The following is a 142,172-nucleotide window of genomic DNA, read 5'->3' on the forward strand; positions in this document are numbered from 1 at the left end:
GAAACAATGTCACCTTTCTCTTCTTCTTCTTCAAGTGAAATCCGGCCACCAATGAACCTCCAAGAGGTAGATGTCGCCGGCCACAAAGAAGAAGAAAGGGGAAGAGGAAGGGTCGGCCACAAGGAATAAGAGAGGAGGAATAGAAGATGTGTTATTAGGTGAGGCACCTCTATCCTCTCTTTTATATTCCTTGGTCTTGGCAAATAAGGAAAGTTTTAAACATAATTAAAACTTCCTTATATTCCTTGCCAATGACTAAAAAGGAAAGTTTTAAAACAAAAAATTAAAATTTCCTTTTCTTCTTGTCATGGCCGGCCACCCCTTTAAATCCAAACAAAGAAAGTTTTAAACATGAAATTAAAACTTCCTTATTTGTTTCCGATAAGAAATTTTAGTTAAAAAATTTCTTTCTTTAAATCCCTTGTTGGTTGTAAAAGGAAAATTATATAAATTAAAATATTGCTTTTAAAACATGTGGATGGTTACAAAAAAGGAAAGTTTTATCAAAAATTAAAATCTTCCTTTAAACTACAAATAAGGAAAGCTATCAAACCTTTCTCTTAATCTTTTGTAGAAAGCTATAAAAGGAAAGATTTATAATTTTAAAACTCTCTTTTAAAATCATGGCTTCCACATAAGGAAAGATTTAAAATTTAAAAACTCCTTTTAATGTTAATGTGGCTGACCACCCTTGCTTGGGCTCCAAGTTAGGGTCGGCCACAACTTGGTTCACATCTTGGTTTGATTTGGCCGGCCCTAGCTTGGGCTCCAAGCTAGGCTTGGCCGACCACCAAGAGGTGGGTAAGAAGTTGGGTTTTTGGTAATATAAGTCTTTATAAATAAGAGGCACAATAGGGATCGAGAGGAGGAATTTGTTTTGGTCTCCCGATGAGCTTGAGCTTCCCGTGTTCGCCCCGAACATCCAACTCAAGTTCATAAATAATATCTCATTCCACTAAAAAGTTATTATTGTACTACCGCACCAATCTCATATTACTACATGGGCTCCTTCTTATCATGAGTGTGTTAGTCTCCCTATGTTTAAGATATTGAATACTCATTAATTAAATGAGTTACTGACAACTCACTTAATTAATATCTAGCTCCAAGAGTAGTATCACTCAACCTTATTGTCATGTCGGACTAAGTCCACCTGCAGGGTTTACATGACAATCTTATGAGCTCCTCAAGGGGACATCATCAACCTAGATTAGTAGGACACAGTTTCATTCTATAATCAACAACACACCATATAAATAATATCATTTCTCAACTTATCGGGTTTATTGATTTAATGAGCTAAATCACACCCTTTGATAAATTAAAGAAATAAATATTGAGTATATGTGCTTGTTATTATATCATGATTAAGAGTACACACTTCCATAATAACAAAGGTATTATTTTTTTATATAGTCAGTATAAAAAGAAACTACCTCAAATGGTTCTGCTCAATACACTCATAGTGTACTAGTGTAATTTATTAGTCAAGATAAACTAATACCTAATTACACTACAACCACTCCAATGGTTTGTCTCATTCCATCTTAGTCGTGAGCAACTGTTTATAACTTATAAGAAACTGATAACATGAACTTCTGTGTGTCTCCTCACACCATGTTATCTACAATATAAATTAAACGGACAATTACACTTAGCATAAATGTAGACATTTGACCAATGCGATTCTTATTTCTAAATAAATGTTTATACAAAAAGCTAGGCTTTTAGTATATATTCAAACAATATCACCTTATGTACATGCTTGATCATATAATGTGGATTAGGGTCAATGACACTATAGCTCCACTTTATTAAGTATAAATTTTCCAAAATTAAGTATAATTGTATGTTAATTTGATATAATTAAATGTCCAAATTTATATATCATTGATCATATAATTACAGTTTAATTAGGTACAAAAGTCCAAAAGGAGGTATATTCTATCCAATTAAGGTACACTATCTATAACAAGTTGATCAATTATCAATATGTACAAATTAGGTACAGTTAATTAGGTACAAATTATCCTAAATAAAATATAAATATAGTTTAATTAAGTATAAATGTAGTTTACTTTAGTATAATTATACCAGAGTTGAGTATCCAGGTATAAAGCCCCCTCATCAAAAATATATCCCTACCATGCTGTTAAAATAAAATACTTAACAATTGTTGTGCATGTGATCCTCACGTGCGTGGGTAAAAAATCTTAAAAGCCAAAGCAGAAGCGGTAAAACCCTACCAAACCCTAATCTCTCATTTGCCACCCAACTCCTTAAAATTGATCATCTCCCTTTCAACTTCCTCTTGCAAACTTCGATCAGTATCCTAAAATCAGCAACGACGGCAATAGAGGCGATGACAGCAAGATAGGCGATGACGACAAGAGAGATTTGTGTGCTAAAATGGTGAGCCCTAAGATTTTATTTCAACATACATTTTTAGAAGGGATTTATAGTTGAAATGTTTGTTTATTGTAAATATAGAAAAAAAAATGTATGTTGTTTTTGTTGGAAGGAACCCAGGTGTTTATGACAGTTGAGAAGAAAGTCATGCTCAAATTAACAAATATAGCGGCGCATTGCACAAAGCATATCTAAGTAAAGAGGAAGGATTGATAGCTTTTAATTCATACAAGGAGAGACAACGTGCTTCCTTCACCCCTACTTCCAAAAGATGTTCGAGCTCAACTTCAACGTCAACTTCAACTACCTCTTCAAGTTTTAGTCAAGAAAAGAAGCAAAATTAAGAACTGTCAAAGTTAATTGAGGGATTGTGCATTATATACCACACGTTCTTGGATGTTTATTGAGGGAACATTATTATATACCATATATCAAATTTGTTAATACCAAACATGGATACAGTACCATATTTCAGTTAATTGGTCATTATTATCATATACCTAATTTCTCAATATTTGTACTCATCCTTGCACATCATATACCTAATTTATCATCATATGTACTCAAGTTTCTGCCAAATTAGACATGGTTATTCTTAATCCCACCACTTGAACCAAAGTATACAAAATAGCACATATCAAATATCAAAACACAAACACATTTTATTTATGTTCCTAACATCGTCCACAAACACAATAGTAATTATTACATGATACAAAGTCAACATAAACCACAAACACAAATCATACATGTTTACATATAAAAATATAATAGATCATAGTACACTACATAAACAGACAAACCAAGTCTTGCACAAGGTTTTCAAAAATAGAATCATCATATAATGCATAAATCACATACTACTCGGTGTAGGCTTTATAATATGTAAGATCATGTTTGATTCCCCTTCTAACAATCTCTTTTTCCTGAGGAAATGTAAAAAAAAAGAATTAGTAAGACTATCCACAAATAAATTAAGTGTCATATATTTACTAACAAATGGCAAATCAAACACTTAAACATCATTTTAATGAAACAATAACTAGTTTATAGCTTCTTTGCAGATGCGTGCGTCTGTTGTGGCCTTTCTGATGACAACGACTACACTTTAACACGCGTGTTTCAACTTGAGATGGTATTCTCTTAGTCCACCTATAACCTGGTTGACTGCTCATATCAGGAGCATTGATTACATTTCCTTCATCAAGATTTGACTCATTAATATCAAAAGTTGAGATTGGATTAATAATTTCTTTGTATGCTTGATGATACATTCTAGCCTTGAAATACTTGTCGCGAAAATCATACAACGACAACGACCTCTACTCAATAGAGACGTAAGTGTACTTGCATGAAAGCTTATTAATCTGTCAAGCTCTGCATAAACAATTCTTATCCATTAAATCAATAGCAAAAAAATTTTCACCATCAACTATCTTAAATCTCTAATTACATAACCAATATATTCTCAAATTTAGGAATTCAAGATATACTTTAGTAACAACCTTCTCCTTTATCACCCAAGTGTCAACTCGACGAGGAAAACTAATGATCGCCATGTTCAAAGGAAGGGTGAATGATGGTAACTCAACGAACGAGTGAGTGAGGCTGGTGCAAAACTTGTTTTTTTGACAGAGAATTCGCTCATCTTGTCTCTCTCAAACTCTTTATTATTCATAAAAGATATGCATGCACTGTGGCCATGACTTTGTGAGATGGATGAAAAGAGGATTCCAAAGCGTGAAATGGTCATGGTTGTAGATATGGACGGATCAAAAAATTAAAGTGGGGAAACTTGAAATGGTTGGGTGCGAAAGAATGATTTTATTAGGTAGTTTGATTTACTTAAAAAAAAATCTATTTATTATTTGTTGGGCTTTAGAGCGAAGGAAAAAAAGGTCGGATAAAATAAAAGTTGAAGATGAGAAATAATTAGGGGTGAGAAAAAACTTGGTTAAACTGCACAAACCGATCGAATCGACCGATATTTTAATTTTGGTTCGGTTAATTCAGAATTTCAGGTAATTCAGTTTACAAAATCGGTTATTTCAGTTTAATCAGTTCGGGTTCGGTTTTAAAATTTGTAATTCTATTAAACTGAAAAAACCGAACTTGAACCGAGCTTAAATCACAAGTAATGAAGTAAACCGGTAAACCCTAAAATCCCTATTCTCGTCTCCCATCTCCGCATGACTCGCTCCCTTGTCCTCCCTCGCTGCTCACGCAGTCATGCTCCCATTCTTGATGTTGCTCTCGCCGCCCATCACCAACTCCGGCGATCTGTCGTGATCAGCGTTCTCTCCTCCCATAACCATCTCGCCGAACCTACGACTCCGCATCTCCTCTGGTTCGCCCTGCTCAATGCTCCTTCCTCTCGTTGCCGAGCGAGTCCACATCTCCGTCAGTCCTCTAGCCATCCCTCCTTCCTTCTCCAAGCATCTCCTCGGCCATTCTTGCTCACCGCTCAGCCCTTCCTCCTTTCGCCACTCTCTCCGTCGGTCCTTCCTGCTCATTGCTCAGTAGCCCTCCATCCTCCCATCACTCTCTATGTGTTCCTCCCTGCTCACTGCTCAGCCCTCCCCTTTCTCGTCACTCTCACCGCCGGCTCATTCCTCCATACTCCAGAGCCCCCTCATCCTCACACGACAGTAGCCAACAACTGCCCTATGGTGTGGGTAAGTAATACCTACTTATAACTTACTCAATATTTTGAAATTAGTAATCATTGATTTTGTATGGCATATGAATTCTTTGTTGAACTCAAGTATTTAACAGTAGCTAGATATTCTAAACATCATGCTTAGTCATAAGTTGAGTTTCATATTTATCTTTCAATTTTAGTCATTTATATTTTAAACAGTGTTATCACACCTTGTAATATTTTTTAAACAGTGTTTGTGAATCATCTGTGAACTGTGATCAGTATTTGTCTGATATCAATGCAAGGAGATTTATCAAATATGGAGGTTAATAATAGTTGTTCAATACCACAATCCGAAAGTAGTCCTACTGTGGGAACAAAAACTACTGTAGATTCCAAAAGAAAGGTAACTAAAAGAAAAGCAATGAAATCGATAGGTGAAGTATGGGATCATTTCATAAAGTTTACTAATGATGCATCAGAGATAAAAGTCAAATGCAAATATTGTGATAAAGAATTTTTTTATGATCCATACAGGAATGGAACAACAAGTTTGAGATCTCATATTACCTCATGTAAAAACACCCTGATGTTGTTGAAACAATTCAAGCATAGTTAAGTTTACAAAGTTCAAGAGAGGGTGAGGTGTCTCTAACTTCTTGGAAATTTGATCAAGATGCATCTAGAAAAGCATTAGCTAGAATGATCATCATGGATGAACTTCCTTTCAAATTTGTAGAAAGAGAAGGATTTAAAACATTTATGGCTATGGTATTTCCAAAGTTTCGAATTTCTTCAAGATGGACGATTGCACATGATTGTATTGAATTATATACAGTAGAAAGGGAAAATTTGAAAAAATTGTTGTATGATTCAATACAAAGAGTTTGTTTGACCACTGATACATGGACATCGATTCAAAAAATCAACTATATGTATCTAACTGCTGATTTTATTGATACAAATTGGAATTTACAGAAAAGAATTCTCAATTTTTGTCCAATTACAAGTCATAAAGGAGAGGCTATTAGTTTAGCCATTGAAAATTGCTTGAGAGGCTCGGGAATTGACAGAATTTTCACAATTACAGTTGATAATGCAAGTTCAAATGATGTTGCTATCAATAGTTTCAGAAAAAAAGATGACTAATTGGGATTCCACTATTTTGAAGGGAGAATATGTTCATATGAGATGTGTAACTCATATAATCAATTTGATTGTTACTGATGGTTTAAAAGATATAAATCAATCTGTGATGAAGGTTAGGAATGTAATTAAATATGTTAAGCAATCCCCCTCTAGATTAAGCAAGTTCAAAGAATGTGTTGAGATTGAAAAAATTGAAAGCAAGAACTCACTATGTTTAGATGTACCAACTAGATGGAACTCAACTTTCTTGATGTTGAATAGAGCTAAAAAAATTTGAAAGAGCTTTTGATAGGTTTGATGAACAAGATCCATGTTTTAAATTAGATCTTCAATATGTAGAATGGCATACCATTTTGAATGAGAATGGAGAGATGATATTTGAATCCGATGGTAAACCTAAAAGAGAATTGAAGACTTTTGATGGGAAGCCAACAAGTATAGATTGGGCTAATGTTAGACATTTTGCATCTCTACTGCAAGCTTTTTATGAGCTAACATTAAAAGTTTCAGGATCTTTGTATGCACATCCAATACTTTTGCACATGAGATTAGTTATATTTTTATCATCTTGAAGGAGTGGCAAGAAAGTGATTATCTTGATGTGTATTTAATGGGAATTAAAATGAAAAATAAATTTGACAAGTATTGGGGAGATCCTAAGAAATGAATAAGTTGCTTTATATTGCGGTGGTGCTTAATCCAAGGCATAAATTGGATTTCGTAGAATTTATGTTGATTGAATTATATGGAGATGAGAAGGGTGAAAGAGTAGGAAAGATAATAAAGAACACTTTATTTGCTTTGTAAAAGAATTATAAAGAAAAAATGGAGCCTCAATGTAATACTTCAAGAGTTCTATCTATTTCAAAATCAGTTGACAAGGACAATACTTCAAACAATATGAGTGATTTGAAAAGATAAACAATTATAGCCAAGTATAAGAAACAAAAGTCACAAGTTTTTTATGATGGCAATATGTCAGAATTAGACAAGTATCTTAATGAAATAGTTGAAGTGTATTGTGATAATTTTGACATTTTGGGATGGTGGAAGCAAAATTATCACAGATTTCCTATACTTGCTCAAATTGCTCATGATGTATTAGTCATTCTGATATCAACAGTTGCTTCAGAATATGCTTTTAGTACTAGTGGTCAGGTACTTGATTGTTTTAGGAGTTCATTGACTCCGAAGGTGGTAGAAAGTCTTATTTGCACTCAAGATTGGCTTCGGTTAAATTTGAAACCACTCAACATCGAAGAAATTTTAGAGGATGTGGAAAAACTTGAAAGTGGTAAGTTTTTCTTTTCAAGAAAAAGATAATTAGATTTTTATTTATAATTATAAACTTATAAAGAGTACTGTGATAACTTGCATTTTTTTTATCAGAATTCTCAAAAATTATAATGGGCTCATCTTCTTCGACAACACCGGTGATAAACAATGGTACGTTTAAATATTATATTTTATTTAAATTGACCTTGAAGCTATCTAATGATGTAAGTGATCATTTTCAATTGTTGTTACCTTGTTCAATAAACATGTGGCAGTACATGTTGATTTTATGCAATTTGATTTATATAATGTAGGTTGATTTGGAAAGGATTGCAGACACATGGCTATGTTGGGGCTAGCCTCGTTGCTTTATGCATTGAAACTGCTCTCCAAATAATGAATTTTTATCTTAATGTAATCAAAAGATTGTATGAAGTTTTTTGCATATCTCAAACAAGTAGATGATCTGTTAGCCTAGAACCTTTTGTGCTCATTGTAATTTTGCCTAGATTGTCTTGTGCAATCAAAAACACCCACTTGTTAATAGTAATTCTAACTCCTACTCAGCCTTTTTCATAGCATTTTTATATTTGATGACTCAAGCTTTTAAAAGTTTACTGCTAAGGCAGCATGTTACACAAAGTTAGGTGCTTTGCTTGAAGGTTTTAAAGATGCCGAGAAGTGCACTGAGCTGGATCCATCATTTTCTAAAGGACAAGGAAAGGTGCAATCCAATTCCTTATGAAAGAGTATGCTATTGCAAAGTTCTTACTTTGGCTATGCTATTTTTGTTCTTGATACTAGCAAAGTTCTTACTTTTTTTTTCCTTGATCCTTATGTTGTTATTGTAGTTTTCTTTTATATACATTTTAGCCCTCTTTAACTTAATTTACTTTTATTCTTTCAGTCATAATGTCACCCTCTGCTCTTGACTGTCTTGATAAGTTGAAATATTTGCACTGTAAGTTTATAGTTATTTTTTCACCGTTGGCGGATTTTAGTTGTTTGATGAAAATTTCTAATGCTTCAATATTATAAAAAAATCATATTGTCTGAAAATTTGTAGGTAGCCTTCTTAACCTCCGTAGTTGGACCAAGAGTTGCTGCAGCATGTGCAAGTGCAACATTATCTATCTTGACCAGAGATGACTCAAGGTCAGTGCCTCCAGTTTCACTTGTTAAGGACATTGGTAGTGAATTTTTGTCATGCAACATCTACTATTGCATTCAATTTGTCTTTTTTTCTTTCATCTTTAATTGTATAGCATACTAGACGTAGGCATATATATTTTGAAATACTATTTCTTTTGTATCCACAGCATAGTCTGTTATTTTAGTTTTATGGATCTGTGAACCATATTTGATATTTTTTTTTCATCTTTAAAGAATGGATCTGAATTCTGAGAATTCACATGCTGACGCTGATACTCATGCACCACATGCAAGCATAAGTCAACAGAAAGATATGTTGCTGATAATTTTCTGATTTAACTTGTGTAATTGATTAATTGTCAATTGTTATGCTCACATTTAATTTACTGGCAGATGGTACTATAGAAGATCAATTGCCACATGTTAAAAATGGTTTTACTTTGCTTTCCTCTGAACTTGTAGAACATGCTACAATGACTGGCCTATCTGTAGCTGCAATGAAAGCAAAATTATTTGCAGATCAAGAGGAACGTGAAATTCAGAGATCGGTTGCTACTATCATAAATCATCAAGTTAAATTTCCACTTGTTTTTCTTAGGAGTTTTATAGAACAGAAAGAGTTTATGATGTTCTAGAATTTATAGCAGAAGAAGGAATGATATACATGCCATATTGGGTAGGTTAGACCTTTAATTTCTTTTATATATTTATCTCCTTGTTTAATTATTAAACAAATATGATTTATGGTCCTCTCTGTAAGGTATTATGGTTCATTTCTTCTTATCTTTCACATGATGCAAAATTCACTTCTGCAGGAGGAGATACTGTCCGCGTCAAGAATGCAACCCTCCCAAAAGGTACATATGTGAAGTTGCAGCCTCATACAAAAAACTTTTTGGATATTTCAAACCCCAAGGCTATGTTCGTAAATTTCTTATTTGCTAGTTAATTTAGCATCATCTAAGAATCTTTATGTTTCGTGTACGTTAATTACAACTTTAGCCTGATACATCTAAGTATATTAAGTATATTTTCTTTTTGAGTTGTTGCAACTTGGAAACAACTTTAAGAAACTTCTCTTGTTTGACAACTCATGATAGTATAACGATAGTATACAATAATAAGAAATACTACATTGATTTAATTGAAACAAAGCCCTCATCTGTAATCAGTATTATTGTGAGGAATTCGGCCTATTTGATTAATTTGGTTGAAAATTGAATTAATCGATTTTTAATTGGTTCGATTTGTTCGGGTTTTAACGAGGAATTCAGTCGGTTCGATTATTTTTAAAAAAAATCAATTTATTCGGATTCGGTTTATTCGGTTCAGTTCGATTCAATTTTAACCGAATATCCACCCCTAAAAATAATAAACTAAAAGATAAATTAAATAAAATAGTAGGAACTATTGATGATTTACTTGAACCGATCAGAGACCAAAAATAAAAAACAGTAAATAAATAAATAAATAAATAATAAAACAACAATAACTCTGGGACGTCTCGCCTAGCTTAGACGATACCAAAATGTAAAATTAAAGATGGCTCTAGTAGGTGAAGAAGAAGAAAGATTAGGGTGGTTATTGATCGACTAGAAAATAGCAAAATGAAGAGGAGGAGGAGGATACTGCTAAGAACAAGGAGGAGGAGGAGGAGGAGGAGGAGAAAAAAGAAGGTGAAAAAAAATCAACTAAGTTACAGTTAGGAAAAAAAGAAACACTAGGAAGAAGAATAATAAATGGATTCACAGAGATTTTGCCCGAGGCGGTGGTAGATGCTACATACATAGAAAAAGATTTTTTTTAAAAAAACAATTTCTAGCTCATTTGAAGTTAGATTGTATCAATTTAATCTAATTAAACTTAATTTGATCATAATTTAATGGAATCAATTCCGAATTGGATTAACATACTTTTTATTTCCAGGCCTATGCCTTGATGATTTTACTCCATCCTAATCTGATTTTAATAAAACACCTTATTTTGTATCGATAATTCAATTTATTTATTTATTTATTAATTTTGTTAAAAAAATTAATATTTAATAAAATTTATATAAAAAAAAAAAAAAATAGGGAGCGCTATAGCCTAGGATAGCTTAGCCTAAACCGTCTCTAGCTGAAGAGCTTTGGAATAATTTAAATAAGATATTGGTGATAAAATTTAAAAAACAAAAAACATTCCAGAAACATCTTATTAAAGTATTATTTTTTAAAAAAATTAAATTAAATAGACACTCTTCTCATTTGATCCGATAACGATGGGATCCTACTAACATCAAGCGGAGTATCCTAATTAGTCGAGCAGAACAAGTATGATCGAGCGAATTAGGTATGACCAAGCAGATGGTACTAGCTCAAGAGACAAATAAGCTAGGCTCTCTCCGGGCGGATAAAATTGTCCTCTAATAATAGAGAGAGCTAAGCAGCATGTGGTCTCGCTGATGGGGCTTTCAGTCCGATCAGAGGGGGATAACTGAAAAGGGTCAGGAAGCAAGGAAAGAGACGAACCGGTAGGCTCTAAGGATATTACCGAGCGAAGGTAGTCTAGGCGAACGGACTCCGCTACGCATGATCCCATCAAATATTTTATCATATTCTTTTAGAAGTTTGTGCTACTAACAATAAAACATGTCCACTAGGCAATCATACTTTAAAAACTTCTAGACTGTCACATCATGAAATTGAATGATTGTTTAAGAAATGATGTCAAGAATATTTTTTGACTTATCTTTTTCTAACAGACTTAGGAAAACGTGCTTACACTTTGGGATATGTGTACGGAAACTATAGTGATGCTATAAAAGCGGATTCCCGTTTACAGGAAGAGGTATGCGCAACTTCGTTTTCTACATCTCTTAGCTACAATTCTCTATTTCCTAAGATCGTCGAAAACTGACTTGAGTGTCGGAGGACTAATACCAGGAACTCCTCCAGGCCCAGCACCGACACTTTTGTGTTACAAGATTGCTTGGAGTCTTCGCTACGTTAACTTTGAAATTACATCCTCAGCTTATCATTTTCACCGTTTTTAGATAGGATCATCATTATTTATTCCAAAGATATCTCTCAATTTAGTACTATTGTAGAAGTTATTGAGTATCTTAGCTTGAACAACATATAAAAGATATCGGTTAACTTCTATAATATATAGAAGCCAATGAAACAGTTACACGTTATAGAAATTATATGTTCGCTTTTATATACTTAATTATGATTATATTATGTTTATTTGGAATGTAATGATTATAGTGGAGTCTATATATTTGTTTTGCTCATTGAAGGTTGTTTTAATCAGATTATTATAAAATGATATAAAATCATTATTATAGAAACAAGAAATTAATTTCTATATAATGTAGAAGCAACCTACTATCTTCTATACCATCAATCATGAAAAGATATTGCTCATTTAAAATATAATTAGAGAAACAAAATCAAAATATTTAAAATCATTATGGTAGAAGCTAGCAACTAGCTTCTACAAATATAGAATTAACTAATCCTAAAAATGATTGATCTAACCCTATAAATAATTTTCATCGATTACTAAGATAAATAAGAAAATGCTCATGATGATATCTAAATAATCCATTTTCTCATATCGGTTATTCAATGTAACACCCTTTTAATTTTTCCAAGATATTATTGTCTTGAAAAAGCTACTACGTGATCGACCTAATTACCATTAAAATATTTGTCCCCAGGGCTATGATATTGTGGTAGGACATTTAGATTGTTATTTGGACACTCGCGGTCGATACTCATCTATGATGTATTTATAGAAATTTTTCCTATAAATGAGGTACGTATCTAAAAGATACTGGGTTCTTAGATTGTCTACTGTGCGCGCTTTTCTGATTTATCTTACTAGTCCATGGAAAAATTTTATAGGATCGAATCGATCATCCCACGAATAATCAATATGGATAATTAAATTTATCATCAATCACCATCAAAAGTCTCACATTCCCATACATCTCCTCTGTCTTCTCATTTTACATACTTTTATAGTAAAAGATATATTTTATAATATATAATAAATTTTATTGGTGAGAATCTAGAAATGAATTGTAATGTATACCTGTATTATAATTAATATATAAATATAATATTATTAAAATACCTGATAATAAATTTGACTATTTAGCACTATCTTATAATATATTCCTAATTATATATAAAAAAAATAAATTAGTGGAACAATTTATAATCAATAGTTAAATTATTAGACATTGGGAGGAATTTTTTTTTCTAAAAATACATGCCCGTAAAATTAATTTGTTATCTCTGGTCACATTCTAACTAACCTGGCAGCCAACGGGACTTCTCATTTTACTGACACGAACAAAAACTGGATGGAATAACTGCACGTAGCCTGAAGTCTGCGACTTGGTTTTGCACAACGAATTGGGCCCCTTTTTTCGAGAATAAACATATAAATTAATTGTACGACGTTTCGTCATCTAGGGGATAATCTTGGCCGCTCATCTACCAAAACAAGACGCTTCGTGAATCATGAGAGAGATGGGCCCAGTTCTGCAGAAGAGACTACCACTAAATAAAATACGGTAGAAGTTGGGTATGATTTGGACGGGTGCCGGAAGAACTGATCCTGCTAATTTCTAGGGCCACACGTCGGCATCTCTCCGCCCTGCGATATCTCGAAGCTAAAGCTGCAATGGCAAACGGGTGGCTGCAAGAAATCTGCTTGGTGAAGCATTAGGATTTGGGGCATAAGATTTGGTTGTGGAGGGCAGAGAAGGCAGCGTCTCCTTGCCATTCATCTGCTCGCTTTGAGTCGGTCTCGATGAGCATCCAAGTTTCTTTCCACGGCGTCGCACTCCCGAGCCTCGCGCCCGCCTCCTCCTCGCTCCACTCTTCTCGCCATCTCCTGGTCCGTGCAAAAGGTTGGCCGTCTCTTCTTTTCTGTCCGATTGTTTCTCTTTCCGGTTTGAGGTGGGCTCTGATAGTTAACTGGTACCCTTCAGGAAATCGAAGTTTCATAAGCTCTTCGCATTTTGGTGTTAATCTGCGAGAAGTCCGCAAATTTTCTCATCTTTAGGTATAGCAAGTGGCTGGTTGATAGAATGTGCTGGTGTATTCGGGGAATTCAACCTAATTAAGAAAAATAATAGTAAAAGGAACAATTCTGAAGCAAATGCTTTGATTTCTAGGCATGTGTTGCGGATTAAATTATTATCAAGAAACAAATCATTATTACTAAAGGAAAGGTTCCGGTCCTTTGCCCGTGTTTAAGTGCTTTTGTAGAACTTCAGAAAATTTTATACTATTGTGCGGATTCAGCTTTCCGATCAGTTTCCTGAAATCTAAATAGTATATAACTTTCAAATTTTTGCAGCGGAGCCATCTGATAAATCTGTTGAAGTCATGAGGAAATTCTCAGAGCAATATGCTCGTCGTTCAGGAACATACTTCTGTGTTGATAAAGGAGTCACTGCTGTTGTTATAAAGGTACCTTTGGACTCGGTCTCTGTGTAAATTTTTTCTTATTATTTCTTGTTTGATTGAATTATCCATCAGGAACAACTTTTATGGTTAGTAAGATGGTAGACTTCATCTTTGTGTTCAACATTATAAAAAATTAGCGCTACCGTACTCTTCTTAGTGAAATTTTACTATCATACGCCAAAGAGGAAAACAGAAAGCCTTGCAACAGTTGCATGCAGATATGGAGTCAAAGTGTTGCTGGCACTGTTGTTCCGGCACCAGTATTTCCCTCTATACATCCCATGTATTCATATAATTGACATACCGATTGACATACTATTCCTGAACATTCTTCATTCTGATTGGATATAGACGACTGCTTGTGCTGTTGTGCTTTTTCTTGTGTTGTTTGGATCTTTATTAGCCAATCTACCTTGTTGCTTCTATTATTAGTTGGGCTTTTGCTACAATTACAAGTTTTGTGAAATACACATATGGGCATATGGAATATCAAGAAGAGGCATCCTTTCCACTATCCTTTTTTTAAAGAATATAATCACATTCTGAGAAAAAACAAATCTTCATTTTCACAGGGACTTGCTGATCACAGAGATACACTTGGAGCACCATTATGTCCTTGTAGGTAATTTTTTAAATTTTTGTTAAACAAATTTAACATATTTTATTGGAAAGCATATCAACAAAAAACATTTACTTGGCATGGCTTATTATGCATCAGACATTATGATGACAAAGCCGCTGAAGCATCACAAGGATTTTGGAACTGCCCATGTGTACCTATGAGAGAAAGGTCTGTGATGTCAAAGCTTTCCTCATAAATATGTAATCATATTGAAAATGAATTTGCTCTGTTCTCCCCAATGGATGAATTTAGAAGATCCAGGAATAGTGTATGATAGGGTCTAAATTGTATCCATCAGCATACATCTTTGTCCCTCCACAGGAGACTTTAAGTGGTACTTTTGTTTAGATATCCAATAGTTTACACCTTCATGGATTCCGAATTGAATTGCTATGGGTCACATAGTTACTTAACCGGTGGATGAATTGCTCAGAACCATATATTTTTATATTATCATCTTAGATGTTGCTTTACATGGCTTTGTTTTGTTAATTTCCTATATGATTTTCTATATGTTTAAATGACCAACAAAAGTTGCTGCTTAAAGGAACACATTTTTGAAGAAATTGAAAGTTATATTGGTTTGGGCGATTCACTAAATTATTCAATTTCTGTTATTTCTGATATTTGGTTGTCATTTTTTGCCAGGAAGGAATGTCACTGTATGCTTTTTCTCACCCCTGAGAATGACTTTGCTGGAACAGAACAAGTACGCCATTCATAATTTTTTTTGTTTGCTGTTATTTTTTCTTCTTCTTGTGATTGCATATCAATAACGACATAGAATATCCTAAATAACCTCTATAGGTTTGAATATTTCGTTAATATAAAGACTAGGAGTTTGAGAAAAGGTAAGAAAAACAAACATGAGAGATATCTTATTTGTTTTCTATTAAACCCTAATCACTTTGCCTACATAGCATGCACTGTGGATCTGTGATGCCAATTTTATTTTGCGACAATATGGGTGTCTCCGATCTATGTCCATTTAACCATTCAGCTTGAAAGTTGTTATATCCATTTGTTTTATGTGAAGATGTGTAGCAAGTAGTATACCCATATCCCTATCAATCATAGTGAACAAAAACCATTTAACAGGAATCGGATGTGGGGCAATGTGAATTAGTGAAAATGCAAATATGCAATGAATACTTGAAGCTTCGTTGCTTTCAATGACAATCACATTTCCTTTCGTAGGAATTGCAACGCAGCCCGTACAAATTGGCGTAGTTGATATCTATATGAGTGTTTGCTCCAATAGGCCTTGAGATTAATTCTCAGTGTGCAAAATATCTTGTTGGGTGTTTGACTCTTTCCATGCAAAGGGTCTAAGATAAAATGTCTCTGAAATTTACCTATTTGTATCTTATCATAGGGCCACTGTAATTTACCTGTTTATATCTTATAAGAGGGTCGATTATATTGGACTGCATTTTTTAATTGCAACGTCTTCTCTACCATTATGATCAAACTTTAGTGTTCATATATTTTTTATTGATTTATTCCATACACGCCGTTATAAGTAACATCTTATTACATTTTATATTGCTCCTGATGCACTGTTATATATATATTTTTTCATTTCAGGCCATCTCCATTGAAGAGATCAAGGAGACGACATCAAAAATCTAACTTGAGGCTGAGCAGCCTCCCTTGTTTGTAGAATGTTTTTTAAAAAATTGTAATATATTGTCAGTACCTATGGAAAAAAAAACTTCGAGTTTCTCGTTTATAGTTTTACGAAATATGTGTGCATCTCTACTATTGAGATCCTATTCAATACGATGCACAAGACAGCCAAGGAGGTAATGTGCTGGAATGTCAATGTTAGTCTTGGGCGGTAGATTTGAAGTATGGTCGAATTCGCGGAGAAATAATTTATTGATGTCGCTCAATTTATCTCTGATTCAAATATCTGGTCTTCGGACGGTTGTAGGAGTGACGATTGAAATGAGCATGCAACCTTTTGTCATATGGATTATGATATTTATCATCTCGAAAAAAAAATATAAACATAATTTTATTGTCACATACTTATTATAATAACATATTTTTTTATTCATATTTATTTTAACATGAATATTTATTATTTATAATTCATAATTCATTCAATTATTTTAAAATTATATTAAATAAATATATTTTAAAATATTTAAATTATTATTAATATTAATATTTTTAATAATAATCTTATTTTTTAAAATTATTAATATTTTTTAAATTTTAGTTTTAAAAAATAAAATTTTTTAAAAAAAACACGCACACGGGGCACACGTTGTTTGAACGTGTTCAAGTGGCATACCCCTCCATAACAGGTGTTAACACTATTAATAGAGCATTGCAAATGCTCTAATACAAAATTTTTTTAAAAAAACAGAAACTCTAGTCCGTACTCTTGAATTGACTTTGTGGTTGTTGTTGTTAAAATGATCGAGTAATTGCCAATGCTTTCTTGGACTCCAAGGTTTCAGGCTCCAAGCACCACGAGTTTCTTTTCCCATTAAAATAAATAATAAATAGTATATAGCATCACAACGGATGCATCCAGGACTTTTTGATTCCTAACTAGTAAACTCCTAACAAATCTTGACTTAGAAAATTTAAGAATTTCTCTCTGTCTTTGTTTACCTCAACAAGATTTAAAATTATGTTCAGATAACATATGGAAAGGTCGCTCGAGTTTTATATAGTTGTGAAATTATCATCCAAATAAACATTATTAATTTGCCGTTTCAGAATTGCTATCTTAAGAGGTTTAATCTTTGCAAGATCAATGCACAAACAACCCTAGCTTTTCATCTGATTCGACAAAATGGAATTTATATACATTGATTACAAAGAAAATGTTTTTCTAAATAAAAGGAAAAGAAAAAACTAACAGAAGAAAATATTGGATCTTCTTAGAACGGCGCTGACTTGTTGTGGGATCCGTCACCGGCCGCCGTGTTATCGAGTCGAAACGACACCAACCCGTCCGAATTCGCCCTACTGTTGCCGTCCGCCGTGGAACCTGTCGTCCGTCGTGAAACTGGCGCCGTCTCGTCGTCGTCCTGCCTCCTTATCGCTCGCAGTGTCTTCGTAGCCATCCTTCGCCGGACATCGCCGTTGCCTCCCTCCGCCACCCTCATCAGAATCTGCTCTGCCCCCGCGGCCCTCGCCAAGCCCGGAAACCTGTATCGGTCCCGACTCATTCCATAGAGCACCGCCACGCAGTGCTCCTCCATCGCCGCGGCGTCACTCCTCATTAGCGCCACCGCCGCCGCAATCGCCTCGGCATCCATCAATGCGCTGCGCCCATCACTGCACGCCGCCAGGTGGCTGATCACCATCATCGCCAGCCGTGGCAGGCCAGGGCCCAGCCGCCGTGGCGAGGTTTGAATTGCTGCGGCGGCCTCGCACTCTCCTGTCGCTTCCGCGACAGCAAACAGCGCCCGAACAGCACCGGCGGTTTGTGCGATCTTGGAACGGTTGAGATCCGCAAGGGAGAGGTAGTAGAGTGCCATCCCGGCGTCGCGACGGGCCCGGAGGCCGGCGTTGGTCAGGCAAGAGAACAGGCTGAGCAGCGGCGGGATGGCGCCTAGGGAGCCGATGGTCACCCGGTTCTCTTCCTCAAGGGCCAGGCTGAAGAAGGCGGCGGCAGCGTGCTCTCGGACCTCTGGCTGGCCGTGCTTGAGCACGTCTACGAGCGGCAAAACGACACCGCAACTCACAATTGCAACTTTATTTTCTGGCTCCAGTGATAGGTTCACAATGGCGGCGACGGCGCTAACCTGTACAGCGGCACAGCGAGAGAGGACCATGGAGCGGAGGGCGGCGAGTAGGCGGCGGCTACAGAGTTTGATTCGGCAGACGCGATTCTCTCTGGTGGCATGGCGGAGGGAGATCGCTGCGAATTCCTGCTCCTTGATGTCGTCATTCGTCAACTTGGCCAAGATCTCATCTTCGAACGCATCGACGTCCGAACAAGTCAAGAGAGTAGCTTTTGTGTTGTCGATCTCAAGAGAGGAAGATGAAGAAGTGCGATGGGAGGAGCTGGAGGTGAAGGGCGAAGAACACAAAGGAGAATTTTCCGGCGATTCCTCTGAATTGATATCTATTTCACTCAATTTCAACCTCAGTGTGTCGTCTGCTCGGCTAGTTGATCCAGAAGCTAACGCCGGAACCTTCAAGGATTGGTCCTTTTTGTTCTCTGGGACGAAACGGAGCGAGTTAGTCCCCAAGGCTCCATATTTTTCTTTTCCACCGCAATCACTGGAAGCCAATCCACCAGGAGAAGAACGAAAAATAACGGCGGAAGTGGAGGGAGGGGAATCGGAGGGTACGAGGCGGCGGACGAGGGCGCGGGCGGCGTCGAGAGGGATGGGGAGAGGACGGGGGAGACCACGGGCGTCGCACCAGTTGTGGATGGCAGATTTGAGGGTGGCGTTGGGGATCAGCACGGGCATCGAAGGGGGGGACGAAATCGAGGAAGAAGGAAGTCGCGGGGAGAGGTCGGGAGGGGCGATGCCAAGCTCGAGGCAAGCAAGGACGCAGCTCCGCTCGAAGGTCCACCCTGTGGCGGCGAAAACGACAGGATCCCCCATGAGCGAGCGCGAGACGGGGCACAGGAACTGCGCAGGCGCTGCCTCCGCCAGGAGGGCGTCAGCAGCAGCAGCAGCAGCAGAGGGAGGCGGAGAACAGCGGGGAGAGGAAAGCTGGCAACGCGGAACGCGGCTTGCCATCTGGTTTGACTGGGTTTGCGGCCATCGACGATGCGATCAGCCTCTTGTATTATTATTATTATTATTATTAAGAAGTGATGTGTGACATCGACTACCTGATATGAAAATAATACAGGTATATTTTGTCCTATAATTTAAGGATTTACAATACGAATCTTACACAGTGAAACTAAACTTGGCCGCTAATTTACGGATCCATACACCAGGTTGCCTGTGCGGCCGCCGTGAGATCCAACGGGCTGTTACGAGTTCGTGTAGGTCATCCGTGTGACCGCGCGGAGATCAAATCTTCTGTCCCGAAACTCTCCCTGTCCCTTTGTCCCACGCAGAAAACAACAATCGACTCGTGAGAAACACGTGACGAAGGCGGAAACCAAAAGAGCGATTCACCTATAGGACAATAGGGATCGATCTGTGGACCGATCCACCTATAGGTTGATCGGTCCACAGACCGATCAGAAGTCTCCCAGACCGATCAGGATAGAGATCGATACACGTACTTTTCTCCTTCAGAAAAATAAGGAGATCGGTCTGTGGACCGATCCACCTATGGCTTGATCGGTCCACAGACCGATCAGGGCTCTGCAAGGACCGATCGGCCTAGGGGCTGATCGGTCTGGGGACCGATCAGTCCCCAGACCGATCGGTCCCTAGGCCGATCGGACCTTGTAGAGCCCTGATTTCCACCTTCGTCATGTGTTTCTCACGAGTCGGTTGTCGTTTTCTGTGTGGGACAGAGGGACAGGGAGAATTTCGGGACAGAAGATTTGACCTGGGCCGCGCGAGCTCACGGGCAAAATTTTCTGATATTTTATTAGTATGATCTTGGTCAAACAGACAAAAAAAACACGAACAATTGATTTAAATCGACATAAAGTAAACCGGCTCTATGAAATGAAGACCCCTCTCTTGATCCAACTCAGTGGCAATGATCGAGCTGCCAATCGCGATCAACGGCCACAACAATCCACATAAAACCAGCGACGAGATGTGCCGTTCCTCTGTTTGCAGTGTCTCGGGAATCAAGTGATTAAGTGGAAAGGTTGTTGAACTCGTCGCATCGCCGGCGGACCTCTCCCTTGTGGCCGGCCTTCACCCCGAACACGCTGAGCTTCTCCATGGCGTGGGCGAAGTCAGAGAAGAAGGCCGTCTGGTTGGCGGCGTAGAGCTGCACGTAGGGTTGAGTACGCGGGTCGGCCGCCAGGGCGTAGTCGGAAGCGAGCAGCCCCAGCCCACGGAGCAGGTTCTGGTAGTACATGTTGTCGAACTTTCCCGGCGTCATGACGTCGTTGAAGGCTGCGATTGTCGGGTCGTTGCCGTAGTTGGCGCATGCCTTCTGCAGCGCCGCCGCGAAGTGAGGATTCATCGATGGGTCGTGCTCCGCTTGGCCGCCCCCGCCATACCCGTAGATCCGCGTCGCGAACTCGGAACAGTGGGAGAAGCCCACGGTGTGGGCGCCTGAGAGCGCTACCAGCTCTTGTACGGAGAAGCCTTTTTGGGCGAAGTTGGCAATGAGCAGGTCGACAGTCATGTTAGTGTGCGGGAGATTTCCGGCGACAGAGGCGGCGGTGGAGGCTAGCGCGTCCTTGCGACCGAGGCGGACGCGGTAAAAGGGGCCGCCGAGCATGGAGACGAGGTCGCGGGTGGCGAGCGCCAGGACGTCGGAGCAGGAGACGACGCCGGGGCATTCCAACTCGAGAGCGGTCTTAGCGCGGATGACAGCATCGAAGCCGTCGCCGGGGAGGGAGACGTTCTCGTCCGCGTCGCGCTCCGCGCGGTTGAAGGCGTTGGTGGAGACGAGGACGGAGGCGTCGCATCCGCCGACAAAGCAGTCGTGGAAGAAGAGGCGGAGGGTGCCGGCGGCGGTTGTGGGAGTGGTGATCTGCTTGTTGGTCACCACGTCCGACACAATCTGCTGCACCTTGGGGCACGTGTTCTGGTAGTATTTGGGGGACAATTTGGCCTCCGCCTCATCCGGAAGGAGAAGAAGGAGGAGGATCAAGGCCGTGGCCATGAAGGCGGTGGGCGCTATCGTCGGCGGAAGTGGACGGTGCGTCGCCATGGGTGGACTAATCTTTTCCTCTCGAAGCCTAACTATATATCGATCGAAGAATGGACGGAGAATTGATATCGTATAATGAACAAATGAATTGCTGCTTCCTCTTCGCCGACGAAGAGGAAGCCGAGGAAGAGAAGAGGAATGGAAGATGGAAGAGACAACGGAGAGGAGAAATGGTAAGGAAAGGAGAGGGAGAGGCGGAGCGCGGTTTGAGGAAGAAGACGACTATTGAATAGGGGGATTCGAATAAAAAAAAAAGCAAAAATAACCTTCCGGTTCAATTAAATTTGTTCGGTCGAAAGGTGGCTCACCACACGGTCTGTTCCTTGTCGAAACGAACACTTGACTTGATCCGGTGTAGGACACCGATCCGAGCCCTCATCCATCGCTGCCTCTCCGGCTGCTACTGCAGCGACGATTACGGATTCCTACTAGTTCGACGGCGCCGGCGCCGGCGGCGGCCTTCGTTAGCTCTAGCGAAGTTCACCGCATAGTGGCAGCGAACCTTCGCTGAGCTCTTTGATGGAGACTAACGCCCTTGCCGCCTCCTATTCTCTCAGATCCGGCGTCCGCCCCTCCTCCTCCGTACCACTCCCCTCCACGCATGGACTTCCCTGCAAACAGCGACACGGACAGGGTTTCCTCCTATATTCCTTCCGTGACTCGTGTCTACCGGCCAGCCGTAGAGCTGGATCGTCGGTGGCTTTCGTTCCCAGGGCCGCAGCCGAGGTGCGCGATGGAAGGCCGAGCCTAGGTGGCGGGGAAGGAGGACGAGGAAGAGGAGGGAAGAGAGTTTTACGACAGTCTCAGGCACATACGACCAGCCCATCCTTGCCCGTGAAAGAAATTGCGTCATTTGCTGTGCCGGCTGGAGCGTTGCTTGCTGTCAGTTTTGGTATGTGGATTGTTTTCCTGATTCAAGAGATTGGATTACCAACAGACTTTAGGTTCTACATAAATGACTTGTTTCTCTTTATTGATTTCTTCAACTTTCTGGAACATTGATTGATCTAGGAGTATATGCATGTAGGCGAGAATTTCTCAAAATGGAAATTGAACCATACCAATGCATGTGGTTTTAAAACCTTGTTCTTATTTTCTTCCTCTAGACAAAATCTAGGATTGCAAGTTGAACTCGACGGGGCAAACAAGTATATGCATAAATGTATTAAATACACATGATTTTCTGCAGAGGTGAATGGAAGCAGAAATTTTGAGGCCTCTAAGTGGGTTTAACCTAAGAATATTTATATGTTTGGTCCTCATCTTGTTTAAAACCTTCATCATGCTACACTTTATGAAACTTTCAAAGGTAGAATTTACATTTGGCTTAAATAGTGTGCACTTTGTAATGTTCTATCTGGTATGATGATCCATGACGTCCTACATTGAGAAAGGCGCATCGAGAAGACAAATCTATTGACTTACTCTATTGCTGTCAGTGCTAGTCTTTTGACATCCTTTAGTGTTCATGCTAGCTTGTTGGTTCATCTTCAAGTCAGATGTATATGAATGGTTCCTCTGTGATGCCAAAATTTGACTATCTTGGTAATCATGCTAAAAGAATATAGCTTTGCTGAACTCCATTTTGCTTCATCATGCTTTAGTTATTCAGATGGCACTGCTAATTTACTCCTTCAGCACACAGTTTTATGGAAGGTGGCTGGAAAACTAATCATGCCAAAACCAAAGGGCTCAACATCTGAGATTAAAAAAACTCCGTCGCTTGGACTTAAGTGGTCCTTTTCCCCTGGGACTAACTTGCTATCAGGTGGTGCTGCAAAACTTGAAAAAGAGTCCAGGCAAAAACTAAATGAGTTTTCCAAGGAACTTAGAACATTCAGAAGTGTTGACTTGTCAGGTTAGCACACTGAACTTGTTAGAATGTATCTACAGCAAGTGATTACAGTTGTTCACTCTATAACTAATTGTTTCTAAATCTAATATCTGGTAATGAATATGCTGAGATAACTTTTCCAGGAGATTAAACTTACATTTACTTTACCAGGGTAATGGAATACTTGTAGATATTTAACAAATTCATGATTCTGTTAGGTCGTAACTTTGGTGATGATGGTCTGTTTTTTCTTGCTGAAAGCCTTGGTTACAATCAGGTTTGTTCTTTTCCTTCCTTTCCATAACCTTACTTTTTTTCTTGTTCCTACTTGTAAACTATTGCTGAACCAGACTCTTAAAGGTATGACATTACTAAAGCAAGACATTTAAGCATAACTTTTTTTAGTGTCGTTTAGCATCTCATTAGTTTTTTTCCATGTCTCAGGCAGCAGAGGAAGTGGATTTTTCTGGCAATGGGATTACAGCAGTTGGCCTAAAGGCACTTGATGGTGTTCTTCAGACGAATACCATGCTTAAAACTCTGAACCTATCAGGAAATAATATTGGCGATGAAGGAGCTAAGGTAAGTCCATTTTTTAATTTTAATTTTACTAATTTTTGTGTTTGCGCCTATTCATATGGAAATAAGCAATTTGATTATGCTGGAAGTACAATAGTGTATTGGAATACAAGAAAAATTAAAGTTCATTATCACCATTAATTGGTAATTTGATATTAGATGATTTCTTTGACGGTAAATGACAAAATCCTTTAATGGTATTTGATAAATTTACTGTGGTTGATATAGTAGGAATTCACACAAAGTAATTAGCATACAAGCATCCTAATTGTAGTTGCTAAATGCAAATACCCTATTATGTAGTTCATTTGACAGTATTTATCTTAGTTTGTTTAGGTCGGTTTTCATGGGGTTTTCATGGGGTAGTGGATTTTTTTTTAATATATTTGTGTTCCAGCAAAAAAGCAAGGTAAGGCTGCATACAATGGATCCTTCCCCGGGACCCCGCATGGCGGGAGCTTCGTGCACCGGACTGTCCTTTTTGTGTTCTAGCAATGATGAGATAATTATTTGCTTGCCATGGAATTTATCTTTGCTTGTCTGATTTATTTCAGTTTTAAATAACTATAGTTTTTACATGATTCTTGCTTTGTAAAAATATATATATATTTTTCGTTTTTAGATTTCCTTCTTGGATGATGATGCAGTTCTCCAATTTGTTGTTGTTTTTGTTCATTTCAGTATTTACCTAGTTGCATCACTCTTAACCATGTTTCTTTATAGCCCAGTTGTGCATGAAGTAGTGATTAGCATATCATGTCACATGGGAGATATACCTCATGTTATGATATTTTCTGTTGTCAAATTTTTTATGATATACTATGTTATGATATACCAAGAAGTCTTTGTACATGTTATTTTACTTTACATTATTCCTGTTTCCTTTCATTAGATGTTGAGATTGTGGAATTTCCCATGCAGTGCCTTTCAGATATTTTGAAGGTGAATGGAGGTATTCAGAAACTCCAGCTAAACAGTTCGGGTATTGGAGATGAGGTTGTTTAATTTTACTTGTTGCAAGTTCCGGTTGTTTGTTTCTTGAGGAAGAAAATGATTTTGGATTCTGGTAAAGTCTGAATGCTAAATATGTTATGCAGGGTGCAAGGGTTATTGCAGATATGCTGAAAGAAAATCAAACTTTACGTGTGCTGGAGCTTAACAATAATATGATTGAATATTCTGTATGACCTTATTCTTGGGCAATCTTTCATGTTTTTATGAAATTCCTAGATCTTTTACACTTTGTTTATGGTGTCCTTACTCCTTACACCTTATTTCCATGTGAAATTTTATAGGGTTTTGCAAGTCTTGCTGGAGCACTAGTTGAGAATAAGGCAATTCGATCTATACATCTCAAGTTAATAAGACTTACACACACTTAGATTTTCTATCCATGCAGTTCTTTCTTGCAGATTTAATTACTTCATCAAATCTGTTGGCTTTCCAGTATTTATTGATTGTATTACTTCTCAGCAATTATGTAAAACTATATTTCTATCTTAATATAGTGGCAACTATGGTGGTCCACTTGGTGCTGCAAGTCTAGCCAAAGGAATTGAAGGAAATAAGTCTTTAAGGGTATGAGTTCAGCTTAATGATTATGGATTTACACTTTTGATTTTAGCAAGAAGATTTACATAGCTTGAAACAAAGTGAAAATTTATAGAAATCCATAAAGTGCATCAATGCATAGAAATGTAGCTTATGTGACCCTACAGAAGAAAACATGACTGAATGCATAAGCAAACTAACTTTACAACTCTATATTAGCGCGCACAGAATTTGGACAATTTTTATTCTTTAAGTTTTGTAAAGTTTGTCTCCATTCACTGAGAGTTGCATTTGATGTAAATCTATATAACTCATAACTTGATTAAATGAAAGAACCAATCTATTGACTTGTTATCTCCAATCATTAACCTTAATAATCTTAAACTCAAGTATATAGACCTCCCCATTTGTTCAATCTCACATATGATATTGAACTGAATTATAGTATCCTATTGCATTGATGCTGCTCTATCATTATTTTTCATCTTATCCAAACTCATATCTTTCTTGATGATCTTGACCTTTTCACATCTATACTGCTATGCAATATGTATGTACCTGTATTGTGTTCATTGGATTTGATTCCATGTCAAATTCCAAAGAAAATGGTTAAACAACATACACCATCTGCCTCTTGAAGGGGTAAAAGATTTTGCTCATCCACTGATTTCAGAAAAGTTGGACAAATTTCTATGAACTATGCTTGTTGCAAAGAAAGTTTTCATGAGGCTTGTGAATTCATCTCACGTCTTTGAGACTTAAGCAACACATTTAAGTATTGCTGCAAAAATGACATCCTTTATTACAGTTGTCAATGTCATCACTATGCATAAGAATTGAAGATTTATGTCAATGCCAACACATTTGCATTAGAATCAAAGATTACTAAGAAATTGGAGATGATTGCCAGAATGGAAATCAGAAGACCAGAATGTCTAAATCATCATAAAATATTTTTTTGAAAGAATCTATGTGGTTTTTTGCTGCTTGACTTGGAAACCAAGTAGAGCTTGTGAACAAGCCCTACTTAATTAATGCAAAACATGAATGTAATCCTGAGAACTGTAGTAGTTTTAACGACAATAAGTTCTACTGAATAACATTGTCTATTTTTTTCTCATCTACAAATTCTCATCTGAAATTGCAACCAGGAACTTCATCTTCATGGAAATCTTATTGGAAATGAAGGTGTTCGAGCATTGATATCTGGTTTATCTGCTCATAAAGGTTCTTTTGTTTGGTTGCTGATATAATATTGTTTGTTGTATATAGTTGTCACAATCAATCATTTCTTCTTGTTTAGGAAAAATAACACTTCTAGATATTGGCAACAATGAGATTGGTCCCAAAGGCGCCTTTAGCATCGCTGAGTATGTTAAGAAAACTAAGTCCTTGCTATGGCTGAATCTTTACATGAATGACATTGGCGATGAGGTGTGGTTATTGACTATTGTTGCATTTATGCTCTGTTGCTTCACTTCTGAAACATAAATTATCATCTAAGCTGCATATATATCTCTAGGCATTTGGACTACACACACACACACACACACAAGGGTTTGACCTGTCTGGTTACCTTGGAAGTTAAAATAGCATCAAGATATCAAAGCATGTGAATAAGACTACAAGCACATCATAATTTATGGATAAAATTTTGTCTCTTAGGGGGAATCCACATGCTATGCAACCAATGTTCATCCTTTAGAGCATCAAGTCTAGTTTTGTTGCTGAGTTTGGTTCCATGTATACTTGAATTATCATGTGGCCTTTAGTTATTGATTGATGGATAATTTGTTTAGGGTGCTCACATATCATTAATTCCATCTGCAGTATAAGCAAATTTATGTGACACAAATCATAAAAGGATTATATTAATTGCTAAATTTCCTACAAGGTTTTCATTGCAACCATGCTTCTATTCAAGTTCATTGGTGATATATTATTTGGATGCATTTTATTTGAAGTTTTATGTAGCTTTTTATCACTTAATACTAACAGGGAGCTGAAAAGATTGCAGATGCTTTAAAAGAGAACCGCACAATAACTACAATAGATTTGGTAAGAGTTGATTCATAAAGTTATTTATCATAAGGTTTATAGGTATTTAAAGAAGCCATTGATGAGTTATCTGGCACTGGTACACTTTTTACTCTTTTTCCCTTCTTTTTCTTTGTACCTGGTGGTTGAGCAGCTACCTTTTTTCCTAGCAGGTACCCCTTTCTATGGATGTTTTTATAATTGCCTTTTTAACCTTGGTTTTAACACACTGTCCTCAAGTTTGTAACTTTGTATTCAGAAAATTTATTTCAGTCTTTCCAGAAAATCTTGGTCAGTTGTGTCAACTAGCTCGTGTTTTACTTATCTTTTTTTGTTTCATTTCAATATTTTTTTAATCCTGTTTAGTAAGATCATAGTTACTGGGGAAGTCTATTGACTCTATTCATGCTGGAACTGGAATTTTCCAGGTCTAATGTTTTGGAAAATTGAGCAGTTTTGTCTTCCCCAATGCAGAGTTCATGCATTCTTGGCTTCTAAGAATGTTAGTACAAGTTCTTGCATTTTCTGCACGTATGCCATTACGTCATCACCCTCAGTTCCAGTAAAAATTTGAAACATTATAAGATAGATATCATCTTGTCTAAGAAATGGTGAATAAAGAAGAGTATTGATTTTATGAATAATTTACATAGCAATTTGTGTGGCTATATTTTTGTAGCTTCATAAGAGTTCGTTCACGGCACATTTTTGTATATTCCTTCTCAACTATTTCTGGATACATTTCTTTTAAATATATGATTACTAACTTTTAAGGGCATTTTTGCTAATTTTTCCCCACTTTGATCTTTAACAATGATCTTCAAATCTCAGTTTTGTTTTATGGTTTTATTTTCTTTGATGAATAATCCTTTTGTAGCAAAAGATATTATGTTCACCCCAGGCGCCCCTCACAACCTGTCCCAGGTTATGTGAAGGGCAGTAAATCACAGGTCAGCTTATAGCTGGCCAGGGGTGGGAGGAATTATTTTTCTCCGAGGGCATGCGCCCATTGAGAATTGATCTCTTGCCCCCATTGTAGCAAGTCTGTCACCTTCTAGTCAACTGGGCACCCGTGGGATTTGACAGATTATCCTTGTATATGCTGGTAGTGGATTGCTATTGAATTGGGCCAGTATTCTCTTACTCATATGCAACTTATTAATTATTCTTTAATGGCTGGTCTTCAATGTGCCTTATTTATAGTTTCCCATAGAAATGGGTCTTTAGAAAAGTAATATTTGTGGTAATATTGGAGGTTCCCATAAGAATGGATCTTTGGAAAGAAGTAATAGTTGTGATATTAGTGTGATTTTATATTTAAGTACCTCATTTTTATGCCTTTAGGCCTTATGTAACGCCTCTCCTCTTCCCTATTTTTATGTGACTGTAACTATTCTAAAGCACCTACCCGCAACTGGTTGATTATTGCATAATTGTTGTTGGAGTGTTAGTTTCTTAGATCAGTTTTGAAGATATATGTTTTCAGGGAGGTAATAACATCCATGCAAGTGGAGTGAGCATGATCGCTAAAGTACTGAAAGATAATTCTGTCATTACAACTGTGAGTAATCCACTAACTTGTTATTTTGCTATTTCCTTCTATTTGGAATTCAGCATGGTCTTGTATCGTAGAATGGGGTACAACTACTTTTTAGCGGTCAAATCTGATTTTATTAGCCTCACAGCTGGAGCTAAGCTATAACCCTATCGGTCCTGATGGAGCAAAAGATCTATGTGAAATTCTAAAATTCCATGGGAAAATAGAAACATTGAAGCTTGGTTGGTGTCAGGTATCATGAGTTTGATTATGTTCAGATCTATCCTGCTACCTCCGGTTCATATCAAGCATGTTTTGCAGATCGGACCAAAGGGCGTTGAGTATGTTGCAGACTGTTTGAAGTACAATACGACATTATCAACTTTGGATCTACGGGCAAATGGACTTGGAGATGATGTATATTCACCTGTGCATAGCAAAGAAGTACTATTTTTTCACCATAGATAGTCTGTCTTGATGTTTTACCAATCATTCTTTACAGGGTGCAGTCTGTCTAGCACGCAGTTTAAAAGTTGTTAACGAAGCTCTAACGTCACTTGATTTAGGTTTCAATGAGATAAGAGTAAGTTCATTGCCCAAAATGTAATATGATCAGACCAAGTTCCTAGAATGTACAATCATCATAACCAACAAGTTAAACCGCAAACAGGACAGAGGAGCTTTTGCTCTAGCTCAGGCATTAAAGGCGAATGAAGATCTTGCTGTTACATCCTTGAACCTTACAAGCAATTTCCTTACTAAATACGGACAGGTTGGTTCTATTGCATCCATCATCTGTGCTTCAGTATTTCTTTTCCACAATTGAAATTGACTAACTATACAGGTAGCTCTTACGGAGGCTCGAGATCATGTATTTGAGATGAATGAGAAGGAGATAAACATCTTCTTTTAGCTGCCATCATGTTCTTAGCTTCCTCCTCTCCGATGCCATTGCCTGTTCCTCTGTAGATTTTTTTTTTTGAAGTCACACTGGTTGTTCCAGTGTACATCAGCTTCATATGAAGATCTTACTATACTTAGGAGTAGACAAATTTTCGATCTATTTGGCTGTATCATTTTTTTTTAGGTGAACGATGTCAGAAATCATCTATTCAATGCATTTTCTGAAAACGGAATGTTATTTACTTGATTATATATGCTCTAACACTTGCAGAAAGCATTTCAGTGAGACATGACTGAACTCGTCTCAGAACTGATGAAATGACAAAGAAAATAGTTCGTATCAGTGAGACATGACTGAAAAAGCCTTAAATCCCCCAAAACATTAACACCGTGATAAAATAAAATGGTTGCAAATTGATTTACAAATCAAATTGAGGCTAAAGTTTGAGATACAATATTTATTCTTTTTAGAAAGTGCCCGGTTTGATGGGCATTCGAGATCTTCCTCCTTGCCCCTCTTCAATCCTGCTCGGAAGAGCTTTACTTGTATCAATCAAATCGATAACGGAAACCAAATTCAAACTCTTTGGTCCTCTCTCTGTTCGTCTGTCCTCGGTCCAGAAGAAACAAAATGACGTTGGTATTACATGGAGGGAGGGGACGACGCAGAAGTGTCAGATGTGGGAGTAGACTGTGTAGTTCATGGTCCGGCTCACGGTCGATGGCAGAGCTGCCAAAAGAGTCTGATTCCGGTCCCTCACTGCAAAAGAATCCGTACTCTTATCTTCTCAATTATTACCTCTCTACTATATTGCGTTCAAGGTGTTTGAAAAAAATCGCATTAGAAAAAAAATCCTTTTCTTTTTACTTCTAGGATAACACTCCTTCCCTACTTTATTCAAAACGAGGAAATTTTTATAGTACTTAGTGTTTCAAGGCTAGGACAGTGCCAGTTAGGTTCACTGAAAACTAGCATTGATAACCATTTAAAATGTGTAAATATGATGGTCCAGATATGCTTTCTTAGCCTGGTTGATCTGATTTGAGATATGTTGTGGAATTGGCATGTTACTAGCAATAGTATTAGTGGGCTAAAATATTTTTTACTGATGGTGAGTTTGCTGCATCCATTTACCAGATATGGATAGAAAGAAATAGATCTCTGAAATTGAGGATAAACCTTCTGTGGTGGTGGGCCCTATAGTCCTATGTAATACCAGACATTTAGTGGAGGATAATCCCACAAACAGAGAATATATAAGAGCTCTTGGAGTCAGTTATTTTTTTCCCGTTCATGGAAATATACATGCTGCCAAATGAATTTCACCACCTTGGGACTTGGGTAGCACCTCGACAATGAGAATTGATGCTTCCCTAGCAGGGTGTCAGGTTGGAACTATGTGTTCTGTGAGATTGTTTTTTTTTTTTGTAGCTCCAGTTGTTGCTGTTGCTGATTTTAATTGATAAGGCATTCTGATTCCATGAGTTACAGACTATTAGGTGCTGTATGATTCAAGCTATGGAAAGGCAAGCAAATGTGTCTCTCAATTGATTGTTCAAATATAACTATCGACCAAGGATGCATGATCAAAATATCTTTTTTATGGGCTTAGTGAGTTTATATATCTATATATATATAATTTTTTATGTAAATAGCAGACTGTGGATAGATAATTATGCTCCATAGCTAGAGAGAATCTCTTTTGGAATATTTCACTATTAGTTATCATGTTAAGAGTCTTACATATAAGATTATTTTATTATTATTCTCAACTATGATCATGGGCAATTTCAACAGTTTCAGGAAGGTTGAAGACAAGCATAAAGATAAAAGTTCCTGCTCATTAAATAAGCTCCCCCAGTTTCTTAATCTCTCTATATTGGTAAAGCTAGATCTTGTGATTCATTTGCCTCGTGCATAAATGATAGTTTGGCATATATTTAAAACTCAAAAGACAAGAAAACTTTGGCATCTTTGGCTTTTCTGGATGAACCAAACTCTGTCTATACATTGTATTTTTTTTTACCATGAGAACTGAATAAATGGAGATTTGTTAATCCTATATCTATTGTATTTTTGTCTGATATCCACTGAAGGCATGCACCTGGTTTGGATATTGTGGTTCAACGTGATATATTGTCATTTAGTGTGAGATAATTATGTTATTTATACTCAACAGGTACTAGGGAAAAATTATTCTTAATAAAATAACCAGGAAACATAAATGTTGCATTAGTTATCTTCATGTCTTAGACCGACACTTTGGCAGCGATCGAGTAGTACTATTTACCATTTGTTTTGTTGTTTGTGACCTTACGCGTAGATATACGTTGATATGAGCATTCAAGACTCTGTAACCTCTTTTGGTGGATAACCAAGGGACCTAGTAGAAAGACAGTAGGTGAGATTAAACAGGATCAAGTTTCACACCAAATCATGCTTCTGATAATGTATTCCTTTCTAGAACAGTGTGGTAAATGGTTTAAATGGAAATTATTTATTTCAATCTTTGCAATTCAAGTACATATAACAGATGAAAATTTTCGAATAAGATAACCTCACACAATGCAAAGAACTAGCTCAATAACTCTTTTTTTTTCTATCATTATCTGTGTTTCTGCTAACAATTAATGATGTTCCCAGGCTCCAAGTTGAAAGAAGACTAGTAACAACTGGAACCAGAATTGCAGTATCCAAAATGCAATTCAACAATGGGTAAGCACTAACTGCAATATGTAAAACCCAACCTTAAATCTGAACGTATATAGTTTTAGGTTTTGTGCCAAACCAACTCGTATGGAATACCAACCCTGTTTATTTCAGTGGTGCCTGAAGACCATCAGACTGATCCATGGATATAGTAGATCAGTTTGTGATGGAATCTGAACTTCTCTGAGAAGGTCAGAATTTATGGAGCTCACACATGACCATTTTTTGTTCTTTTACTTGGCATTTTTTGGATGTATACCAATTATTGTTCTGATATCTGCCACTGAGCATGAACTTATAAGCTATATTATTCTTTTTAAGGCTTAATTGCACAGAAGCAAAGTCGATTTGCACGTTGCAAAGATTAAGGCTCTCTGATTAATCAGTTTATGAACTCTTTTTTCTAATTGAAAATTAAATATAATAGGAACTGATTATTTTTATTCATTTTTTAAATACTGGATTAAACCAATTGAACTGACACGTTCAAACTCTGAAAAACTAATGGGGTGTTTGCTTGGGGAGAAATAGAAAGGGAATGGGTCTTTCATCTTGTGTTTTGTAAATTTACTTACCATTATCCAAGAGAGTTGATATGGTATCATTCGTCCATGCTCCTAAGAGGTCAGGGCATCCGGAAGTGATCTAAGCACCCCAAGTGTATTCACTTTGGGGCGACCGGATTCTCTTAGTCGCGGAAGAATGGCATAGACGATGATTCAGACACCATATCAACTCCTCCTTTATCCCGATAGAAATAAAATATAAGATAGATTGATTTCATTCTCCTTTATTTCCTTCCAAATAAATAAGGAAAATAGAATACTTTCCTAAGTTTCTTTTATGTTATTTCCTATTCCTGAGCAGGTGAACACTGAACACAGGTAAAAGACTAGTCTTTGCCTCGAGGTAAACTGCAAGCAAAAAAGATTGGTCTGACATCAACGTAAATAATTAGTACTGCGCCACAAAGAAACAAACACAAAGCACAAGAACTCTTCAACGACAATCAATTGTTCCTCGGCATGGTAAATTACAACGAGGTGAATTGAAAAGTGAGTTGTAAATTTTAAAACTATCAAAATAAGAAAAGAAAATTGACTGAGATACAATAAATATTTTTTTACACCATATTCTATGAGTTATAAAGAGTTTTTTTAGTGACTTTAAGTAAGATATCGCTATATAAACGCTGAAACCTCTCACTTGAGAGGTAGTGGGAGTAGTAGACGCTTTTATCTATTTTCGCATCTCCGATTTCGTCCTTATACTTACCGTCGGGCTTTCTACTCATTCAGTCTCGCCTCCGTCCCGTCTCTACCGAGGTCTGGTGCTCCGCGGTGATGGGAAAGCGATGAGGATCCTGCTTCCTCTTCTCCAGCCATGCCGCCCTCGACGTCGACCTCCTCCGCCTCTTCCGGCTGCTTCGACCTCCACTGCACGGAGGACGCCGGCGAACTCGTCGGCTACCGCGGCGACGCCGACAACTCCATCTCCGTAGAGGGCGAGGAGGCGGCCGCGGACACGGCTGGTTCAGTTCGCTTCCCCGTCGAGTCGGTCGACCCAGCCGCCCGGCGCGACGCCGTCGACTGGATTCTTAAGGTGCTGCATCCGGCGCGCTGCGCATCCTAGAACTACCCGCAACGTCTCGCTAACATGCGCCGGGAGTGGGGCTAACGGACGTTTTGGTTTGGTTTCAGGTGCGCGCTCGTTATCGGTTCAGACCACTGACGGCGTACCTCGCCGTTATTTACGTGGATCGTTTCCTTGCTTCTCACCGCTTGCAGGTAGATCGATCTCGATCTAATCGGACGGCCACCAATATCTGTCTTTTATGCTGAATAAATTATTAGCTATTAGGCCTCATTGTTTATTGTTTTTTTCTTAAGACATTCGAATTATCGGCGATGATGAAGTAAATACATCTTAATGCTGAATCATTTAACATTCAGGAAAGTGATGGAATTTGTTGTAATTATAAGAGGATTATTTTACAAACTGTGTTGTAGGATCTTATTGTTTGTTGTATCAAAATGCAGCAAAATGGTTGGGCACTGCAACTTCTATCAGTGGCTTGCCTCTCTCTAGGGGCAAAAATGGAGGAAACACTCGTTCCAACCCTTTTGGACCTGCAGGTGGTTGAGCTCATTAAGACCAGTAATGGTACCGCAGCTTTTGTAACTTATCTGAGCATGAATTGAGTTGGGTTGATTGTGTAGGTTGAGGATGCAAAGTTCATCTTCGAGCCTCGTACTGTGCTTCGCATGGAGCTTCTTGTGCTCACTGCATTAGACTGGCAGCTTCAAACTGTATCTCCCTTCAGTTTTGTTGATTTCTTTGCTTGTAAGATTGATTCATCTGGTAAACGAGCAAGAGTCTTGGCTTCGAAGGCCACACAAATCATATTAGCAGCAATGCGAGGTAATAAAATTGGTTTTGGGTGTCATATCGATTTTTAACTGATGTAATGCTTAGATCTGAACTCCATGTTGCAACAGAGATTGACACTGCAAGCCATTCCCCGTCGGCTCTTGCTGCAGCTGCTGTAATCTGTGTAATAAATGAGACTCGGGATCTGGCCGTCGTTAATCCTACAATTGCAGCGACATGGTGCATTGGACTTACTGAGGTAACTGATTAGAAAGATCAGTAGCTTTTATTCATGAGCTAATCGATGGATAGGTCAATCATAGTATCAAATTTGTCCTTTTAGGAGAGAATCTCCAATTGTTATCGAATAATGCAACAAGCAGTTGTAGAAAGAAGGCTCAGCAAATCTTCACTGATTCTCTCGCAGCAAAGGGTACCTTGTCCATCTAAAAGGGACTCCGTGCTCACATCTTCATCCTCATCTCCGCCGACTAAGCGAAGGAAGATTAACAAACAGAATCGCCACTGAGTGGCTGATGGAATGAGTTTGCTAGAAATATAAAATATGAACCTTAGGGAATAAGAGAGCAAGTTGTATTTAAGGATTAAGTATCATTTTGTTTTTATAGATTCCTCAGTATTTCATGCAGGAGTTTGGTTTGCTTCCAATCTAGTGAGGAAGGAATTTTCTTCTCTTCCTTTTTAATCCTAGAAGTCATTTCCTTTGTTGGTTTTTTTAATTTTTATAATAATCCAAGTGTCCTGGGCTTTAGAGTCGCATATCCCCCAAAGGGAGGGGGGTCTGCCATTATTTTGTGTAGTGCTAAGTGTGAAGATTTGTGTTCCTTTCTGATGGCTGTGGGGTCTGTTGCAAATAGAGAATGCATTGATTGTTGAATGGAAGAGAGCCTCTTCCAGCTGGTGGTTCTTGTTGTAAAAATACTAAATTCAATATTCAAGCAGGATACAAGATAACTTATTATGGCATTCCAGATCTCACACTGTTCTATTGCTTCTGGTCAAACTACTCTGTCTGACTCATCCTCTGCCTCGGCAGAATGTGCATGATGAGCGTTTTCTTTTTGTTGTTTTGTTTAGTCCTTGTTGTTGAGTATCCATTGTTAATTATGAAGCATGCCTTGTCAGCCTGAAGAAGTGACAGCCATCCTGAGGCTGTGTTCCTAGAGCTCCTGCAATTCTTTCCATTTTATATAATGTTCAACTGGTCATTTAAAATCCCTACTCCTAAAATTTGCAATACCTTAAAACTGATATTTCTTTGTCAAATTCAAGTATATCGGATCAGCATCACAATCTGCTGCTGAGATAAAACGAGTGAAAAATAATTATGGCAAAGCAAAGCATTAATTTTACCTAAGACACCAACAGCTGTTGTGAAGATTAATCATTATCTCATGAATTCTGCGATTGCAGATGATATCACTCTGCCTGCTACCGTGGCAGTATCTGTGTGGGGGACAGTAACATGATGCATGGAGAAAGAAGATGGATCGGGCAGAGGAATCATGAGACTTGGTCGGAATGCGTCCAACCTGCACAGCTCAAGAAGCCGGGTACGTTGCCGCGCATTACCCCTTATTCCCTGCCTACTAACGAACTCGTGGACTGTGCTAACAAGATCCATATCCACTGGGAAACAACAAACACATCTGTGCGCAATTGGAATCTGTGTGAGTGGGACCTTGATTAGGAGTTGTGTTCTTTGATGATCTTGATTTCTTTGCGTGCTTCTGTTTGTATTATCCATGTTCATCATTGACCTGTCTAAGATCCTTCTTCATCATCACAGCTTGTGGAGACACTATCATAATTGCTTTGCTTGTATAGTTAATAGAATAGTCTTGTGAGACTTGAGAGCTATATGAATGAGTGGGACAGATAGGCGAAGGATTTGCTTTCCAATAAGACGTGAAAGTTCAAACTCAAACAAAACCAAATTGACCTATGTCATTTGTCTGAATCTTATATTGCAGCTGTAAAGCTGCCCCATGCAAACAAAGTCTTTAGAGGAGGAAAAATGTGGGAGTCGCGGAGGAATAATGCATGCTACATGGATAAATAATTCAGTAAGTAGTCAAGGACGATGGTGATGGACTGATGGTTGATGGTGATTCAACTACTAACTACGGAGGAATCGCTCTATGAGTTCAATGTTGTGTGATGTGGTGAATAAGATGGATCAGAGTCTGGGAGATCGATGTCAAAATTAAGAGGGGATCAATATTTTAGGCTAGCGCAGACGATCATCCCGATCGAAGGGTAATTTGATCGGACTCTTAGGCCGGTCGGATGCTGAGCCCTTAGTATTGATAAAATTTTAAGCCGAGTCAGCGCCATTCAGAGCAAGATCCACTTCATCACTCGAGATTAACATGATTAATTAGTTTGGTCAAGTGATCTAAGACCTATGATATGAACAGAACCTATCGATTTGTAATAAGATGGTTATATATCTTATTAACTAGCCCTGTTCAGGTATACCTTGAACTTTCTCTTTCCTGATAAAATAAATGAAGCTGTTAAAATTGAAAATCGTGGACAGATTCCCTCATGCCTGACATGTTTCCAAAGGAGTGAATATTTTTCTTTTTCCTAAAAAATAAAAGCAGATGATATTCTATTTTTTTCTTCCTTTTTCCTGTTTAAGTGCACTAGACTTTCCTGCTTATACATCCTCCTAGATTTCCACTGCCTTTTGGAAGTCTCTTTGACCTCAAAGCAAGGAATCCAAAGAACAAGCCCAAAGCCCCAAAGCCCTAAAGCCGAAGACTTTTCGCCACTAAATACTCTCTTTAGCCTCCTTTCTTTCTCAAAGGATATTTACTTAAAGGCAAGCGTGATTTGATAAAGGATGCTTCAAACTTTTCTTTCTCTCTGCAGGAACTATATATGTACCTCATGCTAATGTTGATGAAGTAGGTCCTGAGATATAAAAAAACCCCAAGTCAGCATGATAACACAATGTTCACAATTCGTGCAGATGAATGATAACCTCTAGATGTAGAACTGTATCACAGTACACGCTTTGAAGGAGGAGGGTAAAAAGCATAAATATTCGTTCACTAAGTAACCTAAGTGGACATATAGTAAATATCTGCAATGACTCTGCCCCGCAATAAGAATGAAGAAGTTAAGGTCTTATTCATAATCATCAGTAGCTCTTACCTATCTACCTGTCAACTAGTTAAAGCCATGCCCTGCCTTTTTCTTTTGGCTTTTCTTTTCTTTTCTTTTTTATTTCTGCCATGATGGTGTGCAATTGGAGAAGACACTTTGATGGCCGTGGGGAACCTTAAGTTTGGAGAAGTGGTAGATGACAGAGACAATTCATTGTTGGTGATGAAAGAGCTCTGGGGGAAAGCAAATGGATCATGTGGACTTTGTTTCGATGTTCCAAATGCAGGTAAAGGGCTAAAGGCTACGTAAAGTAGCCTGGATTAAGATTTCTATTGATACGGAAAGACATTGATAAAGATGAATCAGTGTTCTTTTTGAACTGTCCTTAGCATTGTATCATGCAAGTGGTGGTGGCCAACTCAAATTGGATGGGCCTGGCTGTCGGCCTATATTGTCTCATTGGGCCTCGCTCATTCGTTATCCGGCCCAACCCACTAGGATTGATGCGGTTGAGCCGGGCCAATTTCTCTTTCTTCTCTGCTTCTCGAATCATCTGATCCATCCCTGTTTCGCTTCGCGATCCGACCAATTCACTTCACAGCTTCTTCGATCAGTGCCGCCCTCGATGCATCCGCTGGGAGTGTTTGGCAAGCCGCGTCGCAGCAGCCGGCTTACCTCTACCCTGATCCCATCCTGGCTTTGTGATCTTTGATACTGCTTGTTCTTTGTCTGAGGGCGAGCTCGGAAGAATCTTGCCAGGAGCAAAAGAGGTCTTCAGCCAGGACATGGATGAAGTCGTGAAAATTTGCGCGGAGGTTGGTATTTCTTTCCTAACAAATTAGCAACTTCATTTCTTATGTCTGTTAATAGTGCGAATATCATTCTTCGGGAATACAATGGGTAGTTCTTTCCTGACAAATTGGAAACTTCATTTCTTATGTCTGTTAAGACTTAAGAGTACGAATACCATTCTTCTGGAACACAGTGGGTTGTTCTTTGCCAACAAATTATATCTGTTAAGAGTGTGAATATCATTCTTCTAGGACGCAGTGCATGGCTACTGATTTTGATTGATTGACAATTGAAATTGAAATAGAAATTAAGGGGAAATCCGATTATCTATTTTTGCAGTGCTAGATAAGGATCACAAGGATAATGTTGTCGAAGTTAAGAGAATTGGAAATAGAATTCTTGTGCCAAAGTTGATTTTAGAAATACATAATCATATTAAGAGCAATTTCGAGAGAACCCGTTGCTTCTCCTTATTGTTCTTAACAAGACCAAGAAGCAACTCACTGGCTGCAAGGAGTGACCCTATCCGTGGTCGATGCACTAGCAGAAAATGGCAATTGGAAGTTTCCGATCCTTTAAAAACTTGGCCCCATGGAAGTTTTCCATCGGCCATCATGATACTCAGAAGGAGCTTGTGGTGGTCTATTCCGTTTTCTCATGCCTACTACCCACATAAGTTAAGGATCCTTGCTCCTTATGGCTCTAACTTTGCATTATTACTATTTGTTTCATCATCGACGCCAGTTTTAGATAGGCTGGGCTTTATCAAAAATATTATAAACACGCCATTGTCACCTCTCTATGGTTTTGTCAGCTTAGGAGGGATTTGCTGCAATGATTTTGGGTTCTTGATGGGAGGTTCCATGAACACTGAGTGTCCAACCTTCATTCTCTTTATAGGAGGTCTTATGAACACGCCTAGAGTTTGCATGGAACAAGGGGTTTAGGAAAAAAAAATTATTGAGACAGGCTCCCTAATAGCTCTTCAGTTGATTAAGTGTGAAGTATTGACTCTCTCCCTTTATTGCCCAGCCATGCAAACCATTTCAGTATTGGGGTGTAGGGAATTGGCAATAAGGCTTCTTACCTTATCCCAGATCCTGAGCTCATGTGCACATTGGTTGGCTAAGGAAGCGCTTCGATTGCTTTGCTCCTAGTCTTTTTTATCCAATTCACCCCTAGAATTGAAGACCTCGGGAAACCCTTGCCCTACTATTAGCATGACATTAACTGGTGTTTTTTTTCACTTAATAAGAGGTCTTGGCGTCATCCCTGACATGCTACTATTTTCTGGAATAAGAAGGCTGTTAGAAGGGAAAATGCTCATTATTTAGAAGGCGTGGAACTGAAACCATATTAATTTTCCATATTCATTACTTGTAATTATCGGAAGACCGATCTTTAAAGAATCCTATTTAACAATATTTTTATATCTTCTTCAGTGTGTCAAGCTGTTAAATGCCTACTGGACAATCAGACAGGACACAAAATTGGTGCAAGAAAGAACATTGATTGGTATTAAGAGACATCTTTAAGCAATGAACAATGCATACATGATGAGAATGAGATAGCATTGTGATATGATCAAAATGATACTGGAATCAAATGGTAACTGGTTAGGAAAAATTGTGAATGATTATCAATATAGTTTTGAGAAATCAGAAACTACAAAACTATCTCATCCTGGATAGGCAAAAATAGAATTTCCAACAGCCTATTGATCATCGAGCATTCACAGGATTTTTTTTTTTTGGTTCTACTGATAACTGAATAAGGATGTTATAATTGTAAAATTGTTCTGACTACAGGATTGAAAAACCCCAAATTCATTCTCCGTCAATTCTAGTTTATGATTACATATGTTTTCCCTGCTGAAATCAATCTGGGGAATACATGCATCAACCGTTATTGGAAATCTATCTTTACAGGCTGGTTTTCCTCTGGCAACGTTACCCTATATCTCAAATTTTCATGGTATACATTAAACTATTCATGAACACATCAGGCACACAAGATTAGTTAATGGTTGAGATCTATCTTTGAATTCTGTCAAGATTTCATTTTATGTTTTGTAAACTGTTGCACAACTAGCCTGACATTTCTGAGATGCTCTGGAGCGAAGGACGCCATTGTCTGCCTCTCATTGTCGTCTGTGTGTTCTTCAGTGGATCTTGTTCTTGTCTTGTTACCTGTTCATTTCAAACAGAATAGTTTGCAATCATTATTTCTGAACTCAACCTAAACATTATGTATACATCAGTAAATGAGACGTATGCTCCCATTTCAAGTTCATGTTCCGTTTGTTTTGTGTCTTTCAACTGCTGATTGGTAGGCAAATTAACATCTGTTGCATTGAGCGACTCATTAATTTTCTTCATCGTTGAGTGACAAATTCCTGTTTAATGGTTAGATCTGAGATTTTTTTCATCATTTTTATTTGTTTTGCCAATCTACCTATTGATTTGGCTACAGTTCTAGACGCTAGTAGTTGATATATCGTGAAACTTATATGCAAGAACATCTTTGTAGCAATTGTTGCAGCCATACCTCATGGTTTCTTTCTGCATCCTCCTGTGCTTCATCTCCGTTCTGCTTCTGCTGCTGTTTCTGTTTCATAATCATTTCTTTCTGGCTTTTCTTCAGCTTCTCATATTGCCTTTGCCTCAGAGCTTTTGCGACTTCTGACCAAGAAAATCCCCACAAATGTTCGCCGTTAGATCACGCCGGACGACTAAACAACAGCAATCAGCATGGCAGAAAAATAAAGACGAGAGGAAATAAGAACCTTGAGAGGCGATCAGCCGGTAAACTTGGCCGAGCAGAAGCATTTCCTTAGGCTTGAGCAACTTCACCCGGGTAATCCGGATCCCAACGCCGCCATCCTGTCTCTCATTTGGCGGGACGTCGAGGGTTACGAGGGCCACGTGGTACCCTGGGTTGCTCTTCATGACATTGGCAGCGGTCGTCGGCCAGTGTAGCCTCTCCACTTTCCCGCCCGGGTACTGGATCACCACCGCTGCCGCATCCGCTGCCTGGCAATTCCCCATCCTTCTGTGTTACCTTTGCCTGCAGTTGGCTATGGTGATTTAGTACGATTCAGGTATGGGAGAAGTGTGGTATAGAAAGAGAAACAGTGATAGGAGCATTCAACCAACTTCGGCTACCTTGGTTCAGTTGTCTAACTTGTCTTATTTAATGCGATGGGATGAGGTAAGAAGCCTTGCTCAAAGCTCGATATTATAGAATATATTCTCGCACATATTCTGCAGTCAATCTCTATATTTTTAAACAAAGAGGGAGAATGAATCCTTCCGTCTGCCTTTGAGCTACCTTCCACGTGACATGATGTCAATGGCGAGCTTATATGGGCTATGGTAAAAGAGTGTGGTAGGCGCGCGTGTTATATACGTTGCAGGCGACTAAGGAGAAGTATGATAACATCCCCTGCACGCAGGGCGTGGGATTCTCCATGCTATTGGAGTGTGAATGCCCGTGAGAGGGGGCCACGCACCAAGAGAAGGTAGTAAGCAGACTGTTGTCACTGATGGATATATTACTTTGTTGCTTCCTTCTGTTATGGTCGCTTGGCCTTACCTGAGGAAGCCACCGCATGGAATGGGATATGGAAGGCAAAAGCTGCTCCTACCTTTCTGTGATGGTCGCTTGCCCTTTACCTGAAGAGTCCTGATCTCTAGCGTCAATTAAATTGGCTCCATCAAGTATCAGGTAACAGATAGCAGTAGTTGTTGCTTCCTTGTGTTGCGGTAACGGTAGTGTTGCTTCAAGCGGTGGGTTTTCTCTTCATTTAATCTGACAAGGGACAGCGCTCAGCGGCAATAACCAAAACGGTCCAAAGTGACCACCTCTTTCTCCGCTCCATGATTGCCTTGTGTTGTGGCATGAAATCAGTGATCACGGTCAATGTCGCAAAGTAGGGTTTATTAATTAACTAATGCTCCACTTTGATTTATGTATGCAGAGAATCTACATGTTACTCTAGTCATCCACGTACTCGAAAGATAAATGTCTCCAACATGTTTACATGTTTCGGAGTTGGATGTGTTCATCACTGGGGGAAAAAAACAAGCTACTTTGGACGGAAAAATTATCTTTTGATCTATTTTTCTCTCATACTTCACCTGCTAAATCTTTTATACAAATGAATGAGGTACTGCTGTGTTAGAAAAAGCGTAAGTCAGTCTCATCAACCACCGCTATCTTATTATAAAATGGGGGTTGGTTGTGTTCGGGTATTAACTGCTCTTAGTATTTTAATTTTTCATGTTTGTATTCTGCAGCACAAAATAAAAAAGGAAAAGGATTTCACAGAGGACAGATGGTCTGTTCCATTCAGATGACCATTTGAAGGTACGATGTCTTCGAGTACTAGCTTGTATGATAGCTCTTCTAGGTTTCTCTTCCTTAGTCCAATTGCCGACTAAACGTCATTAAGATGCCATGTGAAGTGTTGGAGTTCTCACATTAATTGTCCGATCTCATCTTATTCAAACCTTAGCCCGGTAGGGATCTATCGGTGAAGATTGAGATATCCTAGGCATATAATCATGGTTATCAAAATTTAATTCCACGGATTGGTGTACTTGATACGTTACCAAAATCTAACCTTAAATTGAATCTGAAAAGCTCAAATTATATATGGAATCATAAATCAGTTTTCATCGATCTAACTAAAAATTAGAAAATTCAATATATAAAAATTAACTAATACAAACATATATCTGGATTTTAGAATCTATAATGTAGATATGAATGCAAATTATTAGTTTGATTTCGATGTCCTGTCATATTTATTAGTTACTTTCTTTTTTGTATTAGAAGGTGATGATATTATTGTTGATGGTGTAGATGCGGTTATCATAACTAATAATTATACAATTACTATTATGTTAAATAATCCTATGAACAATAAGGGAAATTTAGTGGATGAAAACAAGAAAAGACCTGAATGTAGTTGAATTAACAGCTAAATGGTGCGGCTCAATGACTCAGTGTTATGGTCTTTGATTTTCAAATGAATTAATTCCTTCAACTATGTCTCTTGCTAAAGAAAAGAACAAAAAATAAAATAAAATTTAAAGTATTAATATTTAATATATATAAATCACTAATAGATTCTCGATAATGATATAGAAAATCTCTATGCATCGACACTCAGAGATTTCATTAGATCTATCTTCCTACAAAATTGTTATTTCTTTTAAAGGACAGCTAAATGTCTAATATTAATTAATTAAAAAACTTATGTGAAATAAAAGATCAAAACTTAACGGAAAAATGTGGCAATTAAAAAGGCTTTAGGTGAACAGCAGAAGTGGAGTTGTTGGCATTTGCTCAGGGTTTAACATAGATGATAAATGTATAATAGTTTATTTGTAGGGAAAAGGGTTTGAGTCTCAGGAAATGTGCCTTCATTCCTTCATACACTTAGCACCTCTTTGATGAACCTTTCTTCTATCGATGGGGGTTATCACATGGGGGACCGTTAAGCGGATTCACATTTTTGAGCAAACATGAAGCAGGCGAAATCATCTGCTTCCTAGAATAAATGCAACACAAGAACGTAGCATCAATCGTGTCTGGTCGCAGACATGGCTTCCTTTTCATGGTGGTGATGCCTGACTGCATATCGCAGCTTTAATAGGTCGTTTGACCAAGATCAGTGCACTTAAAGCTGAGCCAGACAGTGAGGCTGTGTGGTCCCAAACCTGATCGTACCAGCTCGACCTCTGGTTCTTAGATTAACCTGTTGGGCTCGTTCAATCCTGTCTCGATTTTAACATCAATTGGAGCAAAAAAAGGGACTCATGATTTCGGGGCTCCATGATGCACTCATTTGGTCCAGTGTCTACCTTTTCTGCACATCATTGCAGGCTTGCATTTGCCATGATTCTAATTTTTGCTTGATTAAAAACACAGTTTCTCGGAGGCAAAACTGGATCCAATTTTGATTAAAATCTGATCAAATTGGATGAAAACTTTTAAATATTGTTTTTTTTAAAAAAAAATTATAAGTCGTTTGGTGTAGTAAAATCTTTCAGGCTCAACGACTCAACAATATTTCTTTTAAAATGAAGTTAATTATTGCACTCAAGACCAACCTGCCAAAATATATTTTTAAAAGAGAAGACAAAAAATGGCTTCTAGGCCATCAGCTGAAGCAAAATAAAGTCTTACTAATTGATTTCCAAAGAGACAAAAGTGGAACCTGGCACAAAGCTTTGAGAATCCATATTATAAAAAGTGTCACAGACTCTGACACCTTGTCTTGAGACTATGATTAATGAGCTCAGAAATTTATTCTTATAAAGAGAGAGATTCAATAATGTTCATCAGCTTTGTAACTTAGAGACCAAACATGCATGAAGTTAAATCTTTAACATAAATATCCATTAAGCTACATCCCTAGGATAAGAAATTGACAAGGAGAGATCTAGCACAAAACACTGAGCTTAACTCAATAACTCTCTTAAAGGGCAATGCGAACTGTATCACATCCGATTCTGAGCGCATAGGGATTACACTGACGGAAAGAACTTGTTGAGATTGTAAGGCAGCGCGTAGAATTCTTCGTTTCTTGCATCACCCTTGAAAGACCGGAACTTTTGCCACCAATGGGAGCCTCTGTCTTTCCTTACTGTATTGTCGTGCCTGTGGAGAGTATTGTCCAAGAAAAATGCCACAAATCCGGCGACAAATGGTTTCGAAGAGAATATCACATTGATTATGTCGTTGAACTAGAGAAAAGAAAGACTCATCAATATGTTGGCCAGCAAACAAAAAGAGAGTACAGATGGGGATAGTTGTGGTTCTTCACGTACCCATCTTGCTCCGGTGTGGACTGGACCGTAACCGGCTACGGAAGTGTATTCGTTGAAGTACTGTGGAACTGACAAACCCATGAAGACGGAGAATCCTAAGATGAACTTGGTGCGGAAGCTATTGAGATTGCAGAACTGAAGGAAGCTAAGACCAGCAGCACCTGCACAGACATGAGCCGGTGTATTCAAGTTATCGAAGCAAGTCCACTAGCGAGGACGAGTATGAATTCATTGCATTATATACTAACCAACATATGCATAGAAAAGACAGTAAAGAGCCGCGAAAATTGGTGCAGGAATAGATGCAAAGACCGCTCCAAATTTCCCTGTCGCAAAGAAGTATCATCATTCAGCTCGAGAGAAGATAGCATTAATTGGTAACTCACTACACTTGAAACAACAGGACTGGATTCCAATATTAGCTACTCCCAACTAGTCATGATCAGATTCAATTCAGATTTTAAACTCATGAACAGATTACCAAGGATGGAAAAGAAAATCATGAATCCTGCTGAAATTTGCACGACTCTCCGACTGCCCACCCGTGTCAACGCCAGCAAACCAGCATTTTCACTGCAAAACATTACTCGATACCTTAAACACAATGGGTCGACATTCATAGCCTCTCATAACAGATATGAAGCTCAATGCATGAAGAGAATCTTACACAGATACTGATGATCCAATAGAAGTTCCAAACAATCCATCCAACAAGATAGCAATTCCCTAGAATAGAGGGGGAAAAAATTAGTGTCTGTGACTTCCAAAAGCCAAAAGAACTTTAAATAATCTAGCGAAATGGAAATGATTCCCTGCCTGCCAACCAATGCCTCTACTGAGCACCGAAGGGGGTATAGGCGTTGCACTTGCATATCTCGCAACGGCCATGTAAGTACCAGTGGACTGTAGTATCATGCACAAATTAGAAGACATAATAATGCAAACCACCATCATTTAAAGAATCTTCAATAGAAAGTGATCAACCTCTACAAGGGCAACAAATGAGGCTGCCATCATTGCAAAAGCTTCCCCGGCATCAAAAGTCGGTGCTCCCCATTGAAAAGGATATGGTACTCTTATCCTAGGTATCAAAATATGATCATAAGCAACTAGAGATGCAACTCCATTCAAACGGGCAACAAGGTTTCACATTCAAGGAGAACTATAAACAAAGGAACAAAAGCTTACCAAGGAGCCCCACCAACAAGCCCAGAACGATCAGTGCGGCAATGGAACTGTGTCTTTGGTGAAGAATGCCTATAAGCTCCACCAATTGTGAGAAAGTATGCATAAATCCACACGATCACAATCGAAAACATGACTGCAAATCTATCAAATACAGGCCTCTCTGAATTTACAGCGTGAGGAATATACTGGGGAGGAACATAAAAGCAATCAATCAAGATCCTTTTAGTCAAAGATGAAATGCATTTAAAATTGAAAACATTTGAAATGAAACAGCAGTAGAAGTAAATGAGTTATATTTCAATCCACTGATCAATGAAGATTACCTGTGAAAACATCACTAATAGAATAATCACTGGCAGCCCAATCTCAACACATTTAGCAACCTGCGCAATTGACATCGGTTTACCTCACAATGCACTCAAGCGCAATAGCGTATCCTCAAGAATTGAATACTTACCCCTGGAAATCCAAGCTCATAGAGGCCAAACCCAGCTAATGCAACCAAAGGAACAGCTGATAATGGGCTTAAAAATCTAAAAAATATTCAAAGTATGATGTGAACGTTAAGTTACAGTTGTTGGAACTTATGGCAAAGTCACTTGCCCCAATAAAACAAAAACATTAGCATATTAACCTTGTCACATTCCGCCAAAGACCGCTAAAACCAATAATAATTTGCAGGGTTGAAGCGACAATTAGTGCACCCTGGGTTCCACGCATAATGTGCAGGAATTTCTAAGAAAAATGAAAATTAATCATCAGTTTCTAACTTCTGAATTATACAAACACAATTCCAATCAAGGTCTTGTTTCAACCTCACCTCATGAGGATCAATGATATCGCTATACCGCCCAGCCAAGATGATAGATATAGTAGGCATCACAAAGGTATATGATCCTCCAATCACAGCCGGCAAGCGAGTTCCAAAATAAGTTTGGAAAAGTGTATTAATACCAGCAACAAACAGCAATGTCTGCACTACTCTGGCTTTCTCATCCTAAAAGAGAGTGAAATATAACTAGCTTTTCTAAACAGCAATGTAATAATAGGCATCAGCTTAATATTGAACCAAGAAAAAACTATTTCATTTTGAACAAAAGGTCAGTTTGTGATCATGAGTATGCAAATAGAATCTCACATTTCCTCCCCCCATTTGAGGAACAAGTGCAGTGGGGATGATAACAGTCGTTCCTAGCATCACCAGGTAATGTTGGAAACCAAGAAGGATTGCCTCAGCTACATCCAGCAAAAAGATATAATAATAATAATTTAGGTTAGCTTAATATTCTTTCATCGCATCAAGTTGATAAGGAAAAGAAACAGGAAGAACATTAGTAAATGGGAATACAGCATCACTACAAGAATAAATTCAAGAACCTTATTCCATCTTTTGAGTTACAATGGAAAAAAAGGTAAGTCAAGGCTTAAGATCAACATTTGTGAGAAAAAAAAACTGATAAACCAAAGAGAAACAAACTACTTAGAGGAGTAGCAACAATGATTCCAATACAAGAACCAGCGAAGAAAAGTGCAAAAAATGAAGATAAACATACAAACATAGTTCCCACCTTCCCAGGAAATAACTCGAGGCGAATGAGAAATTAGATGAAGGAAAAGCAAGAACGTGGCTAAAGAGAACAGGAATGAAGTAACTCACGCCAAGGAGGCGGGCTGGTGATGCAGAAGGAGACGTTGGGTAACTGGTCCTTCACTGGATGTGGCACCAACTCGTCTTGCTTAGGTGGCGGCGCTGCTCCGGCCATCTCTTTTTTCTTCCTCCACAAAATCCCACTTCAAGAAAGCTATAAACCTCACTCACTTGTCTCGCTAAAGAACAAACCTTTCTACTATCAACTCCAGGAAAAATCTGAAGACTTGAAGGATTGTAGTCGTCAAAAACAAATCTTTTTCTTTCACCAACTCCGAATTCCAACAACAGCCGTCGCAATCCCTCCTGAAGTGGCTTGAGGAAGAAAATGCAAGAAGAAGATGTGGCAACCCTCCACTAGTGGGGCAAACGATGGGAAAAGGAGACTGTGTTTTCCACCAAATGGCTTAAAAAAGACCGAAGCGCAACAAATGTGCCCCCTTCTCTCTTTCTCTCAATAGGAGGAATCTTCTGCAGACTCTCCTTTACGGCTTTACTATTTCTTTTACTCTTATTTATCGCTTTATACGTGTTTATCTTAAGACGCAAGCAGACAGGGTCCTCTCTCTCTCTCAAAAAAAAAAAAAAAAAAAAATCATGATGATGAATGGGAATGGGAATGGGAATGGGAATGGGAAAGCGAAAGAGCAAAGGCAGAGATAACAATGCAACCAAGAAATTTCTAGAAAATTGAAAAGATAAAGAAAAGAAAAAGCGAATAAAAAAGGTTGCAGCATTTCTCCCTTGCAAGTTCCCTCCCTGCTTCGTACTTTCTCTAGGCTTCCACAGTGACTCGGGGAGCACAGCGTCCCAGTGCGACGAAGGTGCGTACGCGACGGTGCTTTAAGCATGCAAGGTGTGACCTCTCGATCTTGACGACTGTCTACACAAAAAAACTGCACCTTTTGTTTAATAGACGCCGTTTCTCTGAACAATGGCAAAAGGGCGAAACCCTCGCCCTCAGGGCCCCCGTCGCACCCTGCCTAGGGTCATCATGAGCCGAGATAACAACAAGGAGGTGCCACGGCACGTAAAAGCTATAATGAGTTTGGAATGATTTAATCGGAAAAACTGCCACATTCCATGCCCGTGAAAGCTTAAAACAGAGCAAGTCAAATCAATGAAGAAACAGACGAATTTCCAGGTACAAAGTGTAAAAAAAAAGGCACGATCTTGCACCTTGAGATGATGATTTGGACATTGTTGTTTTACTTTTCGCTTGGTGCCATCTTGTTGGATACGAAATTTATTACAGGTTCTGTCACAACAGAGCCCCGTGTCATTTATTATTATTATTTTCACTTGTGTGTTTGGAATGAACTCGTTCCCTTCCCGCCAGATGATCATCTTTATTTTGCTGCATCAACGAATTGCCAAGAAATGAAGATTTATTAGGCAAAAACGATAAACACAAAACTACGCTTAATTTTCTATATTAAATTGCTAGCCGTCATTTATTAGTGATGAAGGTGATTAGAGGAGAATCAAAGCCCGTCCCCTCAATAAATGCGATCACGATAAGACAAAGAATCGGATACTCGTTCTTTGTAATCATTACGACTCATTTAATTCTATGCATTTAGAAAAAAGAAATGGCACTACAAATTAAATAGTGAGTCACATCATTATTATATTGTATTTTAAGAGTGGTATCACATGGGAAAATGTTATCCAGCTTTTTTTTTTTTTTTTTTTTTTTTTTTTTTTTTCTTTTTCTTTTTCAAGAATGAATTAAAACATAACATAATTTAAAACCCATACTCCCCGAACAGTTCGACTCACAATCCAGCAAAACTACAGGAGCAATTGTCTTCTGCAAGGACACGTGTCGTCGATAGGTTTTTCCCATCTTTTCTTCATTTTCGCAGATTTCTGACCCTCGCTGCCAATCTCACCTTCACGTTACGTTTTCTAGTTGCTCTCTTCCTCGCTGAAAACGGGAATCAACTCTTTTGGCTGGTGCATTAAGTGATTAGCTACCATATGATTTTGAAGTAACAGTTAGAATGTTGTTTTCGGAGTTCCATCAGGTAACTGTGACAAGATACAATCAACGAATTCTTAGATGTTTGAAAGAGTAAGAAGATACATTCACTTATTCTGTTAACAAGACCAAAATGAGAATTTTATGTTCACATTGAAGAATTAAGTCCATATTAGTGGGCTTAAATCTGCCAAATGTGTAGGTAGAGCAGTAAACAAGTTAAGCTCAGCTGAGTTAAATTTTGAGATTACTCAAATCGTTAAAATGATTATTCAAACTTGATTTGATTTCTTTTTTATACGTTTGAGTTTGATTCGTTTATCATACAGCGCGTAGTGAGAGACACCAAAGGTAATATAAGGTCAATAGTTATGACTAGGGGTGTAAACGAACCGAATCTGTAGAAAAATTTAAGGCTCGAATTCGGCTCGAATTAGGTATATTCGAGTTCGATTCGAAGCTCGAACAATTCAAAATGTTTGGTTCGAATTCGGTTCGAATTAAAGCTCGGGTTCGAGTTCGGCTCGAAATATTCGAACATGTTCGCGAACTATTCGAGTTATTGGTTGAAAATAGATTCGAAAAGCTCGAAATTTATTTATTTAATATATATTTAACTTATATTAATAAATATTAAGGCTCGCGAGCAGCTCGCGAGTGGCTCGAACAATATAATTTGGGCTCGAGTTCAGCTCGAATTCGATAAATTCAAATACGAAACGAATATTTTTCGAGCCGGCTCGAAAAGCTCGCGAGCCGGCTCAATTCGTTTGCAGCCTTAGTTATGACGATGTGATAGTCAAAATCAAGATGAGATTACAATCAAAGTCAAGGTGAGCTGACAGTTAAAGTCATAGTATACGTAGCAAAACTAACTACTTTCAATGGGGCTCAACTCCCCACTTCTAATGGGCAAAGCTCCCAATAAATAAACTCGATCAGCAACAGCGTCAATCAAACCTATGGGTCTTAGCTCTCCACTGCTTATGGACAAGACTCTCGGCATAAATCCGATTGGCCCTGGAGCTAATCGAACTTATGGAGCTCAACTCCCCACTTTTCATAGGTAAAACTCCCAGCATAAATCCGATTGGCACCAGAGTCGATAGGACCTACGGGCTCAACTCTCTACTTCTCATGGGCAAATCTCCAGCATAAACCCCATTAGCCCCAGAGTCGGTCAAACCTATAGGGCTCAGCTCCTCACTTCTCATGAGCAAGGCTCCCAGCATAAACATGATCGATCCTAGAGCCGGTCAGATTTATAGGGTTCAACTCCCCACTTCTCATCGGTAAGGTTCCTAGCATAAACCCGATTGGCTTCGGATCCTGTCGGACCTATGAGGCTTAGTTCCCTACTTCTTATAGGTAAGGCTCCCAGTATAAACCTAATCGACCCAGAGTTGGTTGAACTTACAGGGCTCAACTCCCCACTTCTCGTATGCAAGACTCCCACCATAAACTCGATCGGCCCCAGAGACGATCGGACTTGCGAGGCTCAACTCTCCACTTCTCATTGGGAAAACTCCCAACATAAATCCTATTGGACCTAGAGTCGGTCGGACCTACGGAGCTCAGCTCTCCACTTCTCATGGGCAATGGTCCAAGCATAAACCCAACCAGCCTTAGAGCCAGTTGGACCTACAAGGGTCAGTTCTCAACTTCTCATGGGCAAGACTCCCAGCATAAATCCGCTAGAGTCGGTCGTACCTACGAACCTCAACTCCTCACTTTTAACAGGCAAATCTCTCAGCATAAACTCGATTAGCCCCAGTACCGGTCGGACCTAAGGGGCTTAGCTCCCACTTCTCATGGGCAAGAATCCCAACATAAATTCGATCGGCCTCAAAACTAGTCAGACCTATGAGACTCAACTCCCCACTTTTTATAGACAAGACTCCCAACATAAACCTAATTGGCCCCAGAGCCGGTAAAATCTATGAGGCTCAGCTCCCCACTTCTCATGGGTAATACTCCCAGCATAAACCTGATCTGCCCTAGAGTTGGTCAAACCTATGAGGTTCAGCTTCCCACTTCTTATGAGCAAAGCTCCCAACATAAATCTGATCGGCCCCAGAGTCGATCGAACTTATGGGACTTAGTTCTCTACTTCTCATGGACAAAGCTCCTAGCATAAACTGTAGGTCTCATGCGGCTGGCAAGAAAGGGTGAATTGTCTTGAAAAGACAAGTATACCTTTTTCGAAACTTATGACTTTGATTAAGATAAACACTTTAATAAAAGAAACTAAAATGCATAAAAGAAGCATGAGACAAAAAGGATTGACTTGATTTGCAACCGGGGAAATTGCTAATATAAGGCAAATGTAGCTCAACTAGAAGACTCCTTCGACACAAGTTAAAAGCGGAAAAGCCTCGTATAGGATGTTGACAGCGCATAAACTTGAGAATAGAATAAAAATTTTGAATACAGAAAGTGTTGTATCAAATCTTGAGATCTAGGGCTCCTTTTATAGGCTCATTGGTCGTAGTGATTGTTAGGACCTCCGGATGGCTAGAGAGGGGGGGGGGGTGTGAATAGCCTCCTTTAAAAATCCAATCAATTTCCTCACAAGAGTTTGTTAGCACAGCGGAAATAAGAAAAATGAAAACTGATGCAAGGAAAAGGGACAAACCACCACTAACAAAACGATGTACGAGGTTCGGGGATAACTTGCCCCTACTCCTCGGCGTGTCCGTAAGGTGGACGATCCTTGATCTTTCGGTAGATCACACCCCGAACAAAATCCGGCTAAGTATTTCTCCTTTTCGGTGGAGTAACCTCTCCACAAAGTCACAAAGATGATTTGAAATGAAGCACAAGACTTACAGAGATTTGTGGCTGAAAGAATGAACAAATGAACTTACAGCCACGATGAAAGCAATGCGCAAAGACAGAAGGATTCCTTAGCCAAGAGCTCAACAACACAGCACACTTGCTTCGGTCGACAGAGAGTTTTTCCAGAACCTTTCGTTACCAAAACCTCTCTTCTTCCTTCTTCTTATCCCTCTGCTTTCTCACTGTCTTCAGCCAGAGCCGAATCGCTGTCATCTGTATCGTATCACTGCAACCAACTCAGGCGTCGCCAATCACTCTTCCTCCTCATCTGGTTCTCTGAACTCACACCAATACCATCCATGGTCTTCACTGGTGTCTCTGAGCTCGAACCAATGAGCAAGAGTTAAGCTATTGCCAACTGATCGCAGCTAGTGAACGTTACGCTCGAATTGCACCACTTGAAGTGAAACACAGCACAAAGGGCATTTGTTCTTATTCTTCTGATGGAACTTAATTTGAAATTAAGCACTGGCACGACACCTGCAACCTGTAACTCAAAAATCTCACAGCAGATGATTTGATCAGGTGAATCAGAAATCGCAGAGAAACAGCAGAAAACAAACGACATTGTTGTGGATCGGTCAACAGACCGATCCATAGCCTTCTGGACCGATCAGGACACACCCTGATCGGCCTGGGATTATGCTGATCGGTCCACGGACCGATCAGCCTATGAGTGGATCGGTCCACGGACCGATCCATCCAGCCAATGTTCGCGTGGGTGTCAGTAGATCGGTCCACCGACCGATCCAGATACTTCTACCGTGCCAGTATCAAGCTGGATCGATCCCGTGACCGATCCAATGCCTCTGTTGGGTTTTAGAGCTTCCCAGCCCTAAACCCTAACGTCTTCTTGGTCCAGAGAACGAGCTACCGAGCCCTCTCCGACTTCCACATCCGGTCCAGAAACTGAGCTACCGAGCCCTCTCTGACCTAGTCCGGAGAACGAGCTACCGAGCCCTCTCCGACTTCCACATCCGGTCTAGAAACTGAGCTACCGAGCCCTCTCTGACCTAGTCCGGAGAACGAGCTACCGAGCCCTCTCCGACTTTCACATCCGGTCCAGAGACTGAGCTACCGAGCCCTCTCTGACCTAGTCCGGAGAACGAGCTACCGAGCCCTCTCTGACTTCCACATCCGGTCTAGAGACTGAGCTACCGAGCCCTCTCTGACCTAGTCCGGAGAACGAGCTACCGAGCCCTCTCCGACTCCGTCCGGTCCAGAGAACGAGCTACCGAGCCCTCTCCGACTTCGTCCGGTCCAGAGAACGAGCTACCGAGCCCTCTCTGACTTCGTCCGGTCCAGAGAACGAGCTATCAAGCCCTCTCTAACCTAGTCCGGAGAACGAGCTACCGAGCCCTCTCCGCATGATCAACCTTGATCATTAATCAGTCTGAGTTTAATTAATATCTGATACAAACTTAAATCAGTGTCAACATCAAAACAACAGCCAGGTCAGACTGTATCAACAGTGATCATTTGCTGATGTGGCACGGTTCGAGCACCCCCAGTTAACTGTCTCAATTCGCTTCACAACAATAAAGAGATAATAATTTATCCACTCATGGGCACCCAGACCATCTCCGGGCACTAGGACTGCTACCAACGTGGACCCAAAGTTGATCCACTACGAAGAAGTACCCGTTGGGCTCCAAAGTGGTTCGGGCACCCAGATCTGTCGACTATATGCTGACCATCCGACGCCTTCTCTAATCGCTGGCTTCGTTTCTAGTCACTTGGGTAATGCTCTAGCCTTCTAGAGTTGAACTCACCCGAACCCAACTCCGGCCTTCTCCTTGAGCAGTCTTCTGCTCAAAGTTCTCGTCCCTCGGAAACACCGCACGCATCCTTCTCACTCTAACGACATACTCTTCCGTAGCTTCTCATTTCTCGGATACACCAAGCTCGTTGACTCGATTCCTATGACATCTTTCTCGTCCGCTGTGTCTTCCGCTCAACTTCTTGTATTTTTAAACTCTTGCACACTTAGACACAAGGATCAAATACACAAGACTTAACTTAACTTGATTTACCACATCAAAACTAACACGGGGTACTTACATAAACCTGATCTATCCTAGAGCTAGTTGGACCTATGGAGATCAACTCCCCACTTCTCATGGGCAAGACTCCAAGCATAAAACCCGATCGGCCCAAGAATCGGTAGAACCTACGGGACTCAGTTCCCCACTTCTAATGGCTATGGCTGCCAGCATAAACCCGAACGGCTCCAAACTGATCAAACTCCCTCTAGGAGACAACATTATCAGAGAATCGCAATGAGCTGTTAGAGAATAATGGTTACTCATCAGGGAATATTGCGCTACTCTGACAGATACACGCAACAAAACCTTCCTCTACTTAGGGGAGGGTTACGTTGTTGTTCATCCTCCACTACCCGACATATTCAGACATCAAATATTTTTTAATGTTTCATTATTACGAAGGTTATAAGAGGCGGTATAAAAGGGGTCATCTCCGTTGGCCAAGTACATGCTAACGAACACGCATCCTCACTACTATTTTATTATTTATCTTCTTCCTCATTTTTGGAGGTCTATTCTAACTTGAGCGTCAGAGTGTTTGTGTCAAGGATCCCCTCTCTGGTTCTTACTCTAACATTCCTGTTTGCTCTCTTTATAGTGTGCGCAGGCTTGCGGTTTCCAACCCTAACTCCGTCCTCCATCAACATTCATGCCTCCTCACCGACCACCCATCTACTCAGCTTCTAAACGAGACCAGTTTAGATATTATTGAGCTCTCAATTCAAGTTTGTTTATTGTTTAAAACTTTTATATTTTAAACTTGTTTGATTAGTTATCGACTTTCATAATACAAATTTGTTTATTCATTTTGAAAAATTCTTTATTTATTTAGCATGTTAATGAGAGTTTTATTGATGAACATGATTCACTAACATTGTTTACAAATCTTCTTCACTAACATTATTCATAAACATTGTTCATGAATATTATTCACAAACATTAATGAGCTGAACACATATATATTTAAACTTGTTAGTTTAGTTAAAAGTTATTCAAGTTTGTTCATTTAATTGATCTTATATATATTGAATGAACATAAATAATCTCTTATCAAGCTGAGCACCAAACTTGTCCATGAATGTTCAGTTCATTTACAATCCTAGTATTGTGAGCTTACACTTCATTAACACACTTGACTAATTGTCATTAAGAAAATTAAATTCTAATTAAGTGATCTAACATTTTATGCATTAAGGGATTTAAGATATTGGATGTGGATTTAAAGTAGATCCAATAATTTGATTCATTTATATTAATGGGTTAACGATTATAGCAATGGACTATTAATGATGAATGAACTTGAAGGTTGATGATCCTTGCACAATGGACTTGGTATATAAGAAAAAAGCTTCCTTTGATTTGAGCATCTTAAATCAAGAATGTTTTTGGTTACTTCTTTTTTCTTAAATTCTTCCCCATTGAGACTAAGTTTTGCTTGCCACCCAATCCTATAGAAGACCATTCTAGGCTTACAGTAACTCCGGTGATAAGTAAGATCAATGGATCTTGCGATTAATTCAAATTAACCCATTGTGTTAGTCATTGTTTGAATTTCAATATTACCTTAAAGCTTGATATATAATAGCTAGATTTTGTAATTAACAGAGAATGTGGTTTTTGGAGTTACATCAGGTAATCCTTTAGTCTGATTTGTTATCATCTATGGGCTGATAACAGATTCGTCGCCTATATAAGGAGAGGTCCCTAAGGGTTTAGGGATAATCTTGATCTAGTTTCTTGTTTCCCATTGACAAGAGACTTTTCGGCGCCATCGTCCCCTAAGCCTCTTGGAAGATCATCCTCGTTTACTTCCGCTTCTTCTTCTCAAGGATCTTTTAGACGATGCTAAAGGACAATGACATGACTTCTCAATTAGGTTCTTTGTCATTATGTTTATGTATTTATTTTCTTATGTCATGTTTTCGATTAAAATGAAGATCCATGTTCATATGTTCTTGTATTCTCTATATATGAATTCTTATACGATTCGTAGAATCCATGCGGCTTAGGTTTTACAAGAACTATAAGTGGATCGATAGTTTAGATGATATGACAGTTAATGTCAAGGTGAGATGGCGGTCAAAATCAAAGTCAGAATATATGCAACTGAACGGGTTATTCTCATGGGGGTTCAGCTCCCCAGTTTTCATCGTCAAGACTCTTAGCATATGACCGGTTGACCCAAAGTACCGGTCGGACAACTCTCAGCGTAAAGTCGATCAGCCCAAGCGCCAGTCGAACTTTTGGGGCATAATTCCCCACTTCTCAATACTAAGACATTTAGTATATAGTCGGTCGGGGCCCAATGCCAGTTGGACATTTAGAGCATCTCACTCCTCATGGGCAAAGCCTTCGACATATGGTTGGTCGGGCCAGAGTGCCAGTCAGACCCTTCAGGACTTAACCCCACAGTCTTCAAGAATAAGACCTCTATCATATTACCTGTCGGCCATCTAGGCTAGTATTCATCATCTTTTTTATTTTTGGGCCACTATTCTGACTTGAGGGTTGAAGAGTCTGACATCTTTTTTAGTTCTCGCTCTAACATCTCCCTTTACTCCATCTAGTGTGTGAAAAAAGGAGCATTCGAGGCTATTTCTCTCTATTTAGAATCTTTTCATGATTTGTTTAGCACGTTATCTCTTCCGATTTTAGACAGAATCAATCTCATTAAGAAATTTTTTTTGAACCCCTCAAATTACAGTGGAAAGCTGATGTACCTCAAGCTTCAGAATTGCTTCTGAGAGGGAAAGCTAAGAGAAGGTCTCCTGCACAGGGGAAAACTCCACTGGGCCTATATCCATGGCGTACCCGGAAATATGCAGTTTGAGGGCCGGAAGGATGCAGAAGGTGTCTACAATGCGACTCTGTAGCACTTCATCAGCGAGCACAAAGCAATGTGGATCTCAGGAATAAGGTGGAAATGCCTGGGCGGTTCCTCCCGTCTTTAGCTTCCTGGTTTCTTTTGGAAAAGGAAAAAATTTCTTTACTTAATCTTTCGAAAGGTCAGTAACTGAAAGAATTGAACGAGAACTCGTTGGAATCCGTACATTTGTTTGTTCTCTACGACAAACAAAAAGAACCAAAGATAATTAGACGATTGCTTGGTCCATCAATCAATTTATGTCAAAATTAATTGAAAATTTTAAAGGGTATGAAATGTTATAGAATTAGATTTTATAGGTTTGTCTCATTTTCTTAATTATATTTATATCTTTAAATATGATTTCATATGTTATATTCAAAAATAATAATTTTTTAAAATATAAATTAATTTTTTAATAAATTACCATAATATATAATAATCGATTCCGGACATTACTTAATTAATAAAGTCCGAAACGATTGATTATTGTATGATTAAGATAGGTGCGAAAGAATAAGAAAAGGTAAAAATAAAATTAAATACCTAATTTTATAATTTTAAAATTTATATCAACCCCGCACTCTTTAAAAAATAATAAATTATTTATTCTAATACAACATCTTTATAAAACTTGATCTCAAAATTCATCTGTGGCTGTAGTTTAGTGGTGAGAATTCCACGTTGTGGCCGTGGAGACCTGGGCTCGAATCCCAGCAGCCACAAAGCTATTATTTGTTTTATTTAATATCTGATTTTTTTTTTAATTATCAGGTTGTCTCCCAGTTACTCGTGGTTTGAACTCTAATTACGGTGTATTTGTAAGAATTTTTCCTCCAAATGAGGGGCGCAATCAAAGGATGTTGGGCTTCTGAGCTGGCCACCACGTGCGCTTCCCGATTTATCCTGGTGACCGGTGGGAAATTTCCGTGGGATCGGGTCGGTCACCCCAGAGATAGACAATAAAGCTAACTGAGATTATTTTTTTTATCACAAAATTTATGCTCCCGGGGCTATGGTGCAGTGGCAGTGCATCCAGATTATCACCTAGGTACCCACGATTCGAACCCCAGCTATGATGAATTTGTAGAAATTTTTTCTCTAAATGGGACACGTAATTAAAGAATGCTGGGCTCCTGGGCTGTCTGCGATTTACTTTAGTGGCCAGTGGTAAACTTCCATGGGGTCGGATCGATTACCCTAGGCTCGACGTTACCCAACCCGATTAATTTTTTTTTTGAATAAAATAAATTAACCAGGCTAGGTAACGTCGAGCTTGGGGTGACCGGCCCGACCCCACAAAAATTTCCGACCGGCCACCAGGGTAAATCGGGAGGTGCTCGCAGCGGGTAACCCAGGAGTTCAACATCCTTTAGTTGCGCACCCCATTTGGAGGAAAAATTTCTATGAATTCGTCATAGCTGGAGCTCGAACCACGGGTACCTGGATGACAACCTGAATGCCCTGCCGCTGCACCATAGCCCCGGGAGCAAAAATTTATTCTCTTAAAAAAAAATGATTAACCGACTTGGTAACGTCGAGTGTGGGGTAACCGATCCGACCCCACGAAAAAATATTATTCTCTTCATGATGGCAAAAGGCGAATACGTTCACCCCAGCACCCCCGCCAACCCGTCCCAGGGCCAACACGGAGGAGGTAAATCATGGGCGGCTACTAGCCTTTGAAATAGTGACTAGCACATAAGGGAGTTATTTATTTCGGCTTTTACCGAGATTCGAATCCCAGATCTCATGATGACAACACCTCATGCGTTAGCCACTAGACTCATCCGAGGGGACAAAAATTTATTCTCTTCAAAAAAAAAAAATATAATAATCCGAGTTAACCCCATTGACTATCTCTGGGTGACCAGTTCGACCCCACGGAAGTTTCCCATTGACCACCAGGGTAAATTGGGAAGCACATGCGACAGCCAACCCAGATGCCCATGATTCTTTGATTGCGCTCCCCATTTGGAGGAAAATTTCTGAAATACGCCGTAGCTGGGGATCGAACTGCGGATGACCGGGTGACAACTTGGATGTCCTACCGTGACACCATGCCCTGAGGACAAAAAAAAATTATTCTCTTCATGGTGGCAAAAGGCGAATACGCTGGCCCCCCAGCGACCCCGCCAACCCGTTCCAGGACCAACACGGAGGAGGTAAATCACGGACGGCTACTAGCCTTTGGAATAGTGACTAGCACATAAGGGAGACATTTACCTTGGCTTTGCCGAGATTTGAACCCTAAACCTCATACTGGCAACACCTTATGTGCTAGTCACTAAACCTATCCGAAGAGAAAAAAAAAATTATTCTCTTCATTGTGGCAAAAGGTGAAACACTCACCCCCAACGCTCTCGTCGTACCCGACCCAAGGCCATCACGAGGGAGGTAAATCGAAAATTATTCTCTTCATGTGGCAAAAGGTGATTCGCTCGCCCTTAGCGCCTCCGTCAACCCGTCCCTAGGCTAACACGGAGGAGGTAAATCACGGGTGGGAAATTATTCTCTTCATGTGGCAAAAGGCGATTCGCTCGCCCCCAGCGCCCCCCACCAACCCGTCCCTAGGCCAACACGGAGGAGGTAAATCACGGGTGGCTACTAGCCATTAGTGCAAATGGCCAAGACATGGGGGAGGTTATGCTTGGTCACGCCGAGTTTTGTTGAAAATTATTCTCTTCATGTGGCAAAAAGGCGATTCGCTCGCTCCCAGTGCCCCCGCCAACCCGTCCCTAGGCCAACACGGAGAAGGTAAATCACGGATGGCTACTAGCCATTAGTGCAAATGACCAAGACATGGGGGAGGTTATGTTCGGTCACACCGAGTTTCGACCCCAAGACCTCATGTGGCAACACCCCATGTCTTCACCATCGCACCGTCCCGACGAGACAAAAAATGTAATGGTATGGATATTTAATTATCTTCCCGATATTTATACTTCGATGCTGACCATATGTGCTTCTTCATTTACCTGATGACTGTCCCCGGGGCCATGTCCCCGGGGCCATGATGCCGTGGCAGGATATTTAAATTGTTTCTCAGGTACCTGTGGTTCGAACCCCAGCTACGATGTATTTGCATGAGTTTTTTCCTCCAAATGAGGGGCATAATCAAAGGATGATGGGCTTCTGGGTTGACCGCTGCGTGCGTTTCCCGATTTACTCTGATAACCGGTAGAAAATTTCCGTGAGATCGAGTCGATCACCTTCAAAGATAATCATTAAGACTAACTGAGATTACCAATTTTTTTTTTCATTTACCTGATGACTAATGAAAAATTACTGTAAAGTTAATCAGTCATCCAAACTCGACATTCTTTGGTTGATTAATTATTTTTTTATCTCAAAATTTATTGGATAAATTATTCATGTAGATATTAACTAGGGTAAAAAAATTATGCATGAAGTGCTGTATGATTTGGCTATTCGATTAGTTTGATTACATTTCAGTAATTTGCCAAATTATAAATGAAGTGCTAATCTATGTTGCGTTGGTTTTGGATGAGAGCAGGAGTCCCGATTCCCACGTGGCAGTTGCTTGTTGAGGGAAAAACAAAAGGGACGATGATTGGTCTGCGAACACTTACCCGTCCGTTTACTCCCTGGGGACCTACTGGAACTAGTGTACCCGGTTTAATGATGTTGGATCCACCGTCAATCCTTAAAGCGGACGGTTGTTGAATCGTCATCGCATAGGAAATTGTATGCGCCACTCTTCCGGGAGGGCCTCGCGATCGCCGCAAGACGCGTGGCCGGTCTGGAGACCGTCAGGATAATTGGTTAGCAGATCTGACTCGTCGATCGCGTGTTGTGGATCTTGAAGCTTCGGTCGGAAGCTCGGAGCGCTATAAACTCGGATGGAAGACGGCTGCGATGATGACTATTCGCAGCTTGTTTCCGCCGTCTCTCTCTCTCTCTCTGCACCCTCCAATCTCATCTGTCGACGGCCTGAGGACCGCCGGACGCGTTCAGTGCGTCAGCTGTGGAACTTTTTTGAATTTTAGATTCTAAATCATCAGGCAAAAGATTTTATTTTTTGCCCTTTCAAGGGAAAAAAATGGATTTCTCATCCTCGACGCTTCTCTTGCGAATTTGTGGGAGTTCAGGGCGGAAGATATTTAATTTCCTGTTGCTTCTCCAAGTTATTTGATTTCTTGGACTTTGCTGAAAGGTTTATTGTGATTCACAAGTATATTTCTTCTGATTGATATTGTTTTGTGACCTTCATTTCTTTGGAGTGATGATTGTGATTGCTTTCGTCGGGGAAGTTCGAATGAAAGCTAATATTTTTCGCATATTATTTGCTGAACATACGATTGACTTTGTTAGAAAGGACGAGTTTGATCTGTTTTAGGAAAGTTATTATTTTGGCCAGTGGATTTGATGGTATGAAGTTCTTTCGGCAGATTCGTGGGATATTCTTATCTCAGTCATTTCTTAGTGTGAGATCCTTTTGAGAATAAGATTAGTTGTGTGACTCCAAGAAGTCAGTGTTTTCTCGCCGGAGGATAAATACTATGGCTTTCGCACGTTTCTCTATCTGGATTTGGGGCAGGAAGGATCATGAATCCGCCAATTCGACACTCGTACCTCCTGAATTCCCTTCAGGATTCAAGGAAGCAGCGGATTACTCTAATGTACACAGGACAAGGTCAAACTGGAGAAGAAATAAGAAAAACTTGCAAAACCGCAAGGAAAGGCGGATAGACAAGGAGTACGACATCGTTCTTGTGCCCTCAGATGGTGGATGCATGTCAGGGTCGGAGTCTGATGATTCTGATTGGTCTATTGGGTGGTCGGAACCTCATGGACCTGAATTTGGGAGCGATTCAGAAGCAGAGAAAAGCTTCGCAGTTTTGGTGCGGTGTTATGGTCGTGGACGCAATGAGCAGGCAAAAAACTCCAGAACTCATGTCCTGGGAGAAGTCAGTCATATGGATGATGATCTATCAGGTAAGAAGAAAAATTAGCTTTGTCTTCTTTGCTATATATGTCTCTTTTGTATATGTAGCTTAAAGTAGTCTGCAGGTTTGAGATTCAATCTCCTTGCATCCGTTTGCGTTTCATCTACTCACCAAACTTTTATTTTACCTTTTTGACGCATTATGACTGATTGTTTCAATTTTCCTTTGTACCACATTATGTTCGCCATTTTATTGTACTTTCCCTAAATTATGTTAATTCTGAAAGCCAAACATGCAACTGTTGGTATATCTTTAGTTACAGCTTGATATAATATGGCAAGAAGAAGAGGATTTATTTTTTTTTCTTTTGTTGAAAGGACTGCCATAAGGTCCTTTATTAAATAAGCAAAAATGTCATTGCATTTCCATCAGGAAGACTGCCAGAGAAATATAGTATGCCATGCAGGAAACTAAGCCGCATATTGAAATGCATATGAGCATAATTCTTCCTCATGGCTTTCTTTTGCTAAAACATCAACTATGTAATTCCCTTCCATGCTTTAATGAACTATATGCACCAATTAGTCCCCCGCCAAAATTTTAGGCAGCCACTCCCCTGAATTTTTGCAGGCTTCTGATGGCTCCAGGTTGTCATTTATCTGTTTCTACTTGGGTCTTTCCAACTCCTTCCCAGGATAAATTCATACTTTTAATTGCATGATGCTCAGTTTCCAGGATGAAAGTGGGACTGACACAATGCATGATAAATCACTTTGATCGTTTAACTCTTTGTTGGAGCTACACCTATCAAATTACTCTCTGATAATTGTATTTGTTTCGTTTCATTTTTTCTTGTAATCTCACATATCCATTTCAGAGACTTTTGTTTTTTGTATTCTTTGTTTCTTAACCATCTAATGTTCTAGCTCATAAAGATGTCAGCTCGTTCCCTACATGATTTTATAAGATTTTTCTTTTAGCTCAAGGAATGTAAGTGTACTTTGAATGCAATTGTGATTGTTGCATATGTACCTTGTCTATAAGATGGCTATTTTCAACTCTATCACCGTATAGTTTAGTATGCTCATTTTTATCTTCTTATGTTTGGATATGTATTATTGGACTCTTGAAAATGTCATAGTTTGGTTCACTTGTATAACTCTCCTAGCTTACTAGTGTTATTGGATGATTTGACCAACCAAAGGTCCTAATTAAGATTGGTTAGGTAGTATTTCCAAGGTTTTAGCTTGGTTTTCTCAAATCCCTTGTTGGCTTTAATTTTTTTTTGTCGAAGTTGGGGTCTTGTGTTTGTTTATATACTACAAATAACCTTGTGAATACTCATATTCATGTTGTAACACAATAGTTTAGTCTTATATGGTAAGTTGTGGCCTAATGAAGAAACTTGATGAGCTAATTAGATGAGTGAGTGAACTATTAGTAACTTGAACTTAAACATTTCAGATAGTTGTTAGGCTCAACAGTCAATTGTATCATTTAAGCAGTTGGGACACATGTGCATGTAGTCTAGACAGTTTAGGAGCATTGGTATTCACTCATGAGTTTGACAGAGAGCCAGACTACCCATTTTTTCAATCGAGAAAATAGTGGTATTCATAGATCCTCCTCTTTGTTACTCTATAGATGTAGAAAATTAAATTTGTTTTCCCTGGTCATTATTCTTTGCTTTGCTAGATAAATGTGTATCAATACTTGCAGCATTCTTGAAAGAGTGCCTTGTTCCTCTCAAAATATTCTACTACTCCCGTGAATAGCTGTTACTCGCTATTCAAATAGAAGGCTTGTTGTATATATGTACTCGATCTTGGTTGAAGTTTGCTTGAAAACGAGCATAATTCTTTTCCTTCCCACTAGTTATTGAAATTTGCTTTCTGGCAGCAACTTTCTTTCCTTCCCTTGGATTTATACACGAAAGTCTCCTGAATAATATTCCATGTGCTATTTATTGACCTGCTTTTACTTTTATTGATGCAGATGGTAATAAGCGTATGGAGGAATGGCTTTCTTCTCTTTGAAGCATCTGACTGAATACTAATTGACAACTTGACCTAATGAGGTGTGAGAATAAACTTACAAAAAGAAAAAAAGAATGCACATGACAAAAATTTTAATGAGTAATAAAATTATGAAGCAATGGCGTTGTCTTGGTGCATAAGTTACCGCTGGATAACATTTGCTTGGTGATATCTTGGAAGCTAACTGTTTCTTACAAATTCAAGGAAGGTTATTGAGAAGTTTATTTGGTCTTGCGGCTTTACAACCTTCTGAAGGCTGAAAATTCTCTGGGGCAATGGGCAAAGTTAATAATTGTACAGTGCGGCTGGATAACATTGTTCCGTGCCATATTGAAACGGAATGTGATTTTTACAATGGATAAGGCAATTAGAGAAGTTAATATATGGGTCATGACCTTCCGGATGTTCAAACTATTTTGTAGGGAATGGTTCTTATTATTTCATTATTTTTTTTTTCTGTAAATATCACCTTATTTTCGCCATTGCCTGATGTACATATTCTTGTAAATAACGTGAACACCATGTAAATATGGCAGTATCGTTAAGAGATTTTGTTGTAAATATTATGCTTTAGAAAGGCAAGTTCCAAAACTATTGTAACTGTACAAACAGGAATCATGTTCCTATACAGTGTGCAGATTTATATAAGTGACAAATAATTGTCATCTGGCTGTCATTAGTGCAAGATTCTATAGCTATGTACTTGGTAATACAGTTAAGTTGATGGTAAATTTAGATTGATCAGATAGTTTATCTTGTACTTTTTTGTAAGCAAACATCTGTGCTGAACTTGAGGCTTAAGGTTTTGACATTTCATTCGAAAGGATAATTTTCCAGATGGCCTCCATTGTTCCACGGGAAAGACTAAATGCAGGTTGGTAAGAGAATCCATCACATAATTGTGTGCGGTGGCACCACTAACAGTCCTTTGCATTGATAAGATTTCACCATCACTCTGTCCTAGATATGTTCTTATCAATTTTGATTTGTGATATGATTGCTCGATGACATCCCAAATGGAAGATGACACTAGAAAATAACATCTGTTTTGTGCATGATGATGTATACTATTATAAAATGATGGGGCCATGTGAACTTAAAATCAGTAATATCATATCATCAAGTTGTGTTTATCCTTTACTACTAACTTATTATATTAACCTGCATACTAACTTGCTTTGATTTCCTTCCCATAGTAAAGTTGTAACTTCATGGAACAATTTATGTTATCCTCTTTCAAAGTGATTACGACAAGAGGTAGAAGGATTAATCATATATGACTAAGATAGAGATGGCACAATTGCTAATCTCTTTTCATAGAAAAATGGCTTCAAATTGAATTGTAAATCAGCACGCAACAAGTTATAGATAAACTTCATTCATTTTGAAACTTAAATTTTGCCGTGTAGTTCTATCTAACATCTTTACAACTTCCCTTTCATTATTTTTCCCCTTCTCCTCTTTCTATGAAAAGCACACAAGTCACACTACGGAACTTAAATGGCAATCCAAGATCAATAGGAGAACAATAAGACAGTTTATTGTGAATCTTTCTCTCATGAGAATAAATTCCAAAACTTGTAGGCCTTATCTGATTTGTTCTTGCCTTTACGTGTGTTGACTATGCGGATGCACCCTTTGTGAAAGTCATCTGCATCTATTCTTTTCCAGGTTCAATTCCATATATCCAAAGTCAAAATTAATCTAATTCAAAAGAATACAATGGAGAACTGACCAACTCTAATGTGGAGATTATCCAGAACTTTATATAAGAAAAAAGACGAGGAGACAAATTAAAAGTGTTCCTTTTTAAGTTGTAACTATGGATGCTGTGGCTCAAGGACTTCTCAAAAGCCAGAAAAAAAATAAAAGGTCATTGGGGCATAAGCACTATGTTTGTCCTGCAAATAAAAAGGCATGAAGACTGCCATGACTTTAGAACCACATACATGGTGGATGATTCCTTGCTAACATCTTAATCAATTTGACTGTCGGCTATAAGTTAAATCCATGATTTACTTTCTTTCACATAATCTGGACGGACTGTGAGAGATAATGTTTACTAGACTTGTTGCTAACATCAATAAAGGGTAGAATAGAATCACTGGGACTGAGACAAAGCATATCGACTTCAGTGACCCTGTAATTCCTCACCAGGTTAATTAGTCTAATAATTCCATGGTTTACTTGAGCTATGACTAATTTTTCACTAACAGGACTTGATGCAGTTAAAATTACCCTTGAACACGAGATTAAATACAGGCATGAAAACAAAGTATGCAATATCTTAGAAAGTTTTAATGACTGGTGGGTTGAAATAATACTTGTTGTAACTGACAAAGTAAATCAGTCTTATGACTTATGATCCCCAAACAAACTACATTTACGCATGCAACGTGTCCAACAACGCGATCGACTCACAAGCATAATAGACATACGTGAAGAAGATGAAGCAGCAGGAGGTAGAACCATGCTTTTGATCATTCAATTTCCAACTTAATTAATCGCAGGGGTCTCTCAAGGAAGGAGAAGGCTTTCAACGCAATCCAACCATTGCTCCAGATGGGCTTCATCCTCCTGCTTCTGATACCCTGAAAAGACACTACTGGAGTAGTAGTTGCAGTCTTCATTGCTCATGTCATCCTGATCAGAAAGGATGCCCATTATTAGGCACTCTGTAGCTCTTCAAGAAAATTAAAGGCTTCTGGCCATCCGCCAGCAAGTGACAAGAATCGATGTTGGCCGCCGCATTTCTGCCACTTCCTGTGCTCAGCAGGTCGTCCACTTTCTGCTGAATGTTCAGGTTCAAGTACATTACATTACCACTAGACGCAGCCTGATCATCTGGAATGAAACTAGTGACTCCAGGTTTTGCTCCCTGTTCATTTGCTTGCAGCTTTTCTAGCAATAAATTCACCTGCAAGTATTAAGTGGATAAAATCAAAGGTTAGATTATCTCAATCGGCAGTTCAAGCTAAAATCCAGTCTTTTTCAACCACCAACCCTCCTGTAGCGAGAGGTCAACTCCAGTATGATGTTTCGTCCCTCTAGTCAAGAGGTCCAAATTAAAAAAGAGTAATTTTTGAAGAACTAGGATCGCATAGGAATCATTAGTGGAATCAGGATTTGATTCAGCGCAGGAAAGTGTCTGAAGACAAAAGTATAAAAACTAGAAGATCTATTAGACAAAATAGAATATCACCTTGTTATTTTAATTATTATGCTCACTGTTCATGATACACAAAATGGAATGGAACAATATAGAGCTTAAAATACCGATTGTCCTTTTTTTTTTCGACGGATGCGGTGATGATGAGCGACCTCACCTCGTGATCGTAGTGGAGGTCAAAGTCAAGACGGTTAATGTGCGGATAGTATCGGTTGGTCGGGCGAAGTATGTCCCGATCGGAGAAGAAGACCCCGATCCACGTTCCAATACCATTTCGCCAGCCGCTGACGCTATTAGAACACGAGCGTCAGCATCTTCTCCCTGAAGCAAGGATCAAAAGAAACACTACGAGTTTACATACAGCGTTTCAATCAAGTAGCCATGGACATCCTCTCAGTCTCATCCGAGATAATGATGAACGCCTTCACTAAGGGACTCGTTGAGGGAGACTTCTTCCGATCGCTCATCAGGAAGCCGTCTAGGGACTTCGACCACATGCTCAAGAAGGGCAATGAATATATAAATGTGGAAGAAGCCCAAGCGGCAAGAAGAAAAGAGGCTCCGACCGAACCCTCAGTGACGACCGAGCGCCGACAGTTAAGCAGCCATCAGCTGCCCAAAGGGTCAAGGGCCGAAGGAGCGCGGCCACATCAGGAGACCAGGACACATGCCGTGCAGTATGTGGTTTCCGGTCGGCAGAAGGCAGCAAAAGGCAAGGTGTGGATGCCGATATTATGTTCTTTCCTCCAGTCAGTGACCTACAACATATGTGATTGCCGCGGTCTAACACCAATCGTCAGTCGACCGGCCTCAAGAGGATACCACTCCCGATCTCCTTCTCCTGATCAACGACAAAGACATCGATATACCATTATTAGGCACTTTGTAGCTCTTCGGGAGAATTAAAGGCTCCTAGCCGTCCGCCAGCAAGTGACGAGCATCTACGCTGGCCGCCGCATTTCCGTCACTTCCCATGCTCAGCAGGTCGTCCACCTTCTGCTGAATGTTTAGGTTCAAGTCCATTACATTACCACTAGATGCAGCCTGATCATCTGGAATGAAACTAGTGACTCCAGGTTTTGCTCCCTGTTCATTTGCTTGCAGCTTTTCTAGCAATAAATTCACCTGCAAGTATTAAGTGGATAAAATCAAAGGTTAGATTATCTCAATCGGCAGTTCAAGCTAAAATCCAGTCTTTTTCAACCACCAACCCTCCTGTAGCGAGAGGTCAACTCCAGTATGATGTTTCGTCCCTCTAGTCAAGAGGTCCAAATTAAAAAAGAGTAATTTTTGAAGAACTAGGATCGCATAGGAATCATTAGTGGAATCAGGATTTGATTCAGCGCAGGAAAGTGTCTGAAGACAAAAGTATAAAAACTAGAAGATCTATTAGACAAAATAGAATATCACCTTGTTATTTTAATTATTATGCTCACTGTTCATGATACACAAAATGGAATGGAACAATATAGAGCTTAAAATACCAATTGTCCTTTTTTTGACGATGCGGTGATGATGAGCGACCTCACCTCGTGATCGTAGTGGAGGTCAAAGTCAAGACGGTTAATGTGCGGATAGTATCGGTTGGTCGGGCGAAGTATGTCCCGATCGGAGAAGAAGGCCCCGATCCACGTTCTAGCACCATTTCGCCAGCCGCCGACGCTATCAGAACACGAGCGTCAGCATCTTCTCCCTGAAGCAAGGATCAAAAGAAACACTACGAGCTTACATACAACGTTTCAATCAAGTAGCCATGGACATCCTCTCAGTCTCATCCGAGATAATGATGAACGCCTTCACTAAGGGACTCGTCGAGGGAGACTTCTTCCGATCGCTCATCAGGAAGTCGTCTAGGGACTTCGACCACATGCTCAAGAAGACCAATGAATATATAAATGTGGAAGAAGCCCAAGCGGTAAGAAGAAAAGAGGCGCCGACCGAACCCTCAGCGACGATCGAGCGCCGACAGTTAAGCAGCCATCAGCTGCCCAAAGGGTCAAGGGCCGAAGAGCGCGGCCACATCAGGAGACCAGGACACATGCCGTGCAGTATGTGGTTTCCGGTCGGCAGAAGGCAGCAAAAGGCAAGGTGTGGATGCCGATATTATGTTCTTTCCTCCAGTCAGTGACCTACAACACATGTGATTGCCGCGGTCTAACACCAATCGTCAGTCGACCGGCCTCAAGAGGATACCACCCCCGATCTCCTTCTCCCGATCAACGACAAAGACATCGATATACCGGGCAGCGAGAGGACGAAGGAAGGGCGCCCAAGCGGCACCATCAACATTAGCGGAGGGATGACACTGACCCCTCTTGAGTTCCGACCGAGCGAAATAGACCCTTCCCTCGGGAAGAAGAAAATAGAAACAATGCATCCCGAGGCAAAATAGGCATAATCGTTGAAGGGTCGATCGACGGCGATTCCAACAGAGCCAGGAAGTCGTACGCTTGGCGGCTGGAGATCCATTTGGTGGGATGCAACAAGGAGAAGGCCAAAGGGTCTGAGATCAACTTCGGCCCCAACGACTTGGAGGGAGTGGAGATCCCTTACGACGACGCGCTGATCATCCGGGTGGTAATCGCTAATTATACTATTCATCGAACTTTTATTGATACAGGGAGTTCGGTGAACATTATTTTCAAGAAGACGTTCGATCAATTACAAATTGATTGGAATGAATTATTGACCATGACGACCTCTCTATAATTCGGGCAGGCCCGATTGTCTCGCTTGGGAAAGAACCATTGAGGAGAACTATGTTGGAACCTCAGGGTGTTTTGATGTGATCAAACAAGTTAACTTAGATCCTGTTTGGTTTAACCCTTGTGTCTAAGTGTGCAGGAGCTTAGGAGCACAGGAAATCAAGCGGAAGACGCGGCTAGCGAGAAAGACGGCACGGGAGAGCGCCAACGGGCTCGGTGCGTCCGAGAGACGAGGTGACCGCGGAAGAGTACACCGGTAGACGAGAAGAACATACGCGACGTTTGAGGGACGAAAAATCAGGAAAGAAGGCTACTCGAGGAGAAGGCCGGAAGTCGGGTTCGGGTGAACCCTTTTTCGGATGGCCGATATCGCCCAAACAAATGGAGCCGGAGTGAAAGACCCGGACCGAGACGGGTGGAACCGGAGTAGAGGGTCCGGACTAGAAAATCTTTTTTAAAATTTTGATTTTTAGAAAAAAATCATAAAAATTATTTAACTATAGAAAAATCTAGAAATTTGTTGTACCAACGGATAATATAATTATTCATCACATAAAAATTTAAACGGAAAAAAATGAAAGAGAAAATTTACAAACAATTAATTTAGTCAATGCATTTAAAAATTCAATTAAATTAATTTAATAGGTTAAAATATATTTTGATATCTAAAATAAATTATTTTCTACTAGATTAATTAAATATTTTCTTGAAATTGTATTTCTAGTAACTTTTATAATTTGATCCTTATAGTTCTTCAAATGTCAATTTAGTCTTTCATAATTTTTAGAATTTGGGATTCATAATAAATTTGAATTTTCATAACCAGAATTCTTCAATATTTCTATTTATTCATTTAGTTTAAAATTTTAAATTTTAATTTTGTCGAATTCTTCTGATAGGTATGCATAGTCTCTCTTTGAATTTACATATTTGAACATAGTTCTGCATAAAAACCTACTTAGCATTTTAATAGCATCATATATTTGGTCACTTACTATATTGGACTTGTGGAGGTTCCCCTTTCATGGTTGCTTTCTTCTAAGGTGATTTTGTCGTCTTCTACTCGATGAATAGTTTGATGTATTGTTCAATCTTGGACTTGGATGATGACGACTCACTCCATATCGCTTGTAGTTAGATTCTTTTGTTTTGTCCTTGACTGTTCTTTCTTTTCTTTTCCTTTGCTTTTTAGTCTTAGATAGTTGTCATTTATGTCTTTCTTCTTAGTAGTTATAGCATTGAACCTTCTTTTTCCTTTGAAGTAGCTTTGTTGCCCGTTTCTTATCAAAGTTGTTAGTTTTAAAAAACTTTGAAAACTTTCTTACCATAAAAGCTTCTTCGTCTTCGTCAAGAGATGACTCGGAATTTAGTCCGTTCTTCTCGGCTTGCAGTGCTATGTTGTTGTTTGTTTGATTTTTCTATATATTTAAATCATGCATATCAAGACTCCTGTAATTCTAAAGTCGAAAATAACTATTCTAACGTACTTACCTCTAAGTTCTTTGAGATGTAATATGAATCTACTATTGATGTCTACTCTTGGGGTTCTCGAAAAGGCATTGAGTGCATATCAGAGAGAATCCTGATTTGACACTGATTCTCTAAGATTGGTCATTCAGTAATCAGTTCCTTGATCTTTGCGTGCAATTGAGCTACTTTTTCTCTCTTTTCCATCTAGAAGTTCATCAGTTTATTTTGGAGCAGATCACGTCTCGTCAATTTAGCCTCTGAGGTCCCTTAGTGCAGCTCTAGGAACTTCTCTCAAAATTTTTTAGCTGAGTGTAAGCGTCAATTCAGTTGACTTCTTGAGATGTTAGCACGCTCAGAAGGTGGAATTCGACCTTACCGTTTGCCATGAACTTGGTCTGCTACTTCTTGTTCCATTGGTGCTCTTCTTTTCTTTTTCGTTCTCATCCTTAGGTACTTCAAAATTATATTTAATTATAAGTAAAATATCAAAGTCAGTTTTAAAGTATACCTCTATTTTTCTCTTTCATAGGGCGGACTTCCCTTTGAACTTTGACGGGTAGATGTTAGATCCGGTCATTTTCTTATTATTTCAGTTGGCGGTTAGTCATTCTAAAGTGGTTGGACTCTGATACCACTTATTGGAACGGATGAATCAGTTAGATGGAGTGAATAGTCTGCAAATGGAATTTCGAACTCTCTTTCTTTCTAATCTAGCAAGCACACAATATTAAATGAAATAAAAGAAATGCATAAAATAAAAGAGACTAAGTAAGAGACACGAAGTTTTATTTTGTTACAACTTAGGTGGTTGTCAATCTAAGACAGTAGAAGCTCGCTAGCAAAAACCCCTTCAACTAAGTCAAAGGCAGAGAAGCCCCATATAGCAATTAAAAGTATAAGAAAAGAATGTAGAAATTTAGTACAGAGTATGTTATTGAACTCCTAGCTCTATTGTGCTATTTATAGCATGTTGGGAAAAAGTTATTGTTGCTAATGTGGCATTGGAAGCACCTCCAAAGTTATCCAGGGTACCTCCAAGTGGATAAAACGTTATCCTCGTCATAACGGTGGCCTAACGGCTATTGTTCATTAGAGGCATCTCCGATCATCTAGAGGTGCCTCAGCTATTGTTCATCCGAGACACCATCAATTCATTGGAGGCTCCTTCAATCTTTTTGAAATAGAACTCATATGAACGTCCGAGGCACCTTTGGTCCATCCGAGGCACTTTGAGCAATGTTCATATGAATGGTAAATTTCAGTGTTAACAATTCTTTTCCTCATGCTCACTTGGATGATACTCCAACTGTTCAGAGATAAGCTCACCTGAATCCAACTCTGATTTTTTCCTCGAACAGACTCCTCAGCTTCTAGTCCCTTGGATGCATCGTGCATGTCATTCTCACTTCATCGACATACTCTTTCGCGACTCTTCGTCTCTCGGATGCACCGAGCCCATCATCTCGCTTTCCATGTCATCTTTCTTGTTTGTTTTATCTTCCGCTTTACTTTTTGTATTTCTAAGTCCATGCACACTCAGACACAAGATATCAAATACACATGACCTATCTTAACCCGGTTGATTATATCAAAACTAATCCAAAGTACTTACGTCATTACCCATGGTCTACGCCATCAATGTCTTATATACCGAAACCATCAAATCTCCTAACATTGTTAAATTCATTGAGATGTTGCCACAATGAGGTCTGGGGTTCGAATATCGATAAAGCCTAGGTAAATGTCTCCCTTATGTGTTAGTCACTATTCCAAAGGCTAGTAGTCATCCGTGATTTATCTTCTTCGTGTTGACCCTGGGATGAATTGGCGGAGATGATGGAGACGAGCATATTCACCTTTATGCCAGAATTGTTAAATTCATTAAAGTCCCCGCCATGAAGCCGAATTGATATTCGGGTGCGGCAGAGTTGCTCGTTAAATTCATTGAAGAAATGGAGAGTTGAATGAGTATCAGAAGAACAGCAAGCAATATTCTGGTGATTAATTTCTTATATATTTTGCTGGTCAGTCAATGGCCACGAAGTGATGATGATAACGTTGAACAGTTGGTTTCAAGTGATTCGTAGCAGTGATTATTCATGAGTCGAAGGGATTATTATTTCATTTTGTTTCCAAGTTGAACAAACAAAACACATCAAACATAACTTACACAAATGGAGCTAAAATTTAACAAATAAATAGAAAAAATGTGAATTTTAAATCAATCCATAATCCTTGTGTTTGATTGATTGACTACAGTCACTAACCTTTACACCAAATAACAAGGTCTCTCAAAATATTGTTCTTATACAGTCACTGACCTTTCACATTAAAGAAAATTTGGCAGGCAGGATACGCTGAGAAAAAAGGAAAAAAAAAACCCTGGAACCTAGGACTTGGATTTCATTGATAAGCCTGATTCAACTTTCTTAATTTCAAAAATCAGCATCCTCCACATTTTGAGGACAAACATTTCTGACTCATCATCCAATATAGACTGAAGCATTTCTAGCATTGTTGATGCTTGCACGTGATCTTTAATACACGAAACAATGTAGTCAACCAAAGTGGCCTCCTCTTCTCCAAGGAACTCTGTAATCTTCTTTGAGATCCAAGGTCTCATCCTCTCATGCAATTGATGCTGTGAAGATCAAGGTATACATTTATCAATAAAAGAGCCTAGTGGAAGATAACATAGCAACCTTATGATGGCAAAAATGTAATAGAACAGTTTCTACTATGATAGCATAAAACTTTTTTCACTTAATTCTTAAGGAACTATATATCATTAAACAGAACAACAAACAAATACCACCATTTAGTAGACTACCCTATATAGCATTCAACACTAGAAAATTATAATGACCATCTGAATCCATAACACTGGTATAAACTCATCTCGGTATGAATTTGCACTACAGATGCACAAAGCAAGTAGATTTTTGCACGTTGAATATATTGAGATTCATGAGAGAAAGCATCACCTTGTCATAAACATCCCAATTGATTTCATAGACAAACAGATCTTCCTTCGTTTTTGGAATCATATCGATCAGTTGCTTGGCATCCAATAGTTTCTTGTTTTCAGCTTTTGGTTTATCTCCTCTGCTTTTTACCCTATCCGTATTCCTATCATGCATCTTTGCCTTGCTTTCATCTTTTGAACGGCTGCTTTCATCATCATTCCGACCTTGTTCTCTCAAATTCTGTTTGTCACTAGAACGTCTGCTCCTTTCCCTATCTACATCGGCCTTCTCATCTTTTGGGTGGACACCAGATATGCGCTTGGCAAATTCAGCAGCAGCCACCAAATTTGGTTGCGCTCCAGATGCATTTGTCTGGACAGCTTGTAATTCTTCAGTCGAATAATCAATTGGCACAAGAGGCCTCATTTTTTTATCATCCACATCCTCATCATCCTCTTCGTGAAAAACTGAAGGCACAGTTGTACGTTTTCCTGAGCCAATTAACCCAAATCCAAGTTTTCGGGCTGGAGCATTATTGTTCTGCTTTTTGTCAGAAGCTGCAATTGGAGCCATCATATTCAGTTCATCACCACTGCTGTTTCTAGAAATGCCATCTGCTGTGGCAGTAAAAAGACAACATTCGTTATAAAAGGACATGCAAATGCTTAAAAGAATTTAAATGAAATAATGAAACCAAAAAAATTTACCATCATTAAGACCACTTCTAGGAATATCATTGACATGGTTGGCCAGAGTTGGCTTTCGTTCAAATTTCTCATCTTCTTGCATAGCATTTTCATCCTCATGAGCAACCCGATCAAGTGATTTCGAATCAGATTTTAGTTGCTTTACCTCAAGTTTAAGTTGCTGTTCCTCTATTGCCCTCCTCTTGGCTTCAGCAATTTCTTCCTTTTCTTTCAATTTATCTTCCAAATCCTCTTCCTTTTCACGCTGTCTCTTTCTTCTTTTTTCCTCCAGTAAACTGGTTCTACGCCTTCTTTTTCTCGAGTCATCATCATCATCACTACTTTCATCTTCTTGGCGCAATATGTCTTTCCATCGTTCCCGATCTCTTTCTTTCTCCCGTTCCTTTTCATATTGTCGCTGGTATTCTTTCTCACGCTCTCTAGCTTCCCATTCTTTAAGACGGTCCTTATACAATCGCTCTGCCTCCCTTAATTTCATTTCCCTTTCCCTTTCCCTCCTAACTTTGTCTCTTTCTCGTTCACGCTCAACTCTCTCTAGCTCTCTTTCTTTTTCCCGTTTCAGATCACGCTCCCTATCTCGTTCTCTGCTCCTATTATCATGTCTCCTGGATCTATCAGGTGAGGCAGTCTCAGGCTTGTCACTTTCAGTTGCTGGTTTGTTTTCACTTGTAGTATCCTCATCATTTTTATCTTCAACATCTACATGAAAGTTTCTCAGTCATCATGAGGCAGAACTATAAGATAGAAAGCATCAACAAAAATTGATGTAGTTTGAGAACTTATCTTACCGCTTTTCATTATATCAACATCAGAATCCACATCCCTAGATTTGGAAGGTATATCAGAAGTAGATTTAGCAGACCCATCGACAAGCACAGGTGGAGGTAATGGTCTGTTCTTTAATCTCTCTTCAATCATTCCCATAAGCTTTCCTAGAGCATCTGAATCAGCCTCACGGTCTTCATCTGTGACTAGGCCAAATTTCTTGTTTCCCACTTGGTTTTCTTTTTCTTCAGAATCTTCAGGATCCTTTTTAATTCCCTCTTCAACTGGCTTTGTAGGCTGCTCTTGTATTTCAGAACCTTCTCTACTATCCTTTTCGATTGGAGGAGTTCCAGTTTCTGCTTCTTTCTGCTTCTCCTTTTCAGCTTTCTTTTCAACATAACGCTCAAGATATTCCCTAGTGGCTTGGTTAATGTTCAACTGGAATAGGTAAGGGAAAACATCAGTATATCAAACCAAGAATTGCATTATTCGAGCATAAATAAACATGAAGGATTCAAAGCAGAGGAACACATGCTACATTCAATATAATTTTAATAAGAATTTTAGAGCACTAAGATGGGAAAATCCTACAGTTATTATCTAAAATTCCTAAAATAGGTTTAAAGACAAAAAATATAAATTATAAGATTCATTCTCACTGATAAGTGATAATAAATTCAAATATAATTTCATAAATGTATCTACGATAAAAGTTTGGACGGAGAACAAAATATACTTGCCCGGACATTAAGATGATACCATAATCATATTCCTGTCAGTTTGCTCTTCTCTAGGTGTTTAATTTGGAGGAGTTTGGAGGGGAAATATAACAGAAAGCAGACATACATATATGATTTGAAGGAAAAGCTTCTTTCTCCTAGTTGGAAGGGAAAATAGGACAATGGAAAGTGGAGAGCTTCATAATCCCTCCTATCCCTCCAGGAAACTTAAAGGAAAAATAACTTGGTCAGTTGGTCAAATTGAATAAGTTTTTCCCTTTCATTAACCATGGAAAAACAGTTACTTCTTTCCTCTCATTATTATCCTTCCGTTTTTCATTTTGGTTCACTTCTCCAACCTTTCAACTGAAGGCAAGGGTAAAAGAGTATGGAAAATATTTGTCTATTTGCATATAATTGAGCAAACATGAAGGCATGTGTAATAGAAAGGGCGAGAATGAGGCAGCAAAAAGACAGTATAAATTTTGCTCAGTAATATAGAACATATGCTTTGTCAAGAACTTCAAAGTTCAAAATATAAATCTAAGAAATTTAACAAAGAAGATATAGAAAGGTACATCAAACTGATTTCTCTTTAATGCATAAACATGATTGGCTTATGATAAATAGAGCTTAAATTCAACTTCATTGAAATTGGAATTTAGTAGAGTGTGATCCATTTAAGAGTTGATAATTGGAACAAAAATAGGTCATATATAAATGCAAATGATCAAATAACTTAATTTCAGAACAGATTTCCCATAAACTTATGCCTAAAAGTGACCAACAATCAATGAAATCCAAAACAAAAGAAAAGTAACACAGGTATACAACTCTCTAAAACTCAACAATCATGATTCTCCCAGATATTCACATGTATGTAGCAAAAGTGAAGAGTAAATAACAATGGTATTTGCAGCAAGCTAAATCTTATAAATGTTTTAAATATTTGAAGAATAAAAGATATATGCTACATGATTTAAATGAGGATAAAAAAAACTAAAGACATCCTAATGTTTATATATAAAGAAAAGCATACATTAGGCAAACATACCATCAATTCTTGTCCATCTATGTTTAATTTGCTCAGCAAGCGTAAGGAACGAAGAACTCCTTCAGCAGACTCAAATTCACAAAATCCAAAGGCCTTAGGTGTACCATCAGAAGGATCTTGAGCCCGTTTCCAACTTTTTACAGGTCCACAAAGCTTCAAAATAAAAAACACATTGCACAAAAAAAAAAAAGAATTAAAAGAGGCTTACTTAATACATGTTCAAAATTCAAATACAAATCTTCTAGAGTATTGTATGAGTTAAAAAGCTAGATGTTAATTAATCAGATATAGGTGTCCAGTACACTTACTGTGAGAATTGAAAGGAGAAATTCATTTTCTATTGTCGCGGCAATCTTGCCAACATAAACAGTAGTTTGTGGCTTCTCTACTGGCGCAACAACTGGAATAAAAGGCCGGACAATAGGAGTGGCTACAGGTGGCACACCCCGAATACCTGGAATTGGAGGCCGGGGCACTGCTGGCATCACACCAGTTGGGGGCATATGGCGCAGAGGAAATCCAGGGCGAATCATCTGGTAAGGAGCTGGATAGCGGTGCATTCCTGTAGAATAACAAACAATATCTATGCCAACATGTCAAATGGGATCCTTAACTTGCTAATGCAGTTAACAAAAAATCACACCATACTATCTTATGATCTGAATAAATCAATAATAACAATTAAAGTTGTTTACCACACAATAAAAACATACAAGGGATCTCACCACAAAGATAGCAAATACCAGCAGCTGTGTGGCAAACCTGAGGGAACATTCAGATAAACAGAGATTGTTCATAAAAAATGAAATATGTGAAATTGAGCTTACCTCATCTACATTCTCCAATATAAACTTCAGAAGTAACACCATGAAATAAATTTTCTGAGCTCACGATCAAGTCAATATGCTATTCAATTTTTGATAGCACTAAAATTGTATCACTACATCTTAGCCTACTAAGAACAATGAAAACTAGATTGTTTGAGGGGAAAAAAAGAATGCCTTGAGTACACAAAAAACACTTAAGAATGACAACAACACCAAATACATGAAGAAGATTTTAGTACCTCAGTAAAATGATGCAACCAGCAGAGATGCTAACATGATCCGCTGATGTCAGATTTAAAAACACAAGATAAACTCAAAGTTCATCCAAGAAAGTAATTGCATATGACATTAAAAGAACACAAACAATAACCAAAATTCATCGTTTCTGCATCTGGCCTAATTACCAACTGAGCAAGCAATACGTAATACACACACTGGTGCTATGAATCCAACATAATTACACGAATTTAAGCATACCAAATTAACTGGAAGTCATCTTTTAAGAACTGGAAGAGGAAGCCTGTTGATCATTTCACCTTTAACCATTGGACGAGGCTGTAGGAGAAAATACCAGGTCATTGGTATTAAATGAATCCATTTCTAACCTACCTATAGGTTCTCTTCTTTTCCATCTCCAATATACTGTCTAAATTATCAACCGCACTAAACAAACCAATTAATTAACTCTAGCATATCCACCTATTAAATTCTTCAGAAAGTGGAGGTCAAGCAAAGTTTAAACCAAGAACATCATTCCACCTGAATGAGACAATAATTTCGAGTACTATTATCAAGAAAAAAAAGAACCTCTTCCTCTAAAAAGCAACTGATTAAAAAAAAAGGAATACTACAATGGAGAGATATAAGCAATTCAACAGAACACACGCAAGGTAAAGCAGTAACTAAAGGCAATAGCCTAACTGGAAAAAAAAAATGTGCATTGATGATAAGGAAACCCACCCGGTGGAGGCATCGCCATCGGAACCTGAGGAGGTACAGCCATATACCCATTTCCAACTTGAGCATAAGACATCGGCGCTGGAGTCTGGCCTGGAGCAACTTGATAGGGAACGCCAGGTCGTAGCGGCGGAACCGAGCCCGGGGGCGCTCCAGGAGGCATGCCCGAAGCAGGGGCAGAAACGCCCGGCGGATGGATGCCTGGGGCTTGCCCCATCAGAAAAGCAGGGTTCTGTGCCATCGGGTTATTTGCAGCGGAATACTGAAGAACATGAGGAGCGGCCAGGGGGCGGAAAGACGGAGCGAAAGAGTGCACGGCCGGAGGAGGAGGAGGAGGAGGAGCGACTAGCGCAGGATTAGGGATTGAGTTGAAAGGGTTGGAGGCGGGGGGTTCAACAGAAGCGGGAGCAGAGACGGCTGGGGGAAGAGTGATGGAGGACGAATCGGAGACGGCGGAGGACGGTGGGTTGCCAGCGTCGGCGTTTGAGTCTAGGATTCGGGGAGAGGAAGGCGAGGTGACCGCCATGAGGAGATGCCCTGAGAAATCAGAAGAACACGAACGATCTGGGGGAGAAGGTACGCCCGGGAAGGATACTTAACCCAAGCCCTAGCAAGGAGAAGGCAATTAGAACTAGTTCGTTGCGGACCGGACCTCAACTAGGAGACGGTTCACATGAATCGATTTAACCCCAAACGATACCATCTCCATGCCACCCGGCCCGGCCCGGCCCACTAATTTCGTTACACGGGCGACGACAGTCATTTGCGGCCCAAAGAGCTTATTTTAATTTAGAAAGCTAATAAATCACATTAAAATAGAACTTGTATTTGGTTATGACCAAAAAAGTTTCAACTTTAACTTCAAATCATATTTCAACCATAATTTTCTTCTAAAAAATTACATTTAATTTTTAAATTATCTTCAATATCTATTTGGATGAAAATAAATTTCTAAATTCTTTTCAATTGAAAATACTTAAAAAGAAAAAAATAATAATAGCAATCAAATAAACGGTAAATTAGAGAAAAATCCCCAATCACAATGTTAACTTTATATGCAATCCTTATGTCTAAAAAACTTTGTTTCCACTCCCTGCATGCAAAGTATTACTTGTTTCAACTCGCTCATGCAAATATTGATACCTAAATTGCCCCTCAAATTTTTTATGTACAAAAATTTCAAAATTAAGTACAAAAAGTCCAAAAATGAGTATAATTCTTCTTAAAGTCAGTACTTTATATTAAAAATCGAGTATATTTTCTATCAAAATTATTACTCTTATTTTTTAGATATAAAAAGTCTAAAAATAAGTATAATTCATGCTAAATTCAGCACTTTACACTATAATCTAGTACTCTATACTAGGATCGAGTATATTTTCTATCGAAATTAAACCTCATATTTTTCGGTACAAATAATCTAAAAATGAGTATAATTCCTATTAAATTCAGCACATTAAATTAAAATCGAGTATATTTTGAGGTGAAAAAAGAATCGTACACAATTTGATAGAAAATATACTAGATTCTAAGTTAATATACTTAATTTAAGAGGATTTATATTGATTTTTAGACTTTTTGTACTTAAAAATATCATGGATAATTAGATAAAAATATTTAACTGGGGAGTGAAAACAAAAATTTTTATCGATGAAAATTATATGTAAAAATTTATTTATTAATAGGGATTGCATACAAAATTATCCCCCAAATAAACGATGCGTGATGTGATACGCTATAAGACCCTGCGACGTTGCTGAAAAATAAAGGCAACTCAATAATTCCGATGGGCCCCACGGGATGCAAGGCCATGATGCGGACGTCGCAGCATTACCGGGGACTGCCCTGTCCTCATGCATGAATTAATCACGTATTGATCTATTTTAAAATATATCCATAATCTACAATTCTCCTGATTGATCATCAAATGTATAGGAAATTGTATGTGACCCCAAAAAAATGTACAATAAATTGTAACTTATGGCACCGTCCATGGCATCACAATCCTATTTTTTCTTTTTTTCTCCAACAATCCTAATTTTTTTGAAGTACATTGCATTACATATGGTCTCAAAAGTAAGCTTCTGTTGTCTCTTCCTGGGAAAAGGTCCGACCTTAATTTGGAGGACCACAATCCATGCAACTATTCCACTGTTGCAGTCTCGGCGTTTCTCTTCCAGCTGCCGGCAGCAATTCTGTGAAAACATGTTATTTTTCATCCTTCCCATTCATCCACCTGACCCGGTAACTTTGATGCTGATGAGTGGAGCGTAGTTGGCACTCAAACTTGTTGGATCGAGCACGGTTTTCATCATCTTAGAGTATGTTCTCCCACCTAAGAAATTGTTGTGTATTTTAAGTGATCCGACGATACTGTTTGGGTGAGCCAAATCATCTGTCGCTGGATTTGATGCCAATGAGTGACTGATCTTGATGCATCACTTCAAGTACATGTGATTAAATTCTTTCACTGTGTACATTGAAGTCATGACCAAAGAGCGAAGAGAAATCCAAGCTAAAATTAAATTCTTCCACCGAACACACTCTTACTTTAAAAAGCAGATGTTTTTTTGTGCTTAAATTATAACCACAAAGTGAAACTGAGGTCATTTTTAATGTATAAGTAAGAGAGGATGGGTATCATCACAAGCCACGCACTTGTACACAACAGCAACACCAATCTGTGGCCTTCATCCTCTCCTTTCTCATCTCTTCTTGCTCCTTGCTTCAGACTCCCCCTCTCTCCCTCTCTCTGTGATTCATTTACATATTTGTGTGTGTGTGTTTTTTATTAGTTTTGAAACTTAATGTTGACAGAAGGTAGAGCTGAGAAGATGGTGATGATGAGCCAGCAATTAGGGAGGCTTGTTAGGAGCCTCAAATCAAAGATGAAGTCACTGAGGGGAAATAAGAGGCCAATCTATGATAAAATGGACAAGACAGAGAGCATGAGGGTGGAGATCAGAAGCAGGAGGGCTCAGAAGCTGATAGTCAAGAACCTCAAGATGGCAGACTCCATGGTCAACAGCAACAACAAAGCATTCATCTTTTGATCAATTAGTAGGATATAACGGTTAATATATATGGTTCCGTGTACTGTTATCACCTCCGCCCACCATGAGACTTGATCTCATGAACACATGAGGTGATGAAGAGAGGACCATCATGTGGCTCTTACTTATGTGTTGTGGTTTTACAAGCTGAAGAACTTGACGTTAAACAGTGAGAATATAATAACTTCAGTAGTTCAATATTTTTGTCTGGTTGAGGACTCTGTGACACTCCTTGCTGAGTTTCTACTGTAAAATTGATCAAGATCTGGAAAGCAAAGCATCTGTTAAACAACTACTTCAGGAGCCGAAAGATCATGTGAAGGTCATGCCGCCTTCATGGAGTATATAGATTTCTTATTATTGACGAGTGACTCGTATCTAAGCGGAGGTTGATATGAAGGATATCGCAAAAAAGGGCACGGTCAGGTCACGTCCTATTCTGGAGGTGCGACACGCCTGGGCAACAGTGTGCCCATCGGACATGGCCTGGTTGTGTCCGGATCTGGATCAATGAGCAATACCATTAGGGACGGGCTGACAGTGTTTCGTCCAACAAGGGGTGGAAAATCTAAAAAATGTGGATTTTTTTTTAATATATTTTCGGTCCGGAATATCAGGTAAAGGTTTGTACATTATATGTATAGGATAATTGTAAATCTAATGATCCTATCTGAAAAATCATGAACAAGACTAGTTGAGGATGTTGCTTCTTGGTTGACTGTGTGTACACTCCGTTTTATTTTACAACACAAGAAATATCAGTGCCGAGTCAAAGAAAAAGTCCTTGGTATTGATCTTTCGATGCTCAAGTCAATCACTATAATAGTAGAAAAAAATGGAGTAACAGTGAAAACACAATCGTGAATAGTGAATAACACATATCTCCGTCGGTGCATGAATCCCTCTTTATATAGTGTCCCAACGGGAGTGTGCATGCTCCTCAAGGCGTGAGCATGTTTTCCCAACCATCCTATGAAAGGACATGTCAGAAAAGTATCTCTAACACCATACCCTAACAAAGCGTACAAATTCCAGATGAGACAGTAGAAGTTTCCGTCGTACGATTCGTCTTTGACCAGGTCCTGTTGTCAGCTGCATTACCTCCCAAAGGGATATTAAGAGATACGGGAGTCGTCCCATTATTTGGCCGAGTGGGGTATCTGCTCGGCTGTGACTCCTCCGCTTGGTCGACTTTTGCTACTTTTACTCACAGTGACTTGGTTCAGTAGATCGCTTCTACCTAACCGGATAAGCACTCCGGTCACCTTAACGTTTCTCCAATCCATAATGAGCATCTGATGTTCTTGCTCTAGTGCTCCTAGCTGAACGGATGTTCTGCTCAAATAAGCCAATTGGCCGATCGGACACTTCATGTCTGATTGATCAGCAGTTGGCGTTGATTTTCGCTCGACCATCTTTGGTGGGACCATTGACCATGGTTGACCATCTTGACTTTGACTTCCACGTCGGCTGTTGTCTCTGTCTTTGACCCACGTCTGCTAGCCCCCCTTTTATCACCGCATCAGAAGTCTTCCCCGGAAGCATAGTCAAAGGAGGTTGTAAGTCCGACTGACTGGACCAGTAGTGTCTTCGATGACCTTCTCCTGATTGGGTGTTCTCTATTCTAGGGTTGCCGATCGGCTCATATTATCTTCATAGTCGCCCTTCTACCTCATCTTATTGACCCGAGCCTAGAATCGTAGCTCGGATACAATGGGCATTAAAGCTTTCCTGATGACATGGGTTTAGAGACGCCGCTTGGCTATCATCTGATGCACCTGGATTTAGAGCCGTCGCTCGGCTATCATATGACGCACCTAGGTTTAGAGCCGCCGCTCGGCTATCATCTAACGCACATGGGTTTAGAGCCACCGCCTGACTAATTAATCTCGCATCTGAGTTTAGAGTCGCCACTCGACTATCACTTAATCAAAGATCTGTGCTAGTTGGGATGGTTGGCAACAACACTTAGAAATTTTTCCACATCTCGTCGCTCCCTTGGACAAGTGTCTTTTCTGGGTTGCTGACATCCTCTCAATTTTTGGAAGACTGTGCGAATCCCTGGATCCCTGGTCATTATTGCCAAGCACGCTGCCCATGCCTTTTCATCAAGCCTCATTAATGCTCCCCTATTGCTCGCCGCTACGTGTCTCACCCTCTACCGCCACACGCCGGATGTGACAGGCAGACATTCGAGGTTGATTTGACAGGCACTGTTTCGAATTCAATAGCCAGATCTTGGCATCGTTTCCTGTAACCCTCGATCGAATGGCTCCGAGCGACCATTCGTTGGGCTTATAAGCCCTTACTGTCGTCATTTTCATACTTCGTCTATTTTCTCCCTTGCACACACACTCCACCACTTTCCTTCTTCTTCTTCATCGCTGATGATCTTCATCAGTAAGCTTTTCTTTCCTTTCTACTCGCGTCATTAATCTTCCTCCCTTTCTATTTTCTATGGTCGTCTTCCCTCAACCTCCTACGTTCGCCCCCAGACTTTGGTACACTTCTACTGGATCCAAGTTCAATAAGGATGAGATTGATCAGATGAAACTCACTTACCGTTTTCCCTCTGACTATCAAATCACCATTACCTCTACCTACGACCAACCCCATCTGCCCCCGATGATTTTTTACCTTTTTTTAAGGATCAGTTTTACGCCGACTTCTGCTTTCCTATTAACCCTTTCTTTTCTGCCGTGTGTAAATATTTATATATATCCGTGCACCAATTAATGCATAATTCCTTTAGGTTGCTATGCAAGGTGGTTGTGCTATTCCGTCTGCATGACATCCCCTTAGTCCCCCAAGTGTTCCACTACTTTTACTATCCCAAGTTGTTCGAGCCAGGGACTTTTCTGTTTCAAGTCTGAGTGGGCACTGTCTTTTTAAACAAAATGTCGTCCTCCAATAAACACTGAAGGAAACACTATTTTTTCGTTCACTTTCCCGCTCGGGCAGACTTCCCGATCGGCTGACAGATGGAAGTGATGCAACCTCCGTCGTTTAGGAGATATCGAAGCCGATTGGACAATCTCTAAGCAACCTCGAGTTTGGCCGGTCAGAAGTATCACATCCATCGACTATTATTAGAGAGTGTCTTATACGTGTCCGGGCTGAGCCCAATCCGCACGCGATTTCCCCTGACCCTAGGTATGTTCTTTCTTATCCTCATCTTTGAATCTAACTGTTTTTTATTCATTTTTTTTTTAGCTCAAATCATGTTGAGGGCATGATTGAGCGGCAAAAGTAGACTTACGGATGCAAACATTAATGCCATCGGCGTTGCCAAGCTGTAGAGTCGTGGCCTATAGCTAATCGACCAATCTGATGATTCGACCTACGAAGTGGGAGGGAGCAACATGGCGACGAGCGAGGCCGGAGCAAGTCAGACAGCGACTAGCGATGTCGCGACCACCACAGTTGACCTTCCTCCTAATTGCCCTTCCATGTTGCCGATCACAGTGCCCTTGGAGTCGACCACCTTCAGCGAACCCCTAATACAACGACGCAAGAGGCACCGAGGGAAAGCTTCGTCCCGTTTGGTAACCTCTGCCTTGCAGACCCTCGCCCGTACTGGTTCACGTCCTTCCTCCGAGCAGGGTGAGACTTCATCACCCACCTTTCCCGAGCAAGGGGACCGTCACGATTCCTACTTTCCTATCATCCGACCGGACACCTTCACTGTCCGGGTTGTTGTTGGAGACCATATGCCCATCGCGTATATGAGTCCGCACTCTTCCTTGCCGCTCACCCAGGTATCCACTATCTGGTCTTCCCTCATGCCCAAGTCCATCGGCTAAGCAACCTCCGACCCTTTTTGACTGAGCGACCAAAGGCACATAATGGTCATCATCCACTTGCCAACTGATGAGTAGTGCCATCCAGACGATGCCGAGCCCCACTCCCCCGAACACTAGATCAGGATTAAAGGACCGTTGACACAAGTCTAGACTGATGCTCGGACCTGTGCGGTGACCATTTCACCGGGGGAGCTCACGGACGACCATACTCAAAAGGCCACTAGATTATGTATATTAATCTTATATTTACTTGCTTATTTCCCCGTCTGACACTTACTAACTTATTTTTACTATAGTTCTACGTTAAAAGCTTGGCCATGTGCAAGATGCTGGTCTTTTTGGAGCATGAAATCCAACAGTTGCACACCCCGACTGGCCCCTCTGAGGCCTCCTGAGTTCATTTTGAACAACGTAACTGACTACAGAGGTGGCTCAACTGAAGGCCAATCTTAAAAGGAGCTTTGAGCAGCTCAGTATGGAGAGAAACAAGAATGTTGAGCGAGCCTCACAACTAGAGTGGCTCACCAAGCAGGCCAATTCTTTTAAGTCAACTCCGCCAATGCCAATAAGCTCTGAGCTATTGAAGATTTAGAAATAAAAAATAATGAGGATCGAGTCTTGGCCCAAAATCTGAAAGAGATGGAGGCTGCTCTAGTGATCGAATGGGAGAGTTGATCAAAGGAGCAAGTGGCTACTAAGCTTCAGCTCGACACCAAAGATACTGAATTGGCTTCTTTAAAAGATGAATCGGAGGAGTCCCGAGTGGCCTTCAATAATAGGAGATGTCCTTGCCGGATTGAGAATTTCAAACTCGATTATCTTCATTCGGACCCCTTCAATGATTGGCTCACGAATCGGGTGCTTCACCTCTTCAACTTTGGCATTGATGGGACCCTCCAACAGCTGAAGGAAGGTGGCTATCTCACTCTCGCGATGACCAACAAGATCATAAACTGGGAGAAGCTCATCGAGTCGTTGCCGGATGATATACTTGATTATCTTAAATAACCTTCTTTTTTAGTTTTTTAGGCCGCCTTCTGTACCCCCTTTAGTAGTTTGTAAATTTTTCTAAGTGTTAACGAAAGCACGTCCATTCGACACTTTTCATTATATGTTAAATGTTCCTAGCATCCTTCCCTGCAATGTCGTTCGGCTCCCATGTGGCTATCCGACGTTTTAACCATCTTATAGTATTTAATGAAAATTTTCTAAGTATGAATCCTTGCACTTTCGCTCGTCTATGTAACTAATCGATAAAACGTCTGACCTCCCATTTCAGCATAGGCCAAATAGCTTCTTTGTCTTTATAATCTAACCGGTGTTTATAGTCGTCGCTCAACTCTCTAACTTTATTCTCTAGTTTATAGTTGTCGCTTAGTTGTGGTCGTCGACTCTGGAGTTTATAGCCTCCGTTCAGTTTTTGTTCTTGTTAGCTCATGGGTTTATAGTCGTCGCTCGACTTTTTGATGACGTAGACTCTCGAGTTTATAGTTGTCGCTTGGCTATTGATTTCGTTGACTCAAGGGTTTATAGTCGTCGCTTGACTGTTGATTTCGTCGACTCAAGGGTTTATAGTTGTCGTTCGACTGTTGATTTTGTCGACTTAAGGGTTTATAGTCGCCGCTTGACTACTAATATCCTTCTCCATTAATTTCGTATCATGGGTTTATAGTCGCCACTCGACTTTTAACTTGGCCGATTGGTGCAAGAGTCTGGGGCACTTGTGAGTTTTATTTATCGTTCCCCTACACTTATAGGATATATGTTTATACAAGTAAATTTAACCACGTACCTCTCACCCGGCCTTATAGGGATGGAGATGGCTCGCACTCCACGATCTCTCGTGATCTTTCCCATTCTCATCTTATAAATAATAAGCTCCCGAGCGGAGCTTCTGATAGGCTGGGATGGATCTGAATCTTCTCTTTTTCATTGTAGACTAACACCGCCAGTTCCTCTATGATTGTGTTCACCTCTAGACGCTGAGTGTTCTGAGTGTCCCTTGCCTCTAACTTGACCATCTCGATATAGCATCGCTGAGCGACCAATTGGTCACCTTTGACTTCACCTACCACATTATCCACCGGAAACTTGATCTTCTAACAAAAGATGGACACTATGGCATGGAACTCGTTTAAGGCTGGTCAACCCAATATTATGTTATAGGTAGACAACACATCAACCATGATGAAGTTCGTGATCCTTGTCCTCTTAAGAGGCTCCTCTCTGAATGATATGGCTAGCCGAGCCTGACCGATTGATAATACTTCGTTGTTGTGAATCTATAGAGCGGGATTGTCATGAGCTGCAACTCACTCCGGTCGATTTGCAGCTGGTTGAACGCCTTCTTAAAGATTATATTCACCGAGGTACCTGTATCAATAAAAATTTGATGAATAGTGTAGTTAGCTATTACCGCCTGGATGATTAAGGTGACATCGTGAGGAATCTCCACTCCCTCTAGGTCTCAATGACTAAAACTGATATTTGGTCCCTCGGCCTTCTCTCTGCTACATTCTACAACATGTATCTCTAGTCATCGGGCGTGTGACTTATTTGTTCAGTTGGAATCACCGTCGGTTGGCCCACCGTTGATCATTCTGATTTCACCCCGAGCGGTATTGCTTCAGTTTTCCTCCTCCCGAGCTAAGGGTCTAGTCCGCTCAACTGAACCTCGGGTGAAGTCCCGGAGGTGAGGAGCCTCTTGGCAATGAAAGACCTGACAACAAAGGATTAAGGTCGAAGGAAACTCTTGAAGGCAAGGTGTGAAAGATGGAGAAGTATTTGAGGGACACGAAGCTGATGGAGGAGACTAGAAGACAAGGTTGAGGTTGTGCAGGTGAAGACGAGTGCATGAGAGATTATACTCGGGGTAAAATCTTAGGTTTAGAGTTTATCAGTCAACCAATGGGAGCAAACAGAGGGTTCTGTTTGCTTTGCAGATATGGAGCAGTTGACTGGTATAGACACCAGTCAACTGGTATCAAACTATTGGGTTGTAACAGTCAAATTTTCATATAGGTCAGTCGACTGGTATACTTACTAGTGGATTGGTAAGCGGGGTTTTCAAATTCGTAACCTATATAACTAAGCCTTTGGAACTTGGTTATGGTTGACAAAATAGGAGTAGAGAACCCTTGTTAGTAGTGTACCTTGAGTTGTGATCGGAGTGAGGTGTATTGATCAAGGTTGTGCGATGTTTACTCCACCAAGAAGGAGTTCGTACTAGCTGGAGGTTGTCGAGGCTTGATCCACGGAAGGATCACAAAGATTGTCCACCTTATGGACACGTCGTGAAGTAGGAGATTTATTTCTAAATCACGTTAAACAAATGTGTTAGGTTTGTCTTCTTATTTGTGTTTTCATTATTCTGCTATGCACTAACAAATTGTAGGAAGACAAGAGATTGGGGTGATCATCTATTCAACCCTTCTTCTAGTCAGGCCACGATCTTCAACGCTTTCTTGCGTGATGGTCGCCGCTCCGTCACAGCTTCTTTTTTCTTTAGAGTCACGGTTGTCAATAGCCCTTCTAGTGTTAACCATCACAATGTTTTAGCTCAATTTTCTCACCAACATCGTCAATCTGTCCCACTAAAATATTGCGGATGATCAAGTCACCAATCAATGAACGAGCTGATATGCACACAGTCCGACAATCATCAGTGAAGGTGGTGGAAGAACCTAAAACACATTTAGAGGAAAAGTTAGACTAGCCGTGGGATAGATCTCGTGGTCACTCCGATGTTTAAATTAAGATTTTTCTCCAAATGATATGTGGAAACAACAAAAAGGAGGAGCCAAAGAATAGAACATGGTGGAGTTCACGAAAAAGATTCAACTTAGCTTTTCTTCATTTTCTTGAGTGTTTATTTGATCCTTCGAAGAGTATCTCCCTATCAATTGGAATATCAACATTGCAAGAGCCAAAGAGGGAACCAAATCCAACAACCATTGGTTGTCTCCCCATTTACATGGCGCCACACATTAGCTAGAGGGATATTTAGGCGATCGGATCTGACAACCTTGTAACCGTCCTATAATTATCAAGATGCCACGCATCTGGGAATATTCATAGTTACTATCTGTGAGTTTGTGCAAGGCTGAATATGTTTTAATGATAGAGAAAGTAATATTAGTACGAAGTGACCTTGAGAGAGATGTATAAATTTGCCTGCGAAGAAGAATACTAGCGGCTAGAGCTGAGACGAAAGTGTCTTTTGGGGAGATAAGACAGGCTCAGATGGCGTACGTTGCCACAACTATGGTGAGGTTCAAGACCGAAAGAGAGCGTGAGATTGAGAAAAAAATCTAAGACTTAGAAAAAATTTGATATTAAGACGGAGTCTGATACTAACACGAAGTCTATGGCCAAGATTATGATAGTCCAAAGTTGAAATTAAGACGTAGACTAAATCTGAGACTGAGCAATCAAGTCTGAGTCTCATCCGATTGAAATTAACCTTCCCCTTGTCACGTTTAACTTACCGTGACTTTGATTGACAAGTCAGTAGGACTTTTAACCTTCCAAGCGCATAGGAACTGAAGGGAAGTACCGGATCACTTAGCATGAATGGATATGATTCAGTCAAAGAGATACATCACAATCAATCATTGCAATCAATCATTTTGGGTGTCCATGGACTTTATGCTCCACAGAAGAGTGAAGACCCTTATCGAGCCCCTGAGATTTGTCCATAATAGATAATATTACGTAATGACTAATAATCATTTTATCTCTTCTCTAATAATCTAGGGATAAATGAACAAGAACACTAAGAGAATCATCTTTTATCACATAATAAATAATATTATAGGTCTCATCTGTTTTTTAATTAAAATTAAAAGAAAGATGAATCAGATAATACCAAATTGGACGACCGGTTGAGTCCATAAAAAGTTTTCATCAATCGCTAGAAGAAATCAGGAAGGACGTTCATAACAGGCAGCCTAAGTTATGGATCTCATCCTTGCGTACACAAATAGTAGCATTTGATGAACAAAAGTCATGATAAACGGTTATAGATCCATCCTCCATGAAGAACTTTATCAGGATAAAGCTAGGACAAAAGTCAAGTTCAAGTTATTATTTGGCAGAAGGCATTCGCGCATCCACCTGTTGCTCCTCAACTCCAAGATAAGCTTGCAATGGATCTTCAAGTTTCACTCCTTCAGCAGAGTAGCGGAAGCGTATGTACTCAGGATATTTGCAAGGCCTAAAACGTAAAGGATGCTCTTCGTCGATCAGCTCTTTTGGTCCTTCAAACATGATTTCATCCTTTGGCCGGCAACCGAAAATCAAAGAGTATCTTGTTTGGTCGCCGGTAACTCTGACACGGTGAAGGGGAGCATGCAGCCTCCCGTTGCTCCAAGCCTGACAATTAGAATATATTGAACAAAGAACTAGCTAAGGGATCGGGAATGAAATTTACAGACCCGAAATAATTCGCCGAGCATGACGTTGAAGCAGTTCGGCTGGGACTCCACCCGGATCCATTTCCCGTCCCTTGTCTGCACCTCCAGGCCATCTACTAGATATTGAGTGACTATGGTGATCATGGTGGGATCGACATGCTCGTTTAGTGAAAGTTTTGTTTCCTGATCGAATGGAATGCCATACTCTGACATCCGAACGCCATGGGTAAGTGATTCGACAAGGGAATCATAGTACTTCTCGACATCCATACTCTGTAGGATCATCCTCACAACCATGTGCTCCAACTCCTGGACTTGCTTAGCAAATGTCCCGATCGCGTTGCTTGAAAATAAGCGCAAACATCCTGTGATGTTAAATCTGGACTTTTGGGTTTTTACTGAATACGGAGAGGTTGGTACCTGAAGGTGGGGTTCCCGTCAGGCCACATGAGGGAGGTGAACTGCTGGACGGTGTGGAGGCTGAGCGGTTCCTCAATTCGCAAGCTATCGAATGCCAGGTTCGGGATCTGGCCTATGTAGCCGTCGTAAGGCATTCCGGCATACTTGTTCCTCATCTTGGTCTCCGTCGGAAGCTCGAACAGCTCCGGCAGCGCCCTGAGGAAGAGGTCATCGTTGGTGTCCGAGCTCACCGCATCGTAGATGGCCTCGAAGCACCCGAAGGAATCCAAGGCCGACATCGCCTCCTCGCGAGCAGCTCCCCAACGATCGCCGCCGGGGCTGCTCGGCGACAGCCCGCGGAAGTCAACCCTCGGAATCTGCAGCTGGCTTCCATCTGAGACCATAGTTGCTTCTGGAACTCCCCTCGACTCTGGATTAAGCCGCTCAACTAATCATTATTAATACACAATAGACCTAATATAAAAACCAATATTAATGATCGTTAAACACGTAAACGAAAATCATTAAAGAAAGAAAAAAAAACAAATGCAAATCCTTATGATGTAACTTAAGATTTTTTTTAAAAAAATAATGCATAATTAAGTTAAGCTGTCATTTGAGTTCATAATATCCTAGCACTCTTATTAAGTTTGACCTGTTCATGTCCCCACTGGACGGGAGATGATTATTACATGGAGTATTCTAGATTTGGATATCAATTCTTGATAGTAAAATACTTATCAGGTTTCTGTACTTATCATTATTTAAAAATAAATTATCCATACTGAAAGGCTATCTTGCACTGCAGCCTAGCGTTGAGTGACTCCATCTCTCCTAGCAGGGAGGAGGAAAAAGGCATAAAGACAAGGAATTTTAACCCTCGAGTAAGCACCAAGTGAAAAGGATAAAAAAAAAAAACATATGATACTTTGTTTTCGATTATTATCTTTTTTTTATTAATTCAAAATCTTTTAATTTGAGGTAAGTTGGAGATATGTCACATAAATTGATAGTATCTATGCATCCTCGATATCTTTGACAAATCTTTTTACACCCTATAATTTTATTTTTTTATTCAATTATATATTTATTTAATTGATATTATATTATAATTAATAGGAATCATCTTCTTTTTCCTGTCCATTTAAATTAAACTTGCAACATATCTCATTATTATTTTCTTAGGTAACTTTGGTCATGGACGTCAACCCTTATTTCTATCCTTCTTATATTCGACTCCGAGACCATGCTCCAATTCTCCTATAACTTTGATTAGCCGCCTTACTTGCCTCGCTACTCCCATTGACGTCCTCCGCCCATCCTCCCCTTGACGATATCGTCTATTAATATTAGCTCTAAGAGCCAATCATGTAATAAATTAGATTCATGGAATCAATTTGGATTTATAAGGTTCAATGAATTAGATTCATTGGGTGAACTTGAATTCACCATGAAAGATGAAAGGTTAATTTCGAAAATAACCATCAAATGTTGATTTGAATTCTAGAAGGAAGACCAAAATACTCTTCATAAAAGATGACTAAGAGTTAATTAATGAAGGAGATCAAGAGGCTTGTCAAGAATTGAATTCATGAAGGAAGATCAAAGGGTACAAGGACTTTTGGTATTCCATGAGAGTACAAAAGGTGTGTTGATGATTTTCGGCCAGAACTTGAAGGGTTCATATTGTCTTCTTCTCTTCCTCCCTATCTTGGCCAAACCTCCTAGAAAGGGTTGTTAGCACAAACTTGGGTGGTTTTCTTCTCCACTTCGTGAGTTTGTGAGACAAACGAAGGCTTGTTTGTGTGGATATCGTAGAAGCGCGACCACTTGATTGTGTTGAAATCTGCATCTAAAGAAACATTACTACTGGGGTTGCGAAGGACATGCAGCAAAAATATAACTCTCAACAAATACTTAGTATATGATTTTCCTTTGCATGGATCTTCTGGAGAGGATCTAGATAATTTTCCAATCCGTTTTCTATGTGTTTAGCGCACTAGATCCTTATATCATCTGCCTCCTCCGCCTCGTTTACTCATTCCCATGCATGCCCTTTCCCTGTCACCGTTGAGAAAGTCAAACTTAAGTAGTTGAATTTGACGAATAAAGTTTAATGTGATCAAATAATGAATTGACAATTAAAGTTTGATATGATTAAATATTATCAATAATATGATTATGATGGACTCACATTATTAGATTTTAGAAAAGTTCTAATATCCAATGGGCCAAGATGAAAAAAAAAAGCTAGATTTAATGTATCAAGAGAAGAGAAATAAAAAATATTTTTCCTTTTCCACCTCATCCATCACTAACTCTTGGACTCCCTTTGAGTTTATGGTAGCCACCTCCCTTTATTTTCTTTAGAGAAGTTGAGAAGACAACCTCTTGATTTCCCCATTAGAGAGTTATAAGTAACCCTCCTTAGAGAAAATTATATGGACAATCTATTCCTCTTCTCCTTTGAAAATTTTGGTAGTCTACTCCTTTTCTTAAAGAATTCGATAGCCCCTCCCCTAAGAAGATAGTAATTTTCTTCCTTATCTTCCATCGAAACAGTCTAATCTTCTTGTGTCGTTGTGACTATCTTGATGAAAAATGATACTTAATTTCTAGTGCGATCAAGCATTGGAAAGGGGACTCCGATCGTGGACCAGATTAGATAGAGAGAGCACAAGTTCAAGACAAACAAAGAAGAGCTATTTCGTTAAACCCAAAATAGTTGGAGTCATTGTTTGAAAGGTATATTTTGCTTATATTTTGATTCATTTATATATTGATGCATATGTTAATAGTTTTATTTACATTATACTTAAATTATCTAGTATTTGCTAGGCCAGGCCAACATGGAGGAGGTAAATTATGGGTGACTACTAGTTATTAGTATTAGGAACCGTTGGTGGTTAGATGTCGAAGGGGTTGAAAAGTCCTACAAAATAAAAACAAAACCCTTTTCGGACTTTTTAAAGAACACTTGCGTAAATTAATTAACGAAAGAAACTGAAAAGATGAGGCTCACAATTTTGACTTGGTTGGTTGTTAATCCAAGGAATGGATCGCACTAAGTATCTCCTTCAGGCGGAGAAGCCTCTTACAACAGTGAAAGTACAGAAATGAGAAGCTTAAATTGAAAGAAGAGCGCACAAGTGTTGTAATACTAATTGCTTGAATAAATTGAAAAGCTTCTGGACCAAGGCTGTATTTATAACCTTAGTCGGGGCACCTGGAGGATTCCAGGCACCTAGAAGGGGATAAAACTTTATCCCCTTCGCAACAGATCATGGTCAAACGTGATCTGGTAAAAGGTCGGGGTTCCGAGCGCCTGAAATCGCTCCGGGCACCTGAAATCGCTCCGGGCGCCCGAAATCGCTCTGGGCACCCTGATTGAGTTCGGGCGCCCGGACCACTAAAGTCAACATAGTTAACTTTTTTCGATCCGGGCCCACTGCTCCGGTGTTGCTCGCCTCGGTCCGGATCTTCCACTCGCTTGGGTGATTTCGACCAACCGAAATAAGGCCTACCCGAACCCAATTTCGACCTTCTCGAGCAACTTTCCGCTCCGACTTCTCTTCCCTCGGAAATGTTGTGCGCTTCCTTCTCGTTCACCCACGTACTCTTCCACAGCACCTCATCCCTCGGAAGCACCGAGGCCCTTCAGCTCTCTCCCGTGTCATCCGTCTCGCTAGCTGCGTCTTTTGCTTGACTTCTTGTGTTCCTAAGCTCCTGCACACTTAGACACAAGGTTAAAACACCACATGACCTAACATAACTTGGTTGATCATATTAAAACAATCCTGGGGTTTCAACAATCTCCCCCTTTTTTATTTGAGCAACCCAAGTTAAGATAGGGTAAAGAGACATAAAGTTAAAATAATAAATTCTGTAATAAATTGTAAAAAATATAAAAGAAATTGAATCTACCCCCTAGACTTAAACTTTTCCTTGTTCCCCTTTGATCACATAAAAATGGGGTACCAAGAAAAATGTAAGGGTAAAAGAAATTTTTGAAATAACTTTTATCGAATTTTGAAAACTTTGTTATCACCAAAAATTTGCAATAATTCTAGAAACCCCCCTTTTTAAAAAAAATTAAGTAAAAGAAATTTCAAGTAAAAAAACTTTCTAAAAAAAATTCTAAGTTAGACAACTTTATAAAAAAAATTGAGAAAATTTTCTAAGTTTTCGCAAAAAATATTTTTGGCAAATTAAAAAAAAAATTGAGTAACATGTTTAAAGCATTATCTAATTTCAATTTAATACTTTATCAGTTAGTCAATTAAACTTTTTATTTCAATACTTGCCTTCCAAGCAGTGGCGAGACACTAGGCCTTATTGGTTATTGGAGCAACAACCACTTTCTAGACAAATCCTCATAAAGAAATTAAACATTTAATTTTCTTGCTGAAAGCGCTAAATCTAAATTAAGGTTCAAGTTAAACACAACTTTGGAACCCAATATAGGTTCCAGCCAATTGGATTAATTAGGTATTTCTTAGGGACATATTTCTTTGAAATATTTCTAATTTATCCCTTGTGATATCTAAAATACTAATTTAGATTAATGAATTTTCTAAAACTTGTATTAGATGAGTATGCAAGATTTTTTAAGTTTTTTTTTTTTTTGCAAGACTTTGTCAAACTCTTCTAACTAGCAAGATTTAGCTAGAATTAATTTTTAATTTTTAATTTCTTTTTCTAATTTGTAGTAATCTTTAGTTAATATTTTAACAAACTTAAATAATTTATTGGGATGAATAGATCGTACCTGACATACCTTGTCGATCTCGTTATCCGTGGCTCCCCCTGAACTACTGTTTTCTTCCGACGTAGCTCCTCCTTCATCGATGCTCTCGATGCTCATTTCAGATAAGCTTGAATCGTAGTCGTCGTCTTGATGACTTGCCATTAATGCAAGTCCGGAGAAAATCTCGACTTCCGATTCGGACGACGTATCATCCCACACCGCTTTTAGTGTCTTGATCTTTTTTGTTTGAACATGCTTCTTTCCTTTGTCCTTGTCCTTGTTCCTTAGCTTGAGGCAGTTGTCTTTGACGTGTCCTTCTTTATTGCAGTGGTAGCATATGATCGTCCTTTTCTTTCTACCCTACGGATGGTTAGTTTTACTTGAATTAAATAACTTTTAAAAGCGTCTTACCATCATTACCATTTCCTCATCGTCGAGAGAAGATTTTGACTCATGTTCATCTCTCGTTGCCTTGAGGGTGATGTTGTGCTTTGGCTCCTTCGTACCTGCACATCTCGATTCATGCACTTCAAACGTAGAAAATAATTCTTCTAAGGTAATATTTTCTAAGTCCTTAGAAATAATAAAAAACATCTACTAATGAAGTCCATTTTGTATTCCTAGGGAATGCATTTAACGCGTACCTTAGCGAATCTCGGTTACTTACCTTTTCTCCGAGATTCGATAGTCCGGTGATGAACTCCTTAATTCTCGAGTGAAGATGCACAATTGTCTCGTCTTCTTCAATTCGTAGGTTGGTCAGCTGGTTGCGAAGTAAGTCTCGTCTCGCGAGCTTGGATTTGGACGTCCCTTCGTGTAGCTCAAGGAACTTCTCCCAAAGCTCCTTTGCTGAATTGTAGTTGCCGATCCGGTTGACTTCTTGTGGCAGAAGGACGCTCAGCAAATAGAACTCTGCTTTGTCATTTGCTACATAGTCAGCTTGCTCCTTTTTCGTCCACTGGTATTTTTCCTTACCTTCCGGTGCTATAAAACTGAATTCCATTATTAGAAGTAAATTGAAATTAGTTTTAAAAAATACCTGAATTCACTCCGAGCGCCCGAAATCGCTCCGGGCACCCTGATTGAGTCCGGGCGCCCGGACCACTAAAGTCAACATAGTTGACTTTTTTCTATCCAGGCCCTCTGCTCCAGTGTTGCTCGCCTTGGTCCGGGTCTTCTGCTCCAGCTCCGCTCGCTTGGGTGATTTCGACCAACCGAAATAAGGCTCACCCGAACCCCCAATTTCGGCCTTCTCGAGCAACCTTCCACTCCGACTTCTCATCCCTTGGAAATGTCGCGCGCTTCCTTCTCGTTCACCCGCGTACTCTTCCACAGCACCTCATCCCTCGGAAGCACCGAGCCCGTCAGCTCTCTCCTGTGCCGTTCTTCTCGCTAGCTGCGTCTTTTGCTCGACTTCTTGTGTTCCTAAGCTCTTGCACACTTAGACACAAGGTTAAAACACCACGGGACCTAACATAACTTGGTTGATCATATTAAAATAATCTTAGGGTTCCAACAATCTCCCCCTTTTTATGTAAGCAACCCAAGTTAAGATAGGGTAAAGAGACATAAAGTTAAAATAATAAATTCTATAATAAACTGTAAAATATATAAAAGAAATTGAATCTACCCCCTAGACTTAAACTTTTCTTTCTCCCCTTTGATCACATAAAAATGGGGTACCAAGAAAAATCTAAGGGTAAAAGAAATTTTTGAAATAACTTTTATCGAATTTTGAAAACTTTGTTATCACCAAAAATTTATAATAATTCTAGAAACCCCCCTTTTTTTAAAAAAAAATTAAGTAAAAGAAATTTCAAGTAAAAAAAACTTTCTAAAAAAATTTCTAAGTTAGATAACTTTATAAAAAAATTTGAGAAAATTTTCTAAGTTTTTGCAAAAATTATTTTTGGAAAATTAAAAAAAATTGAGTTATCTTTTTAAAGCATTATCTAATTTCAATTTAATACATTATCAGATAGTCAATTAAACTTTTTATTTCAATACTTGACTTCCAGGCAGTGGCGAGGCACTGGGTCTTCTTGGTTATTGGAGCAACAACCACTTTCTAGACAAAGCTGTTGGGGGATTGGTGACCAGCTTGAAGGGGGGGTTGGATAGACGGTGCCCCCAAATCGTTCGCTTCCTACGTTGTTAGCTTGCGCAGCGAAATAATACAAAAATAAACAATCTAAACGAAATAGAAGACAAGAAATGCAAACCAAGCTACACGATCATTTACGTGGTTCGGAGATAAAGCTCCTACTCCACGGCGTGTCCGTAAGGTGGACGATCCCTATCCGTCGGTGGATTACTCCCGGGAAGACCTCCGGCTAGCTCAAACCTCCTTGTGGGTGGAGAAACCTCACCACAAACTTACCAAGACCTCTTGGACACAAGGGAAACTCTTGAGCACTTGTAGACTACTAATTAGACCTTAACCAAGTCTAATTTCGTCAACTCTAACCAAGCTCCCAAGCTTTGGTTATATAGGCCGCGGGTTGAAAACCCCGCCTACCAGTCGACTGCCAAAACATGCAGTCGACTGCCCTCAGTGGAAATTCGACTGTTACATCCCAACGGCTTGATTCCATACGAATAGAGACATTTTGTTCGCTGCCAGTCGACTGCTAAAGCATGTAGTCGACTGCTACAGTAGCGCTACAGTACTGGTACAGTAAAACCCTAAAATTAGGATTTTACTCCGAGTACAATCTCTCATGCACTCGTACCCTCACCCTTATGACTCATTTGACACTTCATTTGCAGCTTTGACCTCTTGCCTTCAAGCCTACTTCCTTTTGCTCTCGTCCCTCGGATGCATTCAAGCCCGCGGCTCGTCCCCAATGCCATCCTTCGCGTATGCCTCGAAGTCGCTTCCCTCGGCCCTTGTCCACGGTCCCTCGGATGCTCCATCCTTCACCGGACCCGAAGCCATCAACCTGAGTCACATGTGTATCCTGCAGTCCTGTATAACTCAAGTACACATATCAAATACAAGGGTGAACCTAACTTAAACCCTTTGCCCAAACACCAAAACACATGATCTCGCGGACCATTGGGATTGCTCCAACAAAAGCCTCATAAAGAAATTAAACGTTTAATTTTCTCACTGAAAGCGCTAAATCTAAATTAAGGTTCAAGTTAAACACAACTTCGAAACCCAATATAGGTTTTAGCCAACTGAATTAATTAGGTATTTCTTAGGGACATATTTCTTTTAAATATTTCTAATTTATCCCTTGTGATATCTAAAATACTAATTTAGATTAATGAATTTTCTAAAACTTGTATTAGATGAGCATGCAAGATTTTTAAAGTTATTTATTTTTTTTGCAAGTTATCATTTTCCAATTTTACTTTGTCAAACTCTTCTAACGGGCAAGATTTAGCTAGAATTAATTTTTAATTTTTAATTTCTTTTTCTAATTTACAGTAATCTTTAGTTAATATTTTAACAAACTTAAATAATTTATCGGAATGAAGAGATCGTACTTGACTTACCTTGTCGATCTCGTTTGTTAGGACCAAAAGTAGCTAGAGGGGGGGGGGGGTGAATAGCTCGTCGCGTTCGCTCGGTGCTTGGCGTTGCTCGGCGTTGCTTGTTTCTTCAAGAATATGCAGCGGAAAATACAGAAACAAATACAACCACGCTAACACTAGGATTTTACTTGGTATCCACCTCCAAAGGAGGTGACTAATCCAAGGATCCACACCACGCACGCACCCTCCACTATGAAACACTCCTTTTCGGTAACTACCGAGGGCGGAGAAGCCCTACAAGACTCTCGGTACAAGAAGAAGGAAAGGGAAACAAAATACAAGCACAAAGCTTACAATGAATGCAGAAAACCCTAACCCTAGCTTCTCTTCTTGCCTTTGATCCGCCTCTTGACTCGGAGAGCTTCCAAGAACCTTCAAGAACTGGCGATCACGAGCTTTGAGAGTGCTGTGGAGGAGCTGGCGAAGATCTGAGATGAAACGGTGAAGAGATACCGCAGCCATCGCACGCCTGCAGCTATAAACGACGCCAACGGTCGGATCCCGATCGATTCGAATGTTCCCAATCGATCGGGGAGGCTTTGGATCGATTCATGGATCGATCCAGAGCGCCTCTGTGCTCTGGGAAAAGCGCCTGGATCGATCCACGGATCGATCCAGCGCTTATCGCGCGTCCCAATCGATCCACCGATCGATTGGGACATCTCGATCGATCCACGGATCGATCCGAGCTTCTGATTTCCCGGATCGATCCACCGATCGATCAGGATCGATCCGATCGATCCGAGACTTGGTTTTTGCCCAAACCAAGTTCCAAGACTCCAAACCAACATCCGGTCAACCTTGACTGTTGGTACATCATGCCTAGCATCCGTCACCCTTGACCTGCCAGACTTCCCACCAAGTGTCCGGTCAATCCCTTTGACCCACTTGGACTTTTCTCGTCGTGCCAAGTATCCGGTCACTTCCTTGACCTACTAGGACTTCCACCAGATGTCTGGTCAATCCCTTTGACCCATCTGGATTTCCTCGTGCCAAGTATCCAGTCAATCCTTTGACCTACTTGCACTTCTCAACACCAGATGTCCGATCAATCCTTGATCCATCTAGATTTTCCCTTTCCTGGCTTCACTCACCAGGGCTTCCACCTAGCTTCACTCACTAGGGTTTTCCATCTGCCTGGCTTCACTCACCAGGACTTTCATACTGCCTAGCTTCACTCACTAGGACTTTCACCTGGCTTCACTCACCAGGATTTTCCTTCTGCCTGGCTTCACTCACCAGGACTTTCATTCTGCCTAGCTTCACTCACTAGGACTTCCTTCTGCCTAACATCCCAGTTAGGACTTCCCAGTCAAGTATCCGGTCATCCTTGACCTACTTGACTCTTCTTCAATCAATCTTGCATTGTCAAACATCGAAACCCAAACCAAGACTCAAGCTTGGTCAACCAGGTCAACCTTGACCTGAGGGATGTTGCACCAACAATCTCCCCCTTTTTGATGTTTGACAATACCAACACTATCACTTACAATACCACATGTAAGTTAGGCTAATCCCATAACCTAAACCTTCTTCATGCCACTAGGTAATGAATACATAAGTTAAGCCCTTCATTCTCCCCCTAAGAGGGCAAACTCCCTCTAGGTAATGAAAGCCTAACTTACTCCATTTCATTCTCCCCCTATTGGCACACATCAAACCATCTTTGAGCACACAGCAACCCGTGCCTCAATTTTTGGCACTCTTCAACAAATGCCCCATTGTTGAAAACTCTCCCCCCTGAAGAGTTGCTCATCGTTGTTCACAACTTCACTCGTTGTGACCAACATGATAATGAAGGTCCCATACCCTTCATTAACCTTAACCCTACATTCTCCCCCAATGTAGGCAAATGCCCATCCTTGAGCATTATCCACTTGAAGCCACTTGAACAATGAGGATATCCACTCCCCATTAAAGTTCAAACGCTCAACCTTGAGCATGTTCTTAACGGAAGGTTGACCACCTTCCAAGGTCCATGAAAAATAATTTTCATGTCTTTAAAAAGTCCCTCCCCCTAAAGACATGGTGGTAACTTCTGTCATTGCACCAACAATGACTTGGAATCCCTAAAACTTTAGGAAACCCAAATTTTAGAAGTTTTGAGGTTCAAATATTCAAAATTTGAAACAAACCTCAACCTAAACTTCAACTTAGCCTTCCTTAACCAATCCATCCTTGTTTTCAACATGAAAACACCCTCTAAAGGTATACAAACGTGTCTTGAGGGGTTAGGAATGGTTACATTGACTAAAATAGGTTTAGAGTGCTGAAATCAGACCTTCCCAGCCAAAATCAGCATCCTGGATCGATTGGAGTTGGGTTCCAATCGATTCAACCTATTTGAATCGATCCACTGATCGATTCAGGATGTGTGGATCGATCAGCTGATCGATCCAGCGAGCTTCTGCTCGCGAGAATTGCCTTCTGAATCGATCCACTGATCGATCCATGGATCGATCGGAGCTCTGATAGTTGCTGAAATTCCATTTCAGTCAACTTCAGAAACCCCTAGAAAATTCTACAAAAATCCAAAATTCATGAAATTTCGTGTAGACATTATTTAGGGCATACTTAATCATGGAAAAATAGTTTTCTATGAAAATACTTCATATTTTCAAAGATTGACACAAACTTGAAAACTTGCACAAACTTTAGTGCTTTCTTCAAGTTTGTGTCTAACTATTCAATGGTGATTACTATCAAAAGATAGCCTTCACCAAGGTTTTCCAAAGACATTTAAAAACATTTTCAAAACCAATATCCCATCATGTTCCTTGGGCATAATGCACATGACTTGTACATTAGCTTTCCCAATGATGGGAAAACACATAACTATGTGTTTTGATGAACCTAAAACTCAAAAGAATGCACTAAGTCAACATCTTGAGTTTTGTTCATCATCCTAACATCTCACTTGTATCTAATGTGTACTAAAATTACATACAAGTCATCTTATAGGTCTTTGTGAGATGTAGATTTTGGTTTTGCCCTAATCTAGGGATCATGCATATCTAACTAGGCATTTTGGAGATATTAAACATCCACCTAGGATGTCCCTTGTTAATAAGTGTTGCTAAATGCCATTTGTCCTTAATTTTTAAGGAATTAAACTTAATGCATGATAATGTTATGGCATACATCAAAATGAAATACTTTTCAAAAGAAAATATCTTATAACTATATGATGTATGAATGTCATGACATGGTATTTTTGTATTTTTCATAATAAAACATGAATGCAAAAATAGACATGATGCCATGGCATATGATGGGCAAACAATCATGGCAAGATTTAGCATAAATAAAATATACCTAGATTAACTATCTAAGTATCCTTAAAACCTTAGCTAAACTTACAACTTAAACCTAAATTGCCCTAAAGTGCTTCAAGAAAATGCAAAAGCCTAAATTGGCATTTCTAATTCTCTTGATTAATTTATGCCAGTCGAAATTTAGCATATCCTCAAATGTTGGCATATTTCATTTTTCCACAAGAGTAGCACTTTTAAAGTAAGGCCCGGATTGCCTTAAATTTCCTAAGAACATACCAAAATCCCAACTTGGTAGTTCTTATGAATTTCCCAATATGTGCCATTTAAGATTAAAATTAATTCTTCCACCATTAGGCACATTTTACTCTTTCAAGGAGTAAATAATAATTCTATTTCATTTTCAAAGGTTCACAAAACCTTGAAAATGCTCCTTGAGTGTCAATTTCCTCAAAGTTGGGTTAACTACCCTTCTAATCGGAGTTGACACTCTCTAATCCATTTATGGGGTAGAGAAAATGCTCCTAGGAACCCAAAACCTATTGGTGCTCCTTGGATGCTCTAGGTATTCACTAGGGATAACTTCCCTAGATACCTTTCTAGTGACCTTGTTTGGCTTCTTAGAAGCCTTGGTCACTTTTTCTAGGTCAACCCTAGGGATTTCTTCCCTTGTGACCTTCTTTGTGACCTTCTTTGACTTCTTAGAAGTCTTAGTCACATTTGTTGCAAAAATACTCTTAGGGATGACTTCCCTAGTATTTTTGACTTGACCACTGGACCTAGGGTTTGTTCCATAACTATATGGAACCCTATGGTAAGAGGGCACATCCTTCTTAGCCTTGGATTTGTATCCCAAACCTTTATTGCCATTAGATGACCTATGTGCTCCTAGACCTAGGCTATGCTCATTTTGCCCTTTTAGGATATTTTCCATCCTTTTTAGGGTCTTTTCCATTTTATCAAGCCTTGACCTCAAGACTTGATTTTCTATCATTAAATCATTAAATTTTGATTTTTCATTACACCCATGAGCATTTTTGTTTCTACGCTTATAACTACAACCCTTAGTGTGATTGCCTAGATTTCTATCTACCTCTGTAACGCCCGAAAATTCTCAAAACTGTTTTAGAAATATAGTATGATTTTTCTGGAATTTTTAGATATTTTTCCGGAATTTTCCGAGTAGCGGAAGTAGCAAAAATAAATATAAACGAAAACGGTCTAAGCGGGAATCGAACCCGAGACCTATCGTGTAGAGGATAATGTTAGTAACCAGTTGAACCCAGCAGGGCCGTGCTGAAAGGAAAGGGAGACAATTAAATTTATATTAGAGTTGGTTCGGGTTACCCACTTAATATAAATAGAGGGTTTAAGTGGGGTTTGATTTTTTTTAGTTTTGGTTCGGCAACTTCCTTCTCCTCACCCTAACTCACGCCGATCCTCTCCAAACCCTCACCGCCGCCCACTCCTCTTCCTCTTCCTCTTCCTCACGCACGGCACACCAAGGCAAGGGTCCATAGGTTCACTTTCCGGCGACGACTCCAACACGAAAGAGGTTCTTCTCCGCGAGAGGAACGCGAAGACGTGATCGGATCATCGAGAGGATCATCTCCACCGGAACTCTAGCGAATAGAATCGTAAGAAATTAAGATCAGGAGGTAAGAAACCCCTCACCTGCGGTATAATAGCTCCGTTCGTTTATATGCGTTAGTTATTAGCTATATGTGTAGTTTCCGGCACCTAAGATGTGTTTTAACCCTTCTCGAAGATTAGGAATTTAGTTAGCACCTTTAGATGGGCCGGACACGTTTATTCTCCTTCAGTTAGAGATCATAGACGCGGTTGGGTGCCTAGAGGTGTCTTTCCTAATGCAGAGAGGGGTTGAAGCACACCAAGTGTTCGAAAAAGGGGTTAGTTTAGCTAATTACCCTTCAGTTATGTTTATTAGCCCGATTAAATGCATTAGTAGCATTTAAATTAGTAACTTTGCTCACTACAACTTATATGGGACTATGGTCCAATGGGTAGGCTCCCACCGCTTCTAGGTTCAGATAACCTAGCTCTAGGTTCGGATAACCTAGAATCGGCATGTTATATCGGTTAGCTAAAGATATTAGTATTTTATTTTCGGTGGCACTGTATCGGATTAGATATCCATTGGGTTGACTCCCACAGTCGTCCCTAGGTTCGGACAACCTAGTAACCCCACTAAATTCGGGACTTGCAACCCCGGGTCTAGTAGGGATACGCGCACAGCAAGTACAAACAGCATGTTTATTATTTTCACTTATTATGTATTAGTTTCAAACTCAAAATCAGATATGCTAGTGGAGTTTGTTTTCGATTCTGCTTTAGTTCCAGTTAGCTTAACTTATGATTAGCTTAGTGTTATTACTTGCTATGCCATGATTCCAGTGTATATGCCATGCTTATATGTTATGCCATTAGATTTCAAGATGCCATGGTTTAGCTTTTCAGTGCATGTTTTCAAATAGCATGATTTAAATCCATGATTGCATCGTTGCATGGTTGTGTGAGGTAGATGGGTTCGTACTAAGCTTTATGCTTACAGATTCTATTTTTCGTTATACTGCAGATAAGGGTAAAGGAAAGATGGACTAGCAGAGGAAGCGGGAGGGCAATGCGAAGATGGTGTGTGTGGCAGAACTGGAATGAAAGATCTTAGGGATCTAACGAGCTTCATTTATACATTAGAACTCTTTAGCATTTACTTTCAGCACTTTCAGTTTATTAGTTTGATACTGTCGTTTTCATGCACGTTAAGTTGTTAAAATGTGTTTTAGTGAGTGAAATGCCATGAACCAGTTTAGAATTGCCACTACATGTTATTAGAATAGTTTATTATGCAGTAGGTAGTTGTTGGATTGTATTTTGGCACACCGGAGTCCTGAAATCAGAGTTCCCGGCTGAAATCAGAACTCTGATCGGTCGATCGATTGGGACCTCTGGATCGGTCACCGATCGATCCAAATGTCTGATCGATCGATATCACTGGATCGGTCACCGACCGATCCAAAGACAATAGAGCCTCAAGAGATTTAGTACGGATCGGCCACCGACCGATCCAGTTTATACCGGATCGGGCCGATCCGATTCAGCTGCTCGATCGGTCACGACCGATCCAAAGACGGGATAGCGAACCCGGTTGCGGAGTTTAAGGATCGGTCACCGACCGATCCAAAGTAACAAGAGCACTGAAAGCCACCGATCGGTCACCGACCGATCAGGCACTCGATCGGTCTCAGACCGATCCGGCCGAATGTAAGCAATGAAGCTTCAGGATCGGACAGACCGATCCGGTCTTGTGACCGTACCAGTATCAGTAGATCGGTCTGTAAGGCGATTAGTTTATAAGAATCAATTAGTTAGCAAAAATTTTAATTAGCCCAGCTTTCCGCGCAGTATAGCTTAGCAGTATTGTAGCGATTCGCCTTACAGCTTAGTACCCAGAAGGCGGGTCGTTACAGAGTGGTATCAGAGCCGTGTTCCATACTTCCTACACACACATCAGCATTGTACCTGCAGCTCCCAAGTAAGGATACCTCTACTCTCCTTAATGTTCTTGTTTATAGCTACAGTTCATGTTATATGTTTCTTGCTTATAATTACAGTTCATGTTATATGCTTGTGCTTATTAGTACATGGTAGTTTAATCATGATATCAGAAATTTTATAACTGTGATAGTATTAGTTATACATATGTTCTCTATGTCATTAGAAATGGCACGAGGACGCCCAGCAAAAAGGGCACTAGCCAGTGAGCCCCAGCAAGAGGCAGGCAGTTCAGTGCCTCCTCCAGATCTTACAGCATTAGTGGCTCAGTTACAGCAGCAGCTAGCTGAACAGCAACAGGAAATAGCCACCTTAAAGGCTAATCAGCAGAACACCCCCACAGTCACCCCGGAGCCAAACCTGACGACTCCAGTAGTTTTAGAGGTTCCACCAGCTCAGCCTGCAGCACCAGCCCCAGCACCAACAGTCCCAGCAGCTGAGCCAAGGAAGGAAGCCTATCTGATCCAGTGGCAGCGAGTCAAGCCAGAGAACTTCTCAGGCACTAGTGAACCATGGGATGCACAAGCATGGTTCAAAACACTGGAGAGCACGATGGAGCTTCTGGACTGGCCAGAACACGAGAAGGTGAAGTGTGCCTCCTTCTGCCTGACAGGAGACGCACGCATGTGGTGGGAAAGAATCAGAACGAAGCGCCCAGTGAATCGGATGTCATGGGGACTTGAGAAGGAATTCTTTGAGGAGTTCTTTCACATGCGGTTACAAACCGCCACTACGACGAGTTCACGGAGTTTCGTCAAGGCTCGGTGGAGGAAGCCGTGAAGAAATTCAACAGTTGGCTCGTCTATGCCGAGTTAGTCAGCACTGAGAAGGAACGAGTCCGGTTGATGCTCAAGATGCTGAGGCCCGAGATCGCAGTGAACGTGGTGGTGGCATAGGCCACAGACCACGGAGGAGCTAGTGAGCGGTGCCTTGACCACGAGCATTACAACATAAAGAAGCAGAAGCAAGTCTCCTCAGAGTTCAAAGGCCAAGGAAGCTCTCACACTCAGAAACAGCAGGGCCACAGCTCCAACTGGAAAGGGAACTCCAACAACAAGCGCAAAGCAGGGAGTGACTCAAAAGGAGGACCATCTAGCAAGCGACCCAGTTATCCAAAGTGTGTCACTTGTGGGAAATTCCACCCAGGGGTTTGTCGCAAGGGCACACGAGGATGCTTGAATGTGGACAAGAAGGGCACATGGCCAGCAAAGGCCCGAGCAAGACCGGTCTTCCTCACCACGCAGATTCAGATGCAGCCACCACCGCCACATCGATGCAGCCGCTCTAGAAGGTCTACTTATCGGCCGGGGATTAGAAGCCCTCCGGCTTTAGCGAACGCGAGGATCTACGCACTCACCGAGAGGACGTAGCCAATGCCTCGACGGTTGTCACAGTCGATTAGCATTTTGATAGTGCTACTGTTCTATTTGATACTGGGCAACCCATTCATATATAGCCGGGATGTTCTCCGAAAAATTAGAGGTACCTCCAGAGATACTCAGCGGTCAGTTTTTGACGACGCTACCTTCAGGAGAGATCATGGCGTCCACGCACTGGCTCAGAGCAGTGCCGGTCATTATAGCAGACAGGGAGCTCTGATCCGATAGTGCTAGAAATGACCGACTATGACTTTCTGGTCAAATACGGTGCTTCCATCGAGTGCCGTAAACAGAAAGTCAGCTCCAACCTGAAGCGGCAGTGCAATTCGAATCACGGGGAACCAAGGAGAAAGGCCAAGAGGTTTCTCTCACTATGAAGGCATTCTTGGATTCGGGATGCAGGATTCCTAGCACACGAGTCAAGACGAGGACCAACAGCGAGGTCCGAGTCGTTTGTGACTACCCAGCGTCTTCCCTGAAGAGCTACACAGTGAGATTGAATTTGAGATAGAGCTTATTCAGACAAATCCAATTTCAAGGCACCATACCGCATGGCTCCAGCAGAATCAAGGAACTTGAGGAGCAAATCTGAGTCGCTTGACAAGGGTTTCATCGCCCGAGTCACTCACCATGGGGGGCTGTTGTTCGTGAAGAAGAAGGATGGAAGCATCGCCTATGCATAGATAAGAGTATATCAATCAAAACAGTATCCTCTTCCCGGAATAGATGACCTATTCGATCAGTTGAAGGGGCATCGGTGTTCTCTAAGGTAGATCTCAGATCAGGTTATCATCAAGTAAAGGTTAAAGAAGGGGATATACCAAAGACGGCATTCAGAACCAGATACGGACACTACGAGTTCGTGGTCATGCCCTTTGGCGTGACCAATGCTCCACTACATTCATGGATCTCATGAACAGAGTATTCAGGGAGTATTTAGATAAGTTTGTTATTGTGTTTATCGATGACATTCTTATCTACTCAGAACTCAGGAAGAACATCAGAGCACCTGAAACTAGTATTGCAGACACTTCAGGAGAACCGACTTTACGCCAAGTTCACGAAATGCGAATTTTGGCTAGATCGGTGTCCTTTCCGGGTCACATCATCTCAAAGGATGGTATTATGGTGGATCCCAGCAAGATAGAAGCAGTAAGTAACTGGAAGCCGAAGAACGCCAGTGAAATCGGGAGCTTTCGGGATTAGCAGGATATTACAGGAAGTTTGTAGAGGATTTCTCCGGTAGCCTCCCCATGCCTCTTACGGTAAAGAACAGAAATTCCGGTGGAGGATGTGAGAACGGTGAGCTAAAAGGAGATTGACCGGTGCTCCTATTTTGGCTCTGACGACACCAGCAACTTTGACATCTATAGTGATGCCTCTAAGTTGGGACTAGGAGCAGTACTGATGCAAAACGGCAAGGTGATCGCCTATGCCTCCAGACAACTCAAGGATTATGAGAAGAATTACCCTACTCATGACCTTGAGCTTGCAGCAGTCGTCTTCTCTCTCAAAATTTGGAGACATTACTTATATGGAGCTCAGTGCAGAGTGTATACAGATCATCAGAGTCTGAAGTACTTCTTCACTCAGATCGACAGCGCAGATGGCTTGAGCTGGTCAAGGACTACGATATAGACATCCTCTACCATCCAGGGAAAGCCAATAAGGTAGCAGATGCACTTAGCAGGAAATCCAGTGCTACCTTATTGTCTCTTACAGCCATGTCGCCGCCCCTACAGAAGGAGATCGTGGATTTCGGTCTCGAGCTCATCGTGGGACAGCTCTCTACTATGACCTTAGAGTCTACCTTGTTTGGTGATATTCAGTCAACTCAGGAACAGGACCCTGAAATTCAGAAAATCAAGCAAGGGCTAGCAGAAACAGAGAGTAGAGAATTCAGAGTGTCCGATAGCGGGGTGTTGTATTTTGGTGACAGACTCTGTGTTCCAGATCAGGAGGAGCTACGGAGACAGATTTTAGATGAGGCTCACAAGACTCCCTATGCGATGCATCCAGGTTCCACCAAAATGTATCAAGACCTGAAGAAACATTTTTGGTGGTCCGGGATGAAGCGAGACATCGCCAGATATGTTAGCATCTGCCTCACCTGTCAGAGGGTCAAGGCAGAACATCAGCGACCAGGAGTTCTGCAGCCTATACAGATTCCAGAATGGAAGTGGGAGGATATCTCCATGGATTTCATAGTGGGACTACCCAGAACCATGAATGGTTTTGATGCCATCTGGGTAATAGTCGACAGGTTGACTAAATCAGCCCACTTTTTAGCTATCAAGATATCCTACTCCATGGAGAAGCTAGCTCAGTTGTATCTCCAGGAGATCGTCAGACTACATGGAGTCCCACGAACCATCATTTTGAAGGGTTACATCACACTTCGGAAGTGTGTTCATCATTATGGGCACCCAGTTAAAATTCAAGATGCTTTCCATCCTCAGACGGATGGTCAGACCGAGGTAATGGTACTCGAAGATATGCTTCGAGCTTGTGCCCTAGATTTCAAGGAAGTTGGTGCAAATATCCGAGTCTAGCAGAATTTGCATACAACAGCTATCGAGCCACTATCGGCATGACACCTTATGAGGCACTCTATGGGCGGAGGTGCGGATCACCAATCTGTTGGTATGAGAGTGGTGAGCAGAAGGAACTAGAACTTCAGACAGATCTAGTAGCAGCTACCACAGCAGCCATACAGCAGATTCGCAGAGGATAGAGACAAGACAGAGCCGTCGGAAGAGCTATGCCGATACACGACGCAGACCCCTAGAGTTCTCGATTGGGGATACAGTTTTCCTCGAGTAGCTCCCATGAAGGGAGTCATGCGTTTGGGAAGAAGGGCAAGCTAGCTCCCGGATATGTGGGACCATACCTTATCACGAAGAGAGTGGGCAAGGTAGCATATGAGCTAGAGCTACCTCGGGAGATGTCGGCTGTCCACAATGTCTCCATGCTCAAGAAGCATATTCCAGACGCCACCGGTGATTGAGCCCCAGTTGGTACAGGTCCGTGATGATCTTAGCTATGACAATCGGCCTATTCGGATAATAGACCGAGCAGAAAAAATTACGGAACAAGGAAGTACCATTAGTTAAAGTCAGCTGGCAAAATCACATGGGAACGATAGGATGATATGAGACAGAAGTATCCAGACTGTTCTAAGTTCGAGGACGAACTTTTATAAGGTATGGGGATTGTAACCGAAAATTCTCAAAACTGTTTTAGAAATATAGTATGATTTTTCTGGAATTTTTAGATATTTTTCCGGAATTTTCCGAGTAGCGGAAGTAGCAAAATAAATATAAGAATAAAACGGTAAGCGAACCCGAGACCTATCGTGTAGAGGATAATGTTAGTAACCAGTTGAACCCAGCAGGGCCGTGCTGAAAGGAAAGGGAGACAATTAAATTTATATTAGAGTTGGTTCGGGTTACCCACTTAATATAAATAGAGGGTTTAAGTGGGGTTTGATTTTTTTTAGTTTTGGTTCGGCAACTTCCTTCTCCTCACCCTAACTCACGCCGATCCTCTCCAAACCCTCACCGCCGCCCACTCCTCTTCCTCTTCCTCTTCCTCACGCACGGCACACCAAGGCAAGGGTCCATAGGTTCACTTTCCGGCGACGACTCCAACACGAAAGAGGTTCTTCTCCGCGAGAGGAACGCGAAGACGTGATCGGATCATCGAGAGGATCATCTCCACCGGAACTCTAGCGAATAGAATCGTAAGAAATTAAGATCAGGAGGTAAGAAACCCCTCACCTGCGGTATAATAGCTCCGTTCGTTTATATGCATTAGTTATTAGCTATATGTGTAGTTTCCGGCACCTAGGATGTGTTTTAACCCTTCTCGAAGATTAGGAATTTAGTTAGCACCTTTAGATGGGCCGGACACGTTTATTCTCCTTCAGTTAGAGATCATAGACGCGGTTGGGTGCCTAGAGGTGTCTTTCCTAATGCAGAGAGGGGTTGAAGCACACCAAGTGTTCGAAAAAGGGGTTAGTTTAGCTAATTACCCTTCAGTTATGTTTATTAGCCCAGTTAAATGCATTAGTAGCATTTAAATTAGTAACTTTGCTCACTACGACTTATATGGGACTATGGTCCAATGGGTGAGCTCCCACAGTCGCCTCTAGGTTCGACACTAGCTCTCAGGTTCAGATAACCTAGCTCTAGGTTCGGATAACCTAGAAATGGCATGTTATATCGGTTAGCTAAAGATATTAGTATTTTATTTTCAGTGGGTATTGGATTAGATATCCATTGGGTTGGACTCCCACATCGTCCCTAGGTTCAGACAACCTAGTAAACCTCCTAAATTCGGGACTTGCAACCCGGGTCTAGTAGGGATCCGCGCACACTAGGTTCGGGCCCAAACAGCATGTTTATTATTTTCACTTATTATGTATTAGTTTCAAACTCAAAATCAGATATGCTAGTGGAGTTTGTTTTCAGTTACAGCTTTAGTTCCAGTTAGCTTAACTTATGATTAGCTTAGTGTTATTACTTGCTATGCCATGATTCCAGTGTATATGACATGCTTATATGTTATGCCATTAGATTTCAGTATGCCATGGTTTAGCTTTTCAGTGCATGTTTTCAAATAGCATGATTTAAATCCATGATTGCATCGTTGCATGTTTTTGTGAGGTAGATGGTTTCTTACTAAGCTTTAAGCTTACAGATTCTATTTTTCCTTATACTGCAGATAAGGGTAAAGGAAAGATGGACTAGCAGAGGAAGCTGGAGGGCAATGCGAAGATGGTGTGTGTGGCAGGAACTGGAATGAAAGATCTTAGGGATCTAACGAGCTTTATTTATACATTAGAACTCTTTAGCATTTACTTTCAGCACTTTCAGTTTATTAGTTTGATACTGTCGTTTTCATGCACGTTAAGTTGTTAAAATGTGTTTTAGTGAGTGAAATGCCATGAACCAGTTTAGAATTGCCACTACCTGTTATTAGAATAGTTTATTATGCAGTAGGTAGTTGTTGGATTGTATTTTGGCACACCGAGTCCCGAAATCGAGTTCGGCGAAATCGAGACATCGATCGGTCTCACCGATCGCTGGATCGGATCGGCCACCGATCGATGAATCTGATATCAGTATCCTCGGATCGGTCGGCCGACCGATCCAAAGATCTGATAGCCTCGAAGAGATTTTGGTACGGATCGGTCACCGACCGATCGGCTATACTGGATCGGCCGATCCGATTCGCTGGATCGATGCCGACCGATCCGACCGAACGATAGCGAACCCGGTTACGCGGGTTTAAGGATCGGTCACCGGCCGATCCAGTCGCAACGGTAGCCCGTCGGTCTGCCGATCGGGGCACTCTGAATCGGCAGACCGATCCGGAAGCAATGAAGCTTCGGGATCGGACAGACCGATCCGGTCTTGTGACCGTATCGATGAGATCGATGCGTAGGCGATTAGTTTATAAGAATCAATTAGTTAGCAAAAATTTTAATTAGCCCAGCTTTCCGCGCAGTATAGCTTAGCAGTATTGTAGCGATTCGCCTTACAGCTTAGTACCCAGAAGGCGGGTCGTTACAACCTCCCTAACCTTAGGTGTGGTAGTCTTAGCATGGAGAGCCACATGATTTTCCTTAATTTTACCATGCTCTCTATTCTTATGGTAAATCGCATTAAAATGATAAAAATTAGAACTATCATGCTTTTTACCATAATGTAAAGGAGTAGGCTCAATAAATGTTATCTTCTTTTTTACCTTAGAGGCTCCCCCTTGACTAGAGCTTCCTCCATGAGCCTTGACCACCTTCTTCCCCTTAGAACATTGACTTCGGTAATGCCCCTTTTGATTGCAAGAGAAGCACACAATGTGCTCCTTGCTCTTCTTTGTTCCGGGGATGGTCTCCTTGGGCTTCTCCTTGCCCTTTTGTGCCACTTGGCCCTTCTTCTTGGCCAATTTAGGGCATTTACTTTTGTAATGCCCATGTTCCCTACATTCAAAGCATATGATATGTTTTTTATTATTAATTGATATGTTTATACCTTTGCTTGTAGGGGTGGCATCTTCTCCTTTTGATCCGGAGGTAGAAGCTTCCTCTTGATCCGAAGATATTCCTCCATTCGATCTTGCTTGACTTGCGGAGGTGGAAGCTTCTTCATCCTCATCTTCTCTTGACCCGGATGTGGAGGATTCTTCTTGCTCTTGCTCCGGTGTCAATGAAGATTGCTTCCCCTCAATCCTAGAGGTGGAGGCTTCACCTTCTTCTTCATCCTCTTGTACATGAAACAAGGAATATGCTCCTTCCTTGCTCTTTTGATTGCACTCCTTTGAGGATGAAGCTTCTTGAACTTCCTTTTCTTCGGAAGTTGAGCATCTCTCAACTTCGGAGTCCTCCTCTTGATCTTGCTCCAATGAGTCGCCCTCTTTGGATTCCTCTTGATTCGGTACAGTGGAGGGTTCTTCATGGATTGTTGCCAATTTGCTCCAAAGTTCCTTTACATCTTCACATTTTCCAATTTTGCAAAGGATGGTGCTCGGCAATAAATTGACCAAAAGCTTGGTCACTTTGTCATTTGCCTCGCACCTTTGGACTTGCTCCGGGCTCCATTTGCTTTTCTTTAGAACTTTGCCCTTTGAATTTCTTGGAGCCTTGAAGCCTTCCATTAGAGCAAACCATTGATCTATCTCCATCATAAGAAAATTTTCGATTCTTGATTTCCAAGAATCGAAACTCGTAGAAGTGTATGGTGGAGCCACCCTTGTGTCAAATCCAAGCCCATCTTGAAATTGCATCTTGAAGTTGAACTTGATAAAGTCTTGAACTTGAAGAATTTGCTCCAACTTCTTCACCCTCTAGCTTTTCTTGATATGCTTGACCCTTCCGGCGATGATTCCGGTGAAGAGCAACCTCGCTCTGATACCACTTGTTAGGACCAAAAGTAGCTAGAGGGGGGGGGGGTGAATAGCTCATCGCGTTCGCTCGGTGCTTGGCGTTGCTCGGCGTTGCTTGGCGTTGCTTGTTTCTTCAAGAATATGCAGCGAAAAATACAGAAACAAATACAACCACGCTAACACTAGGATTTTACTTGGTATCCACCTCCAAAGGAGGTGACTAATCCAAGGATCCACACCACGCACGCACCCTCCACTATGAAACACTCCTTTTCGGTAACTACCGAGGGCGGAGAAGCCCTACAAGACTCTCGGTACAAGAAGAAGGAAAGGGAAACAAAATACAAGCACAAAGCTTACAATGAATGCAGAAAACCCTAACCCTAGCTTCTCTTCTTGCCTTTGATCCGCCTCTTGACTCGGAGAGCTTCCAAGAACCTTCAAGAACTGGCGATCATGAGCTTTGAGAGTGCTGTGGAGGAGCTGGTGAAGATCTGAAATGAATCGGTGAAGAGATGCTGCAGCCAACGCTTTATCTAACGCCAGCGGTCGGATCCCGATCGATTCGAATGTTCCCAATCGATCGGGAGGCTTTGGATCGATTCATGGATCGATCCGGCCCTTCCATCTCGGGAAAGCGCTGGATCGATCCACGGATCGATCCAGCGCTTATCAACCTAGCGTCCCAATCGATCCAGCGATCGATTGGGACATCTGAATCGATCCACGGATCGATCCAGCTCCTGGATCGATCCACCGATCGATCCGGCTCCTGAATCGATCCCATCGATCCAAACTTGGTTTTTGCCCAAAACCAAGTTCCAAGACTCCCAAACCAACATCCGGTCAACCTTGACCTGTTGGTACATCATGCCTAGCATCTGGTCACTCCCTTGACCTGCCAGGACTTCCCACCAAGTGTCCGGTCAATCCCTTTGACCCACTTGGACTTTTCTCATCGTGCCAAGTATCCGGTCACTTCCTTGACCTACTAGGACTTCCACCAGATGTCTGGTCAATCCTTTTGACCCATCTGGATTTCCTCGTGCCAAGTATCCAGTCAATCCTTTGACCTACTTGGACTTCTCAACACCAGATGTCCGATCAATCCTTGATCCATCTGGATTTTCCCTTGCCTGGCTTCACTCACCAGGGCTTCCACCTAGCTTCACTCACTAGGGTTTTCCATCTGCCTGGCTTCACTCACCAGGACTTTCATACTGCCTAGCTTCACTCACTAGGACTTTCACCTGGCTTCACTCACCAGGATTTTCCTTCTGCCTGGCTTCACTCACCAGGACTTTCATTCTGCCTAGCTTCACTAACTAGGACTTCCTTCTGCCTAACATCCCAGTTAGGACTTCCCAGTCAAGTATCCGGTCATCCTTGACCTACTTGACTCTTCTTCAATCAATCTTGCATTGTCAAACATCGAAACCCAAACCAAGACTCAAGCTTGGTCAACCAGGTCAACCTTGACCTGAGGGATGTTGCACCAACAATCCATGGCTCCCCCTGAACTACTGCTTTCTTCCGACGTAGCTCCCCCTTCATCAATGCTCTCGATGCTCATTTCAGACAAGCCTGAATCGTAGTCGTCGTCTTGATGGCATGCCATTAATACAAGTCCGGAGAAAGCCTCGACTTCCAATTCGGACGACGTATCGTCCCACGTCGCTTTTAGTGTCTTGATCTTTTTTGTTTGAACATGCTTCTTTCCTTTGTCCTTGTCCTTGTTCCTTAGCTTGGGGCAGTTGTCTTTGACGTGTCCTTCTTTATTGCAGTTGTAGCATATGATCGTCCTTTCTTTTTCTACCCTGTGGATGGTTAGTTTTACTTGAATTAAACAACTTTTTAAAGCGCCTTACCATTATTACCATTTCCTCATCGTCGAGAGAAGATTCTGACTCATGTTCGTCTCTCGCTGCCTTGAGAGTGATGTTGTGCTTTGGCTCCTTCGTACCTGCACATCTCGATTCATGCACTTCAAATGTAGAAAATAATTCTTCTAAGGTAATATTTTCTAAGTCCTTAGAGATATAAAAAGCATCTACTAATGAAGTCCATTTCGTATTCTTAGGGAATGCATTTAATGCGTACCTTAGCGAATCTCGGTTACTTACCTTTTCTCCGATATTCGATAGTCCGGTGATTAACTCCTTAATTCTCGAGTGAAGATGCACAATTGTCTCATCTTCTTCAAGCCGTAGGTTGGTCAGTTGGTTGTGAAGTAAGTCTCGTCTCACGAGCTTGGCTTTGGACGTCCCTTCGTGTAGTTCAAGGAACTTCTCCCAAAGCTCCTTTGCTGAATCATAGTTGTCGATCCGATTAACTTCTTGTGGCAGAAGGACGTTCAGCAAATAGAACTCTGCTTTGTCGTTTGCCACGTAGTCAGCCTGCTCTTTTTTCGTTCACTGGTATTTTTCCTTACCTTCCGGTGCTATAAAACTGAATTCCATTATTAGAAGTAAATCGAAATTAGTTTTAAAAAATACCTGAATTCACTTTTTCCAGCTAGCGAACTCCTCCTCGAACTTTGGCGGGTATATGCTTGGTCTAGCCATCGTCTTTGCTTCAATCGGCAGTTAGTCCTCCTGAAGCGTCCTAACTCTGATACAACTTGCTGGGAACCGTTGGTGGCCGGCTGTCGGAGGGGTTGAATAACCCTACAAAATAAAAAACAAAACCCTTCTCAGACTTTTTAAAGAAACACTTGCGTAAATTAAATAACGAAAAAAAATTGAAAAGATGAGGCTCACGGTTTTGACTTGGTTACAACCAGGGAGGTTGTTAATCCAAGGAATGGATTGCACTTAGTATCTCCTTCTGGTGGAGAAGCCTCTTACAGCAGTGAATGTATAGAAATGAGAAGCTTAAACTAAAAGAAGAGTGCACAAGTATTGTAATGCTAATTGCTTGAATGAATTGAAAAGCTTCTGGACTAAGGTTGTATTTATAGCCTTGGTCGCGACGCCTGGAGGGTTCCAAGCACCTAGAAGGGGATAAAACTTTATCCCCTTCGCAACGGATCACTGTCAAACGTGATGTGGTCAAAGGTCGGGTTCCGGGAGCCCAGACCACTAAAGTCAATACAGTTGACTTTTTCTGATCCGGGCCCTTTTCTCTTCCTTCTCGTTCGCCCGCGTACTCTTCCGCAGCACCTCATCCCTCAGACGCATCGAGCCCGTCGACTTTCTCTCGTGTCGTCATTCTCGCTAGCTGCGTCTTTTGCTCGACTTCTTGTATTCCTAAGCTCCTGCACACTTAGATACAAGGTTAAAATACCACAAGACCTAACCTAACTTGGTTGATCACATCAAAATAACCTTGGGGTTCCAACAATTAGTGTGAGTGGTCAAGGTATGGGGGAAGACATGCTCGGACATGCCAAGTTTCGACCCCAATACCTCATGTGACAACACCCCATGCCTTAACCACCACACTGTTCTGAGGGGATATCTTATTATGTTTCAAGGATCTTACTTGAATGGTCAGGTTGTAATTGTAGGTGTTGGTTGCTACTCGGAAAACCTAGAGGTTCCACTGTACAAAAATTTTGTACAAAGGTCTGAACCTTTTCCTAGCTACCATGTGTTCTTTTAAATTAAATTTTGGATCCCCTGCGGAACTTAACACGTTTGATCCAAAAATTAATCTATATGTTCTTTTAGGTTTTGACTTGGATCTCCTGCGGAACTTAACACGTTCGACCCAAACCACCTTAAGTTATTAATTTCATTAAATATTAATTTCCATAATTGGTTCCCAGTACTGACGTGGCGAGGCACATGACCTTCTTGGATATGGGAGCAACCACCACCGACTAGACAAAACCTTTTATAGAAATCTAATATTTAATTTCCTAAAATAACTTTAGGTTAACCGAAAAGAACAATCAAATCACAAGGGGGAAAAAAACAAAAGAACACAACTTCGAAAAACATATTCGAAATACTAGAACGTAAGCCTCTTGTATTTGGTATTATTTCCATAAATAACTAGTATGATGCGGAAAGAAAAATTACTAGTTATACCTTGTAGAAAAACCTCTTGATCTTCTACCGTATTCCTCTTCTAACCTCGGACGTTGTGTGGGCAACGATCTTCCGAGATGAGAAACCACCAACCACCTTCTTCTCCTCCTAGCTAGGTTCGGCCACAAATAGCTTAACCAAGGATGAAGAACAAAACACCAACCAAGCTCCAAGAGATGCTAGCTTTCTCTCCTTCTTCTTCTTCTTCTTCTTCTCCAAGTAGTATCCGGCCGCCACAAGAGCTCCAAGCCTTTGAGAGATTCGGCCACCACAAAGAGGGAGAGAAGAAGAGGATGGCCGGCCACTCCAAGGAATAAAAGAGGGAGAGAAATAATAGATGTTGTTTCTCATGAAGGCACCCTCACCCCTTCTTTTATATTCCTTGGCCTAGGCAAATTAGGAAATTTAATTACAATAAAATTTCCTTAATTCCCTTGACATGATTTAATTGAGAAAAATAAAATAAAATTTCCCCAATTAATCTCTAATGGCCGGCCACATCAAAAGAGGTAAATTAGACAAGTTTTAATCAACAATTAAAACTTCCTAATTTGTTTCCGGAAATTTTAAAATTAAAATTTCTCTTTAAAATCTCTTCATGGTTGATAAAAAGAAATTTCTATAATTTTAATTTTATCAACATGTGGATAATTTTAAAGAGAAAATAAAATATCTCACCAATCTACAAATAAGGAAAGAGATCTAATCTCTTTCTTTAATCTTTTGTAGATCTTTTACAAGAGAGATATTTTAATTTTAATTCTCTTTAATAAATTATTTCTTCCACATAATAAAAATAAAAATAAAAATTCCTTTTTAATTTAATTTGGCCGGCCCCCACTAGCTTGGGTTCAAGCTAGGGCCGGCCACCCCAATTTATACCTAGGCCGGCCCTAGCTTGGTTCCCAAGCTAGCTTGGCCGACCCCCTATTGGTGGGTATAGAAGGTGGGTATAGGTGGGTATAGTACTCTATAAATAAGAGGTTACGATAGGGACCGAGAGGAGGAATTGGTTTTGGTCTCCCGATAAAATTAAGCATCCCGTGTTCGCCCCGAACACACAACTTAATTTTATTAATAATAATTCATTCCACTAGAGAACTATTATTGAACTACCGCACCAATCCCAAATTACATTTTTGGGCTCCTTCTTATTATGAGTGTGTTAGTCTCCCTGTGTTTAAGATATCGAATGTCCACTAATTAAGTGAGTTCCTGACAACTCATTTAATTAATATCTTAGTCCAAGAGTAGTACCACTCAACTTTATCGTCATGTTGGACTAAGTCCACCTGCAGGGTTTAACATGACAATCCTTATGAGCTCCTCTTGAGGACATTATCAACCTAGTATCTCTAGGACACAATTTCCTTCTATAATCAACAACACACACTATAAGTGATACCATTTCCCAATTTATCGGGCTTATTGATTCATCGAACTAAATCTCACCCATTGATAAATTAAAGAAATAAATATCAAATATATGTGCTTGTTATTATATTAGGATTAAGAGCACACACTTCCATAATAACCGAGGTCTTTGTTCCTTTATAAAGTCAGTATAAAAGAAACGACCTCAAATGGTCCTACTCAATACACTCTGAGTGTACTAGTGTAATTATATAGTCAAGATAAACTAATACCTAATTACACTACGACCTTCTAATGGTTTGTTCCTTTCCATTTTGGTCGTGAGCTACTGTTTATAATTTATAAGGAACCAATAACATGATCTTCTGTGTGTGACACCACACACCATGTTATCTACAATATAAATTAATTGAGCAACTACATTTATCATAAATGTAGACATTTGACCAATGTGATTCTTATTTCTAGATAAATGTTTATACCAAAAGCTAGGATTTTAGTATACACTCTAACAGTAGGATCAAAAATAATTTAGATATCTACACAATGATATGATATTGCCCACTTTGAGCCTAAGCTCTCATGGTTTTATTTTTGGGTTCTACTTAAAAAACCTCATGTCAATGGAGATATTTTTTCTTATAAACACATGATCTTTCTCATGTATTTTTAATGTGAGACTATATTTACAACCTTGCAACCCCAACAAGCTCCCCTTCGAACAAAAGACCACTGGATCCTCCTCAAGGCCTCCCCTACTTCATTCAAGGTTTCATCCACATGATTCGATCTTGGATCATGACTCTAACTAGTGCTTCTTTCGATGGTTAGTCCGGTGAAAAGAGATTTCACTTTGATATCAATTGTAGGATCGAAAAGAATTTAGATATCTCCATAATTGTATGATATTATCCACTTTGTGCCTAAGCCCTCATAATTTTACTTTTGGGCTCTACCCAAAAGGCCTCATGTCAATAGAAATATCCTTTTTCTTATAAACTCATGATCTTTCTCATGTGTTTTCAATGTAGGACTATATTTATAACCTTACAACTCTAACAGTAATGCATACTTAGATTAAAGATTATGCTCATATTTATTTTTTTTTTTTAAAAAAAAATCTATATGAATACTCTTTTGATTTATTTGTTAAATCATAAAAAAAAAATTAAAATTTCGATGCGCATAGGGGTGTAGAAACACGATACCCGAGTTTTCAAATTCGGCACCAACATAAACATCACACTACCAATTAATATGCTAGATATAAAAGCCTCAAAATTCCACTCTAGTTATCTTTATATCTCATTGATTTTTTTGGTTATATGTCATTCCATTTTTAAAGATACTAGTGTTGTCTATTTTATAAAGCTTCTACAGAAGATATCAATTTAGTCATATCTATTTTGGATTTATAAAGACTTAACTTTGTTGATATTTATGAATCATTAGACAAAACAAGGATCTCCCATATTATGGAAAGACCTTGATCTTTATATTGTGAGCAAAGATATCTTCCATAGAATATCTTACGAGCAATGAATACAAACAAGCACCACGAATGGTATAACAATAATAGTGGCTAATCAAAGAGGCAATATACTTCTTATGCTTAATCATACTTCATTCGACTTTGTTCTTCAGTCTCACTTGAAGGAGAGACATCTGATGGTAGTCACATTTTTATTTAAGAATATTATATTTAAACACACACTTAATCAAATTTCATTCGACTTCGCTATTCAGTATTACTTAAAAGAGAGACATCTAATGGTAGCTAGATTTATCCCGAGTAATATAGAGAGGTTCTATTAGTGCAATTTACATTAATGATCTAACTTAGATTTTGATGAATAACAAGTGGATTAAAGTTCGAGTGTTTTATGATTTAATTACTTTACCAAGTGTACAGGAGTTGACGGGTCTGAAGGGCCTGACACCAGGTTGAAATCCAACTAAGTCCGTGGGACCCAATAGTTGATGGGAAGTCTAGATAGGTCTGCGGGGCCCGCTATCTAGAGGGAAGTTTGGTTGGGTTTGTGGGACCTAACAATCGGTCGAACTCCAGTTGGGTTTGTGGACCTGATAACTAGCTAGAAGACCTGGTGGGTCAAAGGCAAATCAAGTGACTGCAAGTAGTAAGTGAAGGTAAACAACTAGAGGAGAGATCCAGTGAGGATACGTTCCGGTTGAGGGAACTGTTGGCGTCGGTCCGACTTAGGTTCCTTTGGAAAACCTAAGTTGAGACCTTGACTAGATCCTAGTCTCGGGGAGTCAGGATCTAATTACTACTCATATTTTATTAACGTTGTGTTAATTCTGTTTTGCAGGATAAATATATTTTTCTATTGCCTAAACTAAGTTTTTGTTGCAGGCAAGAAAAGAGACAAAAAGTGGTCCGGGCGCCCAGACCAGTCTCGCCCGGGCGGGTGCTGCAAGCACCCAGGTGGTTTAGGCCCCTGAAATTGGTCCAAACCCTCAAACTAGAAAAGTTATCCTAAAGCTGAGTTAGAGTGCGACGACTGCCCGAACCCACGTCAACGGTCCAGGTGCTCAGAAGGGGTCCAGGTGTCCGAAAGTGGATAAACTTCACGGATGAAGTTTCGACAAGAGATGACCACTTTAGCAACGGTCTAGGCGCCCGAAGGGGTTCTAGGCCCCCGGAATGGGCCTATATAAGGGCCTTCGACCAGCAACTTCAAAATAACATTGAATATAACCTTCATATTCAAGTGCTGCTCCGAAAAGGCTCAAATGACATCAAAAGGCTGCTTCAAAGAGGCTCAAACGACATCGAAAGGCTGTTACGAAGTTCAAGGAACAAGAGACTTCATTTTCCTTTCTGTTTGTCGATAACAGATTTTATTTTTAGTTCTTATACTCAATCATTGTAATCCTTTTATGAACTGATGGTGATTTCCCAATGAAAGTAATTGACGATCACAGACCTTGGAGTAGGAGTCGTCATAGGCTCCAAACCAAGTAAAATCATCTGTGTTAGCATCATTTTCTATTTTCTTTATTCCGCCGCGTAACTCGTTTTCAATCGTAATTTTTGAAGATCACTATTCACCTCCCCCCCCCCTTTAACAACTTTATAATCCTACAAGTGGTATCAGAGCAGATATCGCTCTGAATTAGTGCAACCACTAATTAGGCAAAGGGGTGATTTTTAACTTGCTTTTAATATCTCTTTTTCGATTTTGAGCTTTTTTGATAGAATCCAAATTGATATAATTATCTCTTTGGATCAATTTTTCCATTGCAAAATAATCTTAAATTGGTGCAAAGTCAATCAAGTTTTTTTTTTATCTCCCACACTGCTAATCCAAGACCTAGTCTTGGGATTTCTTTTTCCTTCTCCTTGTGTGCAAGATTCCATGGCCCAATCCGAAGGATACAATATTGTTCATCCCCCTCTCTTCAACAAGGATGACTTCCCATATTAGAAGAAGTGGATGGAGGTGTACCTAAAGACCGACATCGACCAATGATTTACCGTCCGACGAGGTTATAGGGTGTCGATGAACAAAGCAACAAAATCACTGAACAACCCAAAAAGATGGGATCTGGATGATAAGAAGAAGGTATAGACCGACTCGAAGGCAACAAATACAATATATTGTGGTCTTACTAAGGAAGAATTGAACCGCGTTGGCTCATTCGAGAACGATAAAGAGCTGTGGGTGATAACCATGATTTAGCTATATTATTTTGATTCATAATACATATTTTTGATGGTCTATTCATAGCTTAAACTCACATATACATTACATTTTGTAATTGCATTTGATTTTGGACTTAATTGTGAATTAGATTATTTTCATGGTATTTGATGCTAATATTTGATTATGATTTTGTAGGCATTAAAAGGATCATGGACCTGATCAGATCAGACCACATTTGCGATCAAATCTAGGGCGAAATGAGGCGATCAAGATCCAGAACAACCATAGCTGTTCATTCAAGAGTGGAGCAGATCTAAACCATCCATTGAAGATCCGGCTCATCAAATCTAATGAGGAGTAGATCTGGACCGTAGATGAAGATCCAAAGATTTTGATCCAGATCCAAGACGATCTAGCCGTTGATCAAGCCCAGAAATAATCTGGACCGCCCGATCAGTTTTGAGGAGGTTTAAAAGCCGCGTGAGAAGCTACAGTTCCCTAGGCTCGGCGTCGCAATTTTCTCTACAGTGTCTTCTTCTTCTTCGCAGCGACGGTCGAGTTCCCATTCCGATTTCTAGATCCGGGTCTTCTTCTTCTTCAACGATGACGATCTTCAGCTGCCGGCGTTCATGTTCTGGTGATCAGAGAGCGATTGAGGAGGTTTCCATATGTGAATTTGATTCTGTTCCACCGCCGCATACCCGGTTTAAGGAGGTTTCCCGATCGGTGTTTTTCGCATCCACCAGAGCTTAAGGGAGCTTTCTCGGGAGCTACTGATTTCTTTTCTACCTTCATTCCACAGCGAGGTTAAGTAGATCTGATCAATTGACTTAGCTTTGCAAATCACAGAATCTTTGCTCTGTTTCTTCGGCTGATGAGGTTTCCAGTTGGATGGAGCTTGAAGGAGGTTTCCAAGAGCTGTGAGTGCCTTCTGGAAATAGTTGGAAGTGTAGAGATTCGTTGTTGAATGCTTAAGGGAGGTTTTCTGAGAGCATTTCTGTTGTTACAGCAGATTGGTGAGGAGTTGAGTTCGGGTTTGGTTTGAGGAATGTTAGGATTTAGTTTTCTTTATCTTTTCTTTTGATTTGTTCTTGAATCTACTCGGATCTTGTGATCTAATTCTTTAGATTTACAATTCGATTTATGTTTTAGATTTGCTATCCAATTTCTTTTTATTTCTGCAGTCCAGTTTTTGTTCAGTAACTCCAAATTTGATACCTGTTTTCGGTTTGCATATGTACATTCTTAGTTGCATTTAATCCATTTCTATATCAAAATCACTTGATATCTACATTTGATCTTTGTGCTGTGATTGAATTTAATTGTTGAATACTCAACTTGATGTTTTGATTGTTATCTCTGTTTAGTGTTATTGAGAATTGAAAGCTTGGTGATTGAGTGAGTGAAGAATTAGAGTGTGATGGTGAATTAAATGTTGATTTCGGTTTGGCAATTATATTGAGTTCTTGAATTTAATGGATGCTGTGATTGTGATTTTTAGAGATAGAAACTAAATAATTTGATACAACCCAATTTAATTGTGTTTACTTGATGAGATGGAATAGAATCATGTCTAAATGAGATTGACCTTTCTTGAATCTGTTCTTGATTTGATTAGATAAGATAATTTGAAACATGAGTCAAATAGAAGTACCTAGTTGACCTTGATGACGTTAGAATTTGATGTGAACCGAATCTAGAATACATACACGCTCACTAGTTGGCCTTGGAAAAATACGATTTGGGACTCCTTACTACAATGCTTGTCTTTAGTTACAATGAGTTTCAATCTTTATTAATTTGATGTACCATGTGACATGCAAAATGGCCGACACCAGTGGGATAAACTGATCGAACTACATGAAGGCACAAATAATGCAAAGGTAATGAAGCGTGACTTGTTATTAAATAATCTATTTAACATCAAAATGCAGGATGGAGAAACAGCTACTCTGCTGCACGCTAGAATCAAAGACATTCTTAATGGGCTCCACTTAATTGGTCACCCACTAGAGAATAGGGATGTAATCACGTATGCCTTGAACTCTTTTCCTCGAAATGCACTGTGGGCATCTATAGTAGATGTCTATAAAGTTTTGAAGAACTTAAATAAATTAAAATTAAATGAGTTATTTTGTGAGCTTGGACTCCATGAACAGACTAACTCAAACCCGGTCGAGAAAGGTATTGTACTTTTTATATGTTCTTCAAAAGAAGCCAAGAATAAGAACAAACCGGAGTCAAAATCTGAATCTGACTTAGAAGTCGATGAAGAACAACTAGTGAACATGGTCAGAAAGATGTTCACTAGAAGAAAAAATAACTTCACAAAGAAGGACCTACACAAAGTGATCACATCAAATGATGCAAAGGCGAAGGTCACATGCTACGGGTGCAACAAGAAAGGACACTACAAACACGAATGTCCAAAAATCAAAGACGACAAACCCAAAACAACCAAAAAAATAAGGTACTCAAGGCGACATGGGACGAATCGTCCTTAGAATAATCGGGTGTCGAAGATCAGAAGTATCACAACTACCTCGTGCTGATAGCATCCGGACCGAAATCAGAAAGCGAGACAGAACAAGACGATGAGTCCAACTATGAATCAAGCCATGAGTCCGCACTCATTTCTGAAGGTTCGAACGAGGTATCTTCTATCTTAACCTCTAAATTTTTTAGAATGATTGTGTGTTTAAATAAAAAATTAATAAAATTTGAAAAACAAACTGAAACACTTCTTAAGGAAAATTAACAACTCAAGGAACAAATTGAAAATAACAAACTAAATCAAGAAATAAAACTTGAGGAGGAAAATACAATTTTAAAAAGTGAAATCAACAAACTCAAAGGACTATTAGAAATTTTTACCACAAGATCAAAAAATTTAGACCTAATTCTTAAAACATAAAAAGTTGTATATAATAAGTCTGAGCTTGGATATAAATCCAGCTAAACAAATAAAATATTTATGTCTTTAATAATTCAAAACAAGAAATTAATCAAAACCTGGATTCCGAAAGCGTGCCTAACAACGCAAGTAGGACTCAATAAATTCTATATATCCAAAAATGAAATTTATTACCTAAAAATAAATTCATCTAAACAAGATAACCCAAACCTAAAATGTAAAAATAAACCAAATTAAAATTGAAAAAATAAATTTAAATTATACAACTACAAGACTAAGTTAAATTCAAATTACCATCAAGTTTATTATAACTACAAAAATAATCGACATAAACCTAAAACCTAAATCAAAAAGCACAATAATTCAAACGGTGGCTCTAAATTAATTGGCACCTCCAAAATAATAGTTTACCAAGCTGGGTAATTAGAATTAGATTAAAAAGGGATAAAAATTTAACTTGAAAAACAACACTAGAGAAGTTTTGAATGATAGTAGGTTAGGGAAACTATGTCTATGCATGTCTAGGAAGATATGACTTCGACTTGGTACATTTGACTTGTGAAACTAACTAAAGCTACCCCTTATCAATTCTAGCTGGTTAGACCAAATTTTTATTATTAAGTTTAATGGATTGACTATTTAAAAAATTTTGAAGGCATGATTACTCTGTTGGTGCAGCGGGTCGGCAAGAGGGAGTGAATTGCCTGTAAAATAAAATAAACATTTCTCGACCTTTCAACTATAATTAGTAGAACAATTATACTAAATTAAATTAATAGCTAAAAAAAGAGGTAAAGAAATTACTTAGTTACAACCTAGGTGGTTGTTAATCTAAGGCAAAAGAAAGCACTAAAAATCTCCTTCGTTGAAGGTGGAGAAGCGTCTTAAACTTGTTGAATGCTTAGAAAGTTACTAGGAAATGAATACAAGAGTTGGTAAGTATTTCCTAGGTCCAGGGGTCTTTTTATAGCTCCTAAAAAATTTTATCCGAAATTGGATGGCACCTTCAATAGGGTTGAAGGTACCTCCAGTGTGGCAAATCTTATCGCCGAATATAAAATTTTATCTTCAGCTAACGGCTAGGGAATGCGCCTTCAATAAGCTAGAAGGCGCCTTCATACTATTCATCAAAGGTGCCTTCTAGCCATGGAAGGCGCCTTCCAAAGGGCAACTCAGCTTAAAGCTAATCTCTTCACATAGTTCTTCGCGTAGGTGATTCTCCGACTAACCGGAGTTGAACTCATCCGAACCCAACTCCAACCTTCTCTAGCCTCGAGTAGACTTCCTTCCTGGCTTCTCATCCTTAGAACGCTGTGCATGTCCTTCTCGCCCATCAGTGTACTCTTCTACAGTATCTCGTCCCTTGGATGCACCAAGCTCGTCGACTTCTTTCCCGTGTCATCCTTCTCGCTAGCTGTATTTTCCACTCGACTTCTTGTATTCTTAAACTCTTGCACACTTAGACACAAGGATCAAATATAATGGAACCTAACTTAACTTGGTTTACGACATCAAAACTACCACTGGATACTAACATACTCTAATGATATTCAAGTGACTCACCACAGCTTAGAAGTTTATCGAAAGAATATTGTTTGTTGAATCCAAAGCTAAACTTAAATCTAACAACAAGTTAAACCCAACCTTAAAATTCAATTTAACTTATCTCACAAATTATAAGATCCCTTTGTTTGAAAACTTAGACTAGTGAGATGAATAAAGTTAAATCAAAAATAAAAATCAATTATGATTAATTTTACTTAATCAATCTGAAATTCAATAAGCAATTCCTTTGAAAACTAAGACCTTAGTTTAAAGGGGGGGGGGGACATTTATTCAATTAATTTTTAAATTCTAGGAAACTATTTACTTTTCATAAAAATTCCCTTTTTTAGTATTTCAGAATTATTTTTGCATTAGCCTAGATCGAACCCTTAGAAAACATGATCCTATAGATCTAGGAATTAAGCATCTCATAAACACACTAGGTTTATCTTTATTGTGCATTCATAAACATATAATGACATGAGATACGTAGACATTCTTCCTGGACTTCAGATGCTTATATCAGTACATTAACATAATCTAGGCGAAAAATACAATAGTACATTAATCAAGTTAAGCAGTCCTTTTCAGTAAATTCTAACTAGACATTAATACTTAACTTGACTAACAAAATGAGCATTGCTATCTTCTGATAATCAGTTAATAACTAAAGGTTAGATATTTAAGGACCAATTTTAGATGAGTACTTTTAAACTAAGTTTTTTTTTTTGTACATTAAACTGTTCTTAGCAACTTAATTAACCTTCGAGCTAATTAATTTTTAACTCAAATTAAGTTCTTAACTTAAAACAATTCTTTTTAAAATTACCTTAATTATTAAACTCCTTAACTAATTTTAAATTACTTATTAAACAACTTAATTAATCTTTACCATAAATTAATTCTTAATTTTAATATAAAAAAAACCACTTAATTAAACCTTAACTTAGCTTTTAACTTGAATTAATCTCTTAACTTAATTCATTCTTAAAACAACTCATTTTTTTAACTTAACTTAAATAAATTTTTCAACAATAAATTTTTTACTTAATTACTTTCTTAATTTCATCAATTTTTATCTTAATTAATTCTTAATCAACATAATTGTTAACTTAATTAACTTTTTTTCAATTTAATTTTTAGTTTAATTAATTTTTTTCTAATTTAAATTCAGTTTTCAACCACTCAATTAAACTTTTAACTTTCAATAAAATTTAAAAAAAAAACAAACCAGGGACCCAAACCAAGGGTGGGTGCCCCTGGTATAAGGCTCCGAGTGCCTGAAAAAGCTCCGAGTGCTCCACCCTGCCGCCCAGTCTAGGCACCCAAATACAACTCCAAGTGCTCGGACCAACCTATTTAAGGGGGCTAACGAGCGCCCCCTCTCCTCACTCCTCTTCCTTTTTTTCTTTTGCAAAGGCTCCTCATTGGGCTTTACGAGCAAAAGCAAGAAAAGGAAAAATGAAAAATTTTCCAATTTCTCAAACTTTTTCTCCTTTAATTCTCAAGCCACATCGTTGTGGATCAACCGAGGTCGTCAGTTCTATTATAAATATTCACGATGCATCGTTAATATTTTAAACTTTATTTTTTTTGTTTTGTTTAATTTAGTATTTTATTTTTTAGAATTCTTTTTAGGAAAAGGCAAAATATCGGTGCTAGCCCTCAACTCCTAGTACTGACCCTAGGTTTCCGACTGAAGAGCTTAGGGTTAGATTTTCCTCCACTATATATGTTCCTTTGCTTTCTAGACATTTAGATAGAGATTTTTTCTTGTGGTCATACATTCCCCTATAGAGGTTATTGACTATTATAGTTTACAGCAGTTAGTATATTATTCTAGTTCAGTCAACATAGGCCTGTGTACTGAATTTATAATGACTTAGTTAGAGTTAATTATCTTACCTATTCCACTAGGATTGCCAGTATGGATGTTACATTATCCCCTACTATCATTCGCGACATTTTAGGATTACGACCATCCACATGCCCTTTCCAATGCTACCCTCCTCGGGATCCATCATTTGGTGATCCCGACTCACATATCATGCTCGATACGATATATTTGTATTTTTTGGGGAGTCAGCGTGTACCGACTGTGACCCTATTTAGATTTGTCACTCTTAGGGTCTAGGACTATGTCTTATATAGGGTCTTAGTTACATGCATTCTACCTCTGACTACCTGAGACGTGACTATGATGCGTCCGTTCTATTCATTTCTTCTCTATGCATTATGTCAGAGTTTAAATGTAGATATCAATTTGCATATCTTTCATACCATCATCTATTCATTAGGTATTATCACTAGTCGACGGGTTCATATGAATTATTATCATATTTTGACTGCTTACATAGCCTCATTGGGTATTGATGTCACCACGGGTGATGTCAGAACCCTAAATGAGTTTGATATAGTAGGTATTAGGAATTTTTTCTTAGTTGGTGTACATATAGATGATGAGGGTGTCCTGTTCTGGAGGAGAGAGGTCCAGTACTAGCCTGACCCACCAGTCCAGCCGCCACTTGACTCGGCAGCCCAGCCCCAACTTGACCCCGCGGCCCAAGCTCATCCTGACCCAGCTCTAGGAGAGAAGGCAAAGATACGTGAGTTCATGGCTGATCTTTTGGGCTGCATGTGCCTCTAATCCCTCGTACTTTAGATGACAGAGTTACAAGACTCAAGACATCCATGATGAGTCTTCGACGAGAGGTCTCTGGCCTTCGGCAGGACGTCTCCAGTCTGTGAGACAAGGGGTTGATTCATTATACTGAGTTGATTGACATGTTACGATTGTGGAGTCCTAATCCCTCTTCTTCATCGTCTCAGTAGTTTATTTTTCTACTATATTTTCCTAACTTAATGTTAGTTGATCTTCACTTTGGTTACTAGATGTTTTCTATTACTTCAGCTAGTATGTGTGACTTAATTATATATTTATCACATCATACTTGCAATTTCAACTACTTTGTGTTTATTGTCTTAAACAAAGGTATTAGACTCAAGGGGAGGATTCAATTTCAAAAATAATTATTTGAGAGATTTTTCTTAAAAATTATTCCTTTAAATTTTTTTCTTAGAAAAAAGAGGGTTAACTTTAATATTATTTTTTCTAACTTTAACCCAGGTTGTCATTATATCAAAAAGGGGGAGATTGTTAGTGTCATTTGTATTAATGATCTAACTCAGATTTTGATGAATGACAAGTGGATTAAAGTTAGAGTATTTTATGATCTAATTTCTTTACCAAGTGTATAGGAGTTGACGGATTTAAAGGATCTGACACCAGGCTGAAATCCAACTAGATCTGCGGGACCTAATAGCTGGTGGGAAGTCCAAATAGGTCTGCGAGACCCGATATCTGGCGGGAAGTCCGGTTGGATCTGTGGGACCTGACAATCAGCCAAAGTCTAGTTGGGTCTGCGAACCTGGCAACAAGCGGGAAGACTTGGTGAGTCAAAGGTAAGTCAAGCGACTACAAGTAGTAAGTGAAGATAAGCAACTAGAGGAAAGATCCAGTGAAGATGCGTTCCCGGTTGAGGGAACTGTAGGCGTAGGTCCAACTTAGGTCTATTTGGGAAACATAAGTTGAGACCTTGACTAGGTCGTGGTCTCGGGGAGATAGAATTTAATTACTACTCATATTTTATTAATGTTTTGCTAACTTTATTTTACAGGATAAATATATTTTTCTATTGTCTGGACTAACTTTTTGTTACAGGGAAGAAATGAGATAAAAAGTGGTCTGAGCGCCCGGACCAGTCTTGCCTGGACGGGTGCAGTAGGCACCTAGGAGGTTCAGGTGCCCGGAATTGGTCTAGGCAACCGGACTAGAAAACTTATCCCGAAGTTAAGTTGGAGTGTGACGACTGGCCAAACCCAATTCAACGGTCCAAGCGCCCGGAAGGGGTCTATGCTCCCGAAAATGGATAAATTTCACGGATAAAGTTTCGATAAGAGATCACCATGTTAGCAATGATCCAGCTCTCGGAGGGGTTCCAGGCGCTCGGAATGGACCTATATAAGGGTCTTCTACCATCAACTTCAGAATAACATTGAGTACAACTTTCATATTCAAGTGCTGCTCCGAAAAGGTTCAGATGACATCGAAAGGCTGCTCCGAAAGTTTGAGGAACAAGAGATTTCAGTTTCCTTTTTGTTTGTGGGTAACAAATTTTATTTTTAGTTCTTATACTCAATCATTGTAATTCTTTTACGAACTGATAGTCATTGTCCAACGAAAATGATCGACGATCGCATGCTTTGGAGTAGGAGTCATCATAGGTTCCGAATCAAGTAAAATCATCTGTGTTAGCATTGTTTTCTATTTTCTTTATTCCACTGCATAACTAGATTTTCAATCACAATTTTCGAAGATCTCTATTCACCCCCCCCCCCTCTCTAGGGACTTTACGATCCTACAAGTTCTCCTAAGTAATACACTTGGGTTCCTCCCCGTGGACTGAATGAATATTGTCGGGTCTGCAAAGCAATGTTAGGAGGTTTCCGCTAGGCTATAACACTGAAGGTCCGTTAGGCAATTATATTAAAGTCGATTGAGCAATATCATCGAAGCTTCACATTGCAATGTTATGGAATTTGTTATAGAACAATAATAATGGAAGTCCCGTAGAACAATGCTAGGAAGGTTTCAATAGAGCAGTAATATTGAAGGTTCGTCGGGCAATTATATTAAAGTAGGCAGGCAATATCATCAAAGCTTCATAGTGCAACGTTATGGAATTTGTTATAGAACAATAACGATGGAAGTCTCATAGAGCAATGTTAGGTAGGTTTCAATAGAGAAACAATACTGAAGGTCCGCCGGGTAGTTATATTAAAGTTGGTAGAGCAATATCACCAAAGCTTCATATTGCAACATTATAGAATTTGTTATAGAACAATAACGATGGAAGTTTTGCAAAGTAATGTTAGGAAGGTTTCCGCAGGGCAATAATACTGAAGGATTGCCAAGCAATAATGTTAAGTTCCACAAAGCAACTTCATGAAAGTCTTTAAGTGAATCTTTCATCAAGAACCTTCTAGTTATCAACACATGGTGATGACTAAATGGAGAGCTTTCGAATGTGGCTCCCTTGATTCCTTCTCCATCATATGTGGCAATCGATGATTGGAAAGGCAAGTAAAGGATGTCAGAGGTGGTTCCCTTGTTTCCTTCTCCACCTTACGTGGTGATCGATGATTGGAGAGCCAATTAATAGATGACAGAGGCAGATCTCTTGATTCCTTCTTCATAGTGTGTTAGAATCAATAAATGGCGGATAAGTAGTGGCTTCCTGGAAGCGTTCTTCACCCTACATAGCAATTAAGGATTGGAAGCGCAATAACGTATCATTAGAAACTGCGTCTTCATTGACTCGGACGGGAAGAAGAAGAAAGGCGTGAATGTAGGTGATGTGGAGATTCCCTTTTAAACAACTATATAAGCATCCTAAATGGTAGCTTCGAGGTACGTTGGTCTTCTGATTCTTACAAGCGGAGACATCTTTTCTCCATCAAGCTTCTCTTCTTTTCTGTAATTGATTTGAGTGTCGGAGGGGTCATACTGGCAAACCGACTCAAGCTCTAATCAGTGTTACATCTCAAGGTACCAGATCTCGCGAGTTAAAAGGACAATCCAACCTTTCTGGAGAGGAGCCCGAGCGAGTAGAAAAAGAGGTGATCATGAGTTATTTTGCATTGAGTCTCAAACATTTATTAATATTTCAGTTTACAATATAAAAAAAAACCCAGTATTACAATTAAACTCAGTATGATGAAGTAAGAAGTGAATAGAGTGAATTCGTCTACTTCTATGTGTGTGTGCCTAAGTGTAAGTTGTGGATACAAAAGTTTTTGGGTGAAGTTGGTCAAACTTGTCGTTTGTAAATACACTTTTAGGTTGTATTTAGAGATTTGTATATAAAAAAGTTTTTGGATGAAGTTGGTTAAACGTGTCTTTTGTAAATACACTTTTGTATTGTATTTGATAGATATTTATGATATACTTGTTCAATTTTTATGGTAAAAAATATTATATAACGGTAAAATATATTGTGATACATACTTTTATTTAGTTAAAATTATGTTATAGTAAAATATGATCAATTAATTCTACACTATAAATAAATGGATGAGTAATATAATATAAAATATTTTGACAAATTTAAATAGTGACATAGTTAATGAAAATATTTACTTAATCACAATTCAAAATTATAAAATCATTCCTGTAAATCATTTCATTAAATTATAATGTTTATTATAGTAGAACATGTTCAATCAATATAACCAATGAAGTCATATATAAATCCTTTTTTTATTTTGAAATTAGTTTAATTTGGAACCAGTTATGAGTTGACAAAAGACTTCAATAATTTTATGATGAAATAATTATTTACTTATTACTTTATTGAATCTCAAAAATATATTCATCAAATTCATGCATGGACGGACCTGAGCCGAGTATGGCTTGCGTGCCGTGCTGAGTCGGGCATGGCATGGATCCTGCAGCATGCCATGGCCAGTCCAATAAACTAAAACATACCAAAATTTGAAAAGTGATCCGACTGCACCGCAGGCTCTCTCTTTCCTGTCCATAATCATTGATGAACTGACCGGGCTGCCTTTTTGTACGTCAAATCACAGCGCATAACACTAATCATAACTCACTTAACTTTAACACACTTAATCACTAAGGTTCTGCGAGGCTAATTTTCTAATGAAAGTGATTAACTAGACCAATAAATTAGTGACTGAATTGTTTCAATAATAGGCAAAGCAAAAGTAGATATCCCCGGCCGAGATTTCCTTCACATTGCCATGCATGCTCGCATTCGCCTACTGTTCGTTCTCTGCTCACAAACTTAATTTATTAAAGAAAGATAGAGGAACACAGCTTGCAGGCAGTAGGCCAAAAGGCAGAACTAAGATGCTTCTGGTGATACCCCAACAGCTAGCTCTACAAGCCATTCTTGACCGATCAGTCCCTGATAACGCATATAAAGCTGGAAAAACATTATATTATTGTATGCACCGCGCTAGCTATCTGCATGCACGCATGCACGCCGTAAGAAACAGAACCTCAAACTTCAAAACCAATCATCAAAGCGGCCATGATCTGTTTCTTTATGTTTTTAATAGGCCACCAGAGCACATTAGACGATCATTGTAGAAGAAGATCATGGCTCTATAAATTGAGGGAGAGAGTCTGTGCAGATACATCAGATATATACATGGGCGGAAAACAATCTTGTGCATGCTTCGGGACGTCGCGTGTCAGAGAGAGTGAGGTGGACTGGGAGCCTCGGAGCACGAGAAAGATCAGGCCAAGCGACGATGACAGAGGCTACTTCTGGTTCAGCGAACCGGACGTCGATAACAAGGCTTCAGATTTCATCGCTAGGTTCTATGCTTCACGGTACACTGAAGCCGACCAACAAGCCATTAGGGTTTAAGTTACATTTGATCAATTCATTTTAGACTCGCATTTGTCGATGATAAATTGTTGCCTGTGTCGTACGTGTGATGTTTTGAATAATTTTTCCATCACAATAATAAGAAATCGGATCTTTTCTCCCTTCAAGTTTCCATCGGGATCTATTGAAGTAAATAGAAAAATATATATAGATGTTGCTTATCGACCTAAAAGGAAGAAACATTACTTGATCAAATGTGTCAATTGAATAAAATACCATATGATGTTGAAGTATAATAAATTGTAGACAAGGATATTTATGAGATATGTTACAAATGATAATACAACTAAAATAAAAAAAACAAGGTGTGCAGATTTTAAGTTAAATTTTAGAATTTGATAGAAAATTTTCATTCTATGAAAATTATTACTCGATTTTATATGACACTTTTGTTGCTTCATGTTAATTGCGAATATTTGTTTCATCATTATCTTGATATAATTAGTAAGTTTGCCTTATGTTTTTTTGTCATATTTTTACTATAATTTTTGTTATTAAAAATAATCTTTGAGGAGATCATGAGTGACATGATCAGTCTATATTGAACATTGGAGCATGTCTTGACTACACACGTAGATCTTTGAGGATTTTTAATATTTTAATTGTTACATCTGAAAAGATTTATGGATATCTACTAGTCCTGAGCGGAGGAGATAAATTACAAAGATTTAGTAGCCTTTGAAAAATAGCTAATACATGAGAGAGTCATTTATCTTATGCGCTAACCACTAGACCTTCTCGAGAGAACATTTTAATTTACTTCATATAAAGTTGTGTGGAGAGAAGAGATTTTGATGGGAAACTGATTTTGATTTATTTTTTTTACTTATCTATGTATTTGTTTTTCTGCAAAACTGAAGCTTAGTCAACTTTCTCCTTATTCAAAAAAAAAAAAAAAGAAAAAATGGCAGCTCCTTAGTAATGGTTAGAGCCTTCAAAACTAGATTAGGTATATAGGATTTGAGATTTAATTACGATATATTATAGAAGATTTTCTTTAATGGGTAGTACATCTGAGAATATTGACTATCAAGATAGATTTTCATGTGCACTTTCCTAATTTACTCAAATGATCGATCTTACATGAGACCTGCAATAATTGATGAAGCTTTTAATAAATTATCAAACAAAGTCACTTAAAGTAGAGTTATAACACCCAATTAATATTGACTTTGAACGTAGTATATAGTTAATAAGCAGATTTTATTAAAAAAATAAAAAAAGATAAATTCCAATATAATCATTCAAATAAATGTTCAAAATTTCTTCCATAAATAGTTTCCTCTATAAATACTCATTTATTGTTACAAATTATTTTATTCATCCAAATACATTATTCTACATCATAAATCACTCTCAAAATCATAAGTACTCTCAAAATCTCCTCTTCTCCACTATCTTCATCAATGCATATATATATATATATATATATATTGTTAGTCCAAATTATGAGAAATAAGTGTAGTATTTTGGAATGTTGGCTACAATTGCAGTTTGATCCACTAATTTGCCTTTCTCCTTTCTAAAACAAGCACGAAGGGGCGTTGGCAATTGCTCTCCTAAACAATTGCATCTGGGCTCTATGAAATGCTTGAGCAATTTGTTTTCTTCATATTTTTTCTTTTTAATTAGCTAATATTTAATTAGATTGCATTTATTCAAGAGAAAATAAAGTGATAGAAGTTCAAGTTTCAATCATAAAGTCTTTAATTACCTTTTTATTAATTTTATTACAAATATACTCAGCCTCTGTTGTTTTTACTATAACCTGTCTCCCGTGACAGATTACATTTTAGTATGATTTTGGGAGACACATCATCAATGCTTTTGCATTACTTTTCAGTCCTAACTTTTGTCACCTAGCGGATGGATAAGGAGGCAAATAAAGTGCAGGTTGTGCTTACCTTTTGATGAATTTGTAGCTTAATTTCATCAAGCATGCGCTTGTAAAAGAAAGAAAGCCAGTATTTGTTAATACTTTAAGAAATGGTTTTACAAGTTACTGAGGAAATGTGTATAAGAGGGAAGATACAGCCACAAACACGAGGAGACAATAATATGCCTCCAACATACTTCCACCTAAAGGATCACCATTTCGTTCCTTTAATCGTATCAAACGAAGAACAGACTTTTTAATCGTACGATTTGTCTGAGACTGTCATCTGTATTTTCAACTTAAAAAATGTCTCAAGTGACTTTTGGGCTCTTGGCTTAGGTACGAAAAGTACTATTTCGCTTAGATCAAGTCCTTGGGGCCGGCCTTTGTGCAACTGCAGGGCCTAAAGGAGGAGAGTGGTTCCCTATCAATATCATTGGTCCAGCAGCTAATTGCAAAACGTGTTTCCAAGTTCCTGTATACGGAAGTCACGTTCATACCACAAACTGCCTCGGTGCCTATTGCTAGGAAATAATTATTAGTCCCCACCGGTACATGCTTGACGACAGGACGACCCATATACTATAATAGAATTAGTGATTAATTTTCAAAGAATAAATATTTTAAAAAAAAACCTTTTCACCTTTTAATCATTTATGTTGATAGTATAATTTCTCTTATTTATATAATATGAAGATAGATTACGAGGGACACGAGCATAATCATTTTTTTATTATAGAAGAAAATAATTATTAAATACTAATTGACACATATTATAATGAGTGAATTCAAAAAAACATGATATTATAGTTAAAGTTAAGGTGATATCGTGGTCAAAATCAGGATAGAGAAATATTTCATACTTGGTCATGTTGATCACCCAGTCACAATTCTCGGGTCTTGCCTACGCGGCTCTAAAGCATAGCGTTCGGATAAGACTGATTGGGTACACATCCAGTCGAGTATAAGGATTCTAGGGTTTACTCTGAAACTAAAGAAATAATACGCTCGGTTCGTAAATAACTGGCCGGGTTCAAAGGAGCCCAGCCAAATAAAAGGTCAGTCGAACGTAAAGTTCTCTATGTACACTTGGCCGGACAAACTTCAATCGGGTTGAAGGACACAGCCTCACAAAGATCTTAATATACGATCTGTCTGATAAAGGTCGGTCGAATATAAAACTTTCTGTGTACGTCCGGCCGGGCATAGTCCGGCCGAGCTCAAAGACACTTAGCCTCACAAAGATCTTAATATACGATCGGCTGGATAAAGGTCGGTTGAGCATAAGGTTTTCTGTACGCCTAGCCGGGCAAAGTCCGACAGGGCTCAAAGACACTTAGCCTCACAAAGATCTTAATATATGATCAACCGAATAAAGACAGGTCAAACATAAAGCTTTCTGTGTACGCCCGGCCAAGCAAAGTTCGGCCGGGTTCAAAGACACTTAGTCTTACAAAGATCTTAACATATGATTGGCAGAATAAAAGACTGTCAAACATAAGACTTTCTATGTTCGCTCGGCTTGGCAAAGTCCGCCCGGGCTCAAAGACACTTAGCCTCACAAAGATCTTAATATACGATCGACCGAATAAAGGCCGGTGGAACATAAGGCTTTCTGTATACGCCTGGTCGGGTAAAGTCTTGTTAGGCTCAAAGACACTTAGCCTCATAAAGATCTTAATATATGATCGGTCGAATAAAGGTCAGTCGAACATAAGGTTCTCTGTGTACACCCGGTCGGACAAAGTCCGGTAGGGCTCAAAGACACTTAGCCTCACAAAGATCTTAATATACGATCGGTCGGATAAAGGTCAGTTGAACATAAGGTTTTCTGTATACGCCCGACCGAGCAAAGTCCTGTCGAGCTAAAGGACACAATCTCACAAAGTCCTTAATATACAATCGGTCAGATAAAGGTCGGTCGAACAGAAGGCTCTATGTGTACACCCGACCGGGCAAAGACTGGGCAGGTTTAAAAACACTTAGTCTCATAAATCTCTTTATACTAGATCGGCCGGATAAAGAATTGAACAGAAGGCTTTATGTGTATGCCCGGCCGGACAAAGACAGAGCAGGTTTAAAGATACTTATGCTTAGGAAACTAAACATATACGGTCGATCAGCCAAAAGTTGACCGGGTTTAAGTTACATAATGTTATTGATCCTGCTTGAAAGTGGATGAGATGAAAAGTTGGGGATGTGACGCTCCCACTGACCACCTGTAGACTCCGCTCAGACCTGCAACACAGATTACATCAATACCAAGCCAGGGAAGGGGTCCCCGGCGTTGGCCCTCCGACGCTCAAGTCACCGATGATGAAGTAGAAGGCGGAGCAACAAGACAGTAGTGAGAACAATGTCTATCGCGTATTACGTACCTCCGGCGATGTTTAGACCCTCCCCCCTTTATAAAGAGCTCCTGTAACGTGCATGCATGTTTCCCAAGATGACCATGCTTCCCAAAGTTTTCTATGAAAATACTTGTCAGTAAAATGTCTCTGACACATAACCTTAACGGGTCGAGCATATCTCTGAGGTGATAGTGGAAGCTTCCATCGTATGATCTTCTGGT

At 39.6% G+C, this 142,172-nt stretch overlaps 10 protein-coding genes, 1 long non-coding RNA gene and 1 other non-coding gene across 23 annotated transcripts; 6 read left to right on the forward strand and 6 right to left on the reverse strand.

Moving 5' to 3' along the window:
* Window positions 1-13,270: 13,270 nt before the first annotated feature.
* Window positions 13,271-16,459, forward strand: LOC122030426 (ferredoxin-thioredoxin reductase catalytic chain, chloroplastic-like). The gene is made up of 6 exons (XM_042589627.1): window positions 13,271-13,535; window positions 13,988-14,100; window positions 14,670-14,719; window positions 14,816-14,887; window positions 15,368-15,428; window positions 16,307-16,459. Exons 1-6 carry the CDS (start codon window positions 13,436-13,438, stop codon window positions 16,349-16,351), a joined length of 441 nt encoding a protein of 146 aa, XP_042445561.1. The 5' UTR covers window positions 13,271-13,435; the 3' UTR covers window positions 16,352-16,459.
* Window positions 16,460-17,493: 1,034 nt separating this feature from the next.
* On the reverse strand, window positions 17,494-19,479 carry LOC122030016 (U-box domain-containing protein 40-like). The gene has a single exon (XM_042589167.1). The coding sequence runs from the start codon at window positions 19,438-19,440 to the stop codon at window positions 17,620-17,622; it is 1,821 nt and encodes a 606-aa protein (XP_042445101.1). The 5' UTR covers window positions 19,441-19,479; the 3' UTR covers window positions 17,494-17,619.
* Window positions 19,480-20,470: 991 nt separating this feature from the next.
* LOC122029402 (peroxidase 65-like) lies at window positions 20,471-21,454 on the reverse strand. The gene has a single exon (XM_042588368.1). The coding sequence runs from the start codon at window positions 21,452-21,454 to the stop codon at window positions 20,471-20,473; it is 984 nt and encodes a 327-aa protein (XP_042444302.1).
* A 370-nt stretch (window positions 21,455-21,824) lies between these two features.
* On the forward strand, window positions 21,825-30,217 carry LOC122029401 (NLR family CARD domain-containing protein 3-like). Of its 3 annotated transcripts, none has more exons than XM_042588365.1 (17): window positions 21,825-22,394; window positions 23,148-23,360; window positions 23,555-23,613; window positions 23,781-23,918; window positions 24,837-24,911; window positions 25,013-25,096; window positions 25,211-25,272; window positions 25,424-25,493; window positions 26,618-26,693; window positions 26,770-26,900; window positions 27,465-27,524; window positions 28,990-29,064; window positions 29,189-29,293; window positions 29,374-29,457; window positions 29,543-29,623; window positions 29,711-29,812; window positions 29,885-30,217. In XM_042588365.1, the coding sequence occupies exons 1-17, from the start codon at window positions 22,022-22,024 to the stop codon at window positions 29,951-29,953; spliced, it is 1,857 nt and encodes a 618-aa protein (XP_042444299.1). In that variant the 5' UTR covers window positions 21,825-22,021; the 3' UTR covers window positions 29,954-30,217. The 3 variants fall into 3 exon arrangements, with proteins under 3 accessions (XP_042444299.1, XP_042444298.1, XP_042444301.1); XM_042588364.1 differs by having other exon boundaries at window positions 21,826-22,394; window positions 29,362-29,457; XM_042588367.1 differs by having other exon boundaries at window positions 22,256-22,394; window positions 23,141-23,360; window positions 29,362-29,457.
* A 176-nt stretch (window positions 30,218-30,393) lies between these two features.
* On the forward strand, window positions 30,394-36,810 carry LOC122030615 (cyclin-D1-1-like). 5 transcript variants are annotated; one of them, XM_042589831.1, is made up of 10 exons: window positions 30,400-30,717; window positions 31,082-31,826; window positions 32,588-32,659; window positions 33,521-33,708; window positions 33,952-34,255; window positions 34,354-34,440; window positions 34,693-34,788; window positions 34,873-35,074; window positions 35,152-35,282; window positions 35,367-36,010. In XM_042589831.1, the coding sequence occupies exons 5-10, from the start codon at window positions 34,037-34,039 to the stop codon at window positions 35,550-35,552; spliced, it is 921 nt and encodes a 306-aa protein (XP_042445765.1). In that variant the 5' UTR covers window positions 30,400-30,717; window positions 31,082-31,826; window positions 32,588-32,659; window positions 33,521-33,708; window positions 33,952-34,036; the 3' UTR covers window positions 35,553-36,010. The 5 variants fall into 5 exon arrangements, with proteins under 5 accessions (XP_042445768.1, XP_042445765.1, XP_042445764.1 ...); XM_042589830.1 differs by having other exon boundaries at window positions 31,742-31,826; XM_042589834.1 differs by lacking the exon at window positions 35,367-36,010 and adding an exon at window positions 36,458-36,810 and having other exon boundaries at window positions 30,394-31,826.
* A 1,893-nt stretch (window positions 36,811-38,703) lies between these two features.
* Window positions 38,704-43,553, forward strand: LOC122029876. The gene is made up of 3 exons (XR_006125222.1): window positions 38,704-38,976; window positions 41,597-43,143; window positions 43,252-43,553. It is a non-coding gene; the product is annotated as an uncharacterized LOC122029876 (long non-coding RNA).
* Window positions 40,988-42,000, reverse strand: LOC122029875. Its single transcript, XM_042589018.1, has 3 exons — window positions 41,739-42,000; window positions 41,501-41,634; window positions 40,988-41,142 (listed from the first exon to the last, which is right to left on the reverse strand). The coding sequence occupies exons 1-3, from the start codon at window positions 41,998-42,000 to the stop codon at window positions 41,041-41,043; spliced, it is 498 nt and encodes a 165-aa protein (XP_042444952.1). The 3' UTR covers window positions 40,988-41,040.
* Window positions 43,554-45,246: 1,693 nt separating the features above from the next.
* Window positions 45,247-49,089, reverse strand: LOC122029520 (nucleobase-ascorbate transporter 6-like). Of its 2 annotated transcripts, XM_042588536.1 has the most exons (14): window positions 48,638-49,087; window positions 48,119-48,216; window positions 47,801-47,977; window positions 47,615-47,715; window positions 47,438-47,513; window positions 47,304-47,363; window positions 46,981-47,165; window positions 46,777-46,873; window positions 46,609-46,695; window positions 46,460-46,518; window positions 46,274-46,365; window positions 46,041-46,118; window positions 45,793-45,953; window positions 45,247-45,708 (listed from the first exon to the last, which is right to left on the reverse strand). In XM_042588536.1, exons 1-14 carry the CDS (start codon window positions 48,741-48,743, stop codon window positions 45,490-45,492), a joined length of 1,596 nt encoding a protein of 531 aa, XP_042444470.1. In that variant the 5' UTR covers window positions 48,744-49,087; the 3' UTR covers window positions 45,247-45,489. The 2 variants fall into 2 exon arrangements, with proteins under 2 accessions (XP_042444470.1, XP_042444471.1); XM_042588537.1 differs by lacking the exon at window positions 48,119-48,216 and having other exon boundaries at window positions 48,638-49,089.
* A 9,922-nt stretch (window positions 49,090-59,011) lies between these two features.
* TRNAH-GUG lies at window positions 59,012-59,083 on the forward strand. The gene has a single exon. It is a non-coding gene; the product is annotated as a tRNA-His (tRNA).
* Window positions 59,084-62,228: 3,145 nt separating this feature from the next.
* Window positions 62,229-65,983, forward strand: LOC122029999. 2 transcript variants are annotated; one of them, XM_042589155.1, is made up of 3 exons: window positions 62,229-62,535; window positions 62,771-63,317; window positions 65,264-65,983. In XM_042589155.1, the coding sequence occupies exons 2-3, from the start codon at window positions 62,882-62,884 to the stop codon at window positions 65,302-65,304; spliced, it is 477 nt and encodes a 158-aa protein (XP_042445089.1). In that variant the 5' UTR covers window positions 62,229-62,535; window positions 62,771-62,881; the 3' UTR covers window positions 65,305-65,983. The 2 variants fall into 2 exon arrangements, with proteins under 2 accessions (XP_042445089.1, XP_042445088.1); XM_042589154.1 differs by having other exon boundaries at window positions 62,229-63,317.
* Window positions 65,984-74,847: 8,864 nt separating this feature from the next.
* Window positions 74,848-81,276, reverse strand: LOC122030242 (RNA-binding protein 25-like). 4 transcript variants are annotated; one of them, XM_042589416.1, is made up of 7 exons: window positions 80,647-81,276; window positions 79,168-79,421; window positions 78,860-79,012; window positions 77,110-77,524; window positions 76,322-77,020; window positions 75,633-76,231; window positions 74,848-75,289 (listed from the first exon to the last, which is right to left on the reverse strand). In XM_042589416.1, exons 1-7 carry the CDS (start codon window positions 81,167-81,169, stop codon window positions 75,038-75,040), a joined length of 2,895 nt encoding a protein of 964 aa, XP_042445350.1. In that variant the 5' UTR covers window positions 81,170-81,276; the 3' UTR covers window positions 74,848-75,037. The 4 variants fall into 4 exon arrangements, with proteins under 4 accessions (XP_042445350.1, XP_042445351.1, XP_042445352.1 ...); XM_042589417.1 differs by having other exon boundaries at window positions 75,633-76,228; window positions 80,647-81,275; XM_042589418.1 differs by having other exon boundaries at window positions 79,168-80,241; window positions 80,647-80,785.
* Window positions 81,277-92,351: 11,075 nt separating this feature from the next.
* On the reverse strand, window positions 92,352-93,767 carry LOC122030270 (probable 2-oxoglutarate-dependent dioxygenase AOP1). The gene is made up of 3 exons (XM_042589447.1): window positions 93,334-93,767; window positions 92,935-93,256; window positions 92,352-92,872 (listed from the first exon to the last, which is right to left on the reverse strand). The coding sequence occupies exons 1-3, from the start codon at window positions 93,714-93,716 to the stop codon at window positions 92,585-92,587; spliced, it is 993 nt and encodes a 330-aa protein (XP_042445381.1). The 5' UTR covers window positions 93,717-93,767; the 3' UTR covers window positions 92,352-92,584.
* Between the last annotated feature and the right edge of the window lie 48,405 nt (window positions 93,768-142,172).

Source organism: Zingiber officinale, chromosome 10B (assembly GCF_018446385.1).
Source record: "Zingiber officinale cultivar Zhangliang chromosome 10B, Zo_v1.1, whole genome shotgun sequence".
Taxonomy (NCBI): domain Eukaryota; kingdom Viridiplantae; phylum Streptophyta; class Magnoliopsida; order Zingiberales; family Zingiberaceae; genus Zingiber; species Zingiber officinale.

What these genes read in the sequence shown, in the direction of transcription:
- LOC122030426 (XM_042589627.1), top strand. Translation starts at nt 13,436, where the DNA reads ATGAGCATCCAAGTTTCTTTCCACGGCGTCGCACTCCCGAGCCTCGCG. An exon ending in GCACCATTATGTCCTTGTAG is followed by an intron (nt 14,720 to 14,815) that starts GTAATTTTTTAA and finishes ATTATGCATCAG; the next exon opens with ACATTATGATGACAAAGCCG. An exon ending in TGTGTACCTATGAGAGAAAG is followed by an intron (nt 14,888 to 15,367) that starts GTCTGTGATGTC and finishes ATTTTTTGCCAG; the next exon opens with GAAGGAATGTCACTGTATGC.
- LOC122030016 (XM_042589167.1), bottom strand. Translation starts at nt 19,440, where the DNA reads ATGGCAAGCCGCGTTCCGCGTTGCCAGCTTTCCTCTCCCCGCTGTTCT.
- LOC122029402 (XM_042588368.1), bottom strand. Translation starts at nt 21,454, where the DNA reads ATGGCCACGGCCTTGATCCTCCTCCTTCTTCTCCTTCCGGATGAGGCG.
- LOC122029401 (XM_042588364.1), top strand. Translation starts at nt 22,022, where the DNA reads ATGGAGACTAACGCCCTTGCCGCCTCCTATTCTCTCAGATCCGGCGTC. An exon ending in CAATAACTACAATAGATTTG is followed by an intron (nt 27,525 to 28,989) that starts GTAAGAGTTGAT and finishes ATATGTTTTCAG; the next exon opens with GGAGGTAATAACATCCATGC. An exon ending in CAAATGGACTTGGAGATGAT is followed by an intron (nt 29,458 to 29,542) that starts GTATATTCACCT and finishes CATTCTTTACAG; the next exon opens with GGTGCAGTCTGTCTAGCACG.
- LOC122030615 (XM_042589831.1), top strand. Translation starts at nt 34,037, where the DNA reads ATGCCGCCCTCGACGTCGACCTCCTCCGCCTCTTCCGGCTGCTTCGAC. An exon ending in TTGCTTCTCACCGCTTGCAG is followed by an intron (nt 34,441 to 34,692) that starts GTAGATCGATCT and finishes ATCAAAATGCAG; the next exon opens with CAAAATGGTTGGGCACTGCA. An exon ending in CAACCCTTTTGGACCTGCAG is followed by an intron (nt 34,789 to 34,872) that starts GTGGTTGAGCTC and finishes TTGATTGTGTAG; the next exon opens with GTTGAGGATGCAAAGTTCAT.
- LOC122029875 (XM_042589018.1), bottom strand. Translation starts at nt 42,000, where the DNA reads ATGGGGAATTGCCAGGCAGCGGATGCGGCAGCGGTGGTGATCCAGTAC. An exon ending in CCGGCTGATCGCCTCTCAAG is followed by an intron (nt 41,635 to 41,738) that starts GTTCTTATTTCC and finishes TTTCTTGGTCAG; the next exon opens with AAGTCGCAAAAGCTCTGAGG. An exon ending in ATGCAGAAAGAAACCATGAG is followed by an intron (nt 41,143 to 41,500) that starts GTATGGCTGCAA and finishes TGAAATGAACAG; the next exon opens with GTAACAAGACAAGAACAAGA.
- LOC122029520 (XM_042588536.1), bottom strand. Translation starts at nt 48,743, where the DNA reads ATGGCCGGAGCAGCGCCGCCACCTAAGCAAGACGAGTTGGTGCCACAT. An exon ending in CTTTGGCGGAATGTGACAAG is followed by an intron (nt 47,514 to 47,614) that starts GTTAATATGCTA and finishes AATATTTTTTAG; the next exon opens with ATTTTTAAGCCCATTATCAG. An exon ending in ATGAGCTTGGATTTCCAGGG is followed by an intron (nt 47,364 to 47,437) that starts GTAAGTATTCAA and finishes TCAATTGCGCAG; the next exon opens with GTTGCTAAATGTGTTGAGAT.
- LOC122029999 (XM_042589154.1), top strand. Translation starts at nt 62,882, where the DNA reads ATGGCTTTCGCACGTTTCTCTATCTGGATTTGGGGCAGGAAGGATCAT. An exon ending in TATGGATGATGATCTATCAG is followed by an intron (nt 63,318 to 65,263) that starts GTAAGAAGAAAA and finishes TTATTGATGCAG; the next exon opens with ATGGTAATAAGCGTATGGAG.
- LOC122030242 (XM_042589416.1), bottom strand. Translation starts at nt 81,169, where the DNA reads ATGGCGGTCACCTCGCCTTCCTCTCCCCGAATCCTAGACTCAAACGCC. An exon ending in TAGATGGACAAGAATTGATG is followed by an intron (nt 77,525 to 78,859) that starts GTATGTTTGCCT and finishes TACCTATTCCAG; the next exon opens with TTGAACATTAACCAAGCCAC. An exon ending in TAGAAGTGGTCTTAATGATG is followed by an intron (nt 76,232 to 76,321) that starts GTAAATTTTTTT and finishes TTACTGCCACAG; the next exon opens with CAGATGGCATTTCTAGAAAC.
- LOC122030270 (XM_042589447.1), bottom strand. Translation starts at nt 93,716, where the DNA reads ATGGTCTCAGATGGAAGCCAGCTGCAGATTCCGAGGGTTGACTTCCGC. An exon ending in GACGGGAACCCCACCTTCAG is followed by an intron (nt 93,257 to 93,333) that starts GTACCAACCTCT and finishes CTTATTTTCAAG; the next exon opens with CAACGCGATCGGGACATTTG. An exon ending in TGCTCGGCGAATTATTTCGG is followed by an intron (nt 92,873 to 92,934) that starts GTCTGTAAATTT and finishes TCTAATTGTCAG; the next exon opens with GCTTGGAGCAACGGGAGGCT.